At 34.7% G+C, this 144,179-nt stretch overlaps 8 protein-coding genes and 1 long non-coding RNA gene across 16 annotated transcripts in view; 4 read left to right on the top strand and 5 right to left on the bottom strand.

Moving 5' to 3' along the window:
- Positions 1 to 14,822, bottom strand: part of LOC132312895 (origin of replication complex subunit 3) — a 17,934-nt gene extending 3,112 nt beyond the window's left edge. Inside the window, exons 1-15 of the mRNA XM_059811461.1 lie at positions 14,617 to 14,822; positions 14,193 to 14,396; positions 13,763 to 13,937; positions 13,282 to 13,451; positions 13,052 to 13,182; positions 11,531 to 11,804; positions 11,341 to 11,418; positions 10,624 to 10,700; positions 10,423 to 10,513; positions 7,635 to 7,849; positions 6,111 to 6,180; positions 4,626 to 4,711; positions 3,355 to 3,444; positions 2,729 to 2,804; positions 2,274 to 2,401 (exon numbers count right to left, since the gene is read on the bottom strand). Of these exons, the coding sequence (XP_059667444.1) occupies positions 2,274 to 2,401; positions 2,729 to 2,804; positions 3,355 to 3,444; positions 4,626 to 4,711; positions 6,111 to 6,180; positions 7,635 to 7,849; positions 10,423 to 10,513; positions 10,624 to 10,700; positions 11,341 to 11,418; positions 11,531 to 11,804; positions 13,052 to 13,182; positions 13,282 to 13,451; positions 13,763 to 13,937; positions 14,193 to 14,396; positions 14,617 to 14,679 (1,928 nt within the window). The 5' untranslated portion in view covers positions 14,680 to 14,822. The remainder of the gene's footprint in view (positions 1 to 2,273; positions 2,402 to 2,728; positions 2,805 to 3,354; positions 3,445 to 4,625; positions 4,712 to 6,110; positions 6,181 to 7,634; positions 7,850 to 10,422; positions 10,514 to 10,623; positions 10,701 to 11,340; positions 11,419 to 11,530; positions 11,805 to 13,051; positions 13,183 to 13,281; positions 13,452 to 13,762; positions 13,938 to 14,192; positions 14,397 to 14,616) is intronic.
- A 19,839-nt stretch (positions 14,823 to 34,661) lies between these two features.
- LOC132312894 (protein PARALOG OF AIPP2-like) lies at positions 34,662 to 44,191 on the top strand. Its single transcript, XM_059811460.1, has 9 exons — positions 34,662 to 35,842; positions 37,258 to 37,343; positions 37,469 to 37,968; positions 38,100 to 38,579; positions 38,702 to 39,521; positions 39,671 to 39,901; positions 39,991 to 40,115; positions 42,303 to 42,715; positions 42,985 to 44,191. Exons 1-9 carry the CDS (start codon positions 34,790 to 34,792, stop codon positions 44,029 to 44,031), a joined length of 4,755 nt encoding a protein of 1,584 aa, XP_059667443.1. The 5' UTR covers positions 34,662 to 34,789; the 3' UTR covers positions 44,032 to 44,191.
- A 1,961-nt stretch (positions 44,192 to 46,152) lies between these two features.
- LOC132312893 (uncharacterized) lies at positions 46,153 to 50,848 on the top strand. 3 transcript variants are annotated; one of them, XM_059811458.1, is made up of 7 exons: positions 46,153 to 46,302; positions 46,429 to 46,596; positions 48,657 to 48,734; positions 48,867 to 48,942; positions 49,215 to 49,288; positions 49,398 to 49,468; positions 50,242 to 50,848. In XM_059811458.1, exons 2-7 carry the CDS (start codon positions 46,567 to 46,569, stop codon positions 50,288 to 50,290), a joined length of 378 nt encoding a protein of 125 aa, XP_059667441.1. In that variant the 5' UTR covers positions 46,153 to 46,302; positions 46,429 to 46,566; the 3' UTR covers positions 50,291 to 50,848. The 3 variants fall into 3 exon arrangements, with proteins under 3 accessions (XP_059667441.1, XP_059667442.1, XP_059667439.1); XM_059811459.1 differs by lacking the exon at positions 46,153 to 46,302 and adding an exon at positions 46,683 to 46,810 and having other exon boundaries at positions 46,359 to 46,596; XM_059811456.1 differs by lacking the exon at positions 46,153 to 46,302 and having other exon boundaries at positions 46,361 to 46,596.
- A 998-nt stretch (positions 50,849 to 51,846) lies between these two features.
- LOC132312892 (uncharacterized) lies at positions 51,847 to 59,265 on the top strand. The gene is made up of 7 exons (XM_059811455.1): positions 51,847 to 52,161; positions 52,389 to 52,490; positions 52,784 to 52,898; positions 55,958 to 56,073; positions 56,978 to 57,166; positions 57,763 to 57,905; positions 58,632 to 59,265. Exons 1-7 carry the CDS (start codon positions 52,049 to 52,051, stop codon positions 58,811 to 58,813), a joined length of 960 nt encoding a protein of 319 aa, XP_059667438.1. The 5' UTR covers positions 51,847 to 52,048; the 3' UTR covers positions 58,814 to 59,265.
- An 863-nt stretch (positions 59,266 to 60,128) lies between these two features.
- On the bottom strand, positions 60,129 to 69,588 carry LOC132312891 (uncharacterized). 5 transcript variants are annotated; one of them, XM_059811453.1, is made up of 11 exons: positions 69,368 to 69,588; positions 66,901 to 66,956; positions 66,492 to 66,642; positions 66,313 to 66,407; positions 65,337 to 65,542; positions 63,708 to 63,896; positions 63,387 to 63,587; positions 61,341 to 61,494; positions 61,161 to 61,224; positions 60,531 to 60,608; positions 60,129 to 60,437 (listed from the first exon to the last, which is right to left on the bottom strand). In XM_059811453.1, the coding sequence occupies exons 3-11, from the start codon at positions 66,628 to 66,630 to the stop codon at positions 60,361 to 60,363; spliced, it is 1,203 nt and encodes a 400-aa protein (XP_059667436.1). In that variant the 5' UTR covers positions 66,631 to 66,642; positions 66,901 to 66,956; positions 69,368 to 69,588; the 3' UTR covers positions 60,129 to 60,360. The 5 variants fall into 5 exon arrangements, with proteins under 5 accessions (XP_059667436.1, XP_059667433.1, XP_059667434.1 ...); XM_059811450.1 differs by having other exon boundaries at positions 66,492 to 66,616; XM_059811451.1 differs by having other exon boundaries at positions 60,531 to 60,596; positions 66,492 to 66,616.
- A 2,556-nt stretch (positions 69,589 to 72,144) lies between these two features.
- On the bottom strand, positions 72,145 to 84,148 carry LOC132312890 (protein TORMOZ EMBRYO DEFECTIVE). Its single transcript, XM_059811449.1, has 14 exons — positions 83,637 to 84,148; positions 83,343 to 83,525; positions 82,154 to 82,303; positions 80,450 to 80,667; positions 80,025 to 80,310; positions 78,993 to 79,127; positions 78,466 to 78,584; positions 76,105 to 76,261; positions 75,669 to 75,915; positions 75,505 to 75,581; positions 74,452 to 74,571; positions 73,675 to 73,805; positions 73,425 to 73,599; positions 72,145 to 72,555 (listed from the first exon to the last, which is right to left on the bottom strand). Exons 1-14 carry the CDS (start codon positions 83,931 to 83,933, stop codon positions 72,190 to 72,192), a joined length of 2,661 nt encoding a protein of 886 aa, XP_059667432.1. The 5' UTR covers positions 83,934 to 84,148; the 3' UTR covers positions 72,145 to 72,189.
- Positions 84,149 to 86,787: 2,639 nt separating this feature from the next.
- LOC132312889 (inositol-tetrakisphosphate 1-kinase 1) lies at positions 86,788 to 88,439 on the top strand. Its single transcript, XM_059811447.1, has 2 exons — positions 86,788 to 86,982; positions 87,119 to 88,439. The coding sequence occupies exon 2, from the start codon at positions 87,153 to 87,155 to the stop codon at positions 88,188 to 88,190; it is 1,038 nt and encodes a 345-aa protein (XP_059667430.1). The 5' UTR covers positions 86,788 to 86,982; positions 87,119 to 87,152; the 3' UTR covers positions 88,191 to 88,439.
- A 5,241-nt stretch (positions 88,440 to 93,680) lies between these two features.
- Positions 93,681 to 95,046, bottom strand: LOC132314592 (transcription factor MYB41-like). The gene is made up of 3 exons (XM_059813436.1): positions 94,784 to 95,046; positions 93,863 to 94,672; positions 93,681 to 93,753 (listed from the first exon to the last, which is right to left on the bottom strand). Exons 1-3 carry the CDS (start codon positions 95,044 to 95,046, stop codon positions 93,681 to 93,683), a joined length of 1,146 nt encoding a protein of 381 aa, XP_059669419.1.
- Positions 95,047 to 113,455: 18,409 nt separating this feature from the next.
- Positions 113,456 to 116,198, bottom strand: LOC132312888 (uncharacterized). Of its 2 annotated transcripts, XR_009483345.1 has the most exons (3): positions 115,960 to 116,198; positions 114,783 to 114,848; positions 113,456 to 114,105 (listed from the first exon to the last, which is right to left on the bottom strand). It is a non-coding gene; the product is annotated as an uncharacterized LOC132312888 (long non-coding RNA). The 2 variants fall into 2 exon arrangements; XR_009483344.1 differs by having other exon boundaries at positions 114,783 to 116,198.
- Positions 116,199 to 144,179: the final 27,981 nt, after the last annotated feature.

Below are 144,179 nucleotides of genomic sequence, written 5' to 3'. Positions count from 1 at the left end.
GGCATCTAATTTAACAAATTTCACGATATGTGCAACAAATGACAAGGGCAGGGTCAGTTACAGGTTGGAGAACAGCCTAGTATAGTAAGTATCTACCTAGAATGAAGTTGATTGAAGTTTGGTGAATATAAAATTACCTTTTTGTCTGGATCATACAAAATTATAGTTCTTGATAATACATGTGATAATCATCAAATTAAATTGTCATAATTAAAATCATGTATTTACCATATAGTAAGTGCATAATTTTCAGCCAAAACCAATTTTATAAATTCAGACATCCAAAAGCTCAAGCAATAATTTTAAAACCTAATTCTTGTTCAAAAAAAAAAGATTCATGCAGGCCAGATGGTCTACAAGATGAGGCAAGAAATCCTGCCACCTGTGCATCAAGATAATAAACTTAAGATAAATAAACAAGAGGTAAATTCCACAATTTCTCTTATATACCACACCTACCATGGATCTAAGATTTGGGTAGGATGACATTTCCTACTTGGAAGTTTTGTTTTTTTGAAGAACTCATACAGTAGAGAAGCATATAAAAAGATAAAAATAAATAAATAAATAAATTAAAAAAAAACATATTTGGAAATTTCTTGTGAAAAAAGAACATGAATTTGGCAGATATATATGGTTGGAACATTTTCAATGTAGGATTCTAGACAAATACTGTCAGTCAGTAACTATAATTTCTACTAAAATATACCAAGACAAAAAGATAACACTACATCCTCTACCAAACTAAAAGGAATGGGGCCAGGTGAAAGGCCTGATAATGTCATTATCATCAAAATAGAAGAAAGATTTTTAAAAAATAGAGATAAACAGAGAGAGGCCTTAAATAAAAAAAGAAAAAAAGAAAATTTGATTAATATTTTTGCATTTATAACACTTGAACAAGCTCAACCTGTGTCACATGAACTCTCCCATTCCTCTCAGGTACCTATTGACACGACATTACATGGGCATGGATATGAGATGTGTCCAACACTTATCCTAATTGGACAAATCTTAATAAATAAATAAATAATAAAAACTTAAATTTGCTACCAAAGAATCCATGCTAAATATAAGGAATCCATATTAGACTCGGATTCCTTATATGTGATGATGGAAGAAGAGGAATAATAATAATAATAAATAAATAAATAATAAAAACTTAAATTTGCTACCAAAGAATGGTCGCATACTTCTGAGATTAGATGAAATCCCCTTTTTCCACCAAAATCCATTTAAAAATAAAATTATAATCGAGTATATCCTTAAAGAATAACATCACATATTACCCTAATATATAGCATATTACATGTTTAAATGTGTCCACGCACCCATACCCAAGCTTTGAACACATTTCAAGCCTAATCCCCGTACCCTAATATTTAGGTTTCAAAGAATTCCAGACAGACAACCGCACCCAACATGCATACCCAAGTCTATGTAATATAGCACTTAACAGTGCTTTTAATAAGGATTCTGTGTGACCTAGGCCTCTAGGGATCCGTAGTGATAAACAACTCTCCATGAAAGAAAGTTCACAAACTTTATCATGTTCAATTCATCAAATTCATCAGGGTTGAATATTAGATCAATTGAATTGCATCTCAAAAACGTAACCCAATACGATCCCACATATCAAGAGTGCTTAAAGGACAAACTTGATACAAACTCAAACTTGTGTTCTCGCACATGACAGTCCAAGTTTTACCACTGAATTAGGCAGTGGCCTCCAAAAAGAACCTAGACGGATTCACATTTGGAATTGTTTTCTAAACGAAGGAGGGAGTTTAAGCTAGTGACAAGTCCAAGACATTGAGATAGAACAAAACATATATAATTATGTCATTATATTGTGAAAATGAAAAACTAGAAACTCGAACTATCATCAACTGACAACAATTAATTGCACTACCGAGAGTGTACTGATGAAGGATCAATTCAATCATTCGATCATCTAGTAGTTTATCTTTTAATTTGATGTGCATTGCATTAAAAAATTTCCCCACATTCTGTATTTTATGTTTTCAGCAAAAACCTACCAGGGTAAAACAAGGTTTTTTTTTTAAGTGATAGTGAAAGTACAAACAATAGATATTATTACCCTATGATAGCTACCACCATTAACAAGTCAATACTAAATTTGATGTAAATTTTAAAAGAAAAAGAAAAATGGATTGCATTCATAGCGTAGTGGTGGGTTGGGGCCATTGCCAACCAGATGCTATAGTTCATATCCATCATTTATCAGAAAAAAGAAGTGTGAAAACACTTACATAATTGAGGTGTCATGCATGGATGGCAACATAAGGTTGCCACTTTTGTTGCAGCAACTACACTTGAGGAACTTGTGAAACTCCAGTAGATCGGCTTGGATTGTTCTTCTTGGATCTCCTATCAAAGCCTAACATAATGAAACCAAATTTTAAGCACACAAACTATATCTTCAAGAACTTCAGAACTGCTACGCATGATAATGTTCGTATAAACTTGATTGTTGCAACCAAAGAACAAAGGTATTTCAGGAACATTAATATGTGAATGATAGATGCATAAAACTACAAAAAAGAATGTGATAATATGATTATTAAGTTTTTTTGGAGAAAAGTGTCTGCACTGTCTCAACAATAATAAGTTGTCATACAATGGACTGCCATCTGATTTCTATTTTTTTTGTAACTACAAAAGCTCATGCAAGTATGTTAGTCAAAATAATTCTCAGAATACTTACCGACTGAAGTTTGTCTACGTTCTTAAAACAGACAACTTCGTGGAAAGGTATGCACTCAATAGGCTGCAGATTGTCCCTGTTTCAAAATCAAAGAATCACAAGTTGAAAGCATTCAATAACAGGGAAAAATAAAATTAGTAAATGCCAATCAAGGGGACATTTAGTTTTCGCTTTAATAAAACTTCAGAAGAAACATTTATTATTACAGACTTTACCCCCACAAACATAAACAATAAGCACTAATGAAAACGAAATCTTTTGTTTCAAGGTGGTGGCTTAAGTTTGAAATACTACAAAGCACATACTTCTATAAGGGGGACGTACCCATATGTCGGATACCGACACTCATTCAGATACTTACAGTAAGTGTCGATACTTCCTAAGAATATCCATAAATTTAGAGCACTTTTAAGTGAGGAAAAGTGTACCAAATATATCATCAAAGCATAGTAATTATAAAGTTGTAGCAAGGCAAGTAGTGGAATAAGTGATCAAATACGAATTTCCAAAAGTAGGAGGCACAATATTTTTTAACTCAGAAGAAGTAGCATCCTAGGACTTTTATAAGGTTGAACATCTCAACAAAAATGAGCAGAGAATAAGGTATAGGAGAATGCCAACCCTACCTAACCAGACATTCCATCAATGCAGCAGCTTTCTCGTTTAGTGCTTTTGCTTCCTTTTCGATATTTAAATTGTTTCGAGTAGTATGTTTCCTGTCACATGAACAAATTTAAAATGGAGAAAGGAAGGTACAACCAGGTCAGAGCTGTCTAGGTCACAAACTTCTATAATTTTATTAGCAAAATTTGTGAATGTTATTGTAATGGTATCATAAAAGGTAAGGCAAAAAAAAACGTTCCATTAAAAAGAATAAAGGATGCTCAAAAAAAAGAAAAAAAATAGATAAGTGATGGAAGAGCGTGTGTTTATAAATCCAAGTAATATCCATGACATTTTAGTCCCACTTGGTTTAGGTGACTTGTGAGTTGTGATACTAAAACTCAATGTTAGATAGCAACTTCATATTAATCTAGAAGATCCTAACTAATTTAGGTACAGGTCCACTTCGCACTAACCGTACTTTCTTACTTGGTTTTACTTTAAAGTTTAAACACTTTAATTGACATAGTGAGTAAAAAGTGAGACACAGCAGAAATGGAAAAATCAAAATAAAAGGAGATGGAGACAATTTTGCCTTAACGATCTATACCAACTGAGAGTACATTCACCCACCAAGTCAAAGGACAATATTAAAGAACTGGTAACCAAAACCAACTCCCTTCACACTCCATTATACCCACCACATCTAATATGTAAAAGAGGACACTCCAATAAACATGATCATATCTCATCTGTACTTAAACGCAGCCACCTATTTCTTCAAATAAAGATATTAACAAGGAAAATAATTTCTGAATTATTATTTCAATAGACATGAGGTAGTTTAATGAAAGTAATGAGTAAATAATATTTTAAAAATTAGGCCTAGTTACACTTGTTATGATAGAGAATGGGCCTTGGTGCAACAGTAAGGTTGCTCCATTGGAAATAGGAAACAACCTCTTTACATGTGGAGGTAAGACTGCATACATCTGACCATGTAATGCTGGGAGCTTCATGTGCTGGCTTAGCCCTTTCTACAGTAGACATTGGTTAACATGGTATCAAAACAAGCAAGATCTGGAATCCAAACCTCACTGTCGCCCGTGTTGAACCAAAATTTGGCCACTCGTGAGAGGGTATGTTACACCTCTCTAACAACAAAAGCTTTTGATTCAACTTTTAGGATTCAGTACAATAATTTATATATCGATGCAGCAAATGGTTTTACGATATATTGTGTGGCACAAGAAACCCAATAAAACTGCAACACGAAGTTAACATAGAGAAGTACTTGGATAAGTCCCTCAAATCTCGTTGCAAACTCTTGCCGTCCTCAAATTTCAACAAAGATTGCAGCTCCCTCACTTTCTCGTGGATCTAAGACAGACATGTGATTCAAAATCATTATTTTTTACTAGACATCAACTAATTAATTAAAAGGCAAAACCAGCAATAGACCCAAGCACTGCTAATAAAGAGTTCACATGGAAGCAAAATTATAAACAAAAACACACAAAAGATCACTTCTAGGCACAATTTATACAGGCATTGAGTAGTTAAGCCATAAATTTTCAGTACAGCATGCAAATGAAGTATAGCCAAGCTGGTAAAAGTAGAGTTATGAAAGAAATATCTTGTGCAAAAAAAGTTTTGAATTAGGAAACTTATCTCGAACTTGCAGTTAATTTTCAAACCTTCCCATGAGTTGTTCCATTGAGAACTTACATAGGGGATTTCTCGTAGAAATACAATACCTGCACCCCTGTCCAAAACCCTGGTTTTTGACCCTATAATACCCCTGTGGAAAGATCTTGATTTAGGACCCTAAGAAAAGAATTTATAAGGAATTTCCATTGAACACAACATTGATAATGGTGCTTTGACCATTTTTGCGGAGCCCATGCTCACATGTTATGAGAATGGAATCTTAAGAATTTGGAAGTTGCTACTTTCTTCTTCCATTATGTTGGTCCCTAAAATGAGAGGATCCATCAATCCTATGGATTTATTCCAACTACTTTGGTCAATAGCTTTAACAAAGTCTTCTTTGAAGTCTTCTCTGTACATTTGGTTATCCTCCAAATTATCTTCTCTTATTTTGCCTTCAGTAATGATAGACAATATTGAAGCTATAATTGGCAAGCAGAATGAGGACACAGAAATAACATATTTAGATAGACAATATTGAAGCTATAATATGGATTTCAAACAATTGTTTATTTTTCAAAAAAAATAGTCAACTTGTTTATTTGTTATTTTTGAGTATCGGTAGCATATCAATCAAGATCAAGTTGTATCACTGATACCAAGTCCTTTGGCAGCCAAACTATACCAGATTGGAAGTTTAGAAACGACACTTCAATTTATGACAATTACATACCTTGTCAAGTCATAACCATAAAAATTTCATGGCTGAAACGCTAAATTGGCTCCATGACAACCAGGTATCCCATTCACGATAATAATAGCCTGGTATCCTAAGCTACTGGTTTGTAGAACACGAACTCATAGGAGAGGCAAGAGAATAAGCTATTACCGTTTCTACAGATCATTGAAATCGAAGATATTAGACCTCAATGCGTATGCATAAACTAACAGTTTTGGCCTTAATGATATCCATGCTCTCCAAAAGACTCTGATTTCCAACTTTAAGACAAGGAAATGACAAAAGTAAAGAAACCCTAAACAAATCACAAAAAAATAAAAGTAATAAATTAATTACTTAGAAAATAAAAATAAAAAGCTTCAAATAACCTTTCACAAACAGAACTGATACCTCATTTATTCCCTCTGTATGATTTTCCCAACTCTTGAGCAACTGGCATAATCGTGCTGCTGGTAAATCCCTGATTAAACTACAATTTAGTATTCTAGTGAATGCATACAAAAGAAACTGAACTTACTAATATATAAAATGTTCCCTTATAGTTTAAGATGACAATATTTCATCAACTTTACTTCAAGCATCAATGAAATAATTGAACAAACAAATGGCTCCGCAAAGTATTAAATAATCTCAATACATCATTGTTGTAATAACATATTGTAGATCATCGTCCACCCTATCTATGACTTGTTCAGATAACTAACACGTATACATAGTGGCAGTTGAGCATACTCAAGATTTACAATCTACTTTAATGATTGGACCAAGTTAAATTAAATTTTACAATACTGTTATACAAGAAGTATTCAATTTTTTTTTTTTATTTTTTTATTTTTTTTTGAAGAAGAAGAAGAAGAAAAGAAAAGAAAAACAAGCAAACAAACAAAACAAAAAATGAAGAGAAAAATGGTAAATCATATTATCAGGCCACATGACTAATGATAATGGCAATTGACAAACTGATGAGCCAGAACTCCAGAAAAAATTGCAATTATACAAAAATCCATACAAGGCCTAGGATACCAAATCCAGACTTCAGGAATGCAGATAGCTAAACCAATATGTGGTTTAGCAAATTTCCTCTTAATCTGCATTTTAAAATCTTTTCCTTCAATCCACAGTTTTGACCATTTGACCATGAATGGGAACACTTGATCCATTCTTAGTAGGGCAGATAATTCAAAATTTAATTTTTGCTGGCGTCAAAAATCAATTGTGGGACCATATAGCTGAATCACTGTAAAGGCCCATACAGTTCAACCAAAGACTGGGTTGCTTAAAATTGTCCATCATATATTATTTTTAAGGGTCCTAAATTTTATTTACATGAAAATGCATGCGTAAGTGAATCAACGATCTCAATATGCTTATAAGCCTCTTTTTACGAAACAGCCACTCTTGCTCTCTCCCTCTAGGCCTCTAGGTGCTACCATCCTAGTATAAGACCATATAGAGCCTGCAAAAAGTGAGTGTGTAATGTCTAGAAGGTGCACAAGGGTTCACTAGCCTCGATACAGGCCATGTGTCAACCTAGGATAAGATATCCAAGGGCTGAGAAATAAGTGAGGTCATCCTCAGCCCTTTCCCCAAGACTAGATGATAGGGAGAAGAGAGGCTTAAAACTTATAAAACAGTAGAGTGGGAGAAGCTCAGTAACCAATTGCAATTAATAAACACCTCAGAGAAGATGTACAAAATACTATCCCTCTAAGACTAGTGAAGGTACCTCTTTTCTGTGACACTGCAGTTTAAAATGGCTAGTTGCAAGGCTTAGCAACTTGCAAAAAGATGTGCATACATTACCCAACAAAAAGGACCAAGGTCAATATACTATATGATACAGTCCCAGAGATCTTTGTTGCTTGGATCAAAGGAGATTTAATTTGTAACTCAAATAAATATCGATTTACCTACCTTACCTTGCGTATCGCCTGACAGATTAAACCACCTTTCTCCAAGCTAGGAGGATACTGTCCATGCACACAGCGACCACTTGAAGACATTCTAAATATTTTTCCTAATCCCAAGTGATTATCAGAAGCACTTGAATCATATAGCTGTGGATCAAGGACCTCACAATATAAATCTAACAAGTTAACTTTATGATACTTTCCAGCTTCGTATAGGCACTGCAACCAAAAAAAGCAGTCAACAAAAATAAATACTTTTCCGTGAATTTTTTTTAAAAAAATTGCTTGATCAGTATATAAACATGACAACAACAATAATCAACTCCACGGGAAGAGGTTGGTGGAAGCAATAAGTTGCAACCCAGAGGTTACATAATAACCAAAAATAGTAAGGCTTGAATTGAAGTCTAAAAAAGTCTTATTGGCAGAAGGCATGGAATAAAATTCTAATTGCCTATTTATTAAAACCAAGTAAATAAGGATACAGCAACATTTCCAGCTTCAACCATAACCATGACAATAATATAACACATTAAATATCTAAAAATCCATTACACAGTGCCTTTTTATATGTAACATGTTCATTGTTTTCAAAGTTTTGATTGAAAACAAAATTAATAATACAAGGTCCAGCAACTGCAATTGGTAAGAAATTGGGAATAACATACTCAAAAGACATGGCATATCCAACCTTTTCTTCTGTGTTGACAGATGACAACACAGATTGTCATATCAACAGGCAAATAAAGCTCAAAACAGTCTCTTCTTTTAAGATGACCAAAGGGAATCACTGCTTAAAAACTATTTATAAAGTTTTATCTTCCTCACATCAGCAAATAAAAAAAACTAGTATCCCATTTTTAAACCTGTCACGCAATTAATTGTTTTTAACACCTGTGTTAATGAAAATTTGATTGTCTGATTACCATATGCAACCAAAAGCTCTTCGCATTTATCCATAAGCTTGCTTCACCACTGACTACTGTGTAAAAAGTATAATAGTTTTATACTGCCTACCAAGGTTAACAAAATGGGATTCTACATAGGATCAATTTGGGGCCTCAAGATAGGTCGGACCGTAGGATCAGATCAAGAATCATAAGATTCTACAAAATGAAAAGGATAAGACCTAATAATATTTGTGCACTAAATAATTCTTTAAAAACGCACAAGAAAAAGGTATAAAACTGATAATGAAAATATATGAGAATTAAGAGAAGTAACACATAATTTAAACCTCCAGAAGCTCTTTCTAATAATTTTGAGTTGATCATACATCACTTCATTGTTTAATTGCAAGAGAAATACGGACCTTTCCTTCTCTTTTTTGGGGTGGTGAAGGTCGTGTTTGTTTGATTTTGGAGTTTCTCTAATGTTCGAATGGTCTAGGGTGAGTGGGTGTCTGGAAAAAGAAAAAGGGACTTCTAAGGATGAGAAACTTTTATGTCATATCAAAGTATGAATTTCTGAGTTTTGTATTTTAATGGACGGCTGTGCATTTGTCTATCTCAGTGGAGTCTTTCTACGGATCTTCAACTGCTTTATTGTCTAGTGGAGTCTCTTTACAGGTGAGAGCTTGGTAAACATTGTTTGACATATTCTCTAACAATTTAAACATTTAGGGCAAGTGGTTGTCTGACATTTAGAGCTTGGTAAACATTGTTTGACCTATACTTCATTTTTTTTCAAGAAGAAAAAATGTTGAGCAGAAAAATATGAACAGTTAACAATTATACAGGGAAGCAGTAAATGTACATCACTCACGCGCGCGCACAAAAAGAATCCTAAACAGATGTGGCATAAGAAAAGAAAGAAAATGTGCATAGCAAGATGATCCACTTTATTTTATAGGTGTAAGTAATACAGGTCTTATTGTATCAAACTATCATCTTCAATTGAACAAAAAGTTTTGATACTTTTAAAACCAACAATTGGATTAGGCATCATTAGCTTTCTAAGCCAAACAATAAGATTTGAACCCCTTCAGCACCCCCATTTTTTTATGACATGCCAAAAATTTACCAGTATTGCTTCAACAAGTTTGGCCTATCAGCTTTAGAACTGCGGAATTCTATGTAATATCATATAGGTGAGATCGATGACGATGTAATAAGTAGGATTGGAATTGGTTTGGCAAAATGGAGACAAGATAGTGATATCCTATCTAATAAGAGAATATCTAGGACTAGGAGGTTAAAAAGAAATTTTCTACAGGATTTTCGTCAGGCTAGTTATCTAATGCAGAGCAAAATATTAGGCATTATTAGTAATAAATAAGAAAAAGTAGGTCTAGGTGGTAATCGTGGTATGGATATATACAATGTAGAGAAATAGATGCATAAAAATAAAAAATAAAAAGACTAGTTGAAATAGAAGGTAAGAGACAAAAGAGGCAAACTAAACTAAATTGGGATGAAGAGTAAGATAATACATTAATGAAATAGACAAATAAGGAGACATGGCATGGGATGGAAAACAATGGAAGAAAGAAATTATGGGGCTAGTTTCCTCCACTCAATTTTTTTTTTTTTTTCATAAAATAATATTGATGCAGCGGCCACCAGACCAATCTTAACATTATTATTCAGTAGAGCTACTAAACAAGTTTTTATGTTCTTTTATATTAAAGCTTTTATAATAAGAGCTTTAGTTAACATAAGAGCTCTAATTACTTTTACAATGAAAGACACAAGGTAGTTAAGGAATAAGGAGAAACATGTTTTGTTTATTTTGGGCCACATGTTGTAACCTATGTTGACAAACAATGAAAACTAAAGATTTTAAGGCCTCACCAAAACCAAAGAGCTCCATAATCTCTGCAATCTCTTCAATTCTGACAAACCATGAGCCCAAATTTCAGCATTTGGTTCATCCAGTTTATTCCTTATGACAGATTTTGCATTCTAAATCAGAAAATCATCCTCATAAGAGCAGCATGTATTGGTCATTTGGAGAAATATAACAATTGCAACATTGATCGATATTTTATGTACCTCCTGCAAGATGGAAGATCAAATGCCTGCTTGAGCATTATTTCTGGCAACATTACATGTTTTTTGCTCCAAAAACCCTGTAATCATTAAAAATCAACCGGGCAAGGAAACCATGAGGAAAGAAAGTCAAGTTATAATCTCCTTGAGTATATGTAACATTTTAAAAAGAAAATTGCTCCCAACGGCCTGCAAGCCGCCGTGCCATTTAAAGTAGTAAAAGAATTGTACAATTATCAAAGCAGAAGCACATTTACATGTATTTGTGTATATATAGATATAGATTTAGATATGAAATTGGTTTAGTCATGTACATTGAAAAAATTGAAGGAAATTACTATAACCTAATTAGCTCCTTATTATGCACCTCAATTTATGTGCGGTTAAAGCCTAATCCTCAACACCATAAGCAAAGAGGTGAGTTCCCTGATGAGCAACGCTGCTTTCTTCAGGCAGTCAATAAAAAGAAAATATGTGGAAAATGCAGTATTCTTTTATAATGTAACCAAAAATAAATAAAAAATTATTATTTTCATGCCATCAGAATTAGATGATTTCTCAATGCCTGAATGATGAACCAGAGTAAAAATGCTTGACAATTTGATTTATGACGTAACATTATAGAAACAAAGACCGATTTGAACTAGTATACAAAACATCTAAACAGCACAACCAAAAAAGAGAATTACTAAAAGATCATACAGAGGAGGGAAATTTAACCTGGCTGTCTTCTTCACTAAGTGACCCACTGAGTACGGAACTTAGAGGTTCTGAACAAATATGTTGGGCAACTGCTATCTGGAAAACATTTGTTATTCCAACAAATTTAGCAATTAACAAATCAAGCTGATTTAACAAGTACAGATAACTGACAACAATAGTCATAAAACACTCAGAGTGGAATACCAACCTTTAAAGCTTTTATAAATGAGGTCAATGTTCCATCATGTCTTAAGAAGTAGTTTCTCAGAAAAACTGCCACCTTGTGGCCTAAACTGAACCCAGAACATTGTTTCACAAGAACAGCCTCAATGATTGCATCCATTCTCTCAGCCGGGGATCCCAAAATGAACTTACGAGAGGACAAGTACTGTAGTGCATTAGAAGGAAGTATGCTTGTTGAGGCATCAAAAGTGGTTGCAACTCCCAGTATCAAGATCATTGGAATCTTAACTACCCATTCACTGTTAACATCAAAGCTGTGAGCACTAATAGGCCAAAGTGGCATGAAATATATAAAAACTAAATATAACATAAATCAACTATTTGTAAAATCCTTGTATAGAGAGCAATATAAATATATATATATATATGTGTGTGTGTGTATATATATAGAGAGAGAGAGAGATTAGGGTCACCTATCAAATAATTATTGTAGAGAACAGACCTGATCCACAATTGTTTATCAAAGAATATGGCCATTTATAAGACTAAATGGCAAAGAACAATATGAGTAGCAACCTCCTTTTATATAAAATAAAAGAATTGTTAAATTTAGCTGATTTGGTTAGAGTTGAGTTGTAATGTTTCGATATTATGGTCCATTATATTGGTTGAATGATCCTTTCTAGCAAGTTAATCAACCTAGGCTACTGTTATCAAAAACTTGTGTTTTACTTTTTATCAAGGGAGACCTAGCTTGAGCCAGCCCTCAATCCTAACCATTGAAAGTGAAGGAAGTTCCGACACGAGTTGAGGTAGCTTTTGCACCTCTACGTATGAAAAACGTGCAGGACTCTCAAGATTAATTTGGGGAGAAAAAAAAATAAAAAAATGAAAGGAGGCGTTGTCATAGACAATGGGGATCAAATAGATAACTAAAAATTTTAATTATGAGGTAAAGATGGTCCAATTCAAAATTCGGAAGAGCTTTTGTACATATGGGATGCATTCATCTAAACCTTGATCATGTCTATGGGTCGTAGATTCACTTTAAACATAATACACAATTGTAACATAGAGATGTGTGTACAAACTGCCAACGGATCTCACAACAATGCACGATTGATCAAGGACAATTAAACTCCAACTATCAAATGGATGGATGTCATGTAGCTCTATTAATGAGTTTCAAAACGATTTAGATAATATCTGATGAGGATATTGTAGCTGTGTTATACCAAGTAGGAACTTCAAAAATCTTTAGACAGGACATTATTGGATCCTATGAATTGAGTTGTACATGTAATAGCAAATCTTTACTGAGGTCAGATGAAAGATTTAATTTGTTGGCCTTAAGAAACATCATATAATTGAAAACTTCAGACTCATTCTAAAAAAACACTTAGCAGAATTTAAATTTGGCGGCAACACAGTCTACTTAGATAGTTGACGCATTTAACAAGAATTGACTAGTGCCACACATTCAAATGTTGGGGGATAGCTAATGGGAAAAATAATAGCAACCAGCAATGTTAAGGAACCACAATACCTCAACGTAAGGATGAAGTCAGACAAGACAGACCCGCAGCACCTTTCCATATCATCAATAATCACGACTATTGGATTCTCGTAGTTTCCCTGTTCACTGTACCATGATGCTAAGACAGATATATCGGCTGCCTGCAAGAAAACAGCATTGAGAACAAGTATGATTTCGCGAATGCACTTCACCTAAAGAAGCAAGTTTAATTTATATAAAGAACCGTTGGCATTACTTACATCCAAGTTAACCATTAGAAACTGTCTCAGTAAACCTCTGAGACATCCACCAATCCCATTCTTGGCAGAGAAGTCCAATGAGGAAAGGTTAGCCACATGGCATCCATGAGACTTCAGATGCAGACCAAGGTCCTCAAATGTCAACAGATCATCCACAAATTCCATAGTCTCTGCAAATCATTGATCAAATAAGAATTCCAATGTCAAAACTAAACAACAAAAAAAGAAAGGTAGAAGTAAACTGGTGGACTAAAAACCCAAAACAATATGTTCAGCATTCCTTTGTGAATATATGCAACCATGTTATATATATATATAGAGAGAGAGAGAGAGAGAGAAACTGAAGAACCCTGAAGGGACTGAATTTCTCTCTCCATTTGAAAAGCTCTGGAATTTACTCTATGAAATTCTGAATCGTAATTGAAAAAACTTAAATTAAATTACAAAAAAAAAAAATATATATCCAACAGCAACAACTTACTGGTGAAGACCAACCCAGTTGCAATTTGCCTACATGTAGCATCAGTTACAATGGGATACGATGGAGTGGCCTTGCTGTGATGGGACATTCCACGTGAACGAATTGCAGTGAATGACTCGTCAACCCATTGATGTATATCATTGAATACATCAACATTGATATTCCTTAAAACATCCTGCAATTAGGAAGAGACAAAGTTCATTTGTTTACATTGATACTCTGTAGTTCTTGTGATCAAATTAGGGCAACTCTGCTTAGTTAGGCCAAATATCGTCATATATGGCACACTGAGTGATTTCTTGGCTTCCTCAGTTCCAAGTAGAGTCCCAAAACACACACACACACACACACATATATATATATTTCGTCTTATGTACCAAATGAACGGAGCAAAGACAATAAATTAATTAACAATATAAGAGAGTTGAACCTTGATTGTTGACTCGATTTTGGACCACACATAATTGAAAGTTTCGGTTCGCAATTGCTCACGGCGACTATCATCATATTCTTCTTCTGCCGTCTCCGCCTCCAATTTGTGGGAAATTTTAGACGAACATCGAGATAAGTCTATCCTTCTTCTGGTTTTTCCAGTTGATTTTTTTGATGACGCTTTGTGAAGAACGAAGAAGGGCTGCAAAACAATTAGCACTGATTCTATTAGTTGTCTGTTTGGTTGCCGAGAAAAAGTCAACAGAAAATACAAGAACTATCCAAGTCGTAGAAATGAGGATTTAGCATATTTCAATTCGACGTTTATTTGTTAATGTTGTTATCCTGTATGATTTCAATCAGGGTGTGCGTATATATGTGTGTTGCAAAAGCAGCAAAATGGAATAGCTCTTAGGAAGAACCTGAAGGAGATTGTTGTCTGCATTTTCAGTCGTTGGCGCTTCAGCGACTGCGGAGTTCGCCATTGAGATTAGGGCTTCTTACTCGGCTCCACTAGGACCACGATTCCTTTTATTCTTCTCCCTCTTCTTTTGGCGGGAAACAACTCGAGGTAGGGTATAGGGGCAAATGGGTGGGTTTGGACGGGTTTTGGGTGAAGAATGAGTCGATACATAATCCGTCAATAGTGGGTCATAAATAAATAAATAAAACGGTAGAGAGAGGGAGAGGAAGGATAGACGAGATAAGAGAGGAAAAAAATGGAGGAGACTAATTTGATTTTGGAAAGGGTGGGTTGGAGTGCCCATTCACTCTTAAGGCACCGTAACTCTTGAACTGAATTAGTACTTATTTTTTACTCATTAGTGATTCACTCACTTTAATTTGAGTATCTAAATAATTTAATTTTAATGAATGAGTTTGGACGGTTTGATAGATTTGGGCTTAAATTGCCGGCCCTTAATTAAACGCTTAAGCCTTAGTGCACTAGTTGTGGCGCATCATGCATAACCTTTAACTGCGCTCGTGACCAATAAATCCATCATTTACTAATATTTTGCAAATTTGTTTTGAAAAATAAAAAATTAAATTTTGGTGATCAAAATTAAAAAAATTACTTTACAAGACCTTAAACTCAAAAACATAAATAGTTACCAAACTTAAATAATTGGTCAAAAATACTTGGTTTTATATTTTTTTATTTTTATTTTGGGTAAAGTACACTAAAACCCTGAGGTTTTGTAACAACCCGTATTTTTCCTTTATTTTTTTTTTTTCTGAAATTTTACGAATAAATTTTTTTTGTTAAATTTTCTTTTCTGAGTTCGATTACTCATCACTTAGTGTCGTCTAGAGTGCTCGGAAATAGTTTCCGAAACTGGATTGACAACTTCCTTTAAGGATCGAGTCATTTCCATTTTTTTTTTTTTTTTTGATACTATTCACTTTTCGTCTTTTTCCCGGGATTGATTTTATTCACGTAACCTCACTTTTTTTGCTCATAATTGATTATGATTTTGCATGCATCCATGATATTTAAATTACACGCTTTGTGTATTTTTATTTTTTCTATAAAAGTATGCTAGTTGTTTACTTTTACGTAAACGAGCATGGATGCATAGTTTCTTCAGAAATATTATTTGTTTTTGAGATTTTTTCGTAATTATATAAAGTAATTATTTTATTTCTTATGGACCTTTTTGCAATTTATTTTGGTAGATATTTTCAAAAATGACCTTTTTGTAATTACCGAAAAAGTGTGACAAGTGTCGCATTCTCATTGATCCATTTGTAAGCATCTCATTGGTTCACACTTTGAAGCCTTGAATGATGACACGTGGAGAATGGAGATTCACTCACTTGTTGGCCTAGCATTGGTGCACTTGTTGGCTTGGATTGTTGACAAGTGTAGGCTTTAGATTAAGCCTAAAATGAACCATTGTATTAATGACAAGTGTAGGCTTCTAATTAAAGTCTAGCTTTTGTGTGTGTGAGGGGATAGTGCAAGACTAGGTGTGTTTGATTTCCATTGACCAAGTAAGTGGAGGAATACACTAAAGTGTTTTAATTATTTCATTTTACACATTAAACTTCTTCTTCCTCACTTAGAACCTTAACCACCATTGAAGGAAACCATTAACCTAGGCTTAAAACCTTGGTTTTGATCTCCTTCCACTCACCTTAAACCTAAAAACTTGGAACACAAAACACTTGCCTCACCTTCCTTTACATAACCCTTTAAGGAAATTCAAAAATTCATTTGTTTGCTTTGAATTCAAGAAGAACAATCCCCTTGTGAGGTAAGGGGTGATTTAGGTTTTTAATCTAAGTGTTTTAATGGTTTTTATAGGTTGCAATAATTTATTTACATGTCTTGTACTTAATTTTTAAATTACTAAGTTACAGTACCTTGCATGAAATTAAGTTAGGACATAGTATTTTTGAAGGCCATGACTTGATCTATAACTTGTATTAGTATAAAATCATTTGAAGTTGTTTTAGAATCTAGAGATTTAATTACTTAAAATTAATTAATTTCTATTTAATTGCTCCACGTACTTAATTAAGTTTTTTTGGTTGATATATGTGATTACTATGATAGTACCATTGGCATATAATTATTTGGAGTCATTTACAATTGATTTAAATTATAGAGAAATTAATTAGTTAGTTTAATTAATTTTTATTCAAGTGTTACATTCACTTAAATTAACATTTGACTTGATATATGTAATGAATATAGTATGTTCTTTAACATATATTAAATTGGGAATATTTGAATGAGTTTGAAAAACTTTATTTAATTATTTTATTGTATGAAATTTAATTCACTTAGTTGTACCTAGTGTAGAATTAACTTGCAACTTGATTTTAAACAATGTATTGACATGTTCTCTCATATATATTAAATAGAGAATATTTGAATGAGTTTTGAGAAATTTATTTAATTATTTTCTTGGCATTGATCTTAATTTATCTTGTTGTAACTAAGGTAGAATTGACTTGTAACTTAAAATTAAATTAGGTTTTGCTATGACCTTTGACGTGTAATATATTTATAATTTTTGGACTTGCTTTATAATCTTGATAATTTAATTATTTAATTTAATTAAGTTCCATTTATATGCTTTCATTTAAGTATCTAAGTATTTATGTTGTATTATTGCTTAACTTATAATTTGTAACTTGGTGTATGATTACAAAATGGTATTCCATAAGTAAAAGTTATGATTTAACTTGTTGTATACATATTATACTTATATGACATTTAATATGTCATTGTAGCTTGAAGGCCTATAGCATATCTTGTGTGTATTCCATGACTTAGTTATGCATGGTAATTGACAATATGCATTGTGTATATGTGATATACTTGTTGCACAACTTGATAATTTTTTGAAAACTTGCATGAAAATTGTAATATGTTAAGGCTAGAGTGTGTCTCTAATACGGGGGATGAAAGTTCCCTCTATAACATATAATGCGCACTAGGTAGTTCCTTGCGGACTAGTAACCCGAGATCACTTATTTGGTCATTGAGACCATATGTCATTTGTCTTTTCGCCATTGGTTGATTTCGCATTCAATTCCTAGTTGTAATTGTGAATTACTTTTAACTTATGCTTGGACGCATGGTACTTCATTTATTACTTAGTATACTTGTATTTGTATGCTTGTGCGCCTTGTGTCTAAAAAATGCTTTGTATACTTGGATTTGTATATTTGTATGCCATGTATGTCAATATTGCTTAGTATACTTAGAAATGTATACTTGAATATATATGTTGTATTATATTTCAATATTGTTTAGCGTACTTGGTATGTACACTTGCATATTGATTATTTACTTTCTAGATAACCTAGTATATTTGTGTCTTGTATACTTGTCTTAAGTACATTTCAATATTGATTGTATACTTGTATATTGAATATCTTCCACGTGTTCTTATGCAGGGGCAGCTCGAGCCTTAGGCGAGTTAGGCAGCCGCCTAAGGACCCGGTCAATAAAAAAGCCCTAAAATATTATAGTTGCTTTGTATATGATATATTGCAGTATTTGTTTCCTTATTGAATACTAATTCTAAAAAATTTATATCATAAAATAACTCTTCTTTTTTTTTGTTTTCTCTCTCCTTATATTCACGCCTTTTCATTAAACTTTAATGAAGAGATAAATTATTTATCTCATAAAATATCTCATTTTTTTTTATTTATCTCCTAAAATATCTCATTAATATTTTTTTTTCTTTGTCTATCTTATACACGAAACTTTCCATATTATCTTTTCTAGATTTTTATTTTATTATTATTATTATTTTTTCTTATTCCTAATCCTCACGTTCATTCTGATTTCTCTCGTCTCTTAGCCATCTCAACAACTTACTTACAAGACATCTCCTTTCTCAGTCCTCTCTCATTACAACTTTACAATTTTCTTTCTTTTCGACTCAATATTCATTAGTCTCAAACCTCAATTTGAACACATTTTTCTTTTATTAAAGAATTGGCTTTCTAAATTAGGTTATATTGTTATTTTTTCTTTAATTATTTTTTAGTTTTACTAACTTTTGTTATTATAAATTTGTATATATTTATATTTTTCACATATTTGTATATTTGTTTAAGAGTTGTGAGTCTTGTGACTATTTTTACCCATATTTTTTAATATGTATGCTAGAAAGTATGAATCCAAATTTGAAAAACTTTTCTTTTAAAAAAAGAAAGAATAATAGATAAACTAACTCAATTTCAAAACAGAGTTATTGATAAATTTGTTACAACTAATAATCAAAACCTAACAAAAAATTTAGATGAAAGTTCGGCAAATGAACAATCAAATCATCTAAAATAATTAAAAGATCATACAATAATGAAAGAAAAAAAATATCAGTGACTTATTCACAATAAAATTATATCTACAATCAACTATGTCACAAGAAATATTAAATGGATTGGCTATATTGTCTATTGAAAAATATATTTTAACTACACCTATATAAGAATTAAATTAGTAAGTTTGCATCTCAAAAAGCAAAAAAAAAAAAATTAATTAATTAATTATTATTTAATAATCAATATATTGCATATTATGATATAAAAAGGGCTACTTTTTATTTTTTGCCTAAGGCTCCTAGTTTCATTGAGCCGCCCTTGCTCGTATGTTGTTTAAATTGTATAAATGATATGATTTATGCTAGAAATACTCTAAGGTAACTTAGGATGCTCCCTGAGTCTCATTTTGACATAGACGTTAGATGGCATGAGCCCCTTTGACTTGTTTCACTTTAAGGTGATAATTTTGTAAAATGCTAGGTCTATGCATGCACATTCCCTACGAGTAACTTGTTTACTCACCCCGAAGTTACTGGGTTATTTTTCAGGTACAGATACCTTGGTTCGAGATGCACATCATTCCTTGGATGACTTGTAACTTTTAAATTTTCATTTCATACAAATGTTAGTTTGAAATGTCATTTTTAAGCCTTATATGTCAAAACTTGTATCTTTGATTCCATATATGTAACGTGTACATAATTACACCTTTTACGATATATATTTGACATGTATGAGATGAGGCCGGAAGCCAATGACATGTATATTGTATCCTATGTAGCTTTTAATTTCATGAAATATTATGAAAATACTGAAAAATGCCAAGTCATTGCTTCACCATGTTTGCATCGGGTGTGGGAATTTGTAATACCATGATATTTTAAAGGATTTATTAATTAGAATTAATTACTTTTATTTTATTTTTAAATAATTTATTTGATTTAATTTGAATTAATTGCATTTATTTTAATTTTTAATTGATTTGTTTTATTGAGTACTTAGATTAATTGTTTTATTTTATTTATATTTCGTGAATTATTGATATGATGATTGTTGTATGTGTGCTTAATTATTGGTTTAATTTGTTGGCGTGTTGATTTTATTGGTAAAGTATGACTTGGTTATAATTTATTATTTTGTTTATGTGTTTAGTGTAGTTAATTTTTAGTTTTTTTTTTTATTTAAGTATTTTTTTAATTATTTGGTTTATTTAAATTAATTGGATTTGAGCTTAAGGGAAGTTGGACCAAAAGATGTGGTCTTGGGTTTGTATGAAACCTTATTGGGTTAATTAATAAAGGCCCATGGTTATTTAATTTATTTAAATGATCATTTTTGTATTAATTATAAAAATATATACATATATATAATTATATATAAATATAATTAATTAATAATTGTTATGGAAAGATATATATATAGATATATATTTATTGATATATATAGGTATATGTGATTTAATTAACCAATAGGTTAATTATGGAAGGTATATATATATATATATATATATATATATATATAAATTATTTAAAGATTATTATCTTATTAGGTAATCCTAGTTAGAATAGGATTTAAGTTTTAATGTGTATAAATATACACATGAGGTTTAGGGTTATAAGGTTGGTAGGTTAGAAAAATAAGAGAGATAGAGAGAAAAAAAAGAAGGGAAAGCTGACAAAGAGTAGGCCGGATATGAGAAAAAGGATGCTGGAATTTGAAAAGACAATCAAATATTGAAGTGTCGATTTCGTTTCGAAACCTTCAGGCAAGTTATTTTCTAACTTTTCTCTTAAGACCTATAAGTTTATCACCTTGAGTATCAGATTTTTAAATTAAATTTACAGATTAAATCATAGTTAGATCAGAATAATTAAAAATATAAATTATTATATCTGATTTGTGGATTTATTGGATTTTAAAGGTGTACATAGGTGTTGTATATATTTTAAAAATTAAGGTATAGGTGAATTTGTAAACCAAGAGGATTAACTAGGGTTTCTATATTTTCTGGTATTTTTTTAAAAATATTTTTATGGAATTAAATTAGAGTGATTTTTATATTTAATTGTGTGGGAAATTTACATTATATATATATATATATATATATATATATATATATATATATATATATATATAATATGGTTTGTATATGCTGGGGAAATCGGCGCCTCCAAAGGGAGGTGCGCTACTATGCGGCGCGGCATACAGAGCTACAGTACGCTTATGATGGTCCTGATAATCAAGTGAAGATTCGGTGTGGTGCAGAGCATGGAGAGAGGGTACACTCGTAAATCTCGACCGTTGGAGTATGTGGAGGTAGATGGATTGATTGGGTGCAATGCAACTCTATGCGCTATGGTGTAGGTGCGGATCCAAAGCGTTGGAGGCGGCTGAATCATTATAGATGGATCCAGTGTGGTCAATCTCACCTGACGCAAGGGGGTTGGCTAATGGGAGCACGCCAGCACACCTGGAGCACACCATAGGCGCGTGGCAGCGCGTGGACGCGCCTGCCAGTGTGTCTATGCGCGTGGGGGTACGTGCAGCAATTGGAGGCACGTGTGGCGGAGCGTGGGGGCGTGTGCTGGGCTGTTTGATGTCCCGGTAAGGTCTTGTGGGGTCCGGTGAATTTGCAGATTTAATTTTAAGCCTGTTAGGGTTGAAATCAGGCACTAGTGGAGATATTCTTAGGGTTTAGAGAATTGTTAAGTGTTACTGAAATATTTAGTAACATTTATTTGCGTAAAACAATTAATTAACAATTTTATTATGGAAGGAGGTTAATGTATATATATATCTACAATGATTTATATATATACATGTATATGGTTTAATTAATTTATGGTAATCATGGAGGTTTGTGTGTGTGTGTGTGTGTGTGTGTGTGTGTGTGTGTATTTTATATATGTATACATGTGATTTAAATAATCTAGGATTATTATAAAAGGTTTCATACACATACATATTATAAAATATATGTGTATATATATCGTTTATGATTATTAAATATTATAAATCTTATTTGGTATATCTTGATTTGTAGATGGTATGGTTGATTTATAATATTAATAGAGTGGTTATTAAAGTAAGGGCATGCTTATAATACGCATGTGAATTTATGTATGATTAAGCTTATCGTTAAGTTTAAATCAGTACATGGTTAAATTGTAGGCATGGATGAGTTGCCAAATGTTTAAATATAATGCCTAAGTATTTGTATGAATAAAATACATATATAGGAGGCATGGTTGAGTTGCCAAGGTATAAATAAATATATTTATAATGGCACGGTTGAGCTGCCAAAAGTATAAATAAATATACTTAAGGTGGCATGGTTAAGTTGCCAATATATAAACAAATATATTCATAATGGCATGGTTAAATTGTTAAAGCATAATTAAATCGCTATGTGCATTAGATGATTAAAATTCATCTACGGATACTGTATGTATAAGTTGGATTATGATTAGATATTCTGAAATTAGAATAATCTAGTTGTGACATGTTAGTTTATTATTATATATTTTTTAATAAAATAATATTGGTAGATATATGGATGATTTGTCAAAGCCTAGGTAGTGTATATATGATTTAAATAATTAAATTCATTATTGGCTTTTAGATTAAATATAATTTTTCTTGAATTATATTTTATTATTTAAATGATTAAATAATTATTTAAAATGGAGTTAAGGTTAAAAGGGTTTCTCTTTAAAAGAGAAGGAGTTTGGAATTGGTTTAAGTATGATTATGTTTTAAATATGGTTTAATGGTTTTGAAAATTAATGAAACTATTAAAGGATGTGAGGGTTATACTGTATATAACTGTTTATATATATACATATCCTTGTTTATTGAACTTAAAACTTTATTATGTTTGGTTTTGATCAGAGATGATCTATTTATTGGTTTTCAGAGGTCTGGTAAAGAGAACTTGCTCGTAGGGTTTAACCCAAGATTTATTTTTTAGGTTATTAGAGGTTTCAGTCTCGAAGTTGAGGATCCGTAGCTGGGAGACCGTCATTCATATATTCATCTTGTGTACTTTTAAGTAGTATTGGATTATTGGATAATATTTTAAGGGGTCCTTAAGTTATGGAATTCCCAAGTTGTAATTGTTGGAGAATTATTAATTAATAAAAATTATTATTTATTAGTTTTTCTTCAGCGTATTATTTATTATTTTATTTCTTTTTGTAATCTGTGTTTGTTTAAATACTTTAATTGTTTTGATATCCCCTAATTTTGTGCGCGGATTTGATCAACCCGTGTTCCGAAGTTAGGAGGTATCACAGAATTCCAATTTTATTCTTCCATATGGTCTTATTAATCATGTTTGAAGTGTGGCCAAGGGCTAAACGGTAATTAGACTGCATTTTATATTTTTTAATTTCAAATTTTCAATTGCAAGTCCATTTTTCTCATATTTGGCCGTCAGGGGGGTCGGATTTTGAGACGGGGCTTCTCAGGAGCCGCAGACCATTCCCTCGCGTTTAGAATAATTTATTACGCTTGCGTGTGCATTCGTTTCAACCTAGAAATGTATTTAGAGCCAAATGCATACTTGGTGCAAAGTTGTATTTTATGAGTTTTTGACCATTTACTGATCTAGGGGCATTTTGGGATTTCAAAGTGTGTTTTTTTCATTTTCTCCCGCGCTGCCGAGTAGAAAACTTGATTTCAGAAGGGGTTTCTTTTTCGTGTTTTTCTACAAAAATTCATTTGATAGTTCGTTTTTACTCTCAGTTATGGACAGATCCTAAAAAAAAAACCATGTAGCAGCTTTTTGGACCCTCTTGACCTATGCTGATCTAAAGGCATTTTAGGGACATTACAACATGTTTTTTTTCGTTTTCTTTCATGCGGCCGGGTAGAAAACGTGATTTTAAGGGGGGTTTCTTCTTCTTGTTTTTCCATAAAAATTCTTTTAAGGGTCCGTTTTTAGCCTCAGGAAAAAAAATAAAATGGTGCTTGCTGTCAAAACATTATTGCTGCCCAGATTTGTAAACCAAAAATTTGTTTGTTTGTTTTTTTTTTTAACTTTGGAGCTTCATATCTTCTTCATCCGGATTCCAAATCAAGTGATTTTTGAGTCTAAGCTTATTAATTTTTGCTTGTCTATGCAACAGATTGCACGGTTGCATCCAATTCTATCTGAAAATACCAATTTACCCCTTGTCAAGTACTTTTGCCGCACTGATTTGAAACCCAAAAATTGGTTTTTATGAAATTTCATATCTTCTTCATTCGGATTCTAAATCAAGTGATTCTTGAGTCTAGACTGATTAATTTTTCTTATCTATCTAATGGTATGCTTAGTTGCACCTAGTTTTATCTAAAAAATTTGTTTTACCACTTATCAAGTACCCTTGCCGCATTGATTTTAAACCTAAAAGTTGATTTTTTTTTAAACTTTGACATTTCATATCTTCTTCATCCGGACTCCGAATCAAGTGATTCTTGAGTGTAAATTTATTAATTTTTCCTTGTTTATCTAACGGTATGCTCAATTGCATCTAGTTTTGTCTAAAAAGACCATTTTACTTCTGGTCGAGTACTTTTCCCATTTTATAATCTTAGCTTCCACGTTTGATTCTTTTGAGTTCCGTGACTTCATGGAAGGTTATCTTAGTGTCTTAGGGACGTCGTATATTCCTAAAGACCTTGTTTATATTTTCGCTTTCGCATTTCGGATCCGTTTCGGGTCATGTTACAGGTCATCACAGAATATATTGGCTTGAAAAATCAGGGTCGTCACAGGTTTAACACAAGGACACTCAGGTGAAAGTTACCTGTTTTTGGGACAATAACACTCCCTTTAAAAAATTCCATTCAAACAAGCCTTAAATCATATGAAAAGACAAAATTGCCCCTTAATATTAAATTCAGATTTATTACAAAATATCATTACATGTAAAAATGACACAATTACCCTTCAAAATTTAGCACCACAAATTAGTGCCAAATGGCCCTAGATTAACAACCTGTAATATAATCTTTTAACCATTGAACCACACTGGATACCGTCTGCCTTTGTGTGTGTGTGTGTGTGTGCACAAATCTTTCATTTCTTCTCCTCTTCATATCACCATTTCTGCCTGAAACCCTAGTCGCTGTGATCATTTTAAAACCCTAGTTCTGGAGGCTGATTTCGCGATCTCGTCAAAACCAACCAGTATCTTTGTTCTACTTTGATTTCCACACATCTCGGGTTCTCTCTCAACACACTTTTCTCTCTCTCTATATATCTATATTAATCTATTCTTTTTTCCCTAAATTATATTAATCTATTCGTGTGTATATATATCTATATATCTTTATTTTGCTTTCGTTGAAACCTTGATCTTTCTTGAAATCTTTTTGCTAATTTATCAAAAAAATATATATATATGGGGTTTTTTTTTACAAAAATTTTGTTCCTAATTTGTTTACTAAAATAGTGTTTCCTTTACAAAAAAATATTGTAAAGAAAATATGGTGTTTTCTTTATGCGGTTTTGGTTTTCTTTACTTTCTTTACTAAAATGGGGTTTTCTAAATATTGGTTTTTTTCAGTAAAGAAATCTTTGTTCCTGTTTCTAAATATGGGATTTTATATATATATATATATTTATTTTTATTAACGAAATCTTTGTTAAATATGGTTTTTATTTTTATTTTTTTGGGTAAAGAAATCTTTGTTCCTGTTTCTTTTTGCGGTTTGCAAGTTATGTAATTTTTTGTGCAATGTATTATTCTCCAATTTATTAATCTGTTTCAGGATGTGTATATATATATATAGTCTATACTCTTCATCTGTTTCAGTTTTTTAGGGGGTCAATGTTGGTACGCATAAATTTTATTCTCCAATTTATTAACCAATTTTCCAATTTATTAATATGTTATATATATATATATATATATCATCAGTCTCGTGAGGGTAGTTTTGTCCAATTTGTTAACTTGTAAAGTTAAAAATGTCAACTAAATAGTCAAAGGGCAATTTGGTTAATTTTTCATGTCGGTTGGCTTCAAGGGATGTCTTTGTCCACTTTTCAATCTTTAAGAGGTGTCATTGTCTAAAAAATATGTAACTTTCATCTAAGTGTCCTTTTGGCAAACCTCAGTAGTGTTAGTGTACTTTACCCTTTTATTTTTTTCGGTAGTGTTATGGACTCAAGGAAAGGTGCATCCCACTCCGGATTCGGTAAGTAGCAAAATATGGTCACGGATGCATGATTTCAATTAATTGTTTGCACCAAGTGAGAGTCGAACCTCAAACTTAATGTTTCATAAGGCACCAGCCAAACAGACCCTAATTTATGCACAATCAAATTGAAAAAGCCCTGAGCCTGCTCTTGCAGTTCACTGTTGTTCAACAAACTATGCTCTTAATTCCTTATACACGATCTATAGGCCAAACTAAGTACTGAATAGGATTTCGTCCAAAAATAATGAATATATATATATATATATATGTGTGTGTGTGTGTGTGTGTGTGTGTGTGTTATACATACATATATATATATAATAAACTTGAGTGTTTACATACGTATTTTATTTCAATTAAAGAACATCGCATAAAGACCTAGATTTTTTAAAACAAAAGAGGGGTTGGATTAGGCAAGAAATTAAGTGCATACATCTGAGTTGTAAAGAACCAATAAGCTAATTTATTATATCATGACTCCAGCTATTTACTCCGACAAATAAAAATATACTATTTCACTTAGTCTATGTGATTATCTACGTGTCAAATATAATGGGTCCCATTTTAAAATATAAAGTAATTAATTATTTAAAAAATTGTAATTCTTTTTCTATGTTTCATCTTAATATAGTATATTTGTTGTGGATTAAAGTTTCAATTACCATACATATCAAATTGTATATGTGTTATATATATATATATCACATTGCATGTCTCTAATAACTGTTGAGATACTTAAGATTGCATCTCCTATGTATAATTAGATTGTGCATGTCTCATTATATATAAAAGATCGTGTCCTTGATCAGTAATATTCATCTATTATTTTGATAGGTATTTTGTTCATTGCTATAATGATCAAATTAATGATCTATGTGACTCCCATAAAAAAAAATAAAAAAAAAACAAAGAGAAGAATTTAAAGAAAAATTGTAAAACATTGCAGTTTTCGTTATAGATTTTGTACAAATCAAATTCTTATATTTAAGCACCATCAAAGAGTTGTGAAAATGAAAAATAAGATGATATAGGAAAGGGAAATAGAGTATTTTATGGACACATTTATGACACAATCTTGTCATGGAAATTAAGTAGGCTCATTTCATATTTGGATTACATTATTTTCCAGGGTCGAAGCCAGTCACTCCAAGACTTACTAGAAACATTAATCCACTTGACTATCAAAGTAACTGCGATGTGTTATAACAACATCATGTGGTGGGTGTCGTTCTTCCACTCACATACCCATTTTCGTTGTTAGTTGACAAGAAATTGCACACCATTTTTATCTATCTTGACTTCAACCATTGGGCTTGTACTTTAATAAAATTCAAATTGAATGCTAATGGGGTCTTTAGCTGGCTTCTTCCGGGCATTATGGATTTCCCATGTGGACCAACAGCTTTGTCAAATTTAAATTGGGCCGATATTATATTGGGCTGTTCGGCCCGCTTTCTTTATTTTGGTTCGTATTTGATATGGATCCGTGACCTCAACACGTGGCGGGTCGTAAGTGAAGGCGCCCACTGCACGAGTGGCGGGCCCTAACTGTAGGAGATTCCCCCCACCAAAGGTTTTTTTATTTGTATGTTTTTTCTCCATAGTTTTGCATAGGTCAATATTGTTATTTTAAATAATGTGCAAGTTTATTTTTTAGATGATGGGGTTTATTTGTCCAAAATATAGTTAAGAGATATTATGTGTCTCAAAACGATAATATAAGGGAGATCATTTACTGAATTTAGTAGAATCATAAATCGTACTTAGTTTTCGTTCAGGGAGTTGGTGATGATGCCTAATTTTTTTCTTCTTGTTGATAAAAAAATATACACACTCATTTATTCCTACAAAAAATGCCACTGGACTAGACTACCTAACATTTAATATTTTCTTCTAAGATATAACTTCCTCGCTTCATAAGTTCTTGGTTAGCAAAATTTCTTTAAAATAAAAGAAAAAAGAATATTTTGGCATGGAACTGAGCTGGAGGCTAGGGCCACGGTCCCCACCCCCCCCCCCAAAAAAAAAATTATATATATATATATATATATGTATATGTATGTATTTTACAGATGAACCTCGACCCCAGTAATTTATAGAAAAATCTAAATAGCCCATCCAATTTTTTCAAAATACTTACGGCACTTATTAGTCTCAATAATCATGAGTCTAGAAATAAAAATAACTCCGTGCTCTCAAAACTCATATAAAATTTCAAATTTAACCATTTTAGCTTATTTTTGAAAGATAAAAATACAAGTTCATCATTATGGTAATTTTTACTTCAATATATATACATTGTATCAATTTCATATATATATATATATATATACACACACATATATAATATCCATTATATGAATTCAATAAAGGAAAAACGAAAATTACATACCAAAGGGCAAGTGGCCCAATGTACAACCTTCCCATCCTCAAAAAATAAGGGAGGAATTTGAGTCCGGTATTGACCAAAAAATGTGTGCCCATGGGAGAGTGAGGGTGAGACCAAATTAGTCATCACCTATCAAATGACAAAATTTTATTATTCACTGCACAGATTACTAAAATACTTCGTTCAAGTTTATGAAATTTTGTTTAGTTAAAATGTTGCATTTTATTTAAATATTTTATAAGGGTAATTATGATATATATTTCTCAAAGTAGGATCAAAGTAATAAAATTATTATTTTAAAAAATTAAAACAATTGTTGAATAAAATTTCATTACTAAATAATTATTTTAACTTCCCTTTTACCAGTAACTTTATGTGTGTGTGTGTGTGTATATATATATATATATTTCTCTCTCATCTCAGTTTTCATCACCATTCATTTAGGTTTTTTTATTTTTTTATTTTTTTTTCTTTCTCATTTTTTTTTATTTCATATTTATCAATATATAATTCAGCCCCCAAATTAAAATGTGTGGCTCCGCCCCCGAATTTTGGAATATTTTATAAGTCGTAGAGGAAAATAGATGTAATTAGGTTGATCTAATTGCAATGTCTATGATCTAATTTGTGTGTGCATATATATATATTTCCTAGCAAGCATACAGTGAGTCAACTCTCTATTTTTTCCCAGATTATCCTTTAAATCAATATATTTTTCACATAAATAACAATAAGATAATAATATATGCATCACGTCTTGCGATGAACTTACTATAAACACATCAGCTCAAAATAGTTTATGATAAAATTATATAATTGGTGACAGTTTAATATAATTAGCTTAGGTAAAAATAAAATAGCATATGGAATATAAAAGTTTGACTGCAGTGTGAATTATTGGAAATGATTTGGTATGATATGTTGTTCATAACTCATAAAACATAAATTGCGCATCTTGACATTTGTGTATGGTCTATATATATATATATGTTGTTCATAACTCATAAAACATAAATTGCGCATCTTGACATTTGTGTATGGTCTATATATATATATATGTTGTTCATAACTCATAAAACATAAATTGCACATCTTGACATTTGTGTATGGTCTCTCTCTCTCTCTATATATATATATATATCATACTAAACTGTCACCAATTATATAATTTTATCATAAACTATTTTGAGCTGATGTGTTTATAGTAAATTCAACGCAAGACGTGACGCATATATTATTATCTTATTGTTATTTATGTGAAAAATATGTTGATTTAAAGAATAGTCTGAGAATAAATAGAGAGTTGACCCATGCATGCTTGTTAGGAAAGACGTAGCAAAACTTCGCAACTTTTTCCTACTTTTTGGTCCAAAATGAAGGTTTTAGGGATGAAGGGATATGAAAAGTATTTAAGTTGGTTTTAGAAGGTAAATATTTGAAATCAAATTTGGACACATTGCAATAAAAAAATAAAAATTATATCACAACAAATTTGTTCTTCTCCATTAGATTAGAAGTTTGTTCCAAGTCAAACATACCAATTATATAGTACTAAACCATGATAATAAAAAAACTATTTATTATTAATTGAGAGCAATATTTGTACGACATTAAATAATTTATCGAACTTAATATCAAAATTTATTTGAATTCTCTATTTTTTATCCTTTGTCATTTACTTATTTATAAGAAGATTTGTATCTAAACATTTCAATTGTAGAAATACAAGAAATATTCTATAATTGAAATGTTTGGTGGTATTAATTTTAAACTAATGGAATTGTATTCTCAATTGAGTCGATTCAAAGTTGCAACACTATTATTTTGACACTCAAAATGGTATTACAATAAATTGGAAAAAAAATTTATTTATTTCTTACACTGCACATTTACCCTTTATTTATTTCTTACACTGCACATTTACCCTTTATTTATTATTATTTTTTCAACAACATCAATCCAAACAGGCGCACAACAAAGAAGATGTTTGTATAAGCAGTCTCCTGTACCCAAATCTCCGCCATAGATTCTTGGGATCTCTGGATTTCACATTTATAACCTATATATATTCGATTTCCGATAATCTATAAATTGCCCACATAATAAATTATAAAAAGATAAACAAGTAGAGAAGTGTGGCATTTTTGGGGTTCTCTTCCACACGGGTTTGGTTGAATCGGTGATATATCTCTCTATATAAGCAATTGAAACCCTGTAAGTTCAGGTTTGATCAATCGTGTTCGTGTCGGCGATGACAAAGCGCAAGGAACCATGTTACAGAGACAATCGCGGAATCTGAGGCACGTAACTTTGTTGCCCTAATTGATACTATTCGATTACTGTTTTCTAATTTGTTTTAATTGAATATTATTTGTTTTTATATCGATCAGACAGTGGTTCTGATTTGAAGTTTTGTTTTGTTTTTTTGAAATCGCGAGTGGATTGATATCTGTCTGTAGAAGATTTTGATATTGCTTTGATCCTGTTGGTGGATGTGGTAGTTCAGTTATTTAATGGAGTTTAGAGATCTTGGTTTATGAAGAATCCACTTATGCTCACCGTGGAGCAGCCAATTTGAATTTCTGTACACGCACACACACACACATGTAGCATTTCTTTAGACTGACATACTTTTGTATGTTAAATATGGTTCTCTGCCAATTCGTTCTAAGCATTCTCAATGCTTTTGGACATCATAATTCATGTTGTATTCTGTGTGTTTTTAGATTACCCAGTCTTGAGAGGAAGCTGCCAGATGCAGGGGGCACTAGATAATGTAGAATATGAAATTCAGATGAATAGGATGAGATAACTGGGAATTACTTGCTAAAAACACATATTTGGACTTGCTTTTTATCGGCATTAGTTTTATCTTTGAGCTTGTTTTTTTTATAAAAAAAATTATTTGACAATTTATGCTATTTATATCATCTCTTTTAATGCTTTGGTATGCAATTGCAACATTAAATCTAGAGAGCTCTTGTTTGTACTTTGAATGTTGATAACCATGTTTGTAACTATAGTATTGCTTTTATGATATTAAAAAGGTATCTTATGTTGCATGACTTGAGGATGTGTGTTGGCTTCAGGTATGTCTCGAAGTGTTAGATTTATAAATTCTCAAACCAAAGACAAGGAATACGATTAAATTTTCAATTTGTTGACATTCCTTTATTTTTTAGGGTAAAATTGGTTTTTTATGTAACATAGAGTGGTTATCTTGGAACTTCACTTGTTGAATTAATAATATACAAATTTAAGTATTTTGTTAGATAAGAAAAACTCACTTATACTTGCGATGAAATGAAGTTTGTTAGATATCAACCTAAGTGTTTTGTGATGGTCCTGCCCTCTGTCTCCTTGTTGCTGCTCTTCCTCTCCTGCGTGTTGCTGTTTCCCTTGCTATTGGAGCCCCTTGACACCCCTTTTTATTGTGTCCAATACCCTTGCTCACAATGCACCTAACAATACAAGAATTATTTCCAGGTTCTGGTTCATCAGCCTTCTCCCCTTTACACTCTAGGTCTGCCCACTAGCTTTTTTGGTATTGGGGTAGCAATTACCTTTCTGTACTTGAGGCCATTTACTCTTATGCTGCATGGATGCATAAGATGTCTATAGGACTTGACGTTAACATTTTTACTGAAGAAATTATCACAAAAGTCCTCAATGTGAAGCCTATTATACTAGATGCATGCTGCTTCATGCTTATATGATAGTCCTGTAATCTGCCTCTCCCTGCAATAACATGTCCTCAACTGAAGGTTCACCATAAATGTAATATGTAGTCCATCCACGACTTCATACACATTTCCCCAGGTCATACAAGTGTGCATGAAGTAGACGCTGAGATGATAGTGTTCAACCTTTTCCTGATTTTTGGGATTGTTTTACCGTCCCCAACCAGTTGATTTTTGAATCATCTCATGAAACTTGGACATGAATCAATACAACTATAATAGATTTTGTCCTCACATTCCCAGGCAATAAATCGAAAGACCCTACAACATTATTTGTGTCAAAATCACACTTCACACTCTCTTTTAACTTTTTCCCCACTCTTATCTTGCAACTCACTCCATCAAGGAATAGGCTTTCATGGATTTTCCAATTGCGGACTGGATTGCCACAGTGAGCAATAAGTCTCACCTTCTCATTCTTGCCCCCCACAAGTATGAAACCCTGTTGGACTGGACATTCCTAAATTTAATCCTAAAAAGTTTAGTCAACAAATCCATCCCAAGCTCAATCTTACCCCCTTCCCTATACCTGAATGCACTTCCCTTTGTGGCTTTGTGCCAGAATTGTTGCCATACAGTTCACCATTGTCAGTATAATCAGACAAGGCACCGTCATTGTTTTGTGGAGTCTCAACTTCCAACTCAATGTTTGATGCTCTGTCCTCTCGCTCATCCTCACTCCCACCCTTTCATTCCTCTCATCACAATCAGAGAAGCTAAATTGGATTTTCTCATTTCCCTTAACTTCTCGTACAACATCCTCAACATCACTATTATTACTGCCGAGGTCAATTGTCTTTGTCTTTGTTCCAGGCTCTGTAACCCCAGCCATAGTACTAGATGATACACCACCATGAGAAGAAGCTAAAATTAGTTGAGCAATCTCTGCATATTGATCTATGTACCTATTCTCTGAATTTATTTGAAATATTATCATGGTCCCCACCTTTCAACATTCTCTCACTACTTTTGTGAATGTTTTAGAACTAATTCACACTTATACCTACCAAGTTGTGAAATCATTATTAACTGTATGTTTCTGGATCTATATTTCTTTATTCATATCTGTTGCCTCTAAAATAAACCCCCAAATCATGTACTTTTTTCAGAGGCCATTTGACACTGAAAAAGAGCAGTGGCAAAGACATGTGGACACTTATAATATACTTCTGCAAGCCCTAATTAAAGAATATGCTATGTATATCAGAGTGGGATCTATGCCCGTCATGTGATATACATGTCATATAATAAATAAATAAAAATATACACACACATTTGATAATTGGACAATTACAAACATGGGAGATACAAATATGAAGATAGAAACATAATTGATAATTGACAATTACAGCATAAATAGTAATTCCAAACATGAATATAATGACAAGCCCCATAACTAATACAAACACGAACTTACAAACTTGATTCAATTGTAACACACTGAAACTTTAAAAACCATTACAAATATCACAAATCAACAAGATTCGTTCGATCGTAACATATTGAAGACATGAAAAAACAGAAAATATCATTATAAAAAATTGAAAAACATTAACATCTATCACAAATCAGATTGTAAACAGATAATACATGGGTGAAATCGTAAAACAAGTAACACACGGGTGAAGATCACAAACCCTAACAGAGATCAATAAAGGAAAGAAGTAATCAATGGGCCAAATTTCAACCTAACCTGGGATTAGAATAGATTCAAACAAGTATTGAACTCACATGCAACAAATTCATTGTGCACATGCACATTCTCAGTAAAGGGTATGGGGAGATGGTTTCTGGTAACAATTAGGTTTTGGTGGGTAATGGTGGGGGAGAGAGATGGTCGTTTGGAGAGAGAGTGTGTGTGTGTTGGGGGGGGGGGGGGGGGTGGTCAGTAAATGGTGTGGGGATATGTGATGTAATGATTACTGGTGCATTTAGGTCAATTGACATGCCAGATATTTTTGAATAAAAAATACCTTAAAAAGTGAGGTCAAAATTGACACTTCACAACTTAACGGCATTAGCAGATGGGGTGTTTGTGTAGGTTTGCCCTATCCACATGTAATAAAATGAAACCGCACGGGGTGCCAGTGTAATTAACCCTTTTTTGAGTATAGAGGAAGCATTAAGCTGTATAAGCAACTTCGATTGTTATTGTTATTTGCTCGTTTACATTGAGCATCAAGGTGATCGTCATAATCATATCTTGGATTTATTCTTTCCCATTCTCCTTTTAGAGTGTCAAAATGTCACCATTAACTGAACCTTGTTTGGTAGGAAATACTAATATGCTATTGACAAGGCAACAAATTCTCATTTTATTGAATCATCTTTGCTTATTCTTTTTTCTTTTTCCAGGTATCATATCAAGATGAGAAAGGATCTGGTAGGCGTTCCAGGAGTCGAGAAGTTGATATGAGGGTAGAGTCTGGGATGTGTAATGTGTGCTCCGCTCCTTGATCATCTTGTTTGCATATTAACTGAGCCGTCATGGGGTCAAAGACAGACAAATGTTCTGGTGAAACTTGTCAAGAAAAAGTTTTGAGTCAGTATTCTGTTAATGATGCTAAGAGCAGTGCACGTGACAATGGACAGCATAGTGCCAGTGAAAGAAGTAACTTATTCAGTGTCAATTCAATTCATGATTCTTTCTCTGAAAATGCAGAAACTAAAGTAGGCTCGAGGACTTCTGATGTATCTAGTGCATCTGAAGATGTTGAGATGCTTCCAAAGTTTAGGGACCCAAAAAATTTAGATGGTCATGATGATAACATTTCATGTATCAGTGGAGCTAATGATGTAAACAAATTGGCCAATCATCTTAATGGGAATGTAGACAGAAAAAATATACCATGTAGTTCTGCGTCTAATAGCGGTTTAGTTCTAGAAGGATGTGGAACGACACTTCCAACTGATACAGGCTGCCTGGATATTAATTGTGATGCTAAAGGAAGTTACAGTAACTCGAGAAGGCAGAGCAGATATAATGATGATTTGACTTTGGAAGTGCCCCCAACTGTTTTATCAACTGAATTATCTTCCCCCGTGTTAGATGTGATGGAGACTCCTTCCTCAAAAGGTGTGGATGATGGCACTAGCTCACCAAAGGTACAGAGGACCTACTCTCATCCTCCCAGTGACAAATCTCTTTCCTGCAACCCATGTGTGAAGGACTTGGAGGAGGATTCGTGTTCTCATCTCCAGGGAGAACTGCCTGAATGCTCAAAGGAACATTTGAATCCATTATTCACAAAAGAGGCAGCATCTGGCATTGTTTGTAGACAGAAATCTGCATCATATAAATGTTGTGATATTAGTCTTGTTGGAGTTAATTTTGAGGCTTCAGAGAAAATTTCTTTAAATTTAGGAACAGAAAACAACAATGGTAGTGGTAATCTGCCTGCTGAAGCTTTGAACATCCCTAAACAAATCGAAGAAGTTGAAAAGATCAAGGAGTCCCTTGTGTTACCTGATGCGCAGGAAACTTCTTTGCAATCCCATCCCATGGATGAGACTGATGAATCTGATATTGTGGAACATGATGTAAGTATGGATGATTTTGTTGTTTATGTTGGTATTTTCTTTGACTACCTAACTCGGGGCCCTTACTCCTATGTCCTAAGTAGCTCTAGCACAGGCAAGGATACGAGAGACAGCCACGATATGACGTGAATACATCGACATATAAAATTTTTAAAAAGTAGGATATTGACATGGCGTAGATATGGCGATATATAAATATTAAGTTCTGTTTAATTACATCTATTGTGCAAGACAATTATAGAATGTTTAATAAGTTACATAATTTAGAAAATTAAGTTATGACGATATCTTAATGGTTATCATATTATAAATGCTACCATTCTCCTACATTGTCATTACAAATATATTTATGTCTAATAAGATTGTCGTGACCATGTGTACAATTGTGTCTTGGAAGAAAAGGCTAGATACTTCGACGTGTGTTCATATTGTTGCCATGATTGTCACACTGGCTACTCTTAGATGTATTTTCTTATATAAGACTTTTGTTGGAGAGTGTCTGGGATGTGCTGGCCAGATGTCCAGGATGAATTGGCTAAGTACCTGACATAATTGAAATTGAAATTGAAATTGAAATTATGGATATGTCCATTAACTGATGGACCTGTGACCAGGATTGTCTGTGAACAGTGAAGTGTTGGTGTGTAGCATGTGTTTTGGCATGGACAGAGCACCTTCTTAGAAGTGTTTGTCTTTCTTCTGTCCTTACTCTATATTTTTGTTTAGTTATCTATTTGTAGTGCGGAAATGGTATTCTCCTTCCACTTTTGTACTCTTGCACCTTGTTTGCTTTTTAAAAAAAGGAAATGACACAATTGTCCTTCAAAAGGGCTCTCACACTTCATAAATATTTTAAAAAGTATTCTTACTCTCTGCTTCTAGGGTCGTTATGCTATTTTTTAAATAAAAAATCAAGTGGTTCATGAATGTCATATCCCTCTGTTGTTCTTTATGTTATGTAATTTTCCTTATTCTTGTTTAATGGTTTTTTGAGATGCCCTTAACGTTTTTCTGGTCAATGTCTCCATAAATTTCTTATTCTAGTTGTAACATGTCTGTTTCGCTTAATATAGTAATATTCATTGCAGTTGGAGATATCTACCCTGCCATAAGTTGGGATTTAGTTTTTTTTTTTTCGGTTGTTGTTGGTGCACCTATGTTTTCTAAAAGTTTAAATTGCATGTGAAGGATGTGCAGGGATATACAACACATGTTATGTTGTGGTTTCTGGAATGTTTAACTTTGAATACATGGGAAAAACTGGCTTTTCCATTATGATGTTGTTTATCTGTTTTTTTAGTGCTGCTTTTAAATGCTTCAGCGCACTTTCCAGGCACGCCCTATATATGTAACTATATATCTATATATTTTATGGTTATTAGAATATAATTGTTCTTTCCACTCTCTGGAAACAGGTAAAAGTTTGCGATATTTGTGGTGATGCAGGCCGGGAGGATTTACTTGCTATATGTAGTAGGTGTAGTGATGGTGCGGAACACACGTAAGTCTACAGAGTTATGTTTAGTATTTCCCTATTGTTAGGCTTTATTAGCCATGTTTTTTTATGTAAATATATATTCTTCTATGTTCAATATAATTCTTAATATTTTTATTGCTGTCACCCAGCTATTGCATGCGGGATACGCTGGATAAAGTTCCAGAAGGTGATTGGCTGTGTGAAGAATGCAAATTTGAAGAGGAAATGAAGTACCAGAAGCAAGATAGATCTGATGCAGTTGATGGAAGTGGAAAGAATCAATCTTCTGGAGAAGCAAGTGCTGTGAATACTAATCTCTTTATGAAGTTGGACACACAAAATTCTGATTTGGAGGGAAACAGAATTAGTCAAGATATTTCAAGTGCGAAAGCCTCTGGCAAACGACATGCAGAAAACATAGAAGTTACTTCAGAGGCAAAAAGACAAGCCACTGAACCATTTATGGGATCACCAAAGACATCCAGTCCCAGCAGACTAGCTGCAATTTCTCGTGATTGTTCATCCAATAACTTAAGTAAAGGGAAGGTGAAGCCAGTCCATCAATCATCTTTTGGCTCTTCCTTGGTTAATGAAACTCCGGAAATTGCTCGCTCTCATACTACAGGTCCGCTACTGCAAACACCTCGTGGTAATTTTTTTTATTATTTATATTTAATGCTCTTGTTTACAATTTATTTTTTCATTAGTTGACTTGCTTATTATGATGTCTTGATTCCACGGTTTAATCATTCTAAACAGTAAATCCTGATTCTTTTGCAGGTATTTTAATAAAGTCTAATTCATTCAATTCCTCAAATGCAAAACCAAAAGTTAAACTTGTTGATGAGGTTGTTCTTCAAAAGCAGAAATCCAATACAAAAGAGGGGAGTGCTAGATTGATAGGAAAATCTATGTCCTTCAAATCTGCAAACTCAGGCCGTTTAAATGCTTCTGAATCAAAAAATAAAATTATGTCCCCTAAATTTTCTCATGGCCAGGATCTAAGAGGTTTTAAACAAGGTAAAGAGCGAAACTTATTTGAAAGAAAGAATTCTTTTAGATCAGAAAGCCTACCAGTCAATTTGGCAATGGCCAGTTCTACTGTCTCTACCGTGAAAGTTGATAAAACACTAGCATCCTGCGGTGAAACTCATTCACTTTCTTTTGTGAACAACAACCATGAACGGAAGCCTGCACAATCCGACAGTAAATTAACCCGTCCTGTAGCTCGTGGAGGTCCTGAAATGCCAGTTCCTTTAGGTATGATTTTACCTTCTGATTTGGGGTATGCGACGTTTTTATATATGTATGCATATATTTTTGTAGTCTTTTTCGTCTTTTATACTGTTTGTTTAGTTTCTTTTGCTGTCCATCTGGATCAGGTGAAATTAAGAGGCAGTCTTCCTGCTTAACCAATGGGGGAGTTTCATTGACCAATGGAACTAGCAATATTGTAGAACATAAGCCAAACCAGACTAGCCATAAGGATAATCCCTTGCCAAGTACTTCTCTTACCGCTGAGAGATCATTTTGTAATGTTAATGAAAGTGCTGCTGCATCAGAAAGTCTACCAGAGGGGTTACCTCAGTCCAAAGAATCAACAAGTTCTAGTGATAAAATCATAGAAAATTCTCGTAATCGCTCGAAGCAAAATATTACAGCTGGTGGGAAAAGTGTGCCCTGTCAGAAATGTAAAGAAGTTGGTCACGCTGCACAATTTTGCACAGTTGACAGTCCTCGGCCACTTGCTGTTGATGCATTTGCTGCAAGAAGTTCAAGAGAGGTGATGAATGGAGGTAATAAATTAAAGGCTGCAATTCAGGCGGCTATAGATAAAAAGCCTGGCATATACAGAAAGAACAAAGATCCTGACCAATCTGATGAGTTACCCAGGTCATCCGTGAATTTGAATTGTGAAGTACCTTCTCGAGATCAATTTTCAATTTCATGTAACATGATGAACAAGTCTTCTCTTGACGAGATATATGAAGGGCAGGCAATACCACAGAATTCTTCCACGGACTCCTGTAAACATACTACTGTTAACAATGTGAAACAGTTATCCACGCTTCCTATTAATTCCAAAACAGAATATGCTAGTGATAGGAAGTCTTCCATAACAGACTTGTCATGTCACACTTCAGCAGCACTATCCGTTCTTTCGAAGATGTCAGCTATTCCAGAGCATGAATATATATGGCTGTATGATTCTTTTCCTTTGCAAACTCAAATTCTTCTTTCATTAGGAGGTTTTACAGTTTCCTTTCCTTTTGATTTGGTTGGCCTCACCTGTGGAAATACTTTGCATCTGTAAGACTGGCCTTTTATGAGTTTTTGTCCTCTTCATGCAGAGGGGGTTTTGAGGTTCACAAAAGTGGGAATCTGCTGGAGTTATGTGATGGAATTCAAGCACATTTATCAACTTGTGCATCACCTAAAGTTCTTGAAGTGGTGAAAAAGTTACCCAGCAAAGTTCTCTTGAACGAAGTACCTCGATTGAGTACGTGGCCAATTTTGTTTCAGGAAAAAGGTGTTAAAGAAGATAACATTGGACTCTATTTTTTCGCTAAAGATATGGGGAGGTAATGATTCAAATAGAAATTGTGCTCTCTAATCCATATATTTATTTATTTTAACGTTATGTTATTTTATTTTGTTGCTTATATAACAGTTACGAGAAGAGTTACAAGAGATTACTGGAAAGCATGATGAAAAATGATCTGGCTCTCAAAGGAAACCTTGATGGCGTTGAGCTTTTGATATTCCCATCCAACGTGCTTCCTGAGAATTTCCAGCGTAAGATACTAAGAATTAATTTAAAAGTTTTCTCTTGTATCTGCATTAACTTGTCGTAACAACAGATTTAAGGTTATGGTACTCATGCCTGAGGCTCACTCGGGTGAGGCTCCTGTAGAACTCCAGCTGTGAGGCATTTTTTCTTAAGGATTGCAGTCGAAAGTATGCACAATCATGTAGAACATGCTTCACGCTTTGGAGGCTTGCCCTACTTTTGAAGTGCATGCCCACGTGCCAAACCAAATAGAAACTAGTTCTACTCTATGGAAACCTCTCACAGCTACACAGGGCTGGCACCTGAATCATTTTTCTCCATTTTGTATAGGCCAATATATTCAAGTAAACCATATCCCATCTTTTCTGACAGCTTTGGCCCTTGTTCATTAAGTCTTTGTTTGGCGAGGCCTTCAACTTGGCTCTTTTTGTTGCAGCCATTATGCTTTATTTCATATAACCTAACAACTGAGTGCTACTTACAAGGGGCAAAGTTTTAGATAATGGACAGCGGCTGCCATGATGGTAGTTTTTGTGGTGATGTGGACATGAGGTGTAACAGACGTAACATGATGGACACACTATTGGAGTTGTAACTTTTTCATCTCACAACTCTCATAGAATGTACTATCCCTGAATTACATACATTTGGATTTTTAATGATTTTTCTTTTTAAAAATATGCAAAGATGATTTTTATTGTTAATGAATTTTATATTGAATTTTAAGTCTAATGTTTTTTTACTTTTCCCTATTTTTCTAACAAAAAAGGCACATTAATATGAAAAAAGTTTGCAATTCATGTCAATTGAATATAGTTACTGAGTTATTCTATAATCTAAAGATGAAGAGTTCAAACAAACATTTTGTTTTTGATAAGTGAAGAGTTTTAATAAACATATGATAATGCTTTCCTGTACGACTTATACTAATAAAATATAGCATATTAGCATACGATATATACTTCCAAAAGAAAAAAAAATCTTGAGGAAATTTTCTTATATACGCTTCAAATTTATGACAAGCACATGATACATTGAGTTATAGAAATAATCCTCACTTTACAAAACTTTTCAGTATTACTAACCTGCTACATTTACAAGATTATATTTTTCTTACCATACTTCAAGTGAAGTTCTCTTCTCTTTCTTTTATTTTTAGTTTTATTTTTATTTTTTTAAAAAGGATGTCCTCACGTGATCTTCATTTATGGCTTCCGCTACTGTGATTCCCCCTCCATTTGCCTCTAGCTAAAGTCAATTACAACAATTGATCTCTGGCTCCTTTCTCAAGTATTGATCAAAATAGAGGCTCTAGTATCAAATACTAAATTTATGTATGACCTAATCTTAATGAAATGAAAAAATGAAAAATGAAAAATAAAAATTTATCAGTTAAATGTAATGACCCATTCTTTTGATTTGAGATCTAAGCTTAGGTTTGGTATTTTAAGGTTTGGAGAGCATATCTAGTATTATGTGTGTTTTCAATGATTTATAAGCTAAAATTGTGAAAAGAGTTGGAAAAAACATGGTTGAGGTGAGGTCTATAAAGGTCACTTGCTGAAACTACTGTGACGATGCTACAATGGCACATGCTGCTGTTACAGCAGTGATTTTTAGTAGGACCAACATATTGTCCCTAAAGATATCGTTGAGGTGTAATCGTGTTATGTAACTATAACAATTGTTATTTAAATCATAATACTTTATATTTGTAATTTGAGATTTGTTGTTCGTTCTAACTTGCCAGTTCTTGTATCCTTCTTCAATTCTCCTGCAATTTTAAGGGTGTATGACATTTTTTAAGCATTGTTGGTGAATGTTTTGGCCTTCCAGGGGAGTTTAGGCTATGGCCTGTAATAGTAAGTGGTGTTTGCTACAGTTTGTTGCTTTTTAGATATTTGATGAATGGAATACTTGTATTTTTATGTGGCCGTTAAGCTTCAAGTTTTTTAAAAGCCGATAGCATGAGATTGTTAGGAACTTCTTTATGAATTATTTAAGTAAATTAAAATATTTCTGCTACTTATGCCCTGTATTTTGGGACTTGTGCGCTGCTTTGACGTAGGATGACCAATCTCTACTCTCACATCTTCTTACTGCTATGCTTCTAACTTTGTAGTTCTGCACATATATGTTGTATTTCACTAGAATTCCTGGCCCTTCTAAATTGTGTGATCCATCATTCACAGGTTGGAATATGTTGTTCTTCCTGTGGGGTGTGTTCAGAGGAAAGAGGAATTGCTCGCAGCATGTGACTGGTTCTTTAAAGGAGTTTTGTTTTCCCAGAGAGAATCCCAACCCTATCATCTCTTTGGCAGATAACATATCACTCGGGGATGCAGATAAGGACTTACCTGTGCATGACAGATTTTTCAATGTAGCCCTGGCCACCGAGGCTCCTGTCTCGAGGAAATTACCTTGTTTATCATCTGAAACGGATGGGGATTGTGTTATTAAAGTATCTTCCCTGGACCCGAAGGGTCAATGTGTGCAGACAAATTTGTTGCAGCAAGACTGCAGGCTTAATTCCAGTTGCTTGTCTAGGACACAAACAAGCAGTGAGCTGTCATGGCCAGGAATGAGATGCACCAGTACTACTCTGGTAATGTCAGTTTTCTTCCCGTATGCATATAGCTTGACTCTCTAAATCTTCTCCTCTCTCTGCACACACACACACACACACACACACACACACACACACATATGTATGCCTATGTAATATAGTCCTCTATCTGGGGGATTAGCCTGTATGTTTCTGTCAAAAATTCCAGCAACATATATTCTGAAAACACATAATATGTGTTATACCTACATATATATTTGTTTTGATGCTAACAGCATGTTAATGCTTTATATGCATTCTCCTTGTAGGAAGAAGATTTTGATCGTAACTGCAAACTGGATACTGAATTGCAACCCTCTGTACAATTTGCGAGAACATTTAATGGTTGTAGAGACAGCGCGAAGAAGCTGATGCATTTGGATGCTCCACTCGACAGACGAAGGATTCTGTCGCATTCATTTGAGAAACATCAGGTTGGTTCTCAAGAGGTTGGTGCCACGGTAGGCATTAGTGTGGAGAAAAAAGTACCCGACAGAGTTAATGTTAGCAATGATCAAGTGAAATTTGAGGAGAATTTGAAGGAAGAACATGGTTCTATAGATACAGAAGCTGCTATGAGGAGAGAAGAATCAGTAATAGACCTGACCATGATGGAGCTCGACAATTGGCAGTATAATCACATGGATACTCCAGAGACACTCTTGCTAGCTTCTTCTGCCAGCACATGTCAAACAACCCCATGGAATGACATAAATGGTATGTTGGTTCCAGGAACTGCAAACAAGAAGCAGAAGACTGGTTTCAATGGACTGAATGTCAGTTATAGTTCCGGAGAGACAGCTTCTTCGAGAGACGGTTTTGCACCACGGATATGTGATGCAGGTACCAGTTCCCCAATCAGGGGGGAGAGACTTGATGAAGGTTGCAATGAGACACTGTTTCTTGAGAATTCAGGAAATGCTGAAAGGTACTTCTTTCCTGTAGATACACATTCGTTGAAGGACAGCCCTGGGAATTGGAAAGTCTCGTCATCAAAAGATGAGGACCCGCGTTATGGTGTGCCCCCAAATCTTGAGCTTGCTTTATGGGCCGAAATGAATCCGTCGAAACAGGAAATCCTGCCTTTTTTAGACAGTAAAGTAGACAAGAAAAATGCTCAAGACCAGCCTCTAGAGAATTTGGCAACTAGGCAAGATGGGGATAATGCTTCTGCTTCTCTTTCCCTTTCTCTTTCGTTTCCCTTTCCAGACACGGAACAGACCGTGAAACCTGTTTCAGAGACGGAAAAACTCCAGCCTGAAAAGCAACATGTTAATACTTCGCTGCTCCTCTTTGGGGGCTTCTCAGATAAGTAGCATAAAATGACGCTCACACTGTACATTTTAGTGTCCCATTTCGGTTTGGTATGTATACCAGGATCACGTATGATGATCTTCCATGGGTTTTAAGAAATAACCCATACCCATCTGTTCATAAGCAACACAGATCCATCTATAATTTTTCTCCTTTTAGTAATTTAGTTCTGTCCCTTTGGTTTCATCGTTGCATGGTATGGCTAATTTGTATGTACTCGGAAGCGTAAACAGTTTGGGATGCCATGAGAAAATCTGCATATGCAGATATGCAGATTTTCTCATGGCATCCCAAACTGTTTCATCGTTGCATGGTATGGCTAATTTGTATGTACTCGGAAGCGTATGGTAGGTAGGGTTTTTGAATTGAAATAGACTGGAGTAACAGGTGATGAATGAAATTTGGATTGGTGTAGGCAGTGGAACGGAAGCCTAGTCTGGCTGGTAGCTGTAAGTCCTAGATGACTTTTGGCTCTTCTTATAGCAGTAATAAAAAATAAAGAATAAAAAATATTGGTACATAACGAATGCACGTATTTTCTTATTTATTCCCCTCGAATCTCAATTTGTATTTTATAAATGATTTTGCTTCCGAGGTTGGTTGATTACTTTTTTTATTTTATATATGTGGTGTTGATGTTGTTGACACTGAAGGTAGATTTTGTTAATTTGAGACTGTTGGGTTGGGGTGTGTGTGTTTAGGTCTGAACTTAATCTTTTACATTTGCCAATCTGAGTCTTAATTTAATGAAGTGTTTGCAATTCAGTTCAGTTACAATAACCAATCAGTAAAGAAATTATAATAAAATAAAGTGATTAATTTTTTAATAATTTACTAAAAAAATTTATACTACCAATGACATGCCACATTTATAATAACTGATAATTTATCATCAAGTACATAACTTCACCGACTCAACGTCTATGCCAATTTTGTGACTGACCTAGTTGAGGTGTATTCGGTCAAATATGATGTATACACTTAATGTGGAACCTAGTTGAGCTATGTATGAATGCACTTGGCTGTGGGCCTGAGGCATTATATTCGAAAGCTCAATCTGCATTTCACACTTCGACAATTGCAAAAGCATAATTTGAAGTGCACATGGAAGGGATAGTCAAATATAAAATGCATTGAATAATGCCAACTACAAAATAAAATAAAATAAAATAAAATAAAATAAAAAATAATAATTCTTAGGAGGCATTTTTAAGTCAATATATTGAAATTCAAGAAAGAAAAGAGAAAATAGGAGAGAAGAAACAAACTTTCTTCATTCATTTAGTAAAGATGATAGAAGGAAAAAAAGAAAAAAAACAAAAAAGATAATAGGATATTTACAAATGTTGTCCATTAAAAAATAGGCGGAAGATAAGTGCGTTATTAGAGAAGTTTTAAATTAATTATAGTAATATCTTTTATAAATTATAATAATATAGATATTAGATGATATAATGGTAAAAATAATGTAAAGCTTCCTCTTTCCTTCTTTCCTAACTAAGATAGGAAATGGTGAGTTTGTTATCTTTCTTCCATTCAACCGAACAAAAAGAGTGAAAGACACAATTTATTCCCTAAAAAAGTATCATCTATCCATTCTTCTCTCCATTACATCCAAATTTTAAACATAAAAAAAAAAATGATAGAAGTAGGGAAGGTTTTTTATATGACAATCATGAGATAAATATTTTAAGAGGAGAGAAACACTATCTTATCTGTTATTATAGTGTACTAAGTGAGTGTGTTTTTTTTTTGTTAAACAGTATCCATATAAGTACGGAGATAAAAAAAAATAAAAAAAGAAAAAGAAAAAGAAACCCTGTTTTATGGATAATGATTCTCAAAAATCGTGAATTTTTTATTTTTTATCTCTTAAATAATATATATATACACAGGGCCACCTATTTTATCTATTTTTATCCCAAAATATTATATTAGGAATGAATAAAGTATTAAATTTATTTTTAATAGATTTTGTTAATATTATAAAATAAATAAATTGTAACTACAGATAAAAATGAAAGGGCGTACAGGTGAAAATATATATGAATTTACACACAGAGTTGTCGTTGGACACCAACTAACCTATATATATATATATATTACACTCAAGAGTTCTCCCTTACTAAATAAGAGAAGCATTTTTCTCATAAGAGTAGAAGGTGTGGCTGAAAGGGGCTTTCAACGTATGTCCAAAATCTGAAAAACGTGTAGCGGACAGAATAACGAATCCTGTCGAAAAGATTGGTGGATTTCGGAAGCAACAAAATTTGGTAATCATACATATATTTGTATGTATATACTATCATTTATATCAGCTTCCTATGTCTTTGTTTTTTCCTTTTTTCCTTTTTTTTTTCCTTCTTAATTTCTCTTATTTTTTTTGGTGTCATCGGAAGATTTTTATTAGATCGATTGTTTGGCCACCGTTCGCTTCCTCTCTCTCTCTGCATTGTTCACTCATCAAATGAAGTGCTATTATTCAACACACTCATCGTTTTCCTCAGACTCCAATACACTCATCGTCGTCATAGCGTATGGAAGGCAATGATAAAACCACCCATAAGGTACTACTTCTAATATCCTACTCTATCCTAATTCCACTATTAGTTTTTAATTTTAGGTACTAATTATTTGATTTTGCATATTTCAGATTCTAGGGTTCGACCTTTAGAGTTGTTTAATGTCGAGTGGATATGAATGTTCAGCTTTTATTATTTCTTATTTATTTATTTTTGACTGAAGATTAAATCAGCAAATTTTGCTTGAAGCATTGTTATGGTGAGTCTGTTTCTCGTTTTGGGTATACGTTAATAATCTAATTTTCAACTTCTAATCTCTCATTTTATTATTTAGGAGTCGAGAAAAGGCACCACTGATCTTCGCTTTAGTACGACCATTTAAATTAGTTCCAATTTTATTGATTGTCCCCAAAGAGACATATAAAAAGCATTTCAGTTTTGGTTTCAGTATCAGTTCCATTTAAATTAGTTCATTTCAGTTTTCTCTTTTATGAAATGGTAACATATAAAAACCATGGAACCCAAATCTTATGTATTAATTGTTTTGAATTGTTCACTCTCACCAATGGGCTCTAGCCTAGATGGTATAAGCTCTCCTCCCCCTATGGGGAGATTTGAGTGTTTGAGCCCCGGTGGAGCAAAAATATATAGTGAGCCTGCGTTTGCTTGAGCTTTTTGGAAAGAAAAAAAAATAAAAATTTGTTCACTCTTTTAGTGCATCTGTCTGTCCCTGCTCGTGTGTCAAATTATTTAAGAACTTTAGGAGCTTATTGATACTCTTTCAATACTCCCTAGTCCCTTAGTACAACTCAACTTAAAGAAAAAAAGAACCCATTTCATCATTTCTTTTTTTGTTGGAAGGTGAACCATTTCATCATTGTTCTATCTAAGGCCATAATCTCAATCAAACCTCGTGCTATCTTTTCTCCTTAACATTACTAATTACCCTCAATGTGGACTGCTTCACTTTTCCTCATTGGTGTTGCCTTCTATTTTCACTAAACACGGCCAAAATTTCAGTCATCTCATTGTATCTCCAATTGGTGCTACTTAATCCATTTCATTCATTTTTAATTTTATCCTTTAATCTTGCCACACAACGATGCTCATTTCATTAATGTTTACTTTGTGAATGTTGTTGATACTCTTTCAATGATGAAATGGGGAAAAAAAAACATTAATGAAGGTGTTAGGGTGAGGTAATCTCCTCTGGGTGAAGAAATTAGTGATAAACGATGCAACAGAGTAGTAAGACACAAGATGAAAATATTCTAAAGAGTAGCACAAGCGACAATGCTGGGTTAACTGGTAGAATATGGATTCTTTCAGGATCAATGATAAAAATTGAATATATTTTTGGAAAGTTGTCACTTCTCGACATATATGATGATGGGTTTGACACGACCTAGATGGTTAGACAATTTCCAGCGATTTAGTTGATCACAGTGGTTTAATCCCCTTCCTTGGTGACATGATTAAAGCCCTCACTTCTGCAAACTCTTAGCTATTACAGAGTTTGTGCCACCTGTAGTTGCCTCCTCTTTGAATTTCTCCACAACTGCTGTCTTATAGTCTTGATTTCATAAAAACTACTTCTCAGAGCTTTTCAAGTAAAGAACTAGAAATTGGTTCAAAAGAGCGAGGAAAAAAACTGCTGTAAGTATTATAAGTAATAGCTATATTAGATATACTACATTTGTGTTTAATTGGAATGCTACAAAATAGTGTATAAGGAATACATTTCCATCGGATGTAGAACCCACCCTCTAATTGATGCTTATTGAGATATCAAATACAAAGCAGTTGGGTTATCTGAATCAATCTATCTGTTTATATGTATTTCTTTTTCCATCGATTCCTCATATTTTCAAATATTAGGATTTTAGAATTATCTTATTTGGTTGAGTCTTGCTGTACAAGATCTATTGGTGAAAATTATTTAGTGGTTGTCTCAGGCTGCACGGTAGTAAAACTTTCATCCGTCATATGGTTATATTGTGTCCTAAAGCCTATGACTCTGGTTTGAACTTTTTTCATTCTTTTTGTCTGAGGGCAATTAGGATACTTCAGTTATGTCCTGATGGGAAACTTTTACTTATTCTAAGGATTATTACAAAGTTTTGGAAGTGGATTATGATGCAACTGACGAGAATATCAGAATAAATTACCGAAAGCTTGCACTGGTTAGTTGTCCTTCCTTTTCAGATAGCTTCTCCAATTGTTACAATAGTTGGTCGGAATGGTTCCTTTTTTTTGATGGCATTGGAGCATTGACTGGAAACTGACATGATTTGCTTTCTATTAACATGTAACAGAAGTGGCATCCTGACAAACACAAGGGCGATCATTCTGTAACTGAAAAATTTCAAGCCATCAATGAAGCTTACACGGGTAAATTCTTGTGTTTGGCAAACACAATAGTCCACATTCTCTGTGTTATACCATGCATCCAACATTTTTTTTTTGGCATCAATCCCTTCCATTTGGTTGGTTACCCAGCTGTTAATTTACCATGCCATACGTTGGATAACAAAAGATGAGACTCCAAATGTATATTGAGCAAGTGATGTCTCAGTTCTCAATATTTACTGTACTTCAAAATTTCCATCAACCGTTATTTATGCTGTGAAGTTATTTTTCTAAAATGTATAATTCTCTTGCAGTGTTAAGTGACCCTGCTAAGCGACTTGACTATGATTTAACCGGAAACTATGAGATTGATAAGTATACTTTGCAGGTAAGAAATTTTGTGGTGTCTTTAGGTCTTACGACGTAGGTCACTTTGGCTGGTTATGTGTGTAGATGCTGTGTCCTGACTATTTGGGTATTTTGCCACTGCATTGCAGGAATATCTAACGAGATTTAAAGGGATGATTCTAACTTGCAACGGGCTTGGTATTAGTCACACAGCCATTTGGTGAGTTTATGGAACTGTTTAACCAGTGTTTTGTTTGGAAATTATATAGATGTACATTGAGAATGAGTGATGATTCTGCTAACAGACATGGCAAATAACTGTTTTGTGCATTACATTTTTTATGAGTGTATATTGTTTTACAATTTATCTTTTGTTTTTATTCTGAATCTGAAATTTTAGAGTGATGAATACCGAACCAAATTTTTTTTACATGAACTTTTCGTAGCGTCCCTACACCAGTTATTCTTGAATCCCAATCTCTTTTATCTTCAAAATTGTCAATTTACCCAATGTTTACAAATGTGCTAGATATCTTCAGTCTTTTATTTCCATTCCTGAATCGGTACACGAATTTGAGTGTAGGAAGAAGGAAGGATCACAAATCTTGTGATGGAGTCCATCTAAAGCACCAAAGAGAACAGTTTGCAACTGGCAAAATATTTCCTCACTAGGACATTAAAACAAATAACACAAATTATAAAAATATAACATAGGATTTTGGTCATAAAAAAAAATGCAGATTTATTAACTAACATAAGGAAGGGCATATTGGAAGCAAACAGTATTGAAGGCCTGCAAACTAACTTTAATTATTATTGTTGAAAAAAGTCTCCACCTGTTGCTTATGGTAGAGGTAGATAACCTATGGATTGTTTTGGCTCTGGTGGGTAACATGTGATTGATAAGTCTCTCACAGAATTGCACTGAAGTGTAGTAACCTTTTTATTGTGTTATTTTGTAGAGCTACTTATAATTACTATTTACTGATACAGGTCACAGCAGCTGATGGAATCTAAAGAATGCACTGCCACTGAGAAATAAGATTTTGTTTCGTCCCATCTTGTGTTCGAGATATATGAGGTTCAGATATAGGGCAGATCCAAATCAATGATATGAAAAAGAAAAAAAAAACTTTTCGTATACTATTTATATTAAGTGGATGGTGAATGGGTGAGATCATTGTTTGTCATCATTATAGTATACTATTGTAGTACCGACAGCCCTGTTATTAGTTTATTCAGTTACAGCATCTCATCTTCTGGAATGTAAACAAACACACTGATATTGTGGTTAGACTTGTGTATGCTTTGTTCACAATGATTGAGCAGGGTCATGGTGATTAAGATTTGCTGTGAGGTTGGATGTATCATGGGAGGGAATAGAATAGTATCCCTCAATACTCAATTCCATTTTGGTTAAGGCAACTTAATAAAGTGTGCTGGTTATTAAATGTGGGAGAGTTAAAGGGTAGTGTATCCCTCTCATACAAGTGCTTTCAAGTGTATGCAACACTTATTCAACATATCTACTTCTACGATGCAATACTCATGTAAAATGCAATAGTGTAACGCCTTTATTTCGAATGGCTTGTTTGGCTTCCATTTCTGTTTTTATCTGAAATATTTGTTGTGAAGTGTGTTCAATAGTTTTATCTACCTCCCAAAGGTGAGAAACTCATCCATCTATATATTATTCTACTTATTCAGTTGAATTGTTGAGCGGGAAAGAAAGAACTCAATAAAGAATAAACATGTAAATCAATAAAGACTCCATTGTGGTGAATAACATGCAACACATAAGAAAATATTAGAACTGTAACTCACCGGATCTGCATGACGCTCTGTTTTGTGCCTATTTCCGGCTGTGCAAACCCAACTTCCATCCACATCAATGGATACAAACCCTGACAAATTCAGAACAGAAAGCACCACTGCTTCCCTGTAGTTAAAGCCACATAAGTACACACTCAATACACTCCAATTATTGCGAAGAAAACATGAAAAAGGAGTGGTTGAAATTTCAAATGTTAGGTTACTCCAATTATTCTACTTTTTCAGTTCAACAGGAGTGTAATATCAGTGCAATAATCAAGTTTCAAATAGTATTTTATTTTTTCTTTTTTTATTTATCAGCAAAAAATATACACTCAATTTGTCTCTACATCAAATCACCACCTTCCACATTGAAAGGTAGATAAAACTTTACCAAACTATAACTATAATCTTTGATTTTTTCAAATAATGTCATCATAACAAATTGTAAAAGAGAAAAATTTTAAAATACAAAAATACAAACATTAAGTTCATAAAATTATAAAAATAAATTTTTTAAAGAAGAAAAAGGAAAAAAAAATAAGAAGAGAGAAAAAAAAGTAATTCACATATATTATACGGATTACATGAAAAGAGAGAAAAAAAAAAATGAGAGAATTTTGAATGAAAAAAATATGGTTTAATTAAAGAAGAGGAATACAAATTTTTTTTTTTAAAAAGATAATTAAAAGAATATAAGGATAAAAAAGAGTGAAAGAGATATATATATTTTTTTCAAAAAAAAAAATTAGGGAGTGACATTTTGTAAAATATTACAAAACATTCTAGGAAATTAAAAAATGAAAAGGTCAAAAGTCTGGAGTGTTGTCGGACCAACAAAAAGAAAGCAAAGAAATACTAGTAGGATGCTAATACTTAGGAACGAAGGATCAATCTGCTTCTTTTGACTAGTATTAATTTTACAGTATTTATTTGGATTTCCGGTGAAATTCAATCAGTACGTGTTCGGTTTAGGGCTTAATACACTATGTGGGTGGAGCTATTTTGTGGTCTGGTCATCTACAGATTGTTCCGTCGATTCTTCTACGACGACGATATTCTCACCGCCGATTCCGAGGTCCTCTTCTCCGTCGCCGATAGGTATCATTCACAGATACATACATACTTCTTCACATTCAATTCAAACCCTTTTTAGATTTTCCCACTGTTTCTGTTTCTGACCTAGAACACATACCCTCATAGCCATCACTAATTCAACCAGATTCGGAATTTTAAAAATTTCTTTTCATTTTCTTATTTATAACCCTTTTTGGTGTTAATTTATGATGATGATGATGTATTTTGTGCATTTATTTTGCTGATGGTAGGATTGGAAAGCTTTACGATGGTAAAGTCTACACTGGACTTCGAATTCCAGATGCTGATACCGGTCTGCGACAGAATATCGACATGGTTCTTGTAACGAAAGGGTACCTACATCTTCATCTCATTCATTGCTCCAGTTCTATATTCAATTTTCTAGTCTATAGTTTTCTATGATCAGTTTGCTTCACATTTGTTATGAACATTTTCATTCATTGGAGTTGGGATTCAATAGAAGAATCACCACTATGCACGCTTTACCATCGTACCATGCCTAATTACATCTGTTATGATTGGCAATAATTGGAGTAACCTAACGTTTGAAATTTCAACTGCTCCCTTTTCATGTTTTCTTCTCAATAAGTGTATTGAGTGTGTACTCATGTGGCTTTAACTACAGGGAAGCAGTGGTGATTTCTGTTCAGAATTTATCAGGGTTTGTATCAATTGACGTGGATGGAAGTTGGGTTTGCACTGCCGGAAATAGGCACAAAACAGAGCATCATGCAGATCCGGTAAGTTACAGTTCTAATATTTTCTTATGTGTTGAAATAACTTAACGTTGTTCTAGCATGTTATTCACCACAATGGAGTCTTTTTTTTCATAGTTGATACTCACACACACATGCCTCCATGGAGGCTTGAACCCTTGATCTCCTTTTGAGAAGTAAGGGTCTGATACTGCTAGACCACTGGCTGTTGGTCACCACAATGTAGTCTTTATTGATTTACATGTTTATTTTTTATTTTTTTGGTAAGTATTGATTTACATGTTTAATCAACTGCTTAAAGTGTAAAATACATTTGCATGTCCTGTGATATCTTTTTGTTTCCATTGACTGTATGTGCTATTATGAATATCATCAAAGTTGTTGCTTTTTTGCTTGTCCTGTGCGTAAGTTCAGATTTTATGCCAGTTTTATCTTGTAGGAATCTCCTCCACTTGATAATCTCATGAAGCTGAACGCCATGTCTTAACCACTGGTCCTTGGCTCTTTACAAATGCCATCCACACCTTATAATGAACTTTCTGAAGCAATCACACCAATCTCAAGTTTAAAGCAACCTAGACCAATGCGTACCCAAGCATGTTATATTATAAACTTAGCTGGTTAAGGGATGCTAAATTTCTCCAGTCTTTGATAACTTAGACGAAGTTGTACTTCTGCAACCCTGATTACTAAAACTGAAATCTTGAGGGAAGTACGGACCACATCAAACCTCTTGCTTTCCATTTTTGGTAACTTAGAGGCACCTCTCTCTCTATCTCTCTCTGATGTAGGATGTGGAAGTGCTTTGCTACTAACTGACATAGGAGCTCTGATAACTAATGATGTAATATGAAAAAGGAGAGATATTAGAGAAGATAAGGAGAAGAAAATAAGAGAATAACACAGAGACGAGAGAATAGAAGAAGAAAGCAGAGGATTGAAAACAAAGAGGGAAGAATATACAAACGGGAGTAAGAGAGTAGAAGAGAACTGAGGAGAGCCAATAGAGAAATCAATCAGTAATTTGTTACTTCGTATCAATGTATCAACCCCTATTACATTTAGCCTTCTGTATTGGAAATAGTCCTATTGATACTATAACTAGATGTATAATTTGGGCATATAGCCAATCAGTGTAAGTAGAAGAGATTCTGAAACTACGTTAAGAAGTCTGGAGCTGGATTAGTTGCCGAAGGAATATCCCTCCTTCTAAGGTCAGCCAAAGGAACCTCTACCATTTCTTTGCCTTCCACGAGACTAGATCAAGGTCAAAGACGGGCTGGGCTGTGATTTGGGGCTCCATAAAATTGGGTTGGGCAGTGAATTGAAAGGGAGTGGGATCTAACTGAGAAAGCTCATTAATAATGGCTTTTAGAATGATAGGTATATGGCTTAACACATGAATATCCTCAAAGAAGACAGGAATATAGGTAATTGGTGGAGATGCGCACACCCTTTCCCTAATTGCACAGGCATTCCATATGTTGTTTTCTTAGCTGGCCTGTCTGTCCCTTTTGATAAAAAAAATAGTCCTATTATTACATTTGACTTTCTTTCTATGACGAGAATCCTAAATTTCCAGTTTAAAATCACTAAAAATACCTAATCAAACAACTCATAATAATTTTCAGAATTTCTTTAATATTTTTGACACCCTCAGAAGACCAAACGAGCTTGTCTGTGAACTTGGTGAATGGATTAGAGTTCATAGATAGATAGCTCAGATGAAAATCTTACATAGGATAAAGCCGGTAGATTGAATATACTATTCCTTATTTCGGAAGGAATTGGAGATAGAATGCTGTTGAGGATAATGAGAAGTGAGGAATTTGGCATTAGTGGGGTTATGAAACTAATTAGCATTCCATGGATTGCGTTAGGGTTAGAAGAAGACTGCCTATAGCGATTCAAATAAAAAGAGGGCATTTTAAAGGAGCATGTTACCGTCAAACATTCTCCCATGAATTGATTACAGACATCTGAATCAAAGGATGACTAATGTGATTGGGTAAGCTGGTTTATGAAATTTCAGGAGCATTTCTTAGTCCCCCTTTACTGGTTTAGACAGTAATGGTAGGAGTGTCTTCTATATATTATGGGGCCAAGAGGAAATGGAATTTACTCACTTAAAAATGTCCCTCTTGGATTCCTAAATAGACGGCCGATGATAAATTTCTATATATTTTTGTCATAGTCCAACTTTTCTGATATTGTCTTCAATTTGGACATCTAGTTTAGCATTTACCCAATATCAACACATGGAACCTCATCTTGTGTGTGTTGATAAGGGCTTAGTGCTTGTCCCTGATATAAGCATTCATTTATTGGGAGGAATTTATTTGGTTCTCTTGCAAGTGTTCTTTCTATACTCATAGTTTTGTCATACATGTCCTTTATTATTTCACATGTCTATTTGTGTCTCATTTCTCTTAAAATACACTATTTATACCTTTACTGACATTATCATAGGCTTTTGGGAAGCTTAAAAAAGAACATAAGAGAAAAAGAAAAGAAAGAGAGAAAGAAAAGAATTGCTCTATTACTAATAAAAGAGAAAATCTTCAACTTATGGTTTGAAGATGATGATCACTTGTGAAAATATAAGGCACTTGGTTTTTATAATTGAATGCATGAATTGATGAGGAGCATTAATGAGTATATACATAAATTTGCAACAAAGGATATAAATCAATTTAATGGCCTTGATTACTTCATACATAGTTTCTGAAGTGAAATGCTTCATATACATATCTCACCAGTGATGCATTTGCGTTGACTGAGAAGCAGCTGGTAAAGTTCAGAGATGAAAGGAGACAACATTTATGTTGCCAAGGTCTTCTTGTAACGTTATGCAACTGCTGAGTTTTCACTATTTGTGACACATGTTGCATTTGTAAACATTCTAGTCTATTTCTGTGATCTGTATCATAAACCTATTTTCCTTTGATGCGAGCAATAATATCTATCAGTTATGCCGTAGTGTATTTAGCCCTAAAAATGAAAATTGAGTAGGCTATTTTTTTTTTCCGGTCTGCTTTTGTAAGCTCTTTGATCCTACATAGCCATTAATTCCTGTATTTCAGGTGGCGGATACAAAACGACAAGTTGCAATTCTTGAATCATATCTTGAACAAAGGGGAACTGCTCTTCCAGAAGGATATTTGTCTTTCAAAATAGTATGTCCCAACCCAAATTTTTGGTATGGATCAGAATATCCTTTTGGTGTGTTTAATTGTAGCAGATTGTTTATTCAACTAAAAGCAAGTGGCATTAATTTTCTATTCTGCTCTGAATTTAAGTTGGTTGATGGACATACGCTTGCTCATGACTTGTGGTCTGTATTTGGTAGCTATTTTCTTCTTTAATGAAATCCTTAATCGTAATTCATTGTCTGCACAAATTATGTGCACTTCACTTGTATCTGCATTGCCTGGGGCCAAAAAGGCCCACGCTATGTTCATTGATCTTCCGAATATATTCTGATGGCCGACAGTACAGGATTTGGGAAGCAGAACTGGTTATTGACTGCCATACAAGAAGATTTTCCATTTTGAAATGCAAATGATAGTGAATGTAGTCTGTAGATATTGAAGGTTATTCTGGAAGTTATTTTGAAAATAATTTTAGAAGATGCTACTTAATTGATATAATGAAGATGATGTCAGACCAAGTAGTGGGGAATATGGCGACTAAGGGTTATGTAAGAAGTAGAGATCAACATTGAGGGTTTGGGTCAATATGTGGGAAAACCAATTCAGATGTACTATATTGAGCATGATGTTGAGGCTACCTCATGAAAGACTGCTGAAGATTTACACAGATTTCCCAGAATTTGATGCTTATTGAGTCTTTATTTAGCAATAGGCAAAATACTTCTGGAAGAAATCTTCCAAGCAAAGTTGTTTATGGAATGGGAAGATATAATAAAAGAAGATTGCGTGAATTTTAAAATTTAATACATTATGTAAGTTGTGAGAAGTAAGAACCATTCAGTGGTGGTAAAGTTTTGTGTGCTTTTTTTTTTTTTTTCTTGGGGTCAGTTGTCATCATTAATTTCAGTTAGCATTTTAAACTACTTTTAAATTTTGGTTTCTTTCTTGCAGCACAATGGATTCGAATTATTTCCCACGGGAAGTCATCACCTATGACCAGTGGAAACAATTAAAACCAGAGCCAAAGAGCATGTTTTCTGGTTGGATCAAGGGTGCATTTCGCACTGGAAAGAAAGAAATGCAAGAATCAATAAATCAGAAGCTTAATTTCATCCTCAGCACAGCCCCAATCTGGGATAGGTTTGCTGCAACCTGTACCATTTATGTTTGACGTTTATACTGTCTGCATGATGTTATATTCTGTTTAGATAAAATGACATACTTATAATGGAGGATGTTAATGGTTTTCCTGAGGACATCCCCATGGCTGTGGAAACTTGAACCTGCCATTGACTTCCATAGTTTGAAATGTAACTGATGCAAATGCGTAGAGACTAATGCTTCTCATGGAAAGCTTACAAAAGAAAGTTTTATATTTTAGTTGGAATATATTATGACGAGTGTTGAATAACAATATCATGTAATTGAGGTTAAGGAAACTGAGGGTTATGATTTATGAAAAGGAAAAAAGAAAGAAAGAAAGAAAGCAACAGTTTGGGGTTTTGGAAAATAAGTGGAAGAAAGCTGTTCAAATATACCATATTAAACAGTTCTTTGATATTGTGGTCTCATAGATTAAATCGTTTTTTTTTTTTTTTTTTTTTTTTTTTCTTTTTGAAGAATTTATTTTTATAATACTGAATTGGTTTTTTATCTTCTGTTTGTGCCAGAATGTTTTCATGATTACTCAGTATTCTTTCCTTTCACTGTGTGATGTGTCAATATGCTATATGCAGATTGGAGCTTAAAGGTAATAAATACATCCTAGGAGAATTTTTGGAGTTCAAAGGAAAGAAAGATGATGTTCAGGCATTGACTGTTATCAGGAGATCAAAAGTTAGTCGTCTGATCATCCAGAAGTCAAGCATGTTTGGTATAGGTAAGTTGCTACTTTTTGTTGCTTTTACTTATATTAGTTATGCTTCTCAGATGAAATATTTATTTAAGAAGGGGAATTAGAGGCACAGGTTTCAGGGTTAACTTGAGTTTGTCTAACTTTGAAAAATGTGCCATATTTTGCTTTTGGCTGTGTGTGAATGTTATATTGGTCATCCTTTGTTCAGATATGCTTTAGCTCTAAATTAAATGGTATTTTTGAAACTAAAATGATTTTGAGGTGACACAAGTGTGCCAACAGTTTTTTGTACTTGTGATTTTGTAAGAGAGGTAAGGGAACTGAGCTCTCTATTGGAGGCCTGCCCCAACTTTCTTCCTGCATCCTTTTTGTATGGTCTGTTTGTGGTGTTGATGAACAATACTAAATAATAACAAAATCAGAAGTCAGAAGATTTCATAAAATTGTGCTATCCAGTGGCATCCTACCGTGTCTGTTTTTGCTCTGTGCTACCCAAAGTCAGATTTGTGCGGACGTTGCACCACTCCCCACCCCTCATGTTTCGCATATACAATGCTGCTACAGAAATCCATCCAGGCACAGAAATGTCTGGATCGATATCTTTGATTCTCATGTAATGAAAAAAAAAAAAAATTATTAATTTCCATCTGATCCGTTGAATTTTTTTCATTACATGGGTTTGGCTATCTGTCACATTTCTGCTATACGTTTTTAGTTTGTTTTCAACCTTTTGTTGTCCACTAAATGCAGCCCATTCAAAGCTTCAAGTTTTATACTCTCCTCGTGATTACCGGAGTGAAGGGGCTTCGGGTTCTGAGTGGAAGGAAATAACAGTTCGATCAAATACTGAGGTGCTATTCTGGCCTCAAAATTCTACTAAAGTGTGCAAATTCAAGCTATCATCGTTTATTTCTGCGTTACTGAGTGCCTGAAGTTGTATCTGCCAAGTATACATGATCGCAGGATTCAACAATTATTATCTTATCTTTGGATTTGCATCCCTTCTTCTTCTTCTTCTTCTTCCTCTTTTTCTTTTTCTTTTTCTTTTTTTTTTTTATTATTTATTATTTTTTATTTTTTTAATGTATATAAATTTTGTAACATTTTTATGGTCACATGACTTGAACACGTTATTCATTTTCATTACATGATGACTTAGTGGAGAGATCAGATTGTAGTGACACGGTTTGGCAGCCTTATCATTTTGGTAGGTGTGGTGGATTAACGAGGGAAGTGTTTCATCTCTCCTACTTTGATGAAAATTGGAATTATGATTACCAATGAAAATTGGTAGTAGCATATTTTTCTATCAATTATGTACACTTGTGAAACACCACGTGAGAGCTTTACGTGTTTAAAAGGCTAAGAGAGATAAATTGGTTTATGCTTTTTGGCTGGTTTTCTGCATTTATCTGCTCGTTGTGTGCGTTGTTCATTTTATGGATCCTAATTTTTGGCTTGATCTCTTTGAGGTAGGTTTGCGGTCATAATGGATCGAAATATTTATATCTATTTATTGGTTACCGATATGTAACTAACTTTTGGAATTATCGGTTTTTGTCCTCCACAAATTTGTGTGTTCCAAATCCTTCTAGCCAATTTATTATGCTTTCTCCAGATATCTTCATAAAAATTGTTCTACACAGTTCTAGTAGATATTGTTCAGCTGTGCAAAAAGACTACTTTTAATAAAAAGAAAGGGCTTGCTTGGTGTGTAATTATGTAAATAGTTTTCTGTTCTCCGGAAATTAAAAACGGAAAACTGTATAAAAAATTCTGTTTGGTTCAGTTTCTTGTATAAAAAATTCTGTTTGGTTCAGTTTTTTTTATAGTTATCTGAGTTGCTGAGAACTATTTTTAGAGTTACAAACCAAGTAACTCCTAAACTTCCCGAATTTTGTACAAAAATTCAAATTTTTTTTTTAATTGTTATTATTATTATTTTTCCTGTAAAGGGGTTTCAAGGTATCTCAATGAGTATTGGCCGAATTAACACGTTTATAAGAATCATAACAAATTTCGCAATTCTCATTCTGCATTAACACTTCACATGTTACAACCAAACACCACTACAATTAATTATCTGTTTGCGGAGGCAGAAGGTACACTTTTTGAGAACTTTAATACAACCGTAATCATCCGTTTCTTCCCTTTTTTATTTTTTACTTCACTGGATTTTCAAATTTTGAAATTACTACGTGACCACATTAGTGAGTCTTTCTTTTTTAAGTTTCAACAGTCTATAGTTTTTAATATCTCATCAAAACATTATTTCATTTTTCAAATGCATCAAAGTAATCTAGACTAATTAGCAAAGAGACGCGCAATCTTTAGCCGGAAAATTACAGCTGAAACTCCATTCTAAGTTTTTGTGGATTGGAAGTAGGTTCCAGACTAATGTCCAGGGCTAGAAAGTTTAATTACAACAGAAATCACAGCTACACCTCCACAACAAAAACGAGGATAACAATGACAGATTTCAGAATGAGAATCCCTCCGGTAGGTCTTGAAATTTGCTCGATAGAAAGCGCTTGTACTTTCTTAGGAGAGCTCCTCCTACAATAGTGTTTTATACAATAATCCAGTAAGAAATCTGCATTTCAAACTAAAAACCAAAGAAGGGTGAAAAAGAAGTGAGATAGAATTCACCTTTAGGTTCAAATGGTGGAATGTTCTTGGATAGGACTGATTCTATCAACTTAACAAGATCCTTACCTAGAATAGATCGTGAAATGATATCAAATGAAAATTTGTTAGCTCCTTTGGAGTAGATCTCTAAAGCCATAACTTGTACAACTTGTTGGTTTCTGCTTCTTAATACAACAAAAAGAATCTTTTAACTTCTGCTGATGACTAAGAGAAATGCACAATTTTGCAACTAAAATAGGAAGACTTGTGACTTTACAGAGCATTCTACAATAGTATCCAGCATCTCCCAAGTATCCGCAGTATTTTTCTGTATTCTAGAGGCAAAATGGGGAAAAAATTGTGTACATCTTCAATCCCGTCATCTTTTTTTTTTTTTTTTTTAAATAGTAAAACTGGTGTTCTTACAAAAGAAAATTCCATCCACACGAAATCCACGGTGGGGTAAAACCTAAGAATCTGAAGTCCAAATAGACAATTAATGCAGGCATTGTGTACATGGCCTGAAATATTGTCACTGAACAATGATTATTATTATTATTATTATTTTGTAGTTCACTGAGCAAAGAATTCTATCATTGCTACTGGTGAGACTTTTCAAATTCTACTCAATTTTTATTTATTTTTATTTACCTGTTGTCTGCTTTTCTCCTTCATTGACGTTAATTAGGAAGGATGAAATTTGATTGTCTTCCAACTGCAGCAACAATGTACAAAGACACAAGGAAATCGCATTAAGAAGTTACATAAAGTAAATAAATTTAATTTAACTTGGATAAGATGTACAGGCACAAGCATGTAAGATCTATTGACCTTGGACAGAAGAGCCTTTGAAAGTTCCAATGGGTCAAAAGGTGATGGGCCCTCGCTGTATGCTGGCACAAACTTCCCATTCTGATAGCCCGCCAGGAAATGATAAGCTGCCTGTCCGGGAGAGATCTTTGACACAGAAGGAACAACACCAGAACTGCTTCAACAAAAAGCAACGACAATCTTTAACAAGCACGGAAAAGGTTTTTTTTTATAAAATGAAACAATTAATCACCAGATTTTTATGAGCAAAATTTAGCAGAAAGATACAAGATAAATGCTCATAGACTACAGAAGGATAAGACGGAAAATAGGAAATTCATTTAAAAAGAAAAAAAAGGTTTAAAAAAGACAAAAAAAAAAAAAAAAAGAAAAAAAGAAGGAAAGTTGGCATGAAATGAAGCATTTAAACATCAGTTTTCTATGAGCAAATTTTAGCAGAAAGCTACAAGATAACTCATAGACTACATAAAGATATGAAGGAAATTTAATTAAAAAGAAAAAGAGTGAAATCATAGACAATGTGAAGCATTAAATTATATAATCACCACACCAATGGAAAGATCAATATCCTCCAAGGTACTCTCCGGCTTAAGTCTAAAGTTACTTGGGGATAAAAAAAAGAAAAAGCAGAAGACATAATTCAGACATCTAAAACACTACAGTAATTCTAAGCGGTTCAGAAACCAAACCGTACTGTACTTGAAGCTCACATGTTAAGCACCAGAGCCATGCCAAAGAAAATCAGGGAAGTTCCATACGGCTTCCTTCTCCCATTATGTTCAGACAAATTTCCAAAGAATTGGCTGTATGAAGTTTGTTTTCCAAAAGATCAGGAAAAATTTACAAGTGGGGGATTATAAAACTGATAAACAAAAGCAGATGGTTCAATACTTTTGCAGGTTAAATTCTCAGTGCTTGAGGGATCTGGTTCACATTGAGTGCTAAAAATGAAGAAGAGAAAATAGATTCAAATTTTATATTTTGGGTTTTTCATTTATTAGGACCTCTAAAAATCAAAACGCCTCTCAGCTGAAACTAAAACAACTAATTGGCTTGGCTGATGTGAAATTTTCACTTTTTCAGAACTCGAAAAGAAATATAACACGAGATTAAAAATTTCATGCTCTTTTATTTGATATCTCATACGTTCTAACCAAATGGGCTAAAGAATCTCCTAATCAAAAGCGTTTGAAGTTTTTCTCTAGGAAATTGAGTCCAAGAATCTGAGGCTGCTATGACAAAAGACTTCATCTCAGAGACACGCCAAGGATAAGTCCCAAATAGCGGCGCTGCCTACTTCTACATTAAAAAAACTGAACATGCCAACCATCCAACCAACTGCATGCCTTTGAGAAGTTAGTAGAAACAACATTTGAATTTCCATAGACAAAACTCGAACAATGATATGAGGACCAAACCAGCGCGGTTGTGAACTTGGCATCCAACTAAACATAATTTGAGAGGCATTTGTAATGTCGTCTACAAAAGACTAAACTAAAATCTAGTTAATAACCAACGGGCCAGTGGCCTAGAGGTATCAAGCCCTTACCTCCCATAGGAAGGTAAGGGGTTCAAGTCTCAGTGGAGGCATGTGTGTGTGAGTACCAACTAAGGAAAAAAAAATTATAGTCAATAAAATAAGAAAAGATCTCATTGTTAATGATTACTAATTCATTTACAGTGATAGAGGTTCACTACTGTACTTTTTGTTAATGAAAAATGGCAAATTTGAGGACACATATGAACGGGCTATTTTAATGTTCTCCTCCCTTCAAATAGCTCAAGGGCTCTAGTAAAGCAAGTAAATCCAGCATGTTCCACTGATTGTACCACACAAGAATGTTGGCTGGTAACCACCAGTTGGTTTCAACATATCACCAGCCACAGAAAACAACCTTGACCTATAGAATGATGGCTGGTTATTACTAAAGCGAATAGAAAAACGTCACCACAATAGCAAGGTGCAAAGAACAATTTGACCACCAAAGCCAATGAGGACTAACATACTTGAAAAGATTTAGGGTGACAGTAACTCAATTTTCTTACCTATCAGAAGAAACAAAAATAACAGCATCCGGCAATTTCAGTAGATGAGATCTTCCCAAGTTTCCAGTTTGAAATAAAGGTGAAACACCCTGAGAAGAAAGAATAACACCAGCATCCACCGAAACCAACAAATCTGAGCAGCTTTTAATGGTATCTTTTGGAGCAAACATAAGAATTACTGAATCGCCAGACACTAGAAGCCTGAAATTTGACTACCATGTGATGTGAATTCATGTTTCTGATAATTTTAACACAGTAAAAGGACACGAGACTTTTACCATAAGACAATTGAAATGCAAAAAGAAGACAAAAGGTTTCTACCTAGCAAATAGAGGGAGACCTCCCCGTGAAGATATAACAGGTCCAGACAAGGCAGCTAGAGCTTTTTTTGTTCCATTTGCATCAGCATAGGCTTTACCGCATAAAATGAGTGAAGAGTGCTCAACATCAGCGGCAACAAAACCATCATTTCCTTGAGCTCCAAGACCAAGAATATCCCCAGCATTTGAACTGCATGATAGCAAGTAACAATTCGGATGCCACAATTGAGCAAGTATCTACAATAAGTGGAGGTTTCAATTACCAACTTATTACTGAAGAATATAAGGTAAACATTAACCATAATGTATATTTCAACTGTCCTGTCTGTCATAATAAATCCTCAAAAATCATCCATACTGCCACTAAACTAAGTTTACAGAAAATTTAGACAATAATTATACAGAGTGATTCTTCAGTAAGACTATTACTACATTCCCTGTGAATGATGAGTACCATATCTGCAAGTTTGTTACACGTCACACTTTTTTTTTTTTTTTCTCTCCTTTTGGAATTCAATTACAAAGAAAAAGAGACATAATACCAAGTTGAAGACTCTAAACACAACCAAACCAAGAACAGAATACTGCAAGAATGAGAGAACAACAATAAGTGGCGGTTTCAAATACCGGCCTTAATAATGGTCATGGCACTATGTTAGGTTGCAGAACTGAGGCTGTTTTCCTTTTTTTTTTTGAGGGCCAGGGTGGAGGTGGGGGTGTGGGGTGTGTGTGTGTAGGGGGGGTTGCGTGCTGGCGTTGGTGGTAGTAAGGACATATGTTAATTACAGATGGAGTTTGGCATGACTGTTGTGGGGGTTTGGGTGATTGAAGTGATTCTTGTTCGGTTAAAGTGAGACAGAAGAAGTGACATATGGGGTAGCTGTTGATGGTGATGCAGCTGGAGGTGGCACTGAAATTCACGATGAGGGTATGTTTGACTTCAAAAAGGGCACGAAACCCAATATAAAGTAGCAAGATGACATAATCAAACTCTGTCTGGCATGGAGAGGGTAAGATGTTAACCAAAATTTAAAGGGTGAGCAGTCTAATTTCTCGATCTAGACAGGAAGCATATGTGGTTCTGTGATATCTTAGAAAAGCTAGGGGAAATAAGCCAAACAAAATAATACGAGAGGAGGGAAGAAGAGGTAGAACTGGCATCTGATATAGCACTTGATGCATACCTTGAAATTCTTAATTTTATGTTCTCTTCACTGAAAATTTTCCTTTACACCATTTTTCTCCAACCCTTCGGTGACAGTAATGTTAGAAATTATGCAAGCTCAATTATGATGATCCTAAACAAATGTAGCTTATGACTCATGCCATTATCCTTAAAATGGAGCAGACATAAGGCAAATATCCCTTGGAAAAGGATATTCATCAAATGCCAAATATAGTTTAGAAGCACAAAGTTTAATAAAGCCCAAGTGTCCAATCGACAAGTCTTAAATGATAGACCAGCTTACACCAAAATTATCACCTTTGGCATAAATGTTTTCTCCCCCAAGTACCTTTGGCATAAATTGCTTTACAAATTCAAGACATAGTCATAATATTTCTAAAAGTTAAGAAAATAAAACACAAATTAAAGGTACTAAGCCATGAGATGCATAAAGATTGGCAATACCTTATGGATGTAGCAACATAGACAGTCAAAGGACAGGAATCATGGGAAACAGCACGAGTAGAGGCTCGCCAAAGAACACTGGAAAGTGATAGTACAGCAGAAGGACTATCACTTATAATACGAACTTTTGCATCACATTTTTCTGATGTGCCAAGAGCTCCATCGTGAACGAAAATATCTGAGGTGGATGATATGTGTGTTGTAACCTGGGAATAAAAGATGGATGCATTACACATAGCCAGGTAGTGAGGATGAAAAAATGTCCCAAAGCAATCTTTTCAGTGACGGCAGTGTATTCACAAATTATCTACAAATGTTTAACCAACAGAAAAAGACAGACTAGTGATATATTCTTTCACTAATCTTTCCTCGGTAACCAAGTATAAGCTAGGCTAAATTCTAGTTGTATAACAGGTTAAAATATAAAAAATTAAGAAATTGTTACATATGGATCATTTTAAACAAATTAATTGCTTTAATAAACATTATCTTAGGAACCCAAAAAAATTAAGAAGAAGAAGAAGATTGATCAATATCTAAAGCCTTAGGGATTTTTATTTTTTCGGAGAGGAGGGAAAAAAAAAACTTTGATGATAATGGCATAACAACCAAAAAATGAAGAAATAAAGACATGATTTGTTAAGCTCCAAATCCGATCAAGGGACACTACAGAACTTTAAAATTTGAGCTATTCTTGAAGTGGAAAATTGTCCCTCCAAGGGGCACTTGAAAATAAAAATAAAAAGTCACATTAAGCTAATAAAAGAATAATCACTTCCCAAAACATCAGCTCCAATATCCACGTTTGCCTAAAAGTTGATGTCATGCACTATGGGAAATGCAAAAGATCAAGCCTTATTCTCGTTGCCTGTGCAGAGAGATTGAGAGAGAGAGAGAGAGAGAGAGAGAGAGCCTTATTTTCATTCTGTGTGCAGAGAGAGAGGAGAGCTTATTAACTCCAAGAGTAGAGACATACCTGCTTCAAAAGTTTACTAAATTGTGCCTTGGAAATTTCTGAAGATCCCCCAAGAACATTTCCTCTAACATGAACTGGAAGCCTTGACATGGTTTCTAAATAAATTCAAAAACAAAAAGGACAATCGTTTTGATACAACAAATATATAAAATTAGAAATTATTATGATGAAGCCACTACCTGCGACAGTTGCACCTTTCTGTTGGAGCTCAGAAGGCTTCAAATTTCGGAAAACTTTATCCTTCACAATTATACCTTTTCCAGCCAGAGCCCAGTTAAGACCATAAGAAATTCCGGGAGACTCCCTGAATATATGCATTAAACATAGCTCCTCTTAAAAAAAAAAAAAAAATGGTGTATGCTTGATAGTGTTACTTTTGGCATATTAATAAGGAATTATCGGTCCTCTACATTGAAATGAGAAGATACAGATCAAAAGTAAACTAAATTACTGAAAACCTACTTCATGATACGTGTATAATGGTATCTCTGTATCCTTGATGAGAACTTGGACTTGCTTTTCAGTGTTTATTACAAGCATGAATTTATTTTCTACTATATTTTTTGAAGACATCAAGTCATTAATCACCTAGGAGAGACAATTGTTTCAGCTTCCTCCTCAACAAATGGGATGGAAACTGCATGCTGCAGAATTCCACAAAGAGAATCTTGTCAAAATATGTGCCTAATACAATCAACTTAACTTTTCTATAGACCCAAACAGGAGACACAAGGCAATGAAATCATGCACTCGAGTCAACCATATAGAAAATTTAGCAGAAACCTTGAGTGGAAAGATCTATATTTATGTCTAAAGTTCTAAAAATATTATAAGAAGTGCATCACTATAAATTCATCTTGGGGATATGCCACACCCATACCCAATATTGTTGAAAGAATCAGTTTGACCACCCAAGATGCCAATGGCTCATAAGGTGATGACACAGCTTAAAACAATAGTTGAATGTGGTAGAAAATAAAGGAAGTGATAGGGAGAAGACGAACAGGGTGAACAATAGCTTTCGAAGTTTCTTCATCGGGTAAAACAATAATACGGTATTTGCAGTTTATATTGTGATCAAACTATCATCTTAGTCTGTCCATAATGACTTGTTTTTAGAATCCATTTTCTAGCTCAGTTATTTACAAATTTGTAATGCAGAACAGAGAACTTAAGCGACCATATCAGAAAGGACCTAGTTAAGCCAATCTCCTGAAATTTTGGCAATTTAGTCACACTATTAGGGAGAAATATGATCTTACTCAATTCCTAAAGAAACTAAATTTTTTGGGTTTCCTCAATAACTTGATGAAAACTCTTCAACAAAGAAGTCAGCTGTGTAGGATTCTTTATCTAGTCCTTTTGTGCCTATTGGGTTTCTTTTGGAAAAGTAAAAAATAAGTACCACTTGCCTCTTAAAACAACAAGTCCTGTCAAGTTTGAATAAGACCATTAAGTCATACTTTTAAACAGTTTTTACATCAATTCTAAATTTCTCAAACTTCTATTTACACCTTTCCAAATTAGAATTAAGATTTTAAAATTATAATTTTTTTTAACCCGAGACTAAATTTTTATTTTACAGACCCAAACATGTTTAAAATTTTCTTATTAGCAATCAAAATATTTTGTCATTTTATATATTTCAGTTGTTACATAATTAGTCTATTTCTTGTCAAAATATAAGAAATTTTTTTTTAAAAAAAATTGAATAAAATAATATTAATATCTTAGTGGTTTTTCTTGTGTTATTTTTTGAGCCAAAAAATTAAAAACATAGCAGAATTTTCTATACTAGAGACCCTCAATTGAATTGAAATTAAATTGTGAAAGATTGGTGATCAATTCATTGAAACTTTACAAGAACAGAAAAACAAAACACTCAAATTTTAAACAAAAATTACAGATAAAATAAAGTAAAAAATGCAAAATTATAATATAAATTGCCAAAGGTAAAACTGAAATTTTGAAAGATTTAACTAATGTGAAAACATTTATCAAAAAATGAGATTTTATTGTCTTATTGAAAGTTGGCAAGATCTATTACTAATATAGTTTTAACCAATTAAGAATAACAACAATGGCAATGAAAACAGAGAAGTACTTATAATATTTCTTAATCTGTCTTCCTTTAAAATCCATAAATTCCGAGTTGCCTAACAGAGTTCCAGTTACTCTCCAGCCTAACCATGAATATCATAAAATACAGAATCAAGTTTTAACCCTAATAGTAGAAGCTCATTCATTAAGAAACAATTCAAAGAATATGACAATAAATTTAATTCCCAACAACATATAATATTAATTAAAACCCTTTTTTAAGCCAGTACTCTTCATCTTTCTCTGCTCAAAAGATCTCTATTTGTCTAGAAAATGCTCCTTCTACACATCCCCTACAGTATTAAAATACTTCTTTGCCAAAGCTCTTTTTGGCAAATCTAAAGTAGTAAGAATGCAAGTGGCAGTATATCTCTGGGTATTGAGTTTTAATATGGGAGGAAGACGATTCAAATTGCCCATAAAAGTCTACTCCATAACCAGAGTTTACAGAAAATTCATACATTAGAAGTTGAGAATTGCTGATAAGCAACCATCCCTAGCTGATTTTCTATAACCCAACTAAATCAAAGACGACAGCATCTATATGTGACTGAAATATCATCATATAATTTACAAGAAGATTCAATCAATTGTATCCAAATCTCATTCACAATGATATAATCGAACAATGCAAAAATAAGATGAGTTCAATGAACAAAACTCTAAACTTTTCAGCATATATTTACAAGAAGATTGAATCAATTGCATCCAAATATCATTCCCATTGATATAATAGAACAATGCAAAAGAATAAGATGAGCTCAATGAACAAAAACGCTAAATAGCAAAACAAGAAAGTATCCGAATCAATAGTCAATGTATTTCAACCATCAAAGTGATGAAACCGAAAGGAACCTCCACATAGTCGAACGAAATCAGGAAACACGAAAGCAGCACAAGACTGAATATATGCAGCCACGTATAAATTTATGATTTTAGAGAGAGAGAGACTGACGCGTCGTGAAGAAAATGAAGAGGAAAGCAAAGAGCTGGTTGCAGAAGCAGCAGCTGCGATGGCGTGATTGGATGATGTCGAAGAAGATCCAACTAAAGAGCCCTTTGCCATTCGTTTGAGGAGAAGAAGGTTCCTCATCGTCTCTCTCTTCTCTCTCTCTACCTTTGAAGGCAAATGTTAAAAAGAGCTTGCCGCAATGGCGTGAGACACTCTTGTGCTGCTTTTTCGCGAAAACGTATTTAGATCTTTAAATTATTTTCTTATTGTTTTAAACGAACAAAATTAAAATTAAAATTAAAATTAAAATTAAAATTAAAATTAAAATTAATCAAAATTTAACTTTTCAAATACAGTAATTTATTTTTTCCTAAAATACTTTAAATTGAGATTCCATGAAATATTGTCGAGATTCAGAATTTATCCCAAACCCCAGTTTACTATTCACATAAATAAGAGCTTATTTTAAATTCAGTTGATTTTTTTCTATTCAAAATCTAAATATTTGATCCCAAACAAAGTGTAAATCATAGTAAAAATTCTTATTTTCTCATCCCCGTTTGACTTTTCCTCATTTTTCTTTTTTTTTTTTCTCAGTTTTCTATTATCATCAAATTGACAAAAATATGATAATTTTGTTTTTTCTCTTTTTCTCCCCTTACATATACTCCTTTCATTTCATATTAAAAATTTACTTGAGAAGACATGAGATAGTACTGTGTAATTATTAAAAAAATTACCTGAAGAGATTATATGAAGATTGAATTTAAAACTTCGAGAATGTGAGGCATAAGATTAACAATTAAAAATTGTGGTCCAAATCAAGATATGACTAGAACTTTCAAAATATTATATCAAAGTAGATAGGTAATAATATTAACCAGATTCTGTACAATTGATGACTTGAATAATGTGATAAAAATATATTTTCAGTTGTAACCAAAAAAAGAAAATTCTTAAACAGTAATTGGACCAATCTATCCTCATAAATAATTTATGCATAAAAATAAATAAATAAATAAAGGCATGAAATGCAAGTATGGTGTGCAAGAATGGAATGAAATGCAAATAGAAATGGGAATGCAATAGAATGCATTCTCATTCTATTGTTTGGTGGTAAATATGAAATGCTTAGGAATGGACTGATTCAATGTAATCTCTCCTCTTAATCTAATCACTTTGCATACCCATTTTTAGGGCATAATAAATTCTATAATGATATCGTGTAGAAATAGCGGTTGAAGAGTGACTATTTTTTTTTTACAAAAACATACTGCTCCAGTTGGTGGTGAGAAGTGATCGGTGGTGCTTGAAGCGGCGACCGGTGGTGGCTATTTGTTGTATCTAAAAATCCATCATTTATCTCTCTAAAATTTTCTTTCTTCAAATTTTATGGGGAAGCAAAAACAGAAGGATTACACGATTGAAAAATGCAAAATTGCACACCATATTAACATTAAACAGTGCAAAAAAGATGAAGGAGAAGGGAGGGAGAGAGTCGTAGGTTTGAAGTTAGGAAGCACACATATTTCTACGGAGGAGTACCTGAACACTCCTCAAACATTGGTTGGATACGTGTTCGACACTTCAAATGTGTCTATAAATAAAAATTAATTTTATTATTTCGGACAATTCAAATATAAAAATCATTACAATAATAACATAATTTCATTTTTTAATTTATTTCAGAATAATTCTTAGTATAGAAATTATAAATGAATTGAAGTTCCAATGTTCATTTTTTTCAAATTTGATGTGAGAGGAGAGAGTAAAATAGGACCTCGAAAAGATGACAGAGAATAAAAAGGCGCTCGAAAATCTTTAAAAAATGATAGACAGTAACGACAATAGCATTGCTATCAAACTCTCTTTTTATGTTTTATTTTAGACTGAATTTGTTTCATAAATGTAGTTGGCAACTTACCACACTTGATAATAACATCTCACTTTCACTTTTGTAACTTGATTTCTACTCAGACACTTTTATTTATAGACCATCACCTTTAGAATACTCCACCATAGTGGAAGATTCTGGAACTCAACTCCACTCAACAAAAACTATAGTCCATGTTATGTAGACTTTACAACATTCCACAATCTTTACACAATGTGAACAACTCTAGAACCCCATGGAGAATCCAACTCTACTAATGCAAACCCGTTCCAAACCCTGAACTATCCTATTATGATCTCATCAGTACAATCTATATGGCTGACTTGGTGATCCCCATCCATCCATTCTTTCTCTCCTCCTCCAGTGATAAACAGGTATTTTGGGCAAAATTTGTAAGATGCACACGGTCACTGAGACTCCTCTCGAGTCTGAGGGAGGCTGCTGCTTTTAGTTAAATCACAATTGCATTTTTAATGTTGCAGATATGTAGCAGCACACTCTAGTCTCTAAGGTTAATCAGGCCGTGGATGTCAACTCTCCATTCCAAGTCTTGTAATTTATAGCCAATCCACAGCGGCAGGTTATACTGGCCACATGGTAAGGTTTGTGACAGAAGAAAACAGCGACTTTGGACACTAATCCAGACTCGGCAATTCCCACTGAAAATCAAAGGTACCAGCTAGCCAATCCCCAAAACTTTAAAACAGGCATCGGCAAATACATCATTATTGTATACGCTTTCATATATAAAAGATTCTTCTTTTTAGATCTGATGGAATACTCCAGGAATATGTTTTCTACAACAGGGCTTGAGCAAAAATAGTAAATTACAAAAAGTAGTGCAAGTAGTCCAAACCAAGGGAGACTATACACCAACTAATAAATGAAAAAAAAAAAAAAATAGAAGACGGGTATAAGCAATCAGGATGTGCTATGCCTGGGATGGAACAGCTGAACCATTCGTGATTGCCAACCCCTTCACTTTCTTATATGCAACGTCCTTGGATTTCTGTGATTTCCGTTTCTTTGAAGAGGCCTTCTCTTTCAGCTCTCCAAGAATCTGTTTTTGCTCCGTAGCAGTGGCTTCTACCATTGGCTCCTCACCCGTATTTTGCATATTAGATAGTGTCACAGCTTTTTCTTTTGACACTTCTGCATCCATCTCCGGATCAATAACGGACATTCCTGTTAGCGTATAGTCCAACAGAAATGTGCTTCTCTCCAGCCTGTCTATCCTACTGAAATGCCTCTGGGAATACGGGATAAGGCCTTCAAGGAGTTCTCCAATGCCTCTTATCTGAAACACCATTAGATACCGGCTGCATTAATTTTACAATCCACTAATTCCACTTTCAGAGCTAATACTTATAAACAACAACAACAACAACAACGACAACAACAACAACAACAATAATAATAATAAAACATTTTCAGGGCTAACATAACTCACTCAATAAACTTGAAAGGGATAAGTGGGAGGGGGGATAAATTGTCAGTTCTCTGATGAAAGCCTAAAGTAACATAAGATTTATACCTATAAACAATTTGACCATATCAACGATATATTCATCCTGGAGCATTATTTGATTATTTCTACTCAGTGAACAAGCACCGAAGCACTAACAGCCCTGTGTCACAAAAATTATTTGTCTAGATGCCATTTCATGTGAAAGTCCATAAAATAAAAACCAAGTGCGCCAGGAGATGCCAATTTTATTACTGAGCTGGAAGAATTAGATGCTTTTAATCATGCAACAATCTACAGCTGATCAGGCAGGTATAGGGTGCCCAATAAACAAGCTGTAAGGGATCTGCCTTGCTATGGGTTATACAAGGAAATCTGCATTTTTTTATAAGTAGAAGGAAATCTGCATTTGATATCTCATAGCAGTCATTTAATGATAGCCAATGTAAAATTTCAGATCAGACAGCCATAAAAATCCATCCAAATTTCCTGAACATGGAATTTCAAATGTAGGTCCCAACAGAGCCATAAAAATCCATCCATTTTATGGAATTTCAAATGTAGGTTGTAACAGAGGTAGTCCACCAAATCCCAACTAATAAAAATCGAGAATGTTTGATGCTCATAGTATGCCCTGCGTGGTCTCTTCTAAGTAACTGAAAAATGAATTATGAACCTGAGGAGTCAGAAATGAATAATACCTCAATAATCTCTGTTGGAGGAAGGATACTGAAAACCCGGAAAAGCACTAACTGTGCAACATGACAAAGCTTTGGTTTTGTATTCCATTCTCGAATGTATTCAAAAAGTAGATGAAATTCTTCCTTGCCAAGAGCATGAAGGGCTTTCTCTATCTTATCTTCAGCCTGTCCCTTCCTGTGGAGGATTTTCACTCAGGTAAAACCGTAAAAGTAATGGTGTAGAAATGAGATATGCAGAGATATTACAAACCTGCAAAGTTCAGCGAACAGCTCAAAAAGTTTATGAGGTCTGCGAAGCTCAAACGCAATTTGGATTGCTCTAGTGTAGTCAGCATCTGATACAGCATTTTCTAGTTCTTGACCTCTTAAAACCCCTTCCTCCTGCATCAGCAAGACACTAATCTTATCATACACTTGCTATTAGTATGAAATTGGTAAAAGATAATAGCAACCCAAAAAATTTGTGGAGATATTGGACCCAAGTAAATGTAGTCCCGGTGTATGCAGAAACAAATGGCTAAAACTAGTACGCACCGTGCTAGAGGTCTGATGGATATTATGCATCTACATTTATGTAATTATTATACACAAATAATTTATGCAAAAATACGTGAAGTTTGTACATTCAGCCACTGTGCAAATAACCCAAAAAAGAATATCAATCAGTTCATAGCTAAAAAAGCAGCTTAAGGATGCATCCAAAACCTAAAGGAGTCCCAGCTAATGCTAATGAAGCCTAAAATCCCCAGCCCAAGGCAAGATGATTAGGCATTTTTATGGGACTATGGAGTATGGACATAATCTTGACTACAATGACCAAAGGTTAACCTACTATGTATATAGGAAAATATATGTCGCTCAATTAAATGCCTAGTAGAAGTTCTATAAATTTTTGTCTTGCAATGGATTAACAATGGGCAATCATTGGGACCAAACAAAAATGTCTTGGCATGCTTGGTGTCTCGGATTGCACAAATAAAGGACCAAAAATAGGCAAGGAACTAAAGTAATAGGTGAAATGCCTCACCTCTTTACGAAAAGCTTCCTCTTTATCAATAGCAGTGGAGTCATGCCACAAATTGATAATAGCATCACTCCCACCAGTTGCAAGCATTTCTGTCTTCTTGCTGACAGCCAAGGCCCAAACCTGCAGACCAATATCTAGTGAGCACGACAAGAGGACAAGAAAATTTTAATGGGAGTACAAAATCACAGTAAGTGATGCCATATCAGTATCACTATCCTAAAGAAATTCCAAATTTTCAATAAAAGACAAGAAAATTTTAATGGGAGTACAAAATCACAGTAATTGATGCCATATCAGTATCATTATCCTAAAGAAATTCCAAATTTTCAAAAAAAAAAAAAAAGAAAAAAAAAGAGAAAGAAATATATAAATATTACGAGGCGGTAAGAAATATTTTACATGTTTAACAGGGAAAATATTACGAGTAGGAAGTCAAATTTATTAAGAAAACATTTGGAGCTAAATGGCCACGACAGAAGGTGGCATCATATCAATTAGTGAAAGTAAGTAACAATCTAAAAGTACACATACTAGATTGGAAATCTAAGACCAAAAAGAGGTCCATTTGTGCAGAAAATAACATATAGTAAGACATTCTTCTTTGCTAGAGTTCAAACCATGCAAAAACAACAAATAATATCCATGGTACGCTAGTCTGCAGAGATATGCCAATATGTTTGGACTTTGGAAACCCATGGAATTGGCCATGCCTCAAAAGTCACATGACTCACATCTATTGATTATTTTAATCCTCTTTATGCTCATTTGCCAAATCGTAGCAGCATATAAATTCTTTGTTTGCAATTTTTTTCAATATTCATCAGTATCATAGTAATTGCTGGAAGTCAAGTAATCACGATTGCTAGTATGTGGTTCTTTGCAATTGAACAAGATAGTAAAATCCATATGAGATGGAAAAACCAAGTTGATTAGACACCATTCCAAATCAGTATAATACACAAAACCAGGACGTGTAAAAAGAAATCTAGACAATCATTCTCCAAATATCCAAAACAAGACCTACAGAATGTATCAAGTAGAGTTTTTCAACACCTTGTCCTCATGTCGATCATAAGTTGCAACGCATTCATTAGTTTTAACAGTCCAAAGCTTCACCAAACCATCAGCACCTAAAATTGAAACCATTTTTTTGGTAATTGTTAAAACAAAACAATAAGAAGGACCAGAATTTTCACACATTGAGATGGCCCCATTACCGCAAGAGATAATCTGGGTCCCACGAGTAAGAAATGATGCTCGATATACACTTGAGGTGTGCCCTTCAAATGTTTTTAAACATGAACCATCAGATATAGCCCATATCTTTATTGTTTTGTCTCCAGATGCTGTTATAACACATTGATCAACTGGAGAAAACTCTACAGACCAAATTCCCCTTTTGTGACCTTTTAGTACAACCACAGATACTAGATCTGGAAGCCTCCAAACACAAGCAGTGCGATCCTGATCATAGAGAGAGGGGAAAGATATTGTTGGAGCAACTTTAAGAAAGAAAAACAAGCAGTCATCAAGAAATTTACACCCTTCTCTATCTTTTCACTTTTCCTCTATTCAATAAAAAGCTATCTGAATGAAATCAAAAGGCAAAAAGTGACAATAACATGTTAAAGCAATGCCATGTAACTTACTAACCTGGGAACCACTACAAACAAAACTATCATTGGGTGAAATAGCTACAGAATTTATATCCTTATCGTGGGCTGCTACAACTGCTTTTGCTTTCAACTTAGTAGGCAGATCAGAATAATCCGAGAGAGCATCCATACTCCACACCTTCAGGGTACGATCACTACACATGACAATACATGTGAGTTTAAACACACACACATGCTAAAGTAAATAGTTTGTCAAAATAATGGTGGAAGAGAGATAGAAAGCTACTAATTTCCAATCCCAGAATCATGTTACACTTAAGATCACACATTCAAAAAGTGAGCAGTACAACATACAGCTATTGTTTGCACCGACTAATACATACACAACTAAAATATATAATAATTAAGGCTCTGTTTGTTTTGGCGTAAAAGTATCTTCTGGTGTTTGATTGACTATTAATTACAAGGAAAATATATTCCTGTAAAACATTTTCATAAAATGTCCCAAAAAATGACTTATCTTTTAAATATCCGTGTCATTTTTGGAACTCGGTGAGTCTCGACTCCCAACCCTCTCCTAAAACCAATACACCGACAGAAAGAGGAGAGAGAATAAAAAGCAGGCAATTGAACTTTAAACTGTTGCAATGACTTGTATGACGGTCTAGGGGGAGAATTCAGGTAGGTCTTATATTGCCCTAATTGTCTTGTATTACAAATTCATCTTGTGTGATTTTTTTTCATTTTTATACACTTCACATACATGTATTTGTAATTTTGCATGTGTGTATATGCATACTGGGGGTCTTGAATTTTTGAAGATAATGTTTCTTTCTCAAATAACCACAAGGGATAATTCCATAAAAATGGAGTTTTGTGAGTCAAAAGACAAAAGAATGGAGTCAAAATTAAGTTTTCTAAATTAATGGAATTTTCTCAAAGTATGATGTGGACATGGAAATTTAATTTATATCATCTTTTTATTTCCAAAATACCCTTCTATTACTGTTATGGATCTCTGCCTCTACATCGCCGGTGCTTGAATGCCTCGAGCTTTTTTCTTTTCTTTGGATGAAAGGCCCTCTCTCCATGTAGGGAATAACTTTTAATGGTGACCAAAGGCCCGCAAGACTAGAAGTCTCAATTGTTCCGGAGCAACATTAAAAAAAAAAAGAAAAAAAGAAAAAAAAAAAAGCCTATTTCATCATCAATCTCTCTCACCCCTAAACCAGCCCCTTCTGAATGTGTTCATCTGTAATGGCAAAAACAATTCTTTCTTTTTGATTGGTCATCTATTTCTTTCACCCACCTAACTAGCAAACCCATTTAAAAAAAAAAAAAAAAATAGCAAGTCCATTTAGAAAAGTGCAAATGACCAGAAGTTTTGGATGAATTTCTCAGGTTTGTTGGCTATTCGTTTGGGAAGAAGGGTTGCCATATATGGGTTTCTCTCTCTAGATATGAGGGGTAGTAACAAAATTTCATAACAACAATAGAAGGGTATTTTGGAAATAAATATGTAATGTACATTAAATTTCCATGTCCACGTCAGATTTTGAGAAAATTCCATTAATATAGAAATTTTAATTTTGACTCCATTCTTTTGTCCTTTGACCTCCAAAATTCCATTTTTATAGAATTATCCCTAACCACAATGGCAAGTCAATGATTGAAATGAAAATTTTCTACAATATTTCAGTTTTTTTACGTAAAAATATTTTTCATAAACCAGACATCTAATTTTTTTCTCAAAAATATTTTCAGGATTGAAGCCAAACACTGGAAAATAAGATGAAAAAAATCATTTTACATGTAAAAAGTTTTTCATTAAAAATATTTTACACGGAAAATGTTTTATTTCAAATCAAATGGAGCCTAAATGCAGAATCAATTGGTATCATCCAAATCAAGAGTATTAAGAAAGAGAAAAGTCAATAATTGCCATGAATAATAAAGGTGTTCCATGATCAAACGGTCCTCACAAACATGTCCTCCAACGTTACACTAACCATCAAGACCCAAAAATGGAGACTCAACTTTGAGGTGGATTGTGGCAGGGGAACAGATGCCTAGATCTGGCCAAGAATGAAACTAAAAAGCAATCTTTAATGTATTAAATTAACCCTTAGATTTTTAAAGACAGTTTATTTAAATAAAAATGGTAAGCACCTGTGATTCATCTAGAGATTGGTACAAACAGTAAATATTCCCTCTCAGCCGAGAAAAATCTATTATGGGCACTTATTGGTTATTAGTTTTATAAGCCCATGAAGAACAGAAGGAATCAAATATCACAATCCACATGCACAATCATAGAAGCCTCATCATTTAAAAAAATTCAAACCGCACAGGCACAGTGTAGTGAAAGGTAACTACAAATTACTGGGCAAGTCCTTACCTACTGCCGCTAACAAAAAAATTATGCCGTTTCTTTGGAAATGCAACGGCTCCAACAGCTCCCATATGCCCTACACCAATTCCAATGCAACATCTTCTTTCGGATTCCCATAATCTAACCTATGAAGAAAATTGAATTAACGACACAGACATCAACTCCATGTTAAACTGAACAAGACAGAAGTCATGATACATTCATACTGACACCATACTGTGAACAAAGAACCCAAAAAAATGGCACCCTTCCTAATTTAAAATTACTTTCAAATTTAAAAAAAAAAAAAAAAAAATGAGATGTTGCAGGTTGTTGTTTCACTGAATTCTACAAATCTATTACTTCAGTTCCCAATTAAGATTATTAGCCAAGTTTGCTTTCCAAATTGTATTCAACTATTTTTAACTTGAAGTAGCCAAAATGCTACCAAAATGACCGACCCATCACATTACAGATAAAAAAAAGAAAAAAAAAGTGGGAAAAAGAAAGAAGCAATACCAACCACTAACAACTCCACAAGAAGAAGAACTTACAGTGTTGTCCTTGCTTCCAGTAACAAGAAGTGTTCTTCCAGGGCTTAGTTCACAGGTATCAAGGCACAAAACAATCTCAGTATGACCTGCCAATACATAGGAACATGACATGGATGCTAGGTCATACACTCTTACCTGCATATGTGCAAAAATAGAATAAAAGTTAAGAACTGAAACCAACAGATTTACAACCAGATTCTTTCACACAAACACTATGCATGTAATTTATATGAATACCTAGCCAGGGCCATGATGTCTGCTACCTATGCTATCCATGCACGACATTTCAATTCTGTAAGTGTTACTTGGGTATTCATATACTGTAGAAGTGTCTATTTTAAAGCTAAGATCATCCTAATAACAATACAGAATGCAGAGGGTTTACACATTATTTTAGGTTGTTAACTAAAAAATGATAATAAAAAGGTTTTCTTTTTTCTTTTTTTTCTTTTTTTTTTTCTGCTCTTCTAAGTATGAAAAGAAGAGTTTACTATTTGTATAACCAATGTGTCTCTTTTGATAAAAATAACATTGAATATCATAAATAAGTTAATAAAACGAAATTTCCAAGTTGAGATTTTTTTTTATCTTTTTCGTCTTCCCCCTAGCAAGGAAAGTGGGTAGAAATAAAACTCCAAAGCCTGTATTCAGGTACTACAACTGGACATACAACACATATGCAGAAAGAAAGGACTGACCCTCCCTTAGGAGATGACAACTGCCATAAATCATCATTATCACAGGAATTTGGCAATGTCATTTGAAATTAGCCTGCAGTTTCAAGGAAACCAAGCCCATTAAGGAAAGTGATTATCTATATAAAGTTTTTGTACTGTTGATTCCTAAATGCAATGTCTCTTCCCTTTTGCCACATATCGGTAGTAGTAGAGCAGGACTGTAGGAGTGATTTGTAAAACATAAGCCATAGATGTACCAGTTGCTTAATACTAAAATACACACATATTTGATCATAAAGAAGGTTAAGAAACCAGATGATAACCTTATGGAAGATGAAAACTTTAAGCAACTTACCTGTTCAACACTAGTAGCAACAGCAAGAAATTGTTCCTCCTCACCCAAAAACTTCATATCTACAATCTCTTCATTGTATCCTACAAGCCTTTTGCCTAGGTTTAACTTCAAATAATCTTCAGTGTATTCCATAGGGGAATAAAAGAGAAACTGTTGGTCAGCTGTGACACAGAGCAATCCTTGACCTAAGGGCAACATAATAGCAGCAGTGAAGCCTCTTCTCGACTCTTCCTTGTCTGAGCAAACAGTAACATGTGAAGACTGCTGCTCAAAAAGACAAACTGCACTGTTGCAGCATCAAAATACAAAAATTAGTACACACAAACTGCATTCTAAATAGAATGAAAAGGAAGCACAAGAGAAAGGATCCCTAAGGGCTCCCAAAATTTATATATTTCCAGTAGTTAAAAAACTCGTGTTCTTACCCTTCAGAGTTCCATATCCGTACAAGCCCACGTTCACCAACTGTAATAAAATCAATTGCTGGTGAATCACTTCTTTTCTTCCAATGCTGCTGTTTGTACAAGCCCAGAGATGAAGCAAAAGGAGATGAAGAACAGATCACACACACAGATTCAAGCCCCTCATATGTTGGTATTGTACTCTTGAACCCATAGTGATGAAGGTCCCACAAGTTTACAACCTGAAATTAATGTATAGATTATGTTGTCAATCAATCAAGTCATGCGATAGATCCCATTACTATATGCACGCTCAAGTAACGACTACATTAAGAAACAGCAATCAGAAGGTGAATAATTACCAAACATGGGTTCTAATGAGTAATGGAAACATGTAAGATGGTGGTCCCAGGGGAATTGAATTAGGGTGGATACTGAGAGAGCCTTGTGTGTGTGTGTGTGAGAGAGAGAGAGAGAGAGAGAGCTGAAGGAATCCTAAGGTCACGTCTTCCTTATTAGTGCTAGTTTCACTTTACAGAAAAAGTTCTACTTTCTTCTTGTTAACAAAGACGTTTTGATGCTTTTTGGAGAAGAGTTAAAAACCTATTGAATGAGTATTAATCAATAATTTCTCTTTAAAATGATGAGGTCAACTCCTATCTGTAGAAAGGATACACGTGCGAATAAGAGGTGCTCAAACTAACATGACAGTCCAATGGATCACTGCTACTGTGATCAAACGATCTAATGGCATGTTGCCACATGACAATGGGAGTGGTCCAATAAAAATTCTGCCACGTATTAAAGGTGACAACCAATGGGAAGCTGCTACATTGCTAGGGATATCCTTTCAGATGTCAAATGGTGTCTCCCTCTTGACAGGCAGATGCCTAGACAACAAGAGATCAATTTGACAAACCCCAGGCTTCGATCACAAAGCCAAAGATTATAGAATTCCACGTGGACCATGGTGCAGCTCATAGGTCACTTCACAGCCGCAGACTAAGCTTGAAGAGCTCCCTAGGTATTGCTCTTGACCTAGGCAGACAAAAGATGCGTCATGCTTCAGTGCATGCTAAGGTGGCCTTTGAAAGGATAAGGAAAAGGTGGAGATCATTTGGAGACATCTGATACACAATCAGAGAGTACACAGCTGAATCACATGGAAATACATTATTGCACAGCTGGGGGGTGAACGACATGAGCCGATTAGGCTGACCAATCCCAACAGTCGAAGAAGTGCACAATGGTGGAGAAAACTATTCTTCTGTTGCTAATTCACTGACGTCCAACATATTGCACATGAGCTGGCCAGCCACGGGCCTGAGATGATTGAATTAATATGAAGACTCAACAAACATCATATTGTGAGAAGGCTAGGTATCTAGTGGATAAGTCCACATGTCAACTGCAAATTGGAGAATAGTTCCCTTGGAAATTGTGGTGTGTCAAACGAGTGACACATCAGCCTTTGTGGTGATGTCACATGGCTAAATGAAAGTGAGATGTGAACTGCCACCTTGTAGGATCAAATAGCCACACTAAGCTCAACAAAAATCTTTCAAATGGAGTAATCACAAGAATATTCTTGGAATGAAGGACAAAGATACGTAAATATGGTAACATGATTACTTTGACCTGCTTGATTGGGGTGAACAAGGTTATACTGAGATATATTGGAATTTTCAACCATATTATCAAGCAAGACAATAAAAAGTTGAGACATGCCTGATCTCTTCCAGCACTAACTAAGGTCCATCCATCTTCAGATACTGCCATGGAAGTCACGGCAGAAAAGTGTTTCTCAAGTGTTGCAATGCACTTTTTTGTTGCAAGATCCCAAACTCGCACAGTGGCATCATCACTTCCAGAAAAAAGCTAGAAAAACAAAGAAAACTGGTCAGACTGTTTGTAATTAGTATAATTAAGCTTCTCCAAGAAAGATGAATACTATTGAGAACATCAACTAATGAAAAAATCAGTCACAACAGCAACAATCATCATATTTAGAATGAGCTACCTCCTATAGCTCAGCCAACCAAAATTAACAACAAAACATGATATAATTATACAAAGCTTCGTTCAGAATTAGCAACTCCATATACAAAGCTGACATATAACAGTTGAATTATATTTATTTATTTAATCAACATGTTCATAAACCATGTCCTTTAAAGCACCATTAAGAATATCAAACCATTGCCTTGGATATTTCATTCTATGTAATGCCCGTCTTAGTTAATTAACTTCCTCTTTATTGCCAAAAAACAAGAATCCAAAACAACCATAACATACAACTCCTTCTGAAGATATCCACGTGGGCATGCAATTTAGACGGCTAATTTATCAAAGTATAACAAGGGTAAAGCAGCAAGGGATGATGGCGCTTTGATATAAATCATCTTCAAAACCTAGGTAGATGACACATGCCAATACATCATGTAGCCCCTGTAAAACTATCTTTAGCTATAGAAAAGTATGGCACAATGATATTAGTACTTCAAATGTAATTCGAATTAAATTGAAAAGGCCTCAATGATGATCCACAGCTACATTTTCATGCAAAATTTCTACAATAATCCTTATTGGCAGCTTGGAAGGATGATGAGCAGATTAGTAATGGAAATAGGGAAGAACTTTAAATGCCCAAGTTATTTTTTCCAGTTACATATTTTCCCAAGTTTGTACTATGTGGTGTATTTTTAACACAACCACCCCTACTTGCCACATATCACATATGTAAGATATTCAATTCTATGAACATGACTATGGACTGTAGGTCCTCTAATGAAACGCTATAACACATATAAATTCATGTGTGTGTATTCATTTATCACAGCTTCTAGTGTGCCATCTAAAACAAAAGAGCAAAAAAATTAAATAAATAGTAACAGGTAGTTTTAAAACAAAAACTTACAATTAGTCGATTTGGGTCAGGATGGAACATAATACTAGTCACCACCCCCTTGTGACCTTTGAAGTAATGCGTGCAGAAGCCGCCATCCACGTCCCACACGAGCACTTTCCTATCAGCCCCTGCAGTTGCCAGCAACCCACCGGACGCGTCACAAGCCATGCCCATCACAGGGCCTTCATGTCCCTACAAATAATAGCTTCACTCATCAATTAATTTGTCAAGGAAACAAACAAACCCAATACTGCATTTTTTTCTGTTAGTTTCAAAAAAATGTTTGGGGGGATTTGACGTTACCTTCCAAGAACGCAAGCATTTTAATGAAGAGAGGTCCCAAACCCTAATTTGCCGAGAGTGGCTGGAAGAGAAAAGGAAGTTGTCACTAGGGCTTAGAGCAAGGGCTGTAACGGGCTCCGAATCGCCTTCAATAGTGGACTTAATGGAAGCGTTGGAAGAATCGACGATCTTGATGGTGTCATCACAGGCGCAGACAATGAAAGATCCGTCGGAAGAGACGGCGAAGGGTCCTCCGGTGTAGAATTGTTGCAGGGATTGAACGCAGCCATAGTTCCTTTTCAAGGCAAGAGACGCCATTTTTGTTCTATCTATCAGTAATCCGTATGTATGTGAATCAATTCGACTCCCAAACTAAGGACAGAGCATAAAATTGTAGAAATAAAAACTACTCGATATAGCTAGGGTAGGTCCGACAACTGCAGCTCCTTGTTCAAATAACCAGAGCTGCGTCTAGGGTTTTAGCCTCCTCTAGCTTTAACACAGGGTTTAGGGTTTTAAGAAGTTATATTGAGCTACTAGTTAGTGGACGAGCACTTTAACTACCAAGTTACTAAAACGATATAATTTTCATTTTTAGAGTGTTATTTGGCATTTTTAAATTACTAGGAATTTTTTTTAAATATATATATCACCAATGAGTCCTTTCATTTTTTGAAAAATGCCAAATAACACAATTTTTCTAGTTTATGATTGTCCCCCATATATGTTACTATGCAAATAACATCCTATTTCTAAATGATTTTTTTAATCAAATACATATTAATTAAACTATCAATAATATGTGTACAACATGCTTTAAAATTTAAATAATTCTTGATCCAATTATAATTTAAATTTAATTTATCAAGTCGAATGTAGATCAAAATTTTATTCATTAACATGAGCACCATGTATAACATCCTCATTAATAAAAAGAATGCTATCAAACACTTGCATAAACATGGGTGCAATTTTATGTGCATCAACTTGGGCAATAACATTCTTAACCAAATTTGAGCTTTCTTTTTAAGTTTGAGACAAATATTTTTTGTACTGCATTTATAAAAAAAATTAGGATAAATTTGTTGAGGTTTGGACAAATTATATATTGGTAGATCATTTACCATTTATTATTTTAACTTTCTTTAACATTTGGTGCGAGTTCTCGAATTTTTTTTTTTTTTGACAAATCTTTATAAAATAATAAATTTGCCCCTTCTACTATACAATAGAATATATTATTATAATATAAGCGCAACTTTTTATACTAAAAGTTACATTTCAACAAAGGTGAATGAAATTAGGAAATATCAAAATATGTCTATTTGTGTGTAATTTGCTCAAAGAGAATTTAATATAATTTGTCCAAAAATAATAAACTCTCAATTCAAAAAAAAAAAAAAAAAATTGATTCAAGTTTTCATTTGCGGGGTTAGTCAAGTAAGTTTGAAGTTGGTAATTTTGATACAGATGTTTTCATATTTGATTTAATTGCCAAATTTTTTGTAAAATACTAATAGGGTTTTAGGATTTATTTGTTTAGCATGAAAATTTCTCAAAAACCTTGTAAAAAAATCTCATTTCACAGTTTAAATAACATGAAAATTAATAAAAAAATATTATGAATTACCTAATTTGTCCATTTCTTATTAAAAAAATAGCATAAATCTAAACAAATTTATAATTAATAAATATTTAAAAAAAATTAAAATAATATAAAAATCATACATGAAATAAAAGTAATTTATTTTAGAGAGTGAAAGGGGGTGTAATTGAAATTTTAGATAGTTTTCTTGAAAGCAAAATTTTCTTGTATTTTTTTAGTAAAATTTTGTGTAAAAAATCAATTTTCTACAAAAATTTGCGTTTCTGACTAACCAAAAATAAATTTTCTTTTCTTTTCAAATTATAAAAAAAAAAAAAATTAAGATTAATTTCAATAACACCCCCTCAGGTTTAGTTAAATATTATATTAAAATAATTTTTAAAAATTACTATTAATTAGGTCTAATTTTGTTTTTCCGTTACTAATATCGTAAAAACGTGTGAAATGATAATTTTATCCTAATTTTTTTAATTTATTTAAATTCAAAGTATAGCAAACTTAAAAGACAAAATTGCCCTCATTTGTTTCTCTCTCTAAAATTCACTCTCTCCCTCTTCTGCACGCTTGCACCACTGTCATCCCCACCTCCAACCACAATCACCACCACCACTTTGTATCCAACTAATGAATCTTGTAATAGCAGCCACCACCACCATCCCAACCCCACATCCACTTTGTATTAAGACAAAACAAACACTGCGCATAAATTTTACAATATATATACATAAATAACTGTGAAGCTGAAGCAGATTGGAGTATTTACAGAAATAGAAAATTCTCAAAAATCATTCCACCTAGGCTCGGCATATTGGCGACACAAGGAATTGTTGGAACCCTAATTGACCCACCGTGGTCAGGAAAACGTCAAATTTGGGAGAAATAGATATGGTGCCGGACTGCGATGGCAAGCACGCGAACGACAGTGCGATGACAGCATCGAAAATTGCAATTGAGTCATTGAAGTGGATGTGGCAAGTGTCGCAGTGGAGGCTATTTATGCAGTTGTTGGTGGTGGTAGTTGATTGGGGCATTTGTACTTCGATGGGTAGATTGGATTACAAAGTTATTGGTTAGGAATGGGAGGTAGTGCTTCGCCGGAGAAGAGGGATTCGCCGGTGAGTGGTGGTGATTGAGGTGTGGCGCTAGTGATGGGTTTAAACTCTGAATAATTGATTCACAAACTGGGGGTAATGGTTGAAGATAAGTTAGAATGAGTATAGCGAGACTGGTAGTTGGTGGTGGCCGACGAGACTGGTAGTTGGTGGTGGCCGACGTCACTGGTGGTGGTGCGAGAGGGAGGTGCCCCCCCCCAAACACACGCACACACACCAATATATTATATAATTGTAAAATTTGTAAAGCATGTTGGGATATTTTAGTTTTTTATTTAATTATTAGGGTTATATGAATTTTTGACAAAGTCAAAAAAGTGTTTAAGTAGAGTTCTAAGAGTATGAGTAACGGACAAAATAAATGTTTGTAAGTTGAGTAATAGTTATTTTTAAAAGTTTTTTTAATATAAAATTTGGTTAAATTGGAGTGAAATTATAATAATAATGATAATAATAAAAAAATAAATAAATGACGAAACTCGAATCTCTACCTCACCTCCTCTCTAACTCGCCACGTGTACACACACGTTCTAACTACGCCACCATATTTACCTTCACTGGATTGCTCTGCACAAAACCCTATTTTAAACCCTAACGCTGGATTCCTCCCCCACATACCACCCCCCTCTCTTTCTCTCTCTAGAATTAGGTTAGTTAATCTCATCTTCGAACAACATGCAAATGTTGATTCTTGTTGTGAATTGCTGAACTCTCTCTCTACCTACTTGCTAATATTTCTCTTTAACTACTAGTAGAAATATTTAATCTTTCTGTTTGTTTCTCAGGAATTTCAACACACATTCAAGATTTCCAAAGGCGATGTCGGAATTAGCCAGAAGAAAGTGTCGCATAGGTTACGCTCTTGCGCCGAAGAAAGAGCAGAGTTTCATACAACCTTCCTTGGTTCAACATGCCAAGGACCGTGGTATTGATCTCATCCGAATCCATACCGACAAACCATTGACCGAACAAGGTCCTTTTGATTGCATCATACACAAACTTTATGTTGAAGAATGGAAGAAACGATTGGATGGGTTTTCCCTACAAAACCCTAATGTTGTCATAGTTGATCAGCCAGACGCCATTGAAAGGATCCACAATAGGGTATCAATGCTTCAAGTTGTGAATGGATTGAAAATATCTCAAGAAAATGAAACTATTGGGGTTCCGAAGCAGATTGTGATCTACAATCAAGAATCGTTGTTGGACCAGAAAGCTCTTGAAGAATTGAAGTTTCCTGTTATTGCCAAGCCGTTGGTTGCTAATGGGAGTGTGAATTCGCACCAAATGTTGTTGGTGTTCAATAAGGAAGGACTGAATGGGCTGACACCACTGCCGATTGTTTTGCAGGAGTTTGTGAACCATGGTGGAGTCATTTTCAAGGTGTATGTTGTTGGGGAATACGCACAGTGTGTGAAGAGGAGGTCATTGCCTGATATTTCAGAGGAAAAATTGGGGACAATGGAGGGTCTGTTATCGTTCTCGCAGATATCGAATTTGGCTAGTGAAGATCAGACTGATGATCTTGATGCAAGGCTTGTTGAAGAGGCTGATATGCCGCCATTGAGTTTTGTCACTGAGATAGCCAATGGGTTGCGAAAAGCCTTGAGGCTTAATCTTTTTAACTTTGACGTGATCAAGGACAATAGGGTTGGAAATAAGTATCTTGTTGTTGACATCAATTACTTTCCTGGTTATGCTAAGATGCCTTCATATGAAAATGTTTTAACAGACTTTTTCTGGGATATTATACAAAAGAAACGAGACGAGGAGGCGAGTTTGGATGCTAAAAATAATCAGGGTAGTGGCTCTGATCATAGGGAGATCCTTACTTGTGACAAGGATGAACAGAACTAGTGAGCAACCTCCTCCACAAAGATGGGGAAGATTGAGCTTATGCTGTTCTACCCATTAGGAGGAGAATAATGCTTATGTACCGAGTTTGTTGATTTGGCCCTGCATAAAATGCATGGTTCCTTTTGTAATGCTGATACTTAATAATTTGCATTGGTGGGTTTTACTGAACCTTTTCAATGGTGCTTCCTCTCTTACTTTGTTTATTGCGAGGTGTGTACAATGTATTCAAATTGCACTTTATTTTTGGAATTGTGTTGACTCATGGTCAAGTTATATGGTGATCTGCACCAATTTTTGGCTTGTGTTACCTTTTTCTAACATTTTGATTATGTGTATTCTGATTTCTGACATTGTGCCAAGTATAGGTAGCATTCAAATATTTGAAGTTTGGGATGACCAGAACTTCTTTTGAGGGATGTTCTTTATTTGGTTTGCATACTGTGTCATATTGTGTGAAGATGTTAGTGCTTTTGATTCATGAATCTTTTTTGCTGTCATATATGTCTTTTCATCATTCTTGTATTGGTTATGTATATGCTAATGATGGTTAATATGTCTTTTGCGACAATGCTGCATGATGTGTAATAAAGGGTGAAATGCTGCTATTAGATTTTTCTGCTGATATAGCCAGAGGATTTCAACAGGAAATGAGGTTTCATCTTCCCTACTCCATGTCTTTATAGATTATAGGATAAGAACTTTAAATCTTGTTATAGACATCAATCACATTTTGTAATTTGTGAATTTCTCAATCTAAATGATTGTACACGTGTAGAGAGGCAGTGATTTTGGACATGAAAGAGAGTACATACTTGAGAGTTTAGTGATAGTAGGAAGATGCAGGGTGATGAGCAAAGTATGTGAGTGATACATATCACAATGTTGGGATTATGGGGCCCTTTTCACCTTTTTTAGCAGTTAAGGTATTGGTGCATGCAACATTGCTTCTAGTCTTTTGTTTCATTAGCGGGATGGATTAAATTAATTGACATTGTTAGATGTTATCGACATTCTTGCTTTGTCAATGCGATCAATAGAAGCAAGCCACGTTCTGCTTTCAGAATATAGCATTTGTCCTATGTTATTTGACGGTCACTACTATGCATACATAAGAGGCCAATAAGGAGATGTGTGAACCAATCTATCCTAGAAGTTCCATTCTTTTTTCTTTTTCGAATTTCTGATAGTGTGGATCACTGGCTAATCAGAATTCTGAAATGGTCTGCCTCTGGTGAGTCGCACCCTTACTCTGTCGCTCAATTGTTGTGCCATATCTGTTCATTCGACTCTTGTTATGTTCTAATAGTGCCTGGGAAGATTTCTATTGCTAGTGCACTCCAAATGTTGTATTGCAATTCTGGAGTAGTTAGAGCCCTGTGTTCGGCCCCCATGTTTGGGCACTAACACTTCATGTCCAGTTTCCTTATTTTGTTGGTGGTGCATGATCATAACTCATTTAGGGGTAGAAGGGAGGGAGCAGGGAGAGAGTAGCAGAGGCTGGCAACATGACCTTACTGGTTTAGTACAAGTGCGTGGACACTTGTTAAATCTCCGCTACCAAAATCAATGTATGATCATCAAGAATTTGCACTATCAATATAGCTATTAAGGTTAAGGTTTGATGTATAGGTTCAGGTTTGGCTGGAAAGAGTGTTGAGAAAAGTAAAAGATGGTTTAGGAGGCTTTTCAGGGGCTGGTTTTTGTGCTATTCAATGGTGTAAACTGTTAATGGATCTTTGGTCTTCTTGATTTCTTGGTTGAGCAGAAGATGGTTTAGAGGGCTATTCAGGAGCTGATTTTTGTGTTTCTGTTAATGGGATCTTTGGTCGTCTCGACGCTTTGTTCTCTGTGATTTTATTGGTTGCTAAAGCTGAATTTTGATGGAAAAAAAAAATCTAGAGGTTTGCATAATACCCTTTAGTTCCTGAAGCTTAAGAAAATGTTAGATAAACTAACCAAAAATAAAAATAAAAATAAAATTTGACTTCTAACAAAAAATCATCCCAGGAGATCCTGACTTGAAATTCAATTACTCTCCCCCCCCCCCATGCTCTTCCAGGTTAGAGTGAGTTTTGCAAAAGTTTATTAATCAGCTTTAATGCTGAAATCCTTATGCTTAGATAAGGTATCAATTTGCTGTTCAACTAGGGTTACACCAAAGTGGAGATTGAAGGAGATTGTCAAGGAGCAATGACTCTTACCCCAAATGACAGTATTTCGGTCACAGTTTTCGAAGATGTTCGGTGAATGTTTCACGATTACTAGGATAATTTTGTTTTGAAGTGGGCTCCCCGAATGTGTAATCAAGGTGACAAACGAATGGGATGTGTGGCCTCATTGGTTACATGATCCACCTTTCTTTGGTTTTGCAATAATATCTGGTTTGTTTGCTTGTGCTAAAAAAGAAAAAAAATAAAAAAATTCTGAGCGCGATATGTCGAAACCTTAGGAAAATTAAATTATCTTTTTAATTTGACACATGCTACTATCCGGAATACTTGTGTTGACAGGTTGTTGGGATCTGCTGCGAACCATTGTGTGAGCATAGCTCAAGTTGTAATTGATCCACTTCAAGCCTGCCTGGCAGCCAACCTTATTGCAGTATTATTATATATCAGCCCGGTTCACGCAATCAATCGGTGATGGGAAACATAACAAGTGCGTGTCAACCATCTACTCAATTTTGTGCATCCATTGACGAAAAGTGCAGGTATATATATATATATATATATATTCCTTCTCCTCTCCTTTTTATATTACTAGTTTGTTCCTTTGCATTAGACTTGTTACTAGTTCTAGTTGAGTCTATTAAAATAAAATACATAAATGAATAAAAATAAAAATTCATAGATCTCTAGGAACTGGAAATGGTTTAGAGTCTAGTAGTTTGGATTCGAAAAACCCAAATTTTAGATTTAGTAGTTAGATAAAAATAAATGATAATTGTTCTTGTATTTTATGTGCTTGTCCTTGAATTCCGTGGAGCAGCGGTTACCGGTGATTAATTTATATGACAATTGTTGGAGGAAAAATGCTCCTGACATAGCACTCACCGGGCATTAGTTCAGTTGGTATGATCTTTCCTTTTTTTAAAAAGAGGTTGAGAATTCGAATCCCGAACGGACGAGTTTGTTTAGCTTCCAATAAAAAGAAATGCTTCTTGCCGGAGTAATCCACAGCTTGCTATGTCTTTGTCAATCCCCTTCTGTAGTTGAGTCTTTGAGATTGTAATTAGGATAGTATGTTTGTCTACTGTCTTAATTTGTAGTAGTATTGGCTGCATATGCTTAGTGATTAATTACTACCTATTATCTATCTCATCCTAATTTATATTTTTTACTTATTAATGGTAATTCGTATGCCATATGCATCTTTATTTTCTCAAGTCTATATATCTTCTTCTACTGGTTGTTTGTATGTCTTATCAATCTTACTAATTAACCCATCATTACTTTTAATCCTTGTATTCTTGCACAATGATTTGGAATTCGTGTTCAAACTTAATTTCTATTTTTTTATATTATAAAAATACTTCTTATTTGATTTATTTTATTTTTTATGTAGAGCTGCCAAAAATGCTGTCTCTACATGGCAAGAATGTGAAAATTTTGCCATTTCAAATTATTTAAGGAGGGAGGAATGAAGAGTTGTTAGATAAAAGGATAACAAAATATAAATGGCATAGTGAAGGAGGGTGTTTTAAAATTTATAGAAATATAAATAAAATTTTATAAAAAAGATAATTACATCTGAATAGGATTCTAAGCTTTATTTATTTATTATTTATTGAGTAAACAAGTCTCAGACGCATAGCTTTGCCTCACTAGGGTCTCAATGATATGATGATACAAAAACATTATCTTCAGCTTACTCTCGATGTTTAGCATGGTCTCACTACTCCCTTGTACCAATACAGTAGTGTATATATTATATTATATACATATATTTTTGTATGTATATTCAGTTATCTCCCATGAGACGAAAGCTTAGATTAATCTCAACATATTTGGCAAGGTAGGTAGGGTTAGTTGTTTTCTAAAGGTCAATAGTACACCTACTAAAACATCATGACAAGGTTAGCTTGTACATTGGGATTTCTTATGGGCATTTTGTCTCCTAAACTAGAATAGGAAACTTTACATCATTTTCTGTATTAGAATGTTATATAACTTTTTTCACTTTATTTATCACACACACATCAAAGAAATATATATATATATATATATATATATATATATATATATATATATAAATACACACACATATATATAGATCTATAGAGTAACGATCTCTTGCTCTTGTTGAGGTGTGCGAGACTCAATGGTGTTAAGTTTTATAACGTAAGATGTCAATTCTAACAGTTGGATGACACTATTTTTGAATGCATAAATCAACTAAAACTCTTTAAAACAATGTAAAAATTATTTCAACTTTAATCAAACAAGTCTTGACCCAACCTAAAAGGGAGACCATGAGATAATAAGTTGAATTTTTCTCTAACTTTCTTATCAAAAGTAAATAACATCATTACGTGGGAAAATATATTAATTATATTATAATAATTTATTTATTTATTTTTGTGATAATTTACATACAAACTTTATCACCACAAGTTCTTTAACACTAAACCTTTCATTTTAAAATAAGATGACATTACTTGTAACAATTTACTAGATACAATTATAACGACAATAGACGCAAGAGAGAGGAGGGATAGGGATTTGTAAATCTCTTACTTTTGCATCAAATATTTTGCGTCTATCAAAGAGTAACATATAGTCTTACCTAATGATTAACAAATAGTAGTGACTTTCTATAAAAAAAGGTAAATGAAACTATCAATTATTTAATCAAAAACAACTATTGATGAATCGAAATGTTCAATTTTTGTGGGGTTAATTTAATTAATTGGATTCAGATTCCTAACCAAAGACATTGGAAATAGATCTAGGGCTTTTTGTCTTTGGTTTCATGTTTGTCCACGTTAGAGATGTTTGACATGTTCTTGTCTTCTATTTAAAGTCAAACTGATTTCTATTTCAACCAGATGGGTGCTTTTCACATGTCCATTTCGTGTCACAAATCCTCCACATAACTACAACTAACTTTTTTTAAATTCATCCACTCTAGTCTTTTTATCATATTATGTTCCTCTCTACGGACCCTCCAGTACACTGGAACTGGATTTTTAGGTCGACTACACTGATCACGTGATAGATACCTTATACATTACCTCTATATTGAAAAAGTTGACAACATATAAAATTAGAACAAAAATGCAACAGGAGCTAGGTGAACAAAAAAGATTAGGGTTTATAATAATATTTCTTTATATGAAAATATACACTCTGAACATAATAATATGCGGTGTACTTTGTATATACAATGGCGACAGCAATTGATATACACAATATATAGCTGTTGAAATCTCATACACATAAATTAAAACCAACTCCAGAACGAAAAATTATTTGTTTACAATAAACGTGTTTACATAATCTGATTCGAACTGAAAGGAGCTTCTAGGTCGAGATTGGCCATGGAGGCAGTTGAAGATGCTTGGCTGCAAAGGATTAAAAAATAATTAATAAATAAATAAATATTATAAAATTAACAATACAGAAACAAAAAAGGGTAAAAAAAGACTTTGACGGAGGAATTAATATACTTACTCTATAATATCTCTCCAGTAAGAATGAGCTGCTTCGTCATCCAAAAGTTCTTCCCAAGCTTCAAAGTTGGTCCAAGTAGATGATGAGGGGTTAGAGAGATGATGAGTTGGGTGGTTGATTTTGTTCTTATTTTGCATTTGATTGACAGTGTAAGACTCGGGGGAGGCCGAAACCAAAGCAGGAAAGGAAGAATTTCCTATCGGAGTAGTGACATTACTATCATTATTGTTATGATCACCTGTAAAAACTTCAAATTTGGAGGTAACCATGGGTTGTTGATATTGATCAAGGAGTAGTTCTAAGTTTGGGAAATTCGTTGGCCCCGATTGAAGAATTTGAGCTGAATAATTAGGATCAAAACTGACAGGACCAGTAGGTCCTTGATCAAGTTGAGAATTCATGAGTGGCCTAAGGTACTCATAAAGCTGTTGATGACCTATAAGGTCATTTAGAGCTTGAATGGTTGGAGGTGGACTAGTACTACTAGTACTGGCTAGGGCTTGAAGTATGTTGTGTAACAATTGGGTTCTTGCTAGCTGTGTGGTATCATGATGATGATGATCAGCTGGTGATTGTAGCATGAAGAGAGCATTGAGCTGGTCCCACAGATTGGTCAATGGGCTAGTAGTAGTGTTCATGAAGTTTGCCATTGCTAGTAGCTGAGGAAGACTGATCATGAGATCAGTTCTTGGTCTGTGAGTAATTGGATCAATACCCATGTTCAGTAGCTTTTTCTTTAGATGGGTATTCCAAAAATTCTTGATTTCATTATCGGTCCTTCCTGGAAGATAGCTTGCTATCCTAGACCACCTGCATATATATATATATATATATATATATATATATATATCCGACCCATTATATATCTGTCTATATATATATAGAAGTTTAAAGGTGTTGGTCTATAAATTAATTACTTACTTATTTCCATGGAGTTGATGGAGGTTGATGATGAGTTGCTCTTCTTCGTCGGCGAAGTTTCCTCTCTTTATATCGGGACGGAGATAGTTAGTCCACCTCAGGCGACAACTCTTTCCACACCTCTTGAGTCCTGCAAGCTTTGGAAGTGAACTCCAATTTCCATGACCATTTTTCTCTATGAAATCGATGAGTTTCCGATCCTCGTCTGGATCCCACGGACCCTTCTTGAGGCCATTCTCATTGGAGGAAGGTGATCTCCCCATACTCCCTGTATCTACTGCATGCATGAGGAAATTAATTAGCTGGTATTCATAAAATAGAGTGCTCCTATATATATATGTAAACAAACACAAACAGATGGATCAATAAAGAGAAGAATAATACAAACCTTAGATTTAGTTTGTGGCCTGAGCACAAAGAGATACCATATCTATATATAGGATATCTAAGAGTAATCAAGTGTGTGCTGGTTTTATAGTAATGTATGGATGTTTAAAATAACATAGCGGAAAGTGTAATATAGAAGCATTTCCCGAATGAGATGTCATTTGATACTAGTAATATATTGATTTGTTATTATATATTAATTTTTTATTTTGATTTAAAATTCCGAATATACCCTTGTATTGCATTTATGCATGGTAACTTAAGGCTATGATAAACTACTTTGAATTGAATCATTAATTCTCGACTCTTGCCTCCATAGTGAGGATTGTAGCTTTAACTAATTACCAAGAAGAAGAGAAAGGAACTAACTTTTATATAATAGAGTAATTAATTTATAAATTAATTACCTTTACCGGGGAAAAAAACAGACGAGTCCTGAGATTGGAGGACATAATTTAAGACATGAAACACAAAAGGAGACTTGATGAGATATTTAGCTATGTTTAGCAGTATCGAATTGACAATTAAAAGAAATTTAATTCAAAATTTATATTAAATTTTCTTCATACTTCTAAACACAACTAGGCTAAATTATATACCGGATCGGAAAACAAAAATGGGCTAGAGATTGAGGGGGTAATTTTAAAAACCATAAACGCAAGAAGTGTAAGCAATTATTTTCAACGTTTAGTTAATATAACCTTTTCTTGTTGCGCAAGGAATTAATGGTTGCCACCTTCAGTAAATATTACGCTAGATAGAAGACATAGTGGGGAAGTTGCAACCATATACAGTTAGGTCTACACTTGGCAGAGAGTGAGAGGTCAAATAGATAAATTTTCTTGGAGCAACACTGAGAAGAAACTTCCTTAATTAATTTGTCCTTATAAATTGTGTTTTGACTGTGGTACTAAGCTTCTCAACGCACGCAAAACTATTCAGTCTTTGTGTGGGACCTGCCATGCAAACAATCGCCTTCTAACGACTTTTGAGAGTTTTCTATTTGGATGTTTCGGTTTTTATAGCTCGTACATATAATATGGGTAACTAGGTAAACGAGTATGCATATAATACTCAAGTGGCAATTTTTTTGTTCTTCTGAACGGTAATTCACTAGAAAATTCTTTTAATACTTTAATTTAAAAGTTGGGAAGATATGATACAAACTTTGATCCCGTCTGAATTGTGAAATATAAAATGTAATTGACATATTTCGGTGATCAAAACAAATTTTAAATTGAGTTGTAATTTTTTATTTATATTTGAGTCTCGATTTTGGAAGCTGAAAACTCAAGTGAAGCTACTCACAACAATGTTGGAGTTGGATTAGAGTTCTTGGGATTTTACGTAAGCCTAACCGGCTGGTTGCACTTCATAATAGAACTAGTACTCAGGAAAAGTCCAACCGGTTGGGTTTTCATGTAGAACTGATTACACTACTCTGAACAAAAAAGGAAAGTTTTGTTTTTATCAATTTCTAATATCATTTTGAATGAATTAGAGCGGTGTTTTAGCACGAAATTGGACAAGTTTTCTAACCCTACTGGGTCTCTCTAATTCTCTATATCATATTTACACACAATTTATCATGATTTTTTCATTGAAGATTTCAAAACCTTAAAAAAGACTCTTTGAGATTTTGAGAGTTTGTTATTGTTCTATTTTTTAGAGTGCGCAACTATACACAGTGATTTAGGTTGTTGTTCATTGTCCAATTGGAGTTTGCGTATTTGAATATTCCATTGTTATCGGTCGATAAGCGGAACTTCTTTTCAACTTCAAAAATTTCGATTTTGACAAAAAGAAAAAAAAACAGAAAAGAAAGAGGAGAAGATCACACTTTGAAGGAATCAAGACATTCGTGGAATGTTGGTTGATTTACAAGCGATCCTTTTATAGAGATCAAGAGTAAGTATGAGGTCAAGAGCTGTTGAACGGGGGAGTAGCAAAGTTAGGGACACTTATCAATTGGTTTTTGGTAAAATGATAGAGTGTGAGTCTTAATCGAAGTCAATTGTACTTTACTTCATACATAATGAATCTTTTCGTTTGAGACCGTGTAACAGTCTTCGAAATTTTTTAAATTGTTGGATTTTCACCGATTAGGGTTCCTTACTAATCTGGTGTCTCTCTAAACTTATTTTTTACTTTACTTGCACTTTAAATTATCGATTTGTGGGTGTTTGATTTACTTTTATTTTGATAAATTTAAATTAATAAAAATTTGGATAAAAGAGCAAGTTGAACCTATTCACCTCCTCATAAGTTAGTTATGATGTGGTGTTGTTGATGTAGATAACAACAAATGAAATAGAGAATCAACACATTATTGACATTAACAATTTAATTTATGAGTTAATCCATTTAATCGAGTTTAAAATAATGTGTCAATTTTCGAAATAAATTATTGATCCAACACGCTACAACACCGCCGCTCTCTTCACACGAAAAATCAAGCTCATAAAATATGTGGGGTCTAACTCTGAATATGGTTTTTGGTTCCAACGTTAATAAGATCCCACATATCAGAAACCACATGTAGTGTTTGTGGTACATCAAAATTTAAAAGCCCCCAACCCAAAAAAAAAAAAAAAAAAGGGTTATAAACCTTCTAATTAATGGCTTAATTCTATTTTCATCAATTAATGTGAAAATTTTCAAGGCCCAAAAATGTTTTAACACGCAAGAATGTCATCATCATAACACTATCATCACCTTATACTATCTGGATTATAAATTATTGTTTATTTTAAAAAATAAAAAATAATAATGAGAATTACCTTCCAAATAATAATAATAATAATGAGTCATAATTTGGAGATGGACTTGAGACAAGTGGTGTTAAAGGATGCTTTGTCCCATAGTTGTGGTAGACCGTGGAGGTATACAATGATGTGAGATGAAGTTTAGGTAGGTGTGTTTATAATTAGTTGCTATCTAGTTATCTAATCAGAAAATTAAATCAATACATGAAATGCATTCCAAATCATTTTTTTCAATTTTAGTTGGTGGCTGCAGATTGCGTATGCGTTGCACCTAGTTGATAATCATAAATTAAAACACAAACAAATTTGATATATACATATCTGTGTCGTGTGTGTATATATGTACATATATATCAAAAAACTTTATATATATATATAAGATTGTATGCAATTAGATTTTTAAGATGAAGAAGAATTAAGGACGTTATCTTCTCCTACCAAAAACTGATGAACTCGTTTCATTTATATGCATATTTGAGTTTATATCATTTTTTATTTTTTATTCCATTTTATAAATAACAAAAGAAAGGACAAATTAGTCATTTCTTAGCACTATTAACTGCATGGACCTTTGGAAAAGAAAAAAAAAAAAAAAACACAGCATGGACTGATGTGCATTGGGTATTTGCGAATTTTTTCTTTCCTTTTTTCCTTATCCAAATATTCATTAAATTAAAAGTTTACTTTAGGAACTGTGACTCACACCAAAATAGATATTTAAAATAAGATAGAGGCAGTATAATAATATACACACTCTTTTATAAACGAACAAGAAGAGCTGTTTCTAACTCCTTTTAGCGTCACCATTGCATAGTCATATCTCATATCAATGGGAAAAAAAGTTTATAACACTTTCACGTGTGAATGTCTACCAATTATATAAATATATTTTTAAAATTATGAGATTTAGATTGATAATATTTACACAAAATGAACGTTTATCTTTCTCATACTTGTTACTTCTTTTACTTCAATATTATTTGAGTTGTTCAACCCTTTCACCCTAATGCAAAGGAAAAAGTTTGACAATTACATGGGTAACAAAGTAATTACGTGAATAAAAGCTTTTTTATAATCTGATCACCTTCATCATTATTGCTCACACACACAGAGAGATTGGAATGTTCCCAAGTATTAATATATGTATCACCATTGTTACCTACTCTCTGATGCCATATGTGCATCACCATTGTATTTGGTCGTTAATTTGCTTGATCAAGATTCTAATTTATTACATATTCGATAAAAACGTTTTTAATGTTACCAAAGAGAGATGCTGAATTGAATGAATGTTCAAAGGATCATAATATCATATTCAAATATTGGAGATCTAGAATTTCAATCAACAATGTAAGCATCAAACTGTGAATATATATATATATATATATATATATATATATATATGTATGTATATGTATATGTGTGTTGTCAATACAGTTTACCATCCATGGTAATAATGCGTTGGACTATAAATTAATTACCAGTAATTAGCAGCACCCAAATATTAAACTGAATTAAGAAGTTTGCAGATCCAAATTGGAATTGACAGTCAAATTAAGGGGCCACACCCAAAATTGAATGTTGCATGGACGGCGTCAACCCAAAACTCTTATAGCTCGTCATCGTATAACTGCTTTGTAATTTTGTATTTGATTGGAATTTGTCAAAGTAAAAATTCTAATATTCACTTCATAAGAAAGTTTTCAGTACAACGGTGACGTCAACTTACGTGATAATTTCATACCTAGTTGGAATAATGAAAAAAAGAAAAAAAAAAAAAAAGGGAAAAGAAAAGAAATTCTGTTTATCCATTATATTTTGAAATTTTTTTTTTTCGGATAAGTTTGAATATTTTTTTTTGGTAAGTCAGTATATTTTTGTTCTGCCTACAATACATCCAATTGAATGGCCTAGTATATATTAACTAATTAATAGTTGACACCATGTTATTTGCATCATCGTTATATTAAAGTTTTTTATTCATAATTAAAGTGCTCGTTCATTACTTCTAAGCACATTATATTATTGTCATTCCACTAGTATTTCGATTTACCGTTCTAAATTAACAAAAGTAAATCTAAATAGATTAGGTATGAACTATGATCCAGTGATTTAGTCAGTATAGCGTTTATATCTCGGATGGATGTATCAATATTTGAGTTTCCCTTCGTTGTAGGGTCCAAAAAAAAAAAAAAAAAAAAATCTCAATATATATTGATTATTGGCATTGTGGTCCAGCACTAAGTGACACAAAGCATAATTTATAGCGTTTATATCTCGGATGGATGTATCAATACTTGAGTTTCCCTTCGTTGTAGGGTCCAAAAAAAAAAAAAAAAAAAAAAAAAAAAATCTCAATATATATTGATTATTGGCATTGTGGTCCAGCACTAAGTGACACAAAGCATAATTGAGAGTGAGAACAAATTCGAGAGCGGGAGTGCGAAAGCGACAAAACTAAGTCACAAATAGTGGAAACGATAACACGAGCGGAATGTGTGAGCGAAAACACATTTAGAGTGTAAAAGCGACACCCATTTAGAATGATTGTGTGACTTGGGTTCAATTCCAGCATTCAACTCTCTAACATCCTTTCGCGATGTCACGCCTGATTTACCTTTAGTTAATAAATAGGACATGGAATATTACTATTAGATAACTCTTTTAATAATAGCATTTTGCATTCAATTGAAATTTGTGGAACTGACTAAAAAAATTTCTTAGCACATTGGTGTTGTAACGTTTTTTAACGCAGTTGCATCTATTTTTAATACATTTATTCTACATTTCAATACATTTTCAACATAATAACATGACCGTTACATATAACATAGCATGAGTAATGATATTTAGACTTATTTATTTGGCGGAATAATCTGACCTAATTAATTACTACCATCAGATGTCATAAAGTGGGTCTTATTAAAGACCTAAAAATGTTATATATAAGTAATTTTATTAGACTATTAGGCCGGACTATTCACCGTAAAAATTATTTTTCTTATACAAGTAGACATATGTGTGGGTGTGTATATATATAGTGTCAAGTGCATAAAAAACACCCATAATGTATACTTTATGTAACATTTTCACCCTATAATTGAAAAAGTATGCTAAAAATACTCATGTTCTTTTAAAATTGTGCGAAAATATTCCTCAATCAGAAATCTGATATAAAGTAATGTTGTAATACCCATTTTGCCTTTTTACTATTCTTAAAATGCCCAATAATTTAGTTAGTATAGCATCTATCTCTCCAAACGGTGTACCAATGTTTGAGTTTCCCTCCCTTATTTTGTTAAGGAAAAAAAAAACTCAATATTTATTGATTATTGGCATTGTGGTTCAGTACTAAGTCAAACAAAGCATAAGCAGGAGCGAGAACAAATTCGAAAATGAGATCGAGCACGAAAGCGATAAAATTAAGTCACAAATAGTAAAAACGAGAGTGCGCGCGGAGTGTGAGAGCGAGAGCAAGCTTATAGCATGAAAACGACACCCATTGAGAAGGATTGTGTGACTTGAGTGTAGCTCCAACATCCAACTCTCTAACATCCTCTCACGATGTCATGCCTAACTGTTTTACCTTAGTTAATAAATATGACATGAAATATTACTTTTAGAGAACTCTTTAATAATAGCATTTTGCATTCAATTGAAATTTGTGGAATGGCCAAATTTTTTGCTTAGCACATTGGTGTTGCAGCGTCTTCTAACACACTTGCATATATTTTTAATACATTTATTTTACATTTTAATACTTTTCTAACACAGTAACATGACCGTTACAGATAACATAGCACGAGTAATATAATGATATTTAGACTTATTAATTTAACGGAATAGTCCGACATAATTAATTACTATCAGATGTCGTAAAGTGGGTCCTACTAGAGACCTAAAAATGTTATATATAAATAATTTTATTAGACTATTGGTTGAACTATTCACCTTAAAATTTGTCATTCGTGGTACAATAATTGTGTCAAGTCATTCGTGATACAAACATGCCACCGTGTAACCATGAATGATATCATTGGTTTCATTAGTCAATGTGGGAGTTAAAGCCTAAAGGGACACACTAAAAGAAGCTACCTGGATTTTCCACCTATCTTACATCATTATCCACATTTACAAGCCACTTTAATTTTTGTATAATAATATTCATAATACCTTACTTAATTACATATGGCTGCATTACGGTAGACAAATCCCAAATTTACTTATAAACATTTAATTTTTTACCTTGAATGAAGACCATAGACTAGGTAGAAAATATCATTTTCATTCACCCACTATAAGGTATTTATGTATCTAAATTAGACCGTTATTGATTTAATTTTATATAATTTAAGGTTTACTAGAAGTGTTGGTGATAAGTATTTTACATCTTTGAAATTAAATTATCTTTTTCAAGAAGATTAATTTCTCATAAATGAAATATTTTACTTGCAACATGGTGTGAATGTGATATGATTTTGAAATGAAATAAAATTATTATTCAGTCTCATGTATATATGAAATATTTATTTCTCTGAGGAGGTGTCATACTTTGATTTTTAAAAAGGATTACTAGAAGTGTTGGTGATAAGTATTTACCTCTTCGAGAGTAAAATAACTTTTCCTACAAGTTCAGTTTCTGTTAAATGAATTATTTTACTTGCGTTGATAAGTGTTAACTCTGAAACTATATATTTATATATTCAGCCTCTTCTATAAATTTAATTCCTTGAGGAGGTGTCATGCACTCATTCATTGATTTTTAAAATGGATTGATTACTAGAAGTGTGAGTGACAAGTCTTTTGAGAAATAATAATATATCTATAAATATATTATATCACATTTTATATAGTCATTTTATAAAAATTGGTAAATATGTCAATAGAAAGAAAAAAAAATGTTAGCGATAAATACTTGCGAAAGCTGTTATGCAACGTGTAACAAGAAAGCAAGCAGAACAACCAGCTAGAAGTAGAACAACGTATAAGATCTATAAAAGAACATTTTGTTTTGTCTTCCACCCTCTGCACTAAACTCACGAATTTATTTAATGTGGCATGACAAACGTAAACACACCGTGTGAGAGTGGAGACCAAACAATATATATAAAATATGTGATAAAATCCCAAAGTAAAGTAGGTTATGTTTAGCGCATTATAGGTAACCGTATATAATGCTAATATATATTTATATCATTATTCATATCTCATAACACATGATTACATGTGACTAAGGTACACCATAACCCATATATTCAACAATCACAACTATATTGGATATCCGACAATCAGTATTTGGTTTCAATCATCTCGGGGTTTTCATATTATTAAATGATAATCAATGGAAGCCCAATATAATTTGTTTAAATTTTTAAAAAAATTCTATGTAATTTATCCTATATATTTACTTTTTAAAAATTAAAATATCTTTTTTAGGAAGACCGTTTCTCCTAAATGAAATATTTTACTTGCAACGTGTTGTGATATCTTTGAAATAAAATAAAATAAAAAGATTATTCAGTCTCTTATATAAATTTATTTTCGATTCTAAGGAGATTAGTTAAAGAAGATGAGGTGTCATACTTTGATTTATTACTTTATTACTAAAAGAGTTAGTTGTAGTAGTATTTTATCCCTTGAAAATAATTAATTTATCAACTAGGCCGGGTCTAGGCTCTGTTTTGTATAAGATTATATTAAACGGTTATGAATATGTTAAAGAAATAAAATTAACTGTACCGATGTTTGGTGGATTAATAAAACAAGTATAGATTAATCTTGATATTCGCGAAAAGTTGAACTTGATGTTTAAGTGGATTAATCAAATAAGAACATATTAGCAAAAGTGGATTATGTTTGTGACTGATTTTTTGTGGTAATGGACGGAAAGGGAAAAGAGAGAGGCTAATTAACGCATCCAAAATGAGACGTGGGTTCCTGAGTTTGATAATTGAGTTTGAGGTGCCGATTGTATAGTACTTTGAAAAATGAATAATAATTATTATTTTTTGATAATAAAAAATAATTATTGATCATGAAATTACTCAAGATATTTTAATACTTTCTTCAATTCCCTTTGTTTCTCCGACGAGAATTTTTTAAGTTAAAAACATTATACATTATCTTAAATTGAATTAGTAAGATGTGGCCATGTAGTGATTTATATAGATTAACAGTTTATATCATGCCACATCAGTTCATTGAATAAAATTACAAAAATGATGTCGTTTTAGGAGCACAAGAATAGACGCCATCCACTAACGTCGCTGTCACCAACACTTTCTCCCTTAATGTTCTTTAAATCCTCTGCAAATCAACCTGGGGAGGCTCCCCTTTGGATTTCTTCTCTTCGTTTTTGTGACATGATTTTAGAGCCCCATTTTGATTACAACAACCTTACTTGTAAACCTTTGTTACAAGTTATCAAATTTGTCTTGAATTTTAGGATTTTGACTTTTTTTTTTCCGTGCAAAACCGAGAGAAGGCCCGTATTTTAAATTATGTGTAAGAATTTTGTTGATAAAGTTCTTGCTTTGGAAGAAAAAAAAAAGAAAAAAAAGTGTGCATGTAAGGTTGTGTGTTTTTTATTTGGAGAATTTAAATGTATAAGATTTTTTAATGAATAACCTGTGTAGAGATAGAGAGCACCTTGAGGAATTGGACAATTACAAAACAAAAACTCAAGGCGAGGTGATAGGACTGATCTAGGGCAAAGAGTTTTCAGTCCAAAAAGAATATGAAAACCTCTTCCATACAATTATAATGGGAGTTTTTAGATGTGTGTGGAGAGAGAATGAGTTAGAGATGTTGTTAGTGGACAGTGCGTTTTTTACACTTCTAAAACAACACCATTTTTGAAATTTTATTCAATTTGATGATATGAAATAATATAAGCCCTATATATACGAAGAATATCATGTGTCAAAGTTTTATTAATTCAACTTAGAATAATAAAAGTTTTTAACTTAGAGGATTCTAATCTTTGTCCGGCAAACTCCTACATGAAAAAGAAAAAAAAAAAAGTAAAAAAAAAAGAGGGACTTTGGGGCCAGATCCTTTAATAAATGCGCATCATTTGTTATATTTGTTGCTTTTTTGTTTTTTTGGGATATAGAATAATTAACGAGTCCATCAGTCCACAATGAGTCTTGACACATAATAGTAGGGACGCAAAGCACACAAAGATGTGGCAAATCTTAAAAAAAATATGGTCAAAAAATAAAAATATAATATATATAATTATTGATATAAATAATATATATATTTTGCCATTTTATCTTTATAATCATGAATAACATCACTAATTAGGAGTTTAAAATTAGATGTTTATTAATTTTGTTTTCTTAAATTTTATATTATTTTTCTAATTAACTCATAATATATTTTAAATTGCATCCAATCCCATTCTTCAATAAATAAAAAAAAATTGCAAAAACTTTTCGTATTCTGAGAGTGTCTAAATGGTATGCTTGTTGTGTCCATGTAGTATTCTAGCCCTGTTTAATCAAAAAATAAAATATTCAATTTTCAAGATATTTTTAACTATATCTCACATATATTCAAGCCGGATCTGCATATCCAAATGTCCAATACCGTTATGACACTAAGGGTGTGTTTGGATAGACGGGGGAGAAAAGAAAAGAAATGATAGTATTATTTAAGAGAGAAAAGAAAAGAAAAGAAAGGATAGCAATAATTTTAATTCGTGTTTGGATAGACAAATAGAAAAGAAAAGAAAGGATAGTTATTCTTGTTTGGATTAAATAGAGAAGAGAAAAGAAAAGAAATGATAGTGACCAAATTACCATCCTACCCTTTCATAACCACTTCATTTATTATCCATTTCTAAAATCTCACATATGATATTTGGAATGTTTCTTTGTAATAGTTCAATCCAATGGATAAAAACAAAAGTAAAAAAAGAAAAAAATAAAAATAATAGATGAAAACAAAATTAGGACATAAATAAAATAACTTTTCTTTATATTGAGGGTATTTTTGGTATTAAGAATTTACAACTTACTCCACTATCCTCTCTCTTCCTATCTTCTCAAATTAGGAGAGAAAGCTTATAAGGGATAAGGAAGAATAGTTATCACTCCCTATCTCTCCCTATCCTCCCTTTTCTTTTCAATTAAGTTATCCAAACACACTCTCACACTACTCTCTCTTTTCTTTTCTCTCCCTATCCTTCCCAATCAACCCTATCAAACACACCCTAAGGGAGAAGTATCTGTGCATTCTAAGGTTCAATTCTCCATCTTGGGTAGCAAAAGTAGAAGAAAGAAAAAGAAAAAGAGGAAGCACTGTTTTGGGCTTTAGTCCTGACTGCCATGGAATGAATTGGGCTCAAATGGTTGTAAGTTCAATTCGAGTATAGCAAAGGCCTTAGACATGACCAAAAAATATCCATTTCATATAGTGCGTTGCCCAAGAAGTAATGCATTTTATTTATTTTTTGGATAAATTTTCATGCTATTTTTTCAATTATTTACTGACCATTTTTAATAAGTTTGTATTTATATATTCAGTATTATTATTATTATTATTATTATTATTTTCTCTCTCTCTCAATATTACAGGAATGCCAACAATGTTTGTGTGTCCTGATTATGGTAGGAACTCCTTGTCAAAGGCCAAGTATTTGAGGAAAATATTCACATTGATTGTTGAAGAATCAGCGGGTGAATTGTGGTTAAGGGTAAAATGCCATTCGAACGTAGAGCTATCTGGTTCAAAGATACAGTAAAAATTATTCTTTTAGGCTATTTTTATAAACCTAGTTGTATAGTAGGAAAGATTTAATGTACAGAATAAGCTTGACACTTAAACTTATCCATTATATTAAATGAATAAAACGTTTATTAATTACATATTTTTTCACCAAACAAATAGGCCTAAATATAATTTGCTCATGACATACATATATGTTTGTCTATATGTTGATGTTATTGCATTTGTTGTTGTCGTTTTTCTAGCAGGAGTATTAGCTTATTTGTCAAAATTCAGATGCCAGCCGTCTGCTTAATTAACTCTATTCATAATCTTTCACCAAGAAGTAGCCAAATATTATGGTCCTGCAGACTCTGTCTTCATACACACTCTGCATAGTTCAATGCCGTAAATTACATATACAAAACTATAAATATTAATCTGTTTATATATATATTACATACATTCTCTATCTCTTTCTCTATATATCTATAGATATGTATGACTTGGGAACGCACAAGGTAATTCGTGCATAATCAAGACCACAATTGAGTATGAAGTCAACCAAGGGCGGATCCAAGGGTGGGCGAAGCTGAGCTTCAGCCCACCCCAATAAATAATTTTTATTTTATTTTATTTTATTTTTTTATCATTTTACTTTAAGCCCATCCCAAAAAAAAAAAATAGTAATGATAGCCCAATCCAAAGTTAGTCCAGTCCAAAATTAGGCCACTCCATTCAGAAAAGTTGGATCCGCCCTTGAAGTCAAGGAAGAGGCTGCTGCTAATGCTTCGCTCTTTAGTATCCAGCCATTGGTGAAACCTATGGAAGCCTCCGCCAATTCTCTCATCAAAAACCATAAGTAAATTGTGATATATATATATATATATATATATATTTATGCATGTACTTTCAAATTTGTCAGCCCTTTATCAATGTTACAAAATATATTTCAATAATAGCTTGTTTGTTTTGTTGTTGAGAAATAGGGAATTGAAATCAAAGGGTTCCTAGCTCAATGATTTAACCTCTCCTCCTCAAATGGGGAGATTGAGGGTTCATGTTTCACTAGGAACACGTGGATAATGAATGTGTGTGCTCGATCCGTCTTACATTTACTCCGTTTGTTAAATTCTTGAAAGCTCAAGCTCCTACTTGCCTTGGTTCTGCAATTGGATTGGCAATCAAATCACCTAGATTATAGCAAGATAGCATTTATTTTGCTTTGAATTTTAAAACTGCAAATTTGGATGTTATATTAGGTGTAACATAACGGAATCGATTCTTGTAATTATGAAATTTTATCCATTTTACACATCATTAGATTTGTAGACTTCTGAATATCCTGGGACTCAATTGATTTTTGACTTGATTAACTCAAGTGAGATATGGCTAAAACTTGACTAATTTTCTAAAGGATTCAGCTGAATTTCATGTGATTCTAATGTTTATTAATATATTAGTGAATGGCAGACATGAACTCAGATGAATCCATTAAGGAGAACTATTAGATTGACAACTAATTAAAAGCGTTTGGAGGTAATATATATATATATATATATATATATATATGGTGATCGATTATCGAATTAGGAACTAGGATACAAGGAGTTTTGGAGGTTTAATCTATATTGTTCGTGCGTAGAGATCATAGAAGTAGCTAGCTAGATTATCATGCACCAAGTGGTCCAAGTGCTTAGCAACCATCATGGAGGTTTATCTGTCTAAAAATAATTTTAAAACAATAAAAAATAAAAAATTGTTTTTAAAGAATTTTAAAAGATAGTTTTCTAAAAATATGTTTTTTTATTTTTATTTTTATTTTTAAATTGAGTTTTAAAAAAATAATTCTCGAACTATCAACTAAATAAGTTTTTGTATAATTTTTTAATTTTTAATTATTAAAAAATAAAAAATTGAACCAAGCAAACAAATAAGTATGTTCAGATTGGGAGATTAATGTAATGGACCAGCGGATACCTCCTGTTTTTGCTTTTGTATTAAGTCATACAACCTACAAAGAAATGTAGGTATACATTAGAAATTTAAGTGTCCTAAACGATATTGTTATTGTATTTGTATTAAAGTCAAAATTAAAGCAAACGCACATTTTATTTATCATATGTCCTCTAATAGCTTCAACTCTCAAACTCCCAAATAAAAAATAAAATGACTAGAGGGCGAGAGGCCATTTAGTAATCTTCCCAAATGGAATAGTAGGTTTTGTAATTATTTTATTAGCTTATTTCTCAAAACCCACATGCGGATTCAAGCATCTGCTTCACTCTATTCAGAATCTTTCCAGAAGAACTAGCCAAAAATGCTGGTTTTTTTTTTTGGTTAGTAAATTTTATATAGATAGAAAGAATATATAAAAGGGCTCAACACCAAAGCCCAAAGGCAATACAACAAAAGGCCCAAAGTCAACAAATCAAAACAAGCCCACCCACGCCGAGAGATAGAAGACACACAACTAGTCCACGATTGAGTATGAAATAAAGGAAAAGGCTGTGGGTAATGCTACAACTGTTTGTATCGAACTAGTGTTAAAAATTATGGAACTCGCAGCTAATTATCTCATCAAGAACAAAAATTAAATTGTGATAGGCATGGACATTCAACCTTGTAAACCAATTAATCAATTTTATGAAATAGGTTTCAATGTAGCTTTGGTTAATTTACTTTTTCCCCATAATTAACATCATACCTTGTTTGTTGTTGACCCTTTTTTTTTTTTTTTTTTTTCATGAAAGGAGGTAAATTTAATTTATAAAATAAAGAGTAGATGTACAACAGCTTTTCAATTTTGCAAGGAAAACTATAAGCCAAAACAAGGCAAGGGGTTAAGGAGCCCCAAAGCCTCACAAAGCCCAACCCAAACTCCCAAAATTACATAATTGCAAAAGAATACTGCTGTAAAAATCGATCAACGACGACTTGGTTGGTCCAACTCTTACGCGCACCTTTTTTTCTTAAAATAATAATAATAATAATAATAATTTGTTTATAATATATACACATTCTCTTTCTGTCTCTCTGTCTCTATATACATATATATATGACTTGGACTGCACAGGGTACTCCATCAACAAGTTTTTAGTTTCCACAACAAGAAAAGGAAAATGTTTGGAACAATTTCAGAAGAGATGGAAGTGCAAGTTTCAGCCACAGAAGCATGGCAACTCTACGGAGCTCTTCGGCTGGCAAGGCTCTCTGAAGAAGAGCTCTCTGATGTCATTCACAAAATTGACGTCATAGAAGGTGATGGAGGTGTTGGCACAATTCTCAAACTAACATTTCCACCAGGTAATCAATCTATAGATTATACACACACACATACTAGTGTGTCCAATTGAACGTTTAAATTATTTTTTGTTTTTAACCTTCTGTGTTATTAGTATAATATGAGTTGAACAGACTGATTAATACAGATCTTACCATCTGATTTGTTTTTTATTAGAATGTTATATAACTTTTTCACTATATTTATCACACACACATCAAAATCCATATATATATACATCTGATTTGTTTTTTATTAGAATGTTATATAACTTTTTCACTATATTTAACACACACACATCAAAATATATATATATATATATATATATATATATATATATATATATATATGGATTTATAGAGTAATGATCTCTTACTCAGGTGTGCAAGACTCAATGGTGTTAAGTTTTATCTAATAGGGATGTAGGGTGCCAATTCTAACAATTGGATGGTACCATTTTTGAATGCATAAATCAACTAAAACTCTTTAAAACCATGTAAAAATTATTTTTCTCTAACCTTTATTATCAAAAGTAAATAACATCATTGAGATAAATCAACTTTACTCAAACAAGTCTTGACCCAACCTAAATGGGAGACCATGAGATAATAAGTTGAATTTTTCTGTAACTTTCTTATCAAAAGTAAAAAACATCATTGCGTGGGAAAATATATTAATTATATTATAACAATTTATTTATTTATTTATTTTGATAATTTACATACAAACTTTATCACCACAAATTCTTTAACACTAAACTTTTCATTTTAAAATAAGATGGCATTACTTGTAAAAGTTTAATAGATACAATTATAACGAGAATAGACGTAAGAGAGAGCAGGGATAGGGATTTGTAAATCACCTACTTTTTGCATCAAATATTTTGCTTCTGTCAAAGCGTAACATGTAGTCTTACCTAATGATTAACAAATAGTACTGACTTTCTATAAAAAGGTCGATGAAACTATCAATAATTTAATCAAAAACAACTATTGATCAATCAAAATGTTCAATTTTTGTATATTCATTTTGTGGGGTTACTTTAATTAATTCCTAACCAAAGACATTGGAAATAGATCTAGGGGTTTTTGTCTTTGGTTTCATGGCTGTTCACGTTAGAGATGTTTGACATCTCCTTGTCTTCTATTAAAAGTCAGACCGATTTCTAATTCAACCAGATGGGTCCTTTTCACATATTTATTTGGTCTAACAAATCCTCCACATAACTACAACTAACTTTTTTTTTTAATTTTTTTATTTTTTTGAAAGGTAAAGTTAAAGTTATTTATTTATTTATTTATTTATTTTTGTTGAAAGGTAAAGTTAAAGTTTTATAAATAAGGATCAAATTACAAAGGTTGATAGATAGCCCAGGTTAACCAAAGGAAACCTAGCCCAGCTTATAAGGCCCAAAACTCGAAGGAAAACCAAGCTCCAAGAGCAACCAAATGACAGTTATCCAATGCAGGATACAACACTACAGTGGCAGGAGGAGAAGTTTCACCCCAAATTAGGAATGATCTAGAGGTTTTGCCGGCGGTCGAATTACAAAGGCAGCGAGGTCCCATTCATCGATGATATGCCTGGAGATTGGTGAATCTCTGAATGTAGAGGACATAAGTTTCAGCCTAATCCCATCCACTATTTGATGTTGCAAAGCATTTTGGGTTAGAAATTTGCTTTTGAAAACCCTTCTGTTGCGTTCCATCCATATATTGTACACAAGGGATGCAAGTGCTAACTTTGCAATTGAGCATTCTGCCATGATGATGGTTGGATATAGTACCCACATTTTGCTTGAAGAAAAGACCACAGAGGCTTTGTGAAATCACATTTGAAGAACAAGTGGTCATGAGACTCTGGATGAGAATTACACAAAGTGCATAAAGTGGCATTGATATGAGATGTACACCTTCTGTTCAGTGTGGGTAATTTCTGCTGGATAGCCACCCAAAGGGTAAATGAGTGCTTTGGGATAGATTTCTTAGACCAAACAAGATGAGTCCATGGTAGACTTGGCAGGTGGTTGTTGAAGTGCTTCTGAGCAATAGAAAAGGCTCCAGTTGCAGATGGTATCCATTTCACTTTGTCACAGTTTTGTAGGTTTGGTAAGCGAGTGTTATTGGCTTGCAGTAGTTGGGGAAAGAGGTTGGTGATGGCAGATGGAAACATCCAGGTGGAGTTGATAATGAATGAACTCAGCTTAGTTTTGGTATCAAAGCCAGTTTGAGTAAGCTATTGGGGATTTAGGAGAAGGTGGAGTGGCCCAAGGCAGCACCAGTTGTCAAACCAGAAATTAATAGTTGATCCATTACCAATTTCAAGCTTGACAAGAGGCTTGATTGTTGATCTTAGGCTGAGAAGTCTTCTCCAAACTCCAAGAGCATTGGCCCGGAGTCTTGATTTCCCAAATGCTTCTACCTTTGAGCAAATAGTGATTAATCCACTTAACCCATAGCATTTGCTTGGAGCAAATGATATTCCAAAAATGTTTCATTACTGCGGCCTCATTCTACAATGCTAAATTAGGGATGATGCCAAGCCCTCCAGCTCTCTTGGGTAGACAATAAAGTTCCCAAGCAACTTTGCAGCCTGTCTTCTTGAGGGAAGGTCTAGACCAAAGGAAGGATCTCATTAAGCTGTCTATTTCATGAATAATGGCCATTGGGAGGATGAATTTGGAGCTCCAGTAGATTTGAGTTGAGAACAATACAACTTTGATAAGCTGTAATCTACCAGCAAAGGATAGGTCTTTGCTAGACCAGTGGGTGATCCTCAAGGTGATTTTGTCAATCAAGACTCTTTAATCACTTGCCCTTAACATGGATGTGATCAAAGGAACTCCTAGGTATCTCACTGGGAGCTGACCTTTTTCAAAACCAAGCATTGACAAGATGTTGGCTTCCAATTTTTGATGAAACATTGACTTTTGTTGAGATTGATATGCAGTCCAGAGAGGGCAGTAAATGTCTCAATGGCACACTTAAGTGTTGCAATGGATGGAGTGCTAGCATGGGAGAACAATATAAGTCATTAGCAAAAATGAGGTGAGTAAGCTTCAGCTGCTTGCATCTCCAATGAAATTTGTATGACATTTGTGTTGTGAATTTGTTCAAGATCAGTGAGACCACTACAACAGTTATGCCTTTCACCAGTACTCAAAAATGCCGGTGAAAGTCTAAAAAAAACGCTGGTAATTCAATTACCAGTGTTTTCGGAAGACCGCTGGTGATTCTAATGTCGGTAGGGCTTTACCAGCGCTTTTTAAAAAAACGTTGGTAACACTTTACCCGCGCTTTTTAAAGGAGCGCTAGTAAATGCCTTTTACCAGCGATTCTTTAAAAAGTGCTGGTAATTACCCTTTTTTTTTTTTTTGGGTGCTTTTTGTGATTACAGATTATTATTATTATTATTTTTTATTTTTGTGCTTTTTTTCTTTCCTCTAACCTTTTTATTTAGAAATAAAACAAGTAGCATTTACAGTAAATAGTACTTTAATAATAACCTTAATTGCCAATATGAAAATACCATCCAAATGTGTAATAGATTTAGGCAACCAAAAAGAATAAGAGTTTACATCATAATAAATAAAACTGCTAAAGAAGTTTTCAGAAAAGAAGTAAACACAACCAAAAGAAATTTTCACAAAAGTAGCGAACACTCGGCCAAGGAAATTAAAAAAAGCATGACCCTTGCATCTTCAAACTTTCTTTTTTTCTAGCTTTTTAATAAGTGCAGCTTCAGCTTCAGCTTCAGCTTCAACTTCAGCTTCAACTTCTGCCCAATCAAAAATTTTGCATTCAGCACTCAACAAATTGAAACAGAAACTATAAAAAAATAAAATAAATAAGGATTAACAACTCATGATAACGCAGTTATTATTGCAGAGACTGGGATCACATTATAACTTAGCAAGCATAAACATTACACAAAATAATTAAAATATTATAGAGTACTATTTTAGGAATCAGGGAAGCACCCAACGTACTGTTTGCAATCCTGCACAATATTTGAACAACTCTTGCTTAGAAATTCGAAGCTGAATAAAACAATAGCAAAAACTAAGAGTCAAGTACATGAAGCACCTTTGATCTCGGATGAAACTATATCATTACGAATGAAGTCTCTCGTGTTCCTGCTATCCACTGTGCTGCCAAAGTACCCCTCATTCAGAGCTGGTTTGATGCCCAAAGTATTAGTACTGATATTCTCTTCCCATACTCAACCATGATCAAGAGGTTTTTGTTGATTAAAATCTACCTCCCAAGTGGAGTTATGATAGCAGAAGAATAGTCTTGAATTTTTTTTTTTTTTTTTTTTTGGCATTGTCTGATTCCAGATAGCTCACATTATCTTTGATTCACCGTGGTTTTGATGATAATCTGCTCCTTGTCTAAAATTTCCATGGTGATAGCGTATTGAATGGTCTCTATGTGATTATTGTGTGTTTTGTTTGGTTAAATCTTCAAGTGATTTTTTTTTTCAATAAATCTTAATGTGATTGCTGATTGATATGGTCTTTTTTTATGATTTTTTTAATTATACTTGTGAGTTTGAATGTCCTAAATATTAGTACTGATATTCTTTTCCCACAGACTCAACCCAACCCTCACACAAAAATACTGGAATCCTTCCTATAATCAAAATCACTGGTTTCAGAGATAGCCCTGGATTATGGATAACAAAAACCAATGAGTAGTTTGGTATTCGATACCAATAAATCGTTTAGACATTATTGTGCGGAGGCTCTTCACACGGCTTTAATGAAAGTGATTCAGATATTAACATCTTATACTTCCATTTCAATTTGAAAACAGTTTATTCTGAGAAAACAAAGGATATGGAAGTTTACCTTTACTGCTATAGGAACAAGCTCGGATCCCTCAAGTGGCAGCTTAAGCCAAACTCCCTTCTTTCCCTGCAGTTAAATCACAAAAGGCTGTGAGTGCCCTGAATAAACTGGATGTACTTCGAACAGCGAAAAAAATGATTTTATCTAGTTGTGCAAAAAGATCTCATGGCTAGCAGCTCTGCAGAAATAAAAGAAACAGTGGAAAAAACAGAAGCATAAAGTGTTTGGAAAATACGAAAGCTTCCACCTATATGGAACAAATTAGCACTTTGCACTTTTGACAAATGATCACTTGTATGAAATCTCAAAACAGAAGCTCATCTGAAGTCATGATTTCTCAGGAAGGAAAACGAGTCAAAAACTTTTAGTATGTTATCTCGAATGTGAATAAATAATTGGCCTAATCAGTGACAAATTCGTGAGCATAGTGGTTCTGGAAGTCCAAAATTCAGAACAAATCCTGATGAAATTATTTTATCCAAATTTGCAAGAGAAGTCTTCATGACAAGATAGTTACATACACTGGATCTCAATAATAGCTAGACTTTGTAAGCAATATTCAACTTCTTGTATAGAAAATGAAACTACCGAATGACAATTGAAGCACATTAGGACTTATAAACATAGCGTATCTGTTCTTGAAAACCCACTATGGATTTTGCTTTCTGTTGATGTATAGTTCTGTTTCAAAACCATACCATCTTCACTTACCAATCAGAAAATAACAACTAAATTCTACACTTAGAACTTTCAACAGTTAATTGTTAAGCTTAAATTTTTTGATACTGAACAAAATGATTGAAAGCAAATACTTTTCTGGAGGAAAAGAAAAGAAAACTTGGAAATCTTACAACAAAATGAGATTAACATGGTTGTTGTAAGTGAACCAAGTTTTATTTTCTTTTCTGATTTTCTCAGAAACCCAATTAAGCACAAAAAGAAAATCCTAATTCAACAATGGGAAGCAAAACAATTACCTCTGCAAGAACATGACCGTGGAGAGATTTTGACACCAAACAGCTGGTTTGAGTTCAGAGATGGACTAGAATCATATATAGTACCAGAATAATATGAATTATATCAACACGGTCCATAGCCCTATTATCCAAATTCTACCAAAATAGAAAGAAACAAATACAAATATAAATATAAATTAAAAAGCAAAAGCAACCAAAACCTTGATCATGTCGTCATTGACCGCCCGACGAGTCGATTCGCCACTTTCTTTCGCTCTAAGATTGCGGTCGAGAAATCCTTCTTCCCACCTTCCTGAAATTCATAAAAATAATCATTCGAAATCGTCAAACTCAGTGAACAATCTCAGATCATGTCATGCATTGTGAATTAGTTGAGAATGATAGTAAAAAGAAGTGAGTTAATCGATTCTGAGTTCCGAGTTGAAGGGACTCGTGATTCTCAGACAAATCCAAGCTCAAACCAAAAGGAATATCAAATAATTAATATATAAACAAACACATAATGCAAAAAGATTTAAGAATTAAATATTAAAGCCAAAAAATTCTAAATATAAAATTCTCAAATAATAAAGTGTAATAAATGCAACTCTCCAAAATCAACTCAAGAATCCATCTAGTGGACCCTGAAACAAAATCTTAACTGAACATAAACAATTGAAGATAAAAAAACCAAATCTAAAATATGGAATGAAATCCTACGTCGTCAGTAGAGTAAATGACCGTTTCTACTAAGCCCGAACAAGCCCTAAAACTAGAACTTCCGATACCTGAAAAATATAAGAGTGGGTCAGGCCCACGAACAAGTTATATTCTAACTGTAATCCATATAGTGACCCGATATGCAGATACATCCTAGATATCTCACAATATCTATCTAGTCTATAGATACATATATATCCATATTAAGGGACATTCACGGGACTATAAAGGGGTCTCAACCTGAATAGAAGGCAACATGCAAAACGCACCTGAGTGGACATGAGTACCTAGGCCTAACAGGGTATACCTTAACCTATCATAGCCAGGTACGCATCCACTGTATATACGCACCCTAACCTATGAGTCTGAGACTCAAGCTCATCTCGTGGTACCATAACCATATATTTAAAGTCTGTCCAAAACCAGAGTATATCATTCAATTATATAATGATCTGATACAAGACTTATAATACAGTTAGTCACTCAACTTATTTAGTTGATCTGACATAACTCCAAACAACAATTAATTCATGTAGTCACTCAACTTACTCAGTTGATCTGACATAAATATAAGTAGGATTCAATTTTTACAATCTATTCTCTTATTCCAATAAGGTAGGTCTTAGCGTTTTGAGCTAAACCATCCCTAGTATGCTACCGTCCCATACACGTGCATACAATTCACAACATCCAGATAATTGACAAAAATTAATATAATAATTCAGCAATTATAATCCAACACATAAATCCATGTAATTGACAGAATATAAGTTAATAGTTCCTCAATCAAAATCCATGTTAACTTCCATGTAATTGACAGAATATATGTTATTAATTCATCAATTAAATCCAGGAGAAACACAACAAAATCTAATATGTATAAGACCCTATTATGCATCTAGAACAACTTAAAAAATCATACTCCAGTCATCTAGGTTGCTAAAATAAATATAAGCAACTAAATACTTTATATCCGTCCACAATGTGCAACATTGCTTAAATCTTCCACACTGTGAATACCATTAGCATATAGAGATAAATTATGCAGTGTAGGTTCTAATACAACATAATAGAATGTTTAGAGTCCATGCTACAGTCCGTTAAATTGTTAAAATAAGATTAATACAATTTAATCTTTCCTATCCGTTAACAGCGTGTAAAGTTGCTTATTTTTATACTGTTCAGTCTATTTGTACTACGGAACAAATTATGCAATTAGAGAGTTTAAAATCCCATGAAATTACATTTAAAATCCTCAGTATAGTTCTTGAAACAATCCAGAATATCAAACATGTCCAAAACAATACCCAAAACCGTTCTGGAACACGTCAAAACAAGGGAGCCTGCTCTCAAAACCACAGAGCAGGCTCAATGGACCATGGAGCTGGCTCCTTAGCCCTTGGAGCTGGCTCTATGAAGAGGGGAGCCGGCTCCCAACCTCTTGGAGCCCGCTCTCTCCCTCTTTGAGAACACTAATCCGTTTCGTCCCCGGCCTCTTCCTACCCTTCTGTTCTTCCTTAAAACTGATCTTAACAGTCTAATATATATCCAGTATCATCCCAATCCTTTGTTTATAACAGTGAGTTTTAATAACCATAATTAAAACAGCTACCGACTTGCTATACCTTAAAAACAGACAACGAATCCCAATCTTGCAAGAATTATTTCAGATAAAATTTAAACACATATAGATGTTCAATTTAGCATATATCACGTATGCAAGACTCAATTAATATTTAATTTAAAATCCTAGAGATCATCTAGGTATGCACAGAACAGAGGCCAAGGAGAGAGAGACAGAATAGAACTTGCCTGTGCAGTTTTGAAATCAAAACATTGTCGTCGTCTTCCTAAGCCTTCCGACGACGTCCGTTTACTGTCAACTCAACCTCCTACTGCTCAACATTTCCTCCTCCTAGGTCCGACCTTTAAGCCACAGCCGAAATCCTCACCGAATGTGCTCTGTTTTCTCAAAATCTTTCTCTGTTATGTCTCTGTCTTCACTGTGCCGTAAATAGGGTTCTAAAAGCCTAGACAGATGTATGATATATATTTATAGGCAATTACTAAACCTAAGTCCAATTAAAACACTAAACTTAACCCTAGTCGGCCCATTCGTGAATTCTAAAAGAGTAAACCTAATTTAAAATTATAACTATTACACTAATTTAATCCAATTAAAACAAGTAATTTCCAATAAAGAAAAAAAATAAAAATACAATTAGTCAATTAAAGAAAATAAAAATACAATTAATCAATTAACAACCAATTAAACAAAAAATGAATTTAAATACACAATTAAACAATTAAGTCAAATAAATAATAAAACAATTAAACAATTTAGCAAATAACCAATTAATTAAACAAAAATGCAATAAAACCATAATTAAACTGCTAAGACTATCCTTTTATAATTAGGGGTATTACAACTCACGAGTCAAAAGATTCAGCTGCTTCGTGGCTCATCTTCGAACGGGAATAGAGATGGAGGCGATTGGGGAGTTGCAGAGAGAGAAGGGGGGGCAAGTTCAGAGTTGAGAACGAGAATAAAGATGGAGACGATTGGGGAGTTGCAGAGATATGGGGGAGCAAGTTCAAAGTTGAGACCGAGAATAGAGATGGAGGCGACTGGGGAGTTACAGAGAGAGAAAGGGGGGGGGGGGGGGCAAGTTCAGAATTGAGAACGAGAATAGAGATGTTGAGAACGAGAATAGAGATAGAGGCGATTAGGGAGTTGGAGAGAGAGAGAGAGGGGGGGCAAGTTCAGAGTTGAGACTGAGAATAGAGATAGAGGCGATTGGTGAGGCTGAAGAGAAACCCAGGGCTCGATAAACTTAGAAATAATGGTAAATTAAGGAAATTAAAAAGTGAAATAATATTAGAGCGCCAAGTTTTGTCACACTAAATTTCACACTTACCAGCATATTGTTAGCAAACGCCGACTAAGACATACCTATACCAGCGTTTTTAAAGAAACGCTGATAATTAGTACACAACACCAGCACTTTTTTAAAACCCTAATTTGTTGTAGCGAGAATACCTGCATCATAATAACAAAGATAAATGGTGACAAGGGGTCCCCTTGCCTCAACTGGCCCCTTGGCACTGTTAAAAAATTCATTAAATTCACCATTATAGAAATAGTGAAGGATGGTGTTGTAACACAAGTTTGGATCTAGTTGATAAAGGTCTGAGGATAACCCATCAGCTTCAAGGATTTGAGAAGAAAGTCCTAAGACACTGAATTAAATGTTTTTTTAGATCAATCTTTAGAGCATACCTTGGAGAGTTGTTGTGCCTGTGGTAACCATTGAGGAGCTCCTGAGCAAGTAGAATCCCATCATCAATCTGTCTTCCTTGAATAAACGCTGACTATGCTTAGTCAATGGTTGAAGGGAGGGTAGGCTTAAGCTTGTTGGTAAGGAGTTTTGAAATACACTTGTAAATAGTTGAGCAACATGAGATTGGTCTAAACTCACTTAAAGTAAAAGGGTTTGGCACTTTAAGGACACGTGAGATGTAGGTTGAGTTAACCTTTCTATGTAACTTCCCAGTTGTGAAGAACTGCTTGATTGCCATTGTGACATCTTGACTAATTACTGACTAAGCCTTCTTAAAGAAGTGAGCATTGTAGCCATCAGGCCCTGGTGCCTTGTTATTGTTTAGTGAGAACATACAAAGCTTGAATTCTGTATCAGTGTGAATGGAGCATAATGATTCAGTAAAGGATGGAGGTATCACAGGCTGTATAAAGTTTTGCAGCTGCTCCAGGTTAGTGCAAGTGTGTGGATTCATCCCTAGGCTTTGATGGAAGTGAGAAACAATTTCATTCTTGATAACAGCTTCTGTTTCAAGTAGAGATCCATTGGGGGATGAAATGGAAGCAATTTTGTTCCTGTTACACCTTGAGGTAATGGATTTGTAGAAGTTGGAGTTATTTGAGTCCCCACATTTGAGCCATTGAACTTTTGACTTTTGCCTGCAGTATTGTTTCTCAGTGAGCATTAGTGATGTGAATGTGTCAAGGAGATACCTCTCTTGTGCTTTCAGAGCTATGTTATCAGGTACAGTATCAAGGGCCAATTGACAGTTGGAGAGGGAAACTTTAGTAGTCGGAATCTCATTCTATAGTATGGAGAGTGTCCTTGGAGAGGGAAACTTTAGTAGTCGGAATCTCATTCTGTAGTATGGAGAGTGTCCTTGCAAACTTGGATTTCAATGGTTGCTTGAGGTTCTTCAGTTTGGAAACCACTGATGCCTTTTAATGTGATGGTTCCAATGTGATTGCACCAGTGGTAAGAAATCACCATGATCACTCTAACTGTTGAAATATCTGAATGGGACTCTTCTCTGGGGCTTAGGATTGCCAAGATTGATTATCATAGAGCTGTGATCCGAGATTCCTGGGGTAAGAAAGTTATAATGGGATAATGGAGAAGTGTGATTCCAAGTGTCATTGATAAGCACTCTGGTGGTGTGTCGCCGCACCACAAGCTTAAGAGTGTGCATTAAGGCGAAGGCCAAGAGTTTTACATTTATAAAAGCCACTACTACCTTTCACTATAAATATAGCTAGGGCGAGTAGGGATCGTCCCAAGGGATTGTGAGGGTCGAACAAGGTTGTGGAATCGTTATTAGGGCTAGTAGGTCGAGTGATCAAACAATTGGTTGGTTGGTTTATTAGAGAACAACTAAATTAAACTAAGTGATAACAAAAGAATGCAACTAAAAGTAAATAAGAGAGAGAAGAGTCTTGGGGTTTAGATATTACCACCAAGCAATGCATTTCTATACCATTGACAAGTGACTAATGAGGGCAAATGGTATGTTGCAATATTGATGTGTGTATGTGTTTGGTTGATTCAATAAGTAAGGATAACTAGTTAAGCATGTATTGTCTAAACATCATGTGAAAGGCACAATATATCTAAGCAATGAAGCATATATTGTCTAAACAACATGTGAAAGGTGTGATACCCCTCGAATCCGAGACACGGGTTGATCAGGCCCAGGCCCAAATCCGAGGGAATATCAAACAATTAATATTTTATAATGAACACGGAATACAAAATAAATTAAGAAATGAAATTAAAGCTGGAAGGAACTAAAAATAGAATCTGAAAATATTATAATTATTAAAATCCATCAAACCCAAACTCCAAAACTCCATCAGTTTACAACTTGGGAATCCATCTCTAGTTTACCCCTATTAAACATCCAAACGAAAGATAGAACAACTGTAATAAACGTCCAGAAATAAAACTATAGAGAGAGCCCTGCATCGTCGGAAGAGAGAATAGAGACCTCTGCTCAGCACGAACACATCTAAGCCTGGAACTGTCGTGTACCTGAAAAATAGAAGTGGGTCAGACCCACGCGTAAGTTCTATACTACTACAATCCAAACAGAGGCCCGATACGCATGTACATCCTAAACAATTCAACAATAGCTAATAGTCCGTAAATATATATATAGTCACACTAAAGGACTCTCACTGGACTACAGGTCGGTCTTAACCTGAATAGAGGTAACATGCTAAAACGCACACGAAGTGGGCATATGTACTTATACCTAAACAGGGTACACCTCCAACCATCGTAGCCAGCTACACATCCCGATGCATATACGCTCCCTAGCCATCGGTCCTGAGGCTCAAGCTCATACCGAGGCACCATAACAGTACATATATAAAATCAATCCAAAATCCCTGGTATTGCCGCTCAACAAGTAGTTGCCATGACAATACAAATCCACGGGACTTAACTTTTAGTTAATCCCATCCTTATTCCAAGTAGGTGGGTAATGGTATTATTTTAAAAACCAAACCCATCCTTAGTATGCCACCGTCCCATACCGGTGCCTACTTTCTAATCATCCAGTAGTCAATAATACCAATAAATCAAGTATATATCAACTAAATTCCAACATCCAACATTCAATGTTAGCAGTGATAAAATAAGCATTGATAAACAGGGTCACAACAACAACATATACATGCCCAATTTAAGTTGTTCCCTTTAGTATGATATAAAGACAGAATTAGTTAAAACTTCCATTTAACACTTTACAAATGACATACAGATATGTATGGTATGTATCACAAAATCCTAACCTCCATAGTTGATACTAACTGTGATAATGTAAGCATCAAAACAATATTCACAGTATGTATGTAGACATGCTCAAATTATAGTGTTCCACAAAACCGATTTAGTGTTAAACTCAAATCCTTCTAGTATTTAAGTTCCAACAGTTGCTATTACAGAAGTTAAGATAGCTATCATCTAGACCCATCCTTCCAATAATTTATACTAGCAGTGGTAAGGAAAACGTGAACCATAGAACCACAATGCATCCACAAACATGCTTAGTCTAGGTTGAACAAGCATACAACACTACTGTAACTACCAGTTTCATAGCAAAACAGATATCATTTTAGTTTGGTTTAATCTTCATTAATCCTGGAATAATTTAAGAGTGCAAAGAGTATGAAGCCTAAGGGAAAGAGTAAGGATAGAATCTTGCCTCAGAAACTTTTGTTCAAAGTTTCAACGTCGTCTTCTTAAAAAATCCCGGCGAGTTCCAAAACCCGGTTACTGTTCACGGGTACGAAACACTGTTCCCGAGGTCAAACTCTGATCTCCACCGTTCAGATTGTGCGTCACTGAGTCATGAACCTCTCTTCCAAAATTCAGCTCGATCGGACCACGGACGAAGCGGGATCAGATGTTTGATGAAATCTGGGCAGAATGGAAAAAACCTGTGCGACTCAGTTACTATTCACGAGTACGAATCACTGTTCCTAAGGTCAAACTCTAATCTCCATCGTTTAGATTGTGCGTCACTGAGTCGTGAACCTCTCCTCCAAAATTCAGCTCGATCAGACCACGGACGAAGCGGGGTCGGATGTTTGATGAAATCTGGGTAGAATGGAAAAAACTTGTGCGACCCAGTTACTGTTCACGAGTACGAATCACTGTTCTCGAGGTCAAACTCTGATCTCCACCGTCCAGATTGTGTGTCACTGAGTCGTGAACCTCTCCTCCAAAATTCAGCTCGATCAGACCACGGACGAAGCGGGATTGGATGTTTGATGAAATCTGGGCAGAATGTGAAAAACTTCGTTTTTCCTTCTCCACTTCCACAAAACGTGTGCTTTGTTTAAAAAAACCCTACACAGACGTCTACCTTATACTTGTAGAGTTTTCCTAAACCCTAGGTTCATTTAAGTCTAACTCACAATCCTAACCGGCCCATCCAATTAACGTAGAAACCTACGACGGCTATAATATAAAATCCTAATTTATACTGTAATTAAAACCCTAGTTAGATGTATTTACCTAATTACCCTATTCACCATTATATACTTAACAAATAATCTAATTGAACAAAATAATAATTAGTAAACCCAATTAAACCAAATAAGACACACATAAAATAAGACACATATAGAATAATTAAACCAATTACACTTAAACCATTAATGCTAATTAAATAATTAAAACACTAACAAGTAATTCCAATCAAATAACTAAAAATAAATATCATTTAAATAAATTAAATCACCACAAAAGAAATAATTAAGCACTTAATAAAAAAATAATGACACATAATCAAATAAAATGCACTTAAATAATAAATTAAATACCATTAAATACCAGGAATATCCTTTTTAAAATTAGGGGTATTACATTCTTCCCCCCTAACAAAAGGAATTCCGTCCCCGGAATTCACTCTTACCTTCTTCCAATATTTCAGGAAATCGTGAGCGAATGACATCCTCTCGTTCCCAAGTGGACTCAGACTCATTGTGATGACTCCACTGAACACGAACCAAAGGAATAACCTTATTACGAAGAATCTGATCTCGTCGGTCGACAATACGACACGGTGGCTCTAAATAAGTTGCATCCGGCTGCAACGCAATCTCCCCAACATCGATATGCTGATACTGATCCTCATCTCGAAGAAATTTCCGTAACCTGGAAACATGAAACACGTTGTGGACGCGATCCAAAGTATCCGGAAGTGCCAACCGATAAGCAACAGCTCCAATGCGATCCGTAATCATGAATGGACCAACAAATCGCGGTGACAACTTCCCTTTCTTCCCAAAGCGCATAACACCCTTCATAGGAGACACTTTGAGTAGAACCTGATCCCCAACCTGAAACTCCAAAGCCCGAGTACGACGATCAGCATAACTCTTCTGCCTACTTTGGGCAGTACGCATGCGATGTCGAATAAGAGCAATCTTTTCAGAGGTATCCTTGATGAACTCAGGACCTAAGAATCGATTCTCTCCAACCTCCATCCAACAAACAGGTGATCGACACGGTCGACCGTACAATGCCTCAAATGGTGCCATACCAATAGTCTTCTGGAAACTATTGTTATAAGCAAACTCCACAAGTGGCAAATATTCCTCCCAGTGGCCCTTGAAATCCAGAACACACGACCGAAGCATATCTTCCATAATCTGATTCACCCTCTCAGTCTGTCCGTCAGTCTGAGGATGATAAGCAGTACTAAGGTGTAACTCCGTACCTAAAGCCTGCTGAAAACTCTTCCAAAATCTAGATACAAAGCTCGAATCCCTGTCCGATATAATAGATAATGGAATGCCATGTAGCTTCACAATCTCTGAAATGTAAAGCCTCGCCAACTGCTTTGAAGTGTAGTCAGTGCAAATAGGCAAGAAATGAGCTGACTTGGTCAACCTATCCACAATGACCCATATGGAATTATGCCCCTTGAAAGAATTTGGCAACCCTTCCACAAAATCCATAGATATGCTCTCCCATTTCCACTCCGAAATTGGTAGTGGCTGTAGAGCTCCTGGCGGCCTCTGATGATCAATCTTAACCATCTGACAAGTACTACACTGAGAAACAAAAAGAGCAATGTCCCTCTTCATACCTGCCCACCAAAACTGCCGCTTCATATCTTGATACATCTTATCGCCTCCTGGATGAACAGAGAACTCAGAGTGGTGAGTCTCAGTCATCACATCCTTCCTCAAACCATCAGCAGAAGGTACCACTAACCGTCCTTTGTACCTTAAACCTCCATCAGCCCCAACATAGTAGAATGAAACCTCTCCGGAAGCTATCTCTGCGACCTTGTCGACACACTGCTGATCGGTGAGTTGTGTTTGTAAAACCTTGCGAATGATGGAAGGTGTAACCACCATGCAAGCCATAAAAGCATCCGATAACTCATCCACACTCTTTAAAGCATTCCACTCAATAGTGAATAGAGCAGAAAGACTACCAACAGGTCGGCGACTGAGTGCATCCGCCACTACATTCGCTTTCCCTGGATGGTACTGTATAGAAAAATGATAGTCTTTTACAAACTCCAACCACCTGCGCTGTCTCATATTTAGCTCCCGCTGAGTGAACAAGTACTGCAGACTCTTGTGATCACTGAATAATCTGAAGGACTCACCCAACAGATAATGCCTCCAAATACGCAAGGCAAAGACCACTGCTGCCAACTCCAAATCATGTGTTGGATAATTAAGCTCATGAGGCTTAAGTTTCCGAGATCCATAAGAAATCGGTCGCTCCTCCTGCATCAATACACATCCAAGACCCTGCAACGAAGCATCCGTGTAAACAAGATACTCTATCTCGCTCTGCGGAGTAGCCAGAACCGGTGCAGAAGTCAGCTTCCTTTTCAGCTTATCAAAAGCTCGCTGACAGTGTTCATCCCACACGAACTGTACACCCTTCTTGGTCAGATGAGTGAGTGGTCCTGCTATCTTGGAGAACCCCTGGATGAATCTTCTGTAATATCCTGCCAGACCGAGAAAACTCCGAATCTCAATAGGTGATGTAGGCTGTCCCCACTCAACCACCGCTGAAACCTTGGCCGGATCCACTGCTATCCCCTTTTCTGACACCACGTGACCCAGAAATTTTACCTCCCGCTGCCAAAATTCACACTTCTCGAAATTGGCATATAACTGGTGCTCACGAAGCGTCTGCAAGATTATGCGAAGATGTCTAGCATGATCGTCTTCCGACCAAGAATAGATCAAGATGTCATCAATAAAGACAATAACAAACTGATCCAAATAAGCCCGGAAGACTCTATTCATTAAGTCCATGAATACTGCAGGTGCATTAGTTGTCCCAAACGCATAACTCGGAACTCATAAGAACCATATCGCGTGAGAAATGCTGTCTTAGGAACATCCTGCTCCCTGACCCTCAGCTGATGATACCCAGAACGCAGATCAATCTTGGAGAAATATGTGGCTCCCTTTAACTGGTCAAACAAGTCATCAATCCTGGGCAAAGGATACTTATTACGAATCGTAACCTTCTTCAACTCCCTGTAATCTATACACAGACGAAGCGAACCATTCTTCTTCTTTACAAAAAGAACCGGTGCTCCCCAAGGTGATGTACTCCTACGAATAAAACCCTGGCTGAGTAACTGCTGAATCTGATCCCTTAGCTCTCTCATCTCTACCGGTGCCATCCTATAGGGTGCCCTAGCAATAGGCGTAGTGCCTGGAGCTAAGTCTATCACAAAATCGATCTCGCGACTAGGTGGCAACCCTGGAATTTCCTGAAATACATCCGGGAAATCCTGTACAATCGGTATGTTATCCAATGACACAGTAATCCCCTCCTCATTTTCCTCCTCCACATGGAACAAATAGGTGCTATCGCCCCCTTTAGAACGTGACATAGCTACTACATACATATCCTGACCAGGTATGGTAAAAATAAAAGATCTATCAAAACAAACAACTTGGGCATGGTAGTGAGACAACCAATCCATCCCAAGTATCACATCATAAGTGTGCATGTCCAGGACAAATAGATTGGCTAGAAATCTGAGTCTGCCAATATCTAGTGTCACAGGCCCATCACTCTCATGTATAATAGCTGTATCACCCAATGGTGTTGAAATACCCTGAGGTCTAGTGCATACCCTCGTCCTCATCCCAGACAAAGCAACAAAAGTCCTAGCTACAAATGAGTATGTAGCACCCGTATCAAATAAAACACGTCCATGCAAACCATGAATAAAAAATTTACCCTCAATAGTCTGAGGTGCCTGAACATCCTGTGGCATGGGGTTATACACCCTGCCATAGTGCAACTGCTGTGGTGCTTGTCCCCGAGTCTGCGGCGGTGCCGGTAAAGCCAGATGTGTCTGTCCCTGAATCCGTGGAACCTGTGGAGCTGGTAGAGGCACTGACGCCCTCTGTCCCTGCTGCACAGACTGTTTCTGTCCCTGTCCTTGTCCTGCTTTAGGACACTGCCTGGTGGTATGACCATACTTTCCACAAGTGTAACAACTACCCTGGAAAGTACCAAATGGCCTCCTTTGTCGGTTAGCCTATGGCTGACCCTGTCCTGCCTGTGGTCCTCCATTCTGTTGCCTCTGAATAGGTGTTCCATTCCGGTGAGCATCTGAACCACCTTTGTGCTTCTTCCAAGGCTGTTGTCCTTGGAACTTGCCTTTGTCATTCTGCCGGTGACCATTGCCATTCCCCTTTTCAGCTGACTGATTAGTAGAGTCTTTATCTCCCCGCTTCTCACCACGAGCCTGTCTGATGTCCACAGTCAACTGATACTGTTGTAGAGCGGCGTCTACCACCTGAGCATAAGTAGTACAGGCTGGACTACCTGTAATAGCTCTCTTGATAGACCACATCAGTCCCTTGACAAAACTGTTGCGCTTCTTCTCCTCTGTATCCACCTCCTCCGGTGCAAAGAGAGACAAGCGTGTGAACTGCTGCTCATACTCCGCCACTGTCATGTTTCCCTGCTGCAGACTTAGAAACTCGGTCTTCATAGCTGCCCTGACTGCATAGGGAAAATATTTCTCATTAAAGCGAGCACTGAACTCATCATAAGACAATGTCATCCTCTCCTCTGGGGTGGTAACTGACTCCCACCACTGTAGTGCATCCCCAACTAGCTTGAAAGTAGCAAGCATCTGCTTTTGAACCTCTGTGCACTGAACCAAACGAAGATGACGCTCAATGTCCTGTTTCCACTGGTGAGCTGCTCTCCCATCGGTTGAGCCTGAAAACACAGGTGGACTCCCCTTTGTGAAATAGCTCCTAGCTTTTCCCCAAAAATCCGTCTGAACCACTGGTGCTGGTACAGGTGCCGGCTGTACCTGAGGCTGATTCCGAAGTGCAGCTGTTACCCCAGCCTCTATAGCCTGAGCAATGAGGTCATTGAGGTGAGGAGGAATCTTTGGATCTCTGACCTGGTCCAGAGTCTGTTGAACATTCTCCTGTTCCTCCTGAAACTGATCCATGTCATCTTGAAACCCAAGCCTTTGCTGCTCTTCCTCCATTTGCTGACGCCGTAGGAGATATTGTTGCCTACGTGCCGTTCTCCTTTCTTTCCTAGTTCCTTGCATGTTCTGTCCATTTCTAGCGTTAACCATCTGTTAACACGAAAAGACAGATGTCAGTACCCTTTCTATACGAACCATAATGAATACAATGAATCCTAACTTAAGCTCTATTCAAGAGAAAACGCTACGCGGAAGACTTAAAACGAAAACATCCCAGAGACACTTGAACCTGGAGTGCTCTGATACCAACTGAGATACCCCTCAGATCCGAGACACGGGTTGATCAGGCCTAGGCCCAAACCCGAGGGAATATCAAACAATTAATATTTTATAATGAACACAGAATACAAAATAAATTAAGAAATGAAATTAAAGCTGGAAGGAACTAAAAATAGAATCCGCAAAATATTATAATTATTAAAATCCATCAAACCCAAACTCCAAAACTCCATCAGTTTACAACTTGGGAATCCATTTCTAGTGGACCCCTATTAAACATCCAAACGGAAGATAGAACAACTGTAATAAACGTCCAGAAATAAAACTATAGAGAGAGCCCTACATCGTCGGAAGAGAGAATAGAGACCTCTGCTCAGCACGAACACATCTAAGCCTGGAACTGTCGTGTACCTGAAAAATAGAAGTGGGTCAGGCCCACGCGCAAATTCTATACTATTACAATCCAAACAGAGGCCCGATATGCATGTACATCCTAAACAATTCAACAATAGCTAATAGTCCGTAAATATATATATAGTCACACTAAAGGACTCTCACTGGACTACAGGCCGGTCTCAACCTGAATAGAGGTAACATGCTAAAACGCACACGAAGTGGGCATATGTACCTATACCTAAACAGGGTACACCTCCAACCATCGTAGCCAGCTACACATCCCGATGCATATATGCTCCCTAGCCATCGGTCCTGAGGCTCAAGCTTATACCGAGGCACCATAACAGTACATATATAAAATCCATCCAAAATCCCTGGTATTGCCGCTCAACAAGTAGTTGCCATGACAATACAAATCCACGGGACTTAACTTTTAGTTAATCCCATCCTTATTCCAAGTAGGTGGGTAATGGTATTATTTTAAAAACCAAACCCATCCTTAGTATGCCACCGTCCCATACCGGTGCCTACTTTCCAATCATCCAGTAGTCAATAATACCAATAAATCAAGTATATATCAACTAAATTCCAACATCCAACATTCAATGTTAGCAGTGATAAAATAAGCATTGATAAACAGGGTCACAACAACAATATATACATGTCCAATTTAAGTTGTTCCCTTTAGTCTGATATAAAGACAGAATTAATTAAAATTTCCATTTAACACCTTACAAATGACATACAGATATGTATGGTATGTATCACAAAATCCTAACCTCCACAGTTGATACTAACTGTGATAATGTAAGCATCAAAACAATATTCACAGTATGTATATAGACATGTTCAAATTATAGTGTTCCACAAAACCGATCTAGTGTTAAACTCAAATCCTCCTAGTATTTAAGTTCCAACAGTTGCTATTACAGAAGTTAAGATAGCTATCATCTAGACCCATCCTTCCAATAATTTATACTAGCAGTGGTAAGGAAAACGTGAACCACAGAACCACAATGTATCCACAAACATGCTTAGTCTAGGTTGAACAAGCATACAACACTACTGTAACTACCAGTTTCATAGCAAAACAGATATCATTTTAGTTTGGTTTAATCTTCATTAATCCTGGAATCATTTAAGAGTGCAAAGAGTATGAAGCCTAAGGGAAAGAGTAAGGATAGAATCTTGCCTCAGAAACTTTTGTTCAAAGTTTCAACGTCGTCTTCTTAAAAAATCCCGGCGAGTTCCAAAACCCGGTTACTGTTCATGGGTACAAAACACTATTCCCGAGGTCAAACTCTCATCTTCACCGTTCAGATTGTGCGTCACTGAGTCGTGAACCTCTCTTCCAAAATTCAGCTCGATCGGACCACGGACGAAGCAGGATCGGATGTTTGATGAAATCTGGGTAGAATGGAAAAAACCTGTGCGACCCAGTTACTGTTCATGAGTACGAATCACTGTTCCCGAGGTCAAACTCTGATCTTCATCGTTCAGATTGTGCGTCACTGAGTCATGAACATCTCATCCAAAATTCAGCTCGATCGGACCACGGACGAAGCGGGATCGGATGTTTGATGAAATCTGGGCAGAATGGAAAAAACCTGTGCGACCTAGTTACTGTTCACGAGTACGAATCACTGTTCCCGAGGTCAAACTCTAATCTTCACCGTTCAGATTGTGCGTCACTGAGTCATGAACCTCTTCTCTAAAATTCAGCTCGATCGGACCACGGACGAAGCGGGATCGGATGTTTGATGAAATCTGGGCAGAATGTGAAAAACTTCGTTTTTCCTTCTCCACTTCCACAAAACGTGTGCTTTGTTTAAAAAAACCCTACACAGACGTCTACCTTATACTTATAGAGTTTTTCTAAACCCTAGGTTCATTTAAGTCTAACTCACAATCCTAACCGGCCCATCCAATTAACGTAGAAACCTACGACGGCTATAATATAAAACACTAATTTATACTGTAATTAAAACCCTAGTTAAATGTATTTACCTAATTACCCTATTCACCATTAAATACTTAACAAATAATCTAATTGAACAAAATAATAATTAGTAAACCCAATTAAACCAAATAAGACACACATAAAATAAGACACACATAGAATAATTAAACCAATTACACTTAAACCATTAATGCTAATTAAATAATTAAAACACTAACAAGTAATTCCAATCAAATAACTAAAAATAAATATCATTTAAATAAATTAAATCACCACAAAAGAAATAATTAAGCACCTAATAAAAAAATAATGACACATAATCAAATAAAATGAACTTAAATAATAAATTAAATACCATTAAATACCAGGAATATCCTTTTTAAAATTAGGGGTATTACAAAAGGCACAATAGATCAAAACAAGTCATTAATCCTTTCATTAAGCTCACAATCCAAATATAAAACAAGGTTAGAGACATATGCTACTTGTATTCAAAAGCTTGGATCATCAAACAATAAGCATTGATTGTCCTCCCATTTAACACTACACTACAACTACACTACATCTACACTACTAGCATGAAATAAACTAGGGGAGAGGCACAATCCATCAAGGAATAAGTATGAACCATCAAGAAAATCATAAGAGCATTCCATTAAGTACTATGTTTTGACAATCTCTAAATCTATAGCATCAATACATATAGACATGCATCAATAACACAAAATCTAGAGACAAGCACATGAACATTTATTCTAACATACATAGACATATGGATAGAATGAAATGATTAATTGAAAGCATTTAACCACATAAATCATTAAACAATCAAGATCTATACATATCAAAGTGTCAAAATGTTAATTACAACACTAATCCCTCAATAATACACAAGATTAAGATATAGAAAGCATGCTTTGAGCTAACTTTAGCCCCAAGAGGATGTCTAGCCACTCATGGTGATGTTCCTCCAACCCTTAAGGGCTAACTCCATGGAAGAGATTGCTCCTTGTTGATGAAGAACTCCAATGGTGTCTCTAGCCTCCTCCTATTTTCTTCTACACTAAGAATAGCCTCTAAAGTTGTATCTACCAAATGCTAAGTATCTCCTTCAAAAAGTGCATCATATTCCTTTTATAGGTAGGTCAAGTGACACACCAAATGAGCTAGGGTCATACAAAGAATATTCTCTAATGATTGGATAGAGGACGGATTGAACAAGCTGGCTTTTTAACTTTTTCGCACTGGAGGAAGTTCGATGGATCGAACATTGGACTTGGATCGATCGAACTTGCTGAGATCCATCGAACTGAGGCTGGATCGATCCAACTGGTTGTGCTTTTTTGGGAAATGACAAATCCGAGATATTTTGGAGATATTTTTGGGAAAAGGACAAAAGTGGTTAGTGGGTGGTACAGCTGTGGATAAGATCAATCATTTGAATAAGGACAAAAATGTTCGATCGATCGAAGGGTGGTGCTGGATCGATCGAACTTTGGAGTTTATGCTGTGAGTCAAGGTTTGGATCTATCTTAAAGTACTGAGATCGATCAGTGTTCGATCGATTGAACCTTGAAGTTGGATCGATCGAACTTTGCTGCTTTCCACCTTTGGCTTCATTTGCTTCTTTTTTTCTCCACTTTGCTCTTTTCATTATTTAATCCCAGAATTGCTTCAATTAAGCTCTTATTTGGCTGAGTTAGCTTATTTTTGGGATAAGTGCCTGAAAATGGAAATAATACCAAATCAATCTAAAATGGTAAAGTAAGATAGATAAATGTACTAGAATGTCTAAGCTTAAGGGGTTTAAATACGCCCTTTTCAGCGCTCATCACACTCTATCTAATTTCCTTGCAATATTTGTAATTTCAGGACTTTATTAGACCATGTGTGAAGTAATCCTGAGAAGTGAAGGTTTTCAAGGTTTGCAGTGTTAAGACACTTCCTAAAGTCCAACATTGGTTTGTGATTCTTCCCACTGCCCCCATAATCTTTAGTTGGGGATTTAAAAATATTAAAGTCTCCTCCAAGGATCCAAGGGGATAAGGAGATAGTGGCTGCTTGTTGTGCAATGTCATCCCAAAGAGATTTCCTTTCTGAGGCTTCATTTACAGCATAGATAAAAGAAATGAAGAAGGTGGATGTAATACCCCTAATTTATAAAGGATAGTCCTGGTATTTTAATTAAATATTTTGTTTCATTTTTAATTATTTAAATTGTTTTGTTGCTTGGTTAATTTGGATTATTTGATTTAATTGCATTATTTGATTTAATTGAATTATTTGATTTAATTAGTAAATTGTGCTTATTTATCATGTGTCCTTAATTGATTTATTATAATGGTTTAAGTATGTCAATAAGTTAAAGGAGTATTTTAAATACGTTAATTATTTAGGGTTTCTTTGAGACGTTATGTAGGTGTATCTGTTTCATATATTATGACTTAGGTTCTATGGGCCGACTCAGATTTAATTAGGGTTCTGTCTCTAATCATACAGGGACTAGGGTTTTATTCAAGCCTATATATACATAGAGCAACACGTCTACTAGGGTTAGAGAAAAACCCTATTCACGTATTTAGCATATTGAAAGAAAACAGAGTAAGGTTGTGAGGAAAACAAAGAGTTTACAGTCGGGGTTTCGGCTAAGGATTTAGGGATGGACGTAGGAGAAAGGAAGGTTGAGCAGTAGAAGATTGACAGTGGATCGGACGTTGTCGGAAAACTTAGGAAGACGGCGACAATATTTTGATTCCAAAACTGCAAAGACAAGTTCTTTTCTTCCTCTCTCCCGTTGGCTTGTGTTCTGTGCACCTAGATAGACTCTAGGAGATTAATTGGACATTAATTGATTCTTACATGATTATTATATGTTAAATTTGATTATCTGTTGTTTGTGAAATTTATCTGAAATAATTCTCGCTTGTATGGAGTTTATCGTCTGTTTTTAGCATAATAAGTCGCTGTTGTTTTTATCATTGTTGTTGAGTCTTACTGTTATAAACCAAGGTTTGGAATAATACTAGATGAGATTTAAGACCCTTAGGTTCAGTTTCGATGAAGAACAGTAAGGCTAGAAGCGGGTCGAAGACGAAGTAGAAAGGTCGAAAACGGAGAAAACTAAACTGAAGGCTCTCAGAGGGGGAAAGAGCCAGCTCCATGGAAGTGGGAGCCAGCTCCCACACTCATAGAGTCGGCTCTAAGAGTCATGGAGCCAGCTCTATGCACAAAAGAGCCTGCTCCCAAAGTTATGGAGCAGGCTCTCTCAATTTTGCCTTTTCTGAATGTTTTTGACGCACTGTTTTGAGACTGTTTGAGGGTTGAACTGTTCGGAATGGTTCTGAGACTTCACAGAGGGATTAAGAAGTTAATTTTAGATGTTATTAAGATCTTTAATTGATTAAAGTTTACCTCTAAGTTAATGGGATAAACAGTATAAAATTAATGCACTTGTTATGCTATTAATGGATGGAAGAGAATTAATTGCTTAATTTAATTTTAGCAATTTAATGGGATATGGTCTGATTATAAAACTTATTTTATATGCATGATAGGGTCATTTATTTATTAGTTTTGATCTATACATGCTTTGGATGCTAATTGTTGAAATATTAAACCTTTTCTGAAATTGCATGGATTAACGTTTGAATTTTAATTGCTGAAATATTAAATATTATTTGCAATTACCTGGATTATGATTTTGGACTTTAATCACTGAGCTGTTATTACTTTTTGTAATTTACATGATTTTGGACATTAATTGTTGAACTGTTATTTAAGTTCTGTAATTTACATGGATATTGGGGATCGTATGCACCGGTATGGGACGGTGGCATACTAGGGATGGCTTAGCTCAAAATGCTAAGACTTAACCAATTGGATTAAAGGAAATGATAGTAAAATATTGAATCCTAATTTTATTTAATTCAGATCGACTGAGTAAGTTGAGTGACTATCTGGATTAATTGCTATTTGTGGTTAAGTCAGATCGACTGAGTAAGTTGTATGACTACCTGGATTTATTATTATTCACGGTTAAGTCGGATCGACTGAGTAAGTTGAGTGGCTAACTGGATTAGGAGTCTTATGTCATACCAACAAAGAATTGAATGATATACTCTGGTTTTGGACGGACTTTATATATATGATTATGGTACCACGATGTGAGCTTGAGTCTTAGAGTCGATGGTTAGGGCGCGTATATGCAGTGGATGTGTAGCTGGCTATGATAGGTTGAGGTATACCCTGTTAGGCTTAGGTACTCCTGCCCACTTAGGTGCGTTTTGCATGTTGCCTTTTATTCAGGTTGAAACCCCCTATATAGTCCAGTGAATGTCCCTTAGTGTGAATATATATATGTATGGACTAGATAGCTATTGTTGAGATATCTAGGGTGTATCTGCGTATCGAGTCACTACATAGATTATAGTTAGATTAGAACTTATTCGTGGGCCTGACCCACTCTTATATTTTTCTAGTATCGGACGGTTCCAGTCTTAGGGTTTGTTCAGCAGAGCAGAGACGATCATTCAATCTACTAACGACGTAGGATTTCACTCCATGTTTTGGATTTAGATTTTATTTCCAGTTGTTTTAGTTTCAATTGGGATTTGATTTTGGAGTCCACTAGATGGATTCCCGAGTTGTACTCTTGGAGGTTTTGGGGAGTTGGATTTTATAAATCTTTAACTTTGGGGGATTTTATATTTAGTATTTCTTTTAGCTTTATTCTATTTCTTATTTCATTTTTATATTCTGTGTTTGTTTTAAAATATTAATTGTTTGATATTCCCTCGGGTTTGGGCCTGGGCCTGATCAACCCGTGTCTCGGATCCGAGGGGTATCACAGTGGATCTACATCCAAGAATGGTAGCATGACAATGAATAGCTTGTCTTAAGCTTTACAGTATTTGTAGATCAACTACTCTAGGGTTCTATAGGATCCAAACTCTTCCCAATGGTGAGTGGCTGTAGCACGTTGTGTGCAAACATCCAATTTTTTGCTATCACCTTGTGGATTCTACTTGCATTGCTTAATTGGACTTTTGTTTCAATGATTGCAGCAATATCTGCTCTGTTATCAGAGATTAGAAGTTTAACTTCTTCTTACTTTAGGGAGTTGTTCAAACCACTGATGTTCCAAATTGCAATTGTTACCATTTGACAGGTCTTGGAGCCTTTCTTTTGGGAGTAAATTCCCTCTGAGGTGGATGATTTTCCTGGGCAGTTCCTCTTAGAGGAGCTATCTTTTTTGGCCTTGCCTTTACCCAAGGCTGTAGGTAAATTATTGGTAGATTCAGTTTTAGTCAAGCTAGTGTATTCATCCTCGGTAGGTGGTGGGTGCTTTTTGATCAGTGTGAGGTTTAGAGGAGGAATTGTTTCTTTAGTGATTGAATTTGGTACAATGTCAGGGGTTAAGTTTGTGGGGTTATAGGAACTCAGACCAACTTTAAAGATATCGGCAGGTTTGATGTAATGTGTGATAATGTTCTGACCTGGATGGATATCAATGGTGGTGTAGGGAGAGGAGGACTGTTTTGTGGTTGAGATGGTGCCCTCATTAGGTGAGTGTGGGTGGATGGTTGTGGATTGATTCTTGAGGGGAACAATCTTCTATTCAGATGAGGGTTGAAGGTTCATGGTTGGGTTGGTTGTAGAGTGCAGGTTTTAGCTGAATGACCAAAGCATTTACATGTGTAGCATATCACAGGTCTATTGAGATATTCAACAATGACATTTGCCATCTTCCCCGAGCTTTGGTGCACTTTAAGCAAAGAAGGGAGGTCAGATGATGTATCAATCTCAACACAGAGTTTGGCAAACCTAGTTTTTTGCTTCCTCTCAGTAATGGGGTCAGTAAAGAGAGGGGTTTCAATAACGCTAAACATGTAACTAAGTCCATCTTTGGTCCAATAGTGCAGTGGCAGCCCAAATAGCTTAATCCAAATAGGAGTAGAGTTGTGCCTTGGTTTTTTAAAGTGTGGTTCCCAATGGTCAAGGAAAATTGGTTTGTTGGCTATAAACCAAGGTTCCCGAGTCAACACTATGGTACATTGCTGTGATAAAGAAAAATGGAATTCAAACAAGCCTTTTTCTGAGCTAGTTACTCTAAGAAGTCCTTTCTCAGCCCAAAGAAATGAGGAGATATCATTTACCATACCAAAAGGAAGTGGTTTATGGATAAAGTAGCCAAGAAGGCTGGTATTAAACTGAAAGAGTCCCACAGTTTCAATTTCTTGGGGTGGATCAATAATTCCATCAGTTGGTAAACCATGCTTTACATGGTCCAAAGGAAATCTGTTTTGTCTCTTGGTTATATCAACCCACAATGTGAATGGTTTGGACCTTGGTTTGGTGGGGTTGGTTTATGGATTGGTGCCATATCTAGGAGGGGAAGTGTTTTAGCCATGTGACAATGAGGTGATGTGGGTGAAATGGTAGGCTCATGGGGTAAATTTGAGGGAGGTTTAGGTAGGTTGCATTGTGTGTTGAGACCAGCTATGGGGTGTCAGTCCTATTTCCTAAAGCAGATAGAGTAAGTGGGATAATAGGAAAAAGAAGTGATGGAACAGTACTTGGAGTGCTTGTCGCAGAGTTTGAATTCAAATTCAAATTTAAGTGTGGGCCCTTACCATTCTCCGGAGTGCAGTGGCTGTTGTAGAGGTTAAGGGCGGAGCTTTGTTGAGGTGGATGAGCCTGATGTGTTACTGGTGGTGGTGATGCTGCAGCATTTGTATGGTTTAAGTCATCCTCATCAGCACAAGAGAGAAGATCCAACATGGATGAGTGGTTGAGGCTGATAATGCTATCACTCAGCAAGGTAATTTTCTTTCTTAGTTTGGCCTGAGTTTGGAATCCTTCTCCAATGAGACCCCTTAGCCATTCCACATCCTCAAAAAGGTAATTATAGGTGTAGTTCCTTTTGTACTTAGAAATGGTTACTCTCAGTCTGAAAATTTCATCAAGCAAAACTTGTGTGTTGGTCGGATCAATATCATGAAGGATACCATTGTGGTCATCAATGAACTTTGATTTGGTTTTTAAAACGGGATTAGTTTTTAGAGATGGATCAAATGAGACCTTTTTTGGCTTGTGAGTGGCTAAGGAGGTGGTTACCTGGGTAATAGCAAGTTGAGGTTTCTTAAGTATGGAGATTGGAAGGTTGGTTTTATCATTGTTTCTTGTAGCAGCTGTGCGTAATGGATGGTTGATGTAGGAATGGTGATAGTGGAAAGGTGGTTTAAGGTGGTTGGGGGGGCGATTCCGGTGGAGTGAGTGGGTTGTTTTAGGAGGTCTCATGGGGAAAATCTCATGCTAGGTTGAGTTTGTGGCTACTATTTGACATTGTCTTTCTTGTTCTTCTTATTCAAACAGAAGCTATTTTTCAAAATTTTTTAACTATAACTAACTTGTTTTAAATTCATCCACTCTAGTTTTTATATCATATTATGTTCCTCTCTACTTGTTTCTATCTATCTGTATATGCATTTCTATGTTTTGACAACTTTGTCGAGAACTTGGATCCCTTCTTGTGCGTTGGACTGACTAGTACACGGGACCCTCCTAGTACATTGGAATAGGATTTCTAGGTCGATTGCACTAATCACGTTGTAGATACCTTATATATTGCCTCTATATTGAAAAGTTGACAACATATATAATTAAAACAAAAATACAACAGGAGCTAGGTGAACAAAAAAGTAGGGTTTATAATAATTTTTCTTTATATGAAAATGTATACTATATGTAGCGTATTTTGTATATACAATGGCGACAGTAATTTATATACACAATAGCTGTCAAGATTGAAGAATTTGAATAATTTGGTAAGGGAAACGATATTTTCATTAATCAATCGTACAGAATATATACACCTTTTGTGCACACTAATTACCCTTTTGTGCACACTAATTACATGGAAATTTTGCATAATGAGAAAGAGTAATACCTGTGATTTAACGTATAATAGTTGTGATTGACCTTTAATGATCGTCCTTGATACTACCACAATTTGAGGAATTTGTTTCCTTAACAAACTTTGTATATTCATCACCATAATTACAGGGATAGTTTTCCTTAACACGCCTCCTCAAGATGGAGAGGGAATGAATGTGGACCCCCAGCTTGTCGTGAAGGAAAATGAACGCTTGTTTGGGCAACGGTTTTGTAAAAATATCCGCCAGTTGAGAGGAAGAAGGGATGTATCACGTAATAAGAGTACCCATAACAACCTTTTCACGAACAAAATAATAGTCAAGCTCGATATGTTTAAATCGAGCATGAAACATTGGATTGATGGACATATGAAGTGTACTAATATTGTCACAAAATAACTGAAGAGGTTGACGAAGTGCTATACCAATGTCTCTAAGCAAAAATGTTAACCAAGTGATTTCAGTGGTAGTGGAGGCCATAAACCGATATTCAGTCTCCGAACTAGATTGAGTAACCGTCGGTTGCTTCTTTGAACACCATGAAACATAGTTTGCCCCAAAGAAGACACAAAACCCCGTAGTACTTCTCCTTGTAGTTGGACATCCAGCCCAGTCAGCATCGCTAAAACCATACAAAGATGAAGAACATTGAGAAAGATAACTGAAGATGCAAAGAACTTTTCTCCCTCTTTTTTGACAAAATCTCGTTACATTTTCAATAAAAAATATTCCCCCCCTTTCACTCTCTTCACTACCCTTTTATAGGCAATTACAAGTGCTGCTGGACTATCTGTTTTGGGCCTTCTTTCTAATGGGCTTGGTCCTCTTCGGTGGATCCTCCGGGTTCGACCCATTTTGTGGTGCTCTCTTATGGGCTGTACTTCAATTGTTTGCCTCGATCCCACGTCCGCAAACTATAACCGGCCCATATCGCTTATCATATCCTCAACTGCCCCCATAATTACTCCCTAATAATTAGGGGGTAATTATTAGAGGTTGCTAATCATGACTTGACGGCTCGAAAAGATCACATGGGAGAATGGACGGTTAGATTTAGGGGTCGGTGTTTCGAGATTCAAAAAACTGCTCGCTTTCCTAACTCTTCGGCTTTCGGGCCCACCTTGTCTTTATAAGCCCCATGGATGTTCCATCAATTCTCTTTACCGTCTCCATCTTACTTTATTGTCGCTCAAATCTTCTCCGCCGATTTCTTGCAAAAACTCTTTTTTCTAGCGACCTTGCAGTATTCTTTGACGTTCTCACTCTCTGAGGTTAGTTTTGTTTACCTTTTTCTTTCGGAAGACCTCTTTTTCTCCCTTAAACTCCTCATTCATTCTCTTCATGACTACAGATCTAGATGTTCTTCGCATGAGACTTAACCTTCTTGACGATATACAAATTAGAAATTGCCTTAAAGAGGTGAATATTAGAACCGGTGCTGGCCTTCTTCCCGGCGAGGTTCTATTTTCCCACTTTTATCTTAACCTCCTTAGGTTCCCTATGCATCCCTTCTTTTGCTATGTTTTTAATAAACTGAAACTTTCCCCTTTGCAAGTGAACCCAAATTTCCTTAGGATTTTATCTGTTACGTTGCTTCTGAACCGTGACAGAGGTCTAGATCTGGACCTCGTAGATCTTCTCCTCTGTTACAAGGTTAGCAAAATCAGAACTGATGAACCGTTTTACCACTTCTACCCCATTGAGAAGAGGTCCATCTGTAAAGATAAAATCAAATCCGAGAAGGGTTGGAGGAAAAATATAATTGGGATTAGGGGAGCCTGGTTTTCTCCAGCCGCAGCGGATTTCCCTATCCCGAGCGCTTTTGGAAAGTGCTCTGTCTCTTCATATAAAAAATACAAAACCCATAAGAGTGACTGTCCTTGCAAGATTTGCGTTCCTCGCTTTTGTACTTTTTTATGCCGTTCCTTAGGCATTCCTTGTGATGATTTGAGCTACGGTGTTTACAGGGATAGGGATAACTACTTGAAGTAGTACGTTCTGACCAACATTCCTTCCTGCTCGGATCTCCTTACTTCAGACAACCTTCTTGCTCTCTCAGCCCTCGGTAAGACAATGAGACAGCTCCAGATCCCTTCCTTTGGCAGGAGGAAGGCTGCCCCCAGGGCCGTTGTTGCCCCTGCAACAACTTCTTCTCCAGTTTCAGTATCTTCTTCTCCCATTATTTCTGACACCACTCCTTCCACCGATCCGAACGTGACGGCTACCGACTTGATCTCCAACATTACGACCGCTAATCCGAATGTGACCCCCTCTGTCAGCAACCTTCCCAATACTACTACTGCCATAGCACGGGAAAAGACGAGAGGAAAAAGGCATCAGCCTGAGAGTGCTCTTAACCCTGATGACGTTCCTCTGTCACAGAGGGTTAGGCCTTCTGGGCCGGGTGTGTCCGTGCAACCTCTAACCAGGCCTCCACTGACTAGGCCTCCTACCCCTTCTGGGCACACCTCTGCCTCTGGAACGGCTCTATGGAACCCTCGCTTCATTCGAACAGACGGATCATCTGTAAAGCCGAACGAGACCATGTTCAAGAATGGTCAGACCGCTATGGCCTACTATAGGAGCATGTGGACTCCTAAGGATATTGAGGTAGCCAAGGGTCTGTCTCAGAAGGAAGTGTTCAGCCAGTTCCCCCTATCTATCATGAAGGTAACTTTTGCCTTTCAGTCAATGAATCTTTACACAGTCTTTATATTTAATTTTTTCTAACCATCTGTTCGGCTTAATCAGTTGTCATGTATATCTCTACAGACCCTGTACGAGATGATGGCCATGCAGAAGCAGGTTGAGCTGGTGAATGCCAAGGTTCGCATGCTCTCTAACAACCTTGGTGCAGCTAACAAGGAGAACGATGCTTTAACTGCTCAGAAGACCGGGCTGATGGTTCAGCTCGGCAAAGTTAAAAAGGAGAGGGACTCTCTGAAGAAGGAGACGGACTCTCTTCAGGATGAAAGGAATGTTCTGCAGCTTGAGAAGAGTGTCTGGCATACCGAGTGAGAATCCCTTAAGGTTGAAAAGGAAGAACTTCTACGCCTTCTGAGTGATGAGCAATCCGCTCAGATGGCCTTTAAGAAAAGGGCTCTAGACGAGCGCAATGCTTTACTCGACACAAGTAAGGTAAATGGTGGTATGCTAGCTCTGCACGCTCAGTTTTCCAGAGTTGGGGCCCTCAGATATGCTCAGGGGTTCCGAGAGGGTTATGCTGATCGTGTTCCAGATGAGGGTCAGACCAGTTCTACCCCTGATGAGGTTGACAGAGAGCTAGAGATTGACCCTCCGGGTGTTTATGTCGACCCAGACTCCACCCTTGCTGATGGCATACTTGATGAATGCCAGGAAATCGCCTCTTCCAGGATCACTCCTACTACTCAGCCTCTGGACGTTCTTCTTCTGTCCACCATGACTCTATTCGTCATTGCTGCTGAAGATAACCCTCGGTAGAATGATTCTTCCAATGCTATTGAGGATATAACTCAACAGAATGATTTTGTCATTTAGCTTAATTCTCCTCCCCATGAGGATGGTAACGCCAACAATGATGAGGAGGCCGTTCAGCACCATCAAGAAGCTGACGGGGCAAATGCTTCTAGTTAGAACTTTTTTGATGTACTGACCTCCTTTCGTTTGTATTTTTGCCATTTGTATACCTCTTTTTTTTTTGTAACTCTGAAGCTTCATTATTAATGAGATGGCTGACTTTTGATTGAACTCTTACCATAAATCCCTTGACTTAATAATTAAATGCTATCTGATCTGGTTTTTCTCTGTATTGTGATACCCCTCGGATCCGAGATACGGGTTGATCAGGCCCAGGCCCAAACCCGATGGAATATCAAACAATTAAAGTATTTTAAAGCGAACACAGATGACAAAATGAAATAATAAAGATGGAACAAAACTGAAAAAACGTTAATTATAAAACCTTCCATGCATAACTGAAAAATAAAACTCCAATCCTCCAAAACTTCAAGGTTACAACTTGGGAATCCACTGGTGGACCGCTAACCAAAAGTTCAATTGAAACTGAAACTGAAAATAGATAATGCTAGAAACATCGAGAGAAATCCTATGTAATCTGATGAAGGGGTGACTGTCCTCGACACGCACGATCAAGCTCTAAGGCTGGAACCGTCCTGTACCTGAAAAGAATAATGAAGGAGTGGGTCAGACCCACGAGCAAGTTCTAATCTAACTACAATCTATGCAGTGACCCGATACGCAGATACACCGTAGACACCTCACAATATCTATCTAGTCTATACGTATAAATATATCCACACTAAGGGACATTCACTAGTCTATAATAGGGGTCTTAACCTGAATAGAAGGCAACATGCGAATACGCACCCAAAGGTGTGCATGAGTACCTAGACCTAACAGGGTACACCTCAACCTATTATAACCAGCTACACATCCACTGCATATACGCACCCTAACCAACGAGTCTGAGACTCAAGCTCAACTCGTGGTACCATAAACATATATATAAAGTCCGTCCAAATCCAGGGTATGTAGTTCAACTATTTATTAAACTGACATACAATAAACCAACTAGTTAGTCACTCAACTTATTCAGTTGATATGACTTAACTACCATCCGTTAATCGAGGAAGTCATCCAACTTGGTTACAGCTGATCTGACTTAATCACAATTAGGATTCGATATCTTTCAATCCATTCCATTAATCCATTAGGTTAAGTTTATGCGTTTTGAGCTAAATCGTCCCTAGTATGTTACCGTCCCATACTGGTACATACAATCCTCCATATCCATGTAAATTACAACATTTATAACAGTTCAATAATTTATAGACCAAAAACCACCATCCAAATAATTGCAGAAAAATATTTAAAG

This window comes from Cornus florida, unplaced genomic scaffold (genome assembly GCF_030987335.1).
Source record: "Cornus florida cultivar Cherokee Brave unplaced genomic scaffold, ASM3098733v1 CherokeeBrave_3.0.0_Hap2_Chr06, whole genome shotgun sequence".
In the NCBI taxonomy this organism is placed as follows: domain Eukaryota; kingdom Viridiplantae; phylum Streptophyta; class Magnoliopsida; order Cornales; family Cornaceae; genus Cornus; species Cornus florida.
This window is presented reverse-complemented; position numbering and strand designations above follow the sequence as displayed.

What these genes read in the sequence shown, in the direction of transcription:
- LOC132312894 (XM_059811460.1), top strand. Translation starts at nt 34,790, where the DNA reads ATGGGGTCAAAGACAGACAAATGTTCTGGTGAAACTTGTCAAGAAAAA. An exon ending in TGAAATGCCAGTTCCTTTAG is followed by an intron (nt 38,580 to 38,701) that starts GTATGATTTTAC and finishes CATCTGGATCAG; the next exon opens with GTGAAATTAAGAGGCAGTCT. An exon ending in GCTTCCTGAGAATTTCCAGC is followed by an intron (nt 40,116 to 42,302) that starts GTAAGATACTAA and finishes CATCATTCACAG; the next exon opens with GTTGGAATATGTTGTTCTTC.
- LOC132312893 (XM_059811458.1), top strand. Translation starts at nt 46,567, where the DNA reads ATGGAAGGCAATGATAAAACCACCCATAAG. An exon ending in ATGATAAAACCACCCATAAG is followed by an intron (nt 46,597 to 48,656) that starts GTACTACTTCTA and finishes ACTTATTCTAAG; the next exon opens with GATTATTACAAAGTTTTGGA. An exon ending in CATCAATGAAGCTTACACGG is followed by an intron (nt 48,943 to 49,214) that starts GTAAATTCTTGT and finishes ATTCTCTTGCAG; the next exon opens with TGTTAAGTGACCCTGCTAAG.
- LOC132312892 (XM_059811455.1), top strand. Translation starts at nt 52,049, where the DNA reads ATGTGGGTGGAGCTATTTTGTGGTCTGGTCATCTACAGATTGTTCCGT. An exon ending in TGTCCCAACCCAAATTTTTG is followed by an intron (nt 56,074 to 56,977) that starts GTATGGATCAGA and finishes TCTTTCTTGCAG; the next exon opens with CACAATGGATTCGAATTATT. An exon ending in ACAGCCCCAATCTGGGATAG is followed by an intron (nt 57,167 to 57,762) that starts GTTTGCTGCAAC and finishes TGCTATATGCAG; the next exon opens with ATTGGAGCTTAAAGGTAATA.
- LOC132312891 (XM_059811450.1), bottom strand. Translation starts at nt 69,505, where the DNA reads ATGAGGAACCTTCTTCTCCTCAAACGAATGGCAAAGGGCTCTTTAGTT. An exon ending in CTTCATTTTCTTCACGACGC is followed by an intron (nt 66,957 to 69,367) that starts GTCAGTCTCTCT and finishes GGAATTCTGCAG; the next exon opens with CATGCAGTTTCCATCCCATT. An exon ending in TTAGTAAACTTTTGAAGCAG is followed by an intron (nt 65,543 to 66,312) that starts GTATGTCTCTAC and finishes TTTTATTCCCAG; the next exon opens with GTTACAACACACATATCATC.
- LOC132312890 (XM_059811449.1), bottom strand. Translation starts at nt 83,933, where the DNA reads ATGGCGTCTCTTGCCTTGAAAAGGAACTATGGCTGCGTTCAATCCCTG. An exon ending in TTAGTGCTGGAAGAGATCAG is followed by an intron (nt 80,668 to 82,153) that starts GCATGTCTCAAC and finishes CATTAATTTCAG; the next exon opens with GTTGTAAACTTGTGGGACCT. An exon ending in AGGAAGCTTTTCGTAAAGAG is followed by an intron (nt 73,806 to 74,451) that starts GTGAGGCATTTC and finishes TTGCTGATGCAG; the next exon opens with GAGGAAGGGGTTTTAAGAGG.
- LOC132312889 (XM_059811447.1), top strand. Translation starts at nt 87,153, where the DNA reads ATGTCGGAATTAGCCAGAAGAAAGTGTCGCATAGGTTACGCTCTTGCG.
- LOC132314592 (XM_059813436.1), bottom strand. Translation starts at nt 95,046, where the DNA reads ATGGGGAGATCACCTTCCTCCAATGAGAATGGCCTCAAGAAGGGTCCG. An exon ending in CATCAACTCCATGGAAATAA is followed by an intron (nt 94,673 to 94,783) that starts GTAAGTAATTAA and finishes ATATATATGCAG; the next exon opens with GTGGTCTAGGATAGCAAGCT. An exon ending in TACTGGAGAGATATTATAGA is followed by an intron (nt 93,754 to 93,862) that starts GTAAGTATATTA and finishes AATCCTTTGCAG; the next exon opens with CCAAGCATCTTCAACTGCCT.